Below are 144179 nucleotides of genomic sequence, written 5' to 3'. Positions count from 1 at the left end.
AAATTGTTTTGTTTTAATGTTTAACAAATGATTTTAATTGTATTCTATGTATCTCAAAAGGTTTTTTTTTTCATTAATTGCAGATCATCTAAAGTAATTTAAACTCATAGTATTAATGTCAACATATGTGACCCTGGAGCACAAAACCATGTCATAATAGCACCGGTATATTTGTAGCAACAGCCAAAAATCCATTGTATGCTTCAGAATTATCGATTTTTCTTTAATGCCAAAAATCATTAGGTTATTAAGCAAAGATCATGTTCCATAAACGTATTTTGTGAATTTCCCACTGTAAATATATTAAAACTTTATTTTGGATTCGTAATATGCATTGCTAAGACTTCATTTGGACAGTTTTTTCAATATTTAGATTTTTTTTGCACCCTCTTTTTTCAAATAGATTTTCAAATAGTTGTATCTCGGCCAAATATTGTCCTGTCCTAACAAACCATACATCAATGGAAAGCTTATTTACTCAGCTTTCATCTGAATTTGGAAAAATGCCAAATCCCTTATGACTGGTTTTATGGTTTCAGGGTCACATATGTATTTATTTGATGAGTATAATCTGATGCAACCACACAGTCTTTATAATTTTGCAAAATAAACCCCTTCATGGTTTGTTTGTGCGACAGTAACCGTGTGCTTTATCTTTTACATATTAAACCACACACAGAAGCTACATGTACTTTTTGCATCTCTCCAAGCTTGATAATGTAATGTGATGAAGTTTCTCATTTCATCCGATGCCCGTGACTAATCGTCATATGCTGACTAGTACGAAAACAATTCGACCGCAAAGCATCTGGGGTGCCAAACATATTTCAGTGGGGGCCATCACAGAGATATATAACCTACATGTCTATCGAAGTCAGCTGACCTGTGTCATGTGATCCAAAACAGCGAACGCATGCGGAACTGAAATCAGACTGATCTCATCAGTTTCCTCTTGTAATAAGAGTTAACGCTTTTTTACTTTAAATGTAGCCTACTGAGTGACTGACTCATCGACTGACAGCTGATGATCTGTAGTTAATCAGATTTGTCTTTTAAACACTACTCGGCGTGTTAGGACGCATTTTCGCTTTGTTTTTAATGAGGGCTCTTGAATGAACAGTAATTACACTCGTGTAGGATTATAAATATAATGTCAAGATGAAGCAGGCTGTCTTACTGTTTCTCATAACACTGTCTGCCTGTGCGCACGCGGCGTTAGCTGGTATGTATGATGTTTTAAATATACAAAAATAAAAAAATGCAACAAAGACAAGAACAGGGAACAGTTAATATCATTATATTTATAGATGCAGAAGTGACAATCAAAGCTCCAGAAACAGTGAATCTACAGGAGCAATCTTCAGAAAATATCACCATAACACTGAGGTACGATTTCAAGCCATGATTTGATTATTCACACTACTACTCACTATGTAAACATTAAATATATGCTTTGGGAATCATTTAAATGTAACTTGGCTTTTATGTGTTTACATTCACAGTTCACCATTAAACACACCTGTCACGGTTTATTTCAATATCACATATACATCAAAAAATGTCTCTTCAATAATTCTACTGCCTGATGAGGTATGTGCACTTATTTCAACCTATCAGATTTTAATACACCCATATTCAAAATTTGATGTTGAATACAAAGATTCTGTTTTATTACAGTTTAGTCTGATATGAATGAGTATGTTTTGATGCTTGCTTTCATGTCAAAATCTGGACTGGATCTTATAATCTTATTTATAATGTTTGGATTTATAATATTAGTCATCATATATCATAACATTTCATATATATATATATATGAAATGTTATGATATATATATATATAGAAATTTCAATTCCTGTGTCATTCATTTCCAATCTATAGCCTGCATCAGGATTATTTTTTGACCAGAGTTACACGTGAATAATGATATTAACTTCAGACAAATAAACACTGTAAAAATGATAAAACACTGTCAAATTAAGCAATGCTAAATAACTATATTTGTCCTCTCTCCTCTCGCACAGGTTGTCGTGCCGGCAGGAAACTCATCTGTATCTTTTGAAGTGCAAGCAAAAGGGGTTGGTCAGGTGACTGCTTACCTTTCCAGCAATGACACTCACATAAAAAAGTGTGTTGTAAGCTAAATTTTCTTAATCTGTCACCAATTAAACAGTATTGGATAAAAAGTGATGTTCTCTTATAGCTTCCTACAGGTATTTTTTGTAGTCCGTTATAGCAGCACTTGTGCATGCATTATAACCAGACTTGGAGACATTTGCATCAGCCACTTGCAAAACCTGTTCTATTTATTTAGTTCCTTAATTTAGGGGATTTCATACTGGCGCTTGTGGGCAGCTGAGTGATAGATGAACTGTATTATACTTGTTAAAAGCACTATGCCAATACACTTAAAGGGATAGGTCTGCTCACACTCGAGGTGTTCCAAACCCGTATGGGTTTCTTTCTTTTGCTGAACGCAAAAGATGACATTTTGAAGAATGTGAGTAACCAAAGAGTTTCCGGTCCCCATTGACATCCATAGTATTTTTTTCATATTATGGACGTCAATGGGGACCAGCAAATGTCCCTTTAAAGTGAACCAAAAAAGACTCACTAAGTAAATAATGTGTGTTAACAAATGAAAATAACATCTAGACGGGATTCTGTTTTTCCAGCCTACAAACACGAATCAGATTCCTGATTGTCAGAAGCAACGTCCTTTTCATCATCAACCAAATCATTGGCTGGATTTACTTCGTGGCCTGGTCTGTGTCGTTCTACCCGCAGGCGTATGAGAACTGGAAACGACGAAGGTATGAGATGATCTTTGAGACTCGAGGATTTAGACCGAATAAAAAAAGCTAATGAATAACGTGCATGTTTTGTTTCGTGCAGTGTGGTAGGCCTCAGTTTTGATTTCCTCGCTCTCAACCTGACTGGATTCTTCGCTTACAGTGTGTTCAACATTGGCCTGTTCTGGGTGCCGTATATACAGGTGTGTGCACTTGACAGCTTTCAGGGTGTAGTTATGTAGTCCAATCTTCTGAAACATTCTTTTTACTGACAGTGGTCTCTGGGACATTACTGGGATAATAGTATTTCTGTACAAAAATCACACATTTAAAGGACTAATTTAGTGCCAGCTGAACTAAAGTCTTAAAAGCTTTTGTCCAGATGTTTAATAGAGTTTGTTTTTAATGGAGATGATAAATGGTGCATCTATAGGAGGAGTTCTTGAAGAAAGATCCAAAAGGGGTCATTCCTGTCGATGCTAATGACGTCTTCTTCAGTCTTCATGCATTACTTCTCACTCTCATCTATGTCTGCCAGTGTGCCATCTATGAGGTAAATGTTGAAGCATTACAGTGTAAATAGTCTTAATAATGATAATGTTATTATACACACACACATACATATTAAAATTTTATGTATGGGGTCTGTAAGATTTTTTTTTTGAAAGAAATTAATTCTTTTATTCAGTATTTAGCATTAAATAAAAAAACGAGTTTTGAAAAAAAAAAATCTATCTATATATATATATATATATATATATATATATATATATATATATATATATATATATATATATATATATATATATATATATTTTTTTTACTTTTATTCATCAATGAATCTTGAAAAAATGTCACATTCTCCACAAGTTATTATTAAAAACATTAATAATAAGAAGAAATGTTTCTTAAGCAGCAAATCAGCATATAAGAATGATTTCTGAGGAATATTTCACTAAATTACTGGTTTTCAATAAATAAATGCAGCCTTGGTGAGCATTAGAAATATGTTGTTTCAAAAACTTAAAAACATCATACTGACCCCAAACTTTTGAGTAGTAGTACATAGTAATAAATAACAATTGCATTGTTTCCTAAATTGCTTTTTTTAATCATTTATTTAAATAGAGAGGAGGGCAAAAGGTTTCCAAAGTGGCCATTGGGTTATTAGTGATTGGCTGGACCTTTGCGTTTGTCTCCCTGTTTGTTGCTGTGGCACAGAAGATCTCCTGGCTGGACTATCTCTACTATTTCTCTTACATTAAACTGGGTGTCACACTTGTAAAGTACATCCCTCAGGTACAACTCTCCCATCTCACACCATGAAATGCATATTTTATCATTTACTCACCTGATATCATTCCAAATCTGACTTGAAAAAATGCAGACCAAATGACTTCCTTGTTCCAATGAAATCCGAAAGGAAACGTTTATCAGATGTGCTTTCCCTAAAAAGGAGAGTGCATGAGAACTGGGGCAAACTCTGACAACATTATTTTATTATATTCAAAATGTTCGTCCCGTATTCTAGCCTCATTTCGAGAATCGAATCTGGCTTGATGTGTCTTTAGCCCCCATGTCTGAATATTCACATGTGTGAAAGAAATCTGAGAGCCATGGGAGGTTTGTATTCTGTGGAATAAAGATAGTCATGATGGCTTGGAATAATATGAGGGTGAGTAATTAATGACAGAATTGTTCATTTTTGAGTGAAATACCCCTTTAAAAATAATGGCTTCGATGCAGTTTACTGGAATACTAAGCATAGATTTCACACTTCCTCTTTTCAACAGCATTTTACACTTGGTTGTATTTGTGGTTTAAGAAAGTTTCAAATGAATCGGAATAAAAGCAATCCTCCTAATGTCCTACGAAACTGCACCCGAGTGTCCCAAAGCTTAGATTTGTGATTGAAATTTGGATTCACATAATTTGTGTAGCATGTATTGGGGAAATGGTTACATTTGAGTTTAAATTTAATGCATAGGAAAAATTCTATTATATTGGATGTTGTTTGTAACATGCACTGGTGGCCAAAAGTTTATAATAATTAAGATTTTTAACGTTTGTGAAGAATGTATTTAAAACTCAACTAATCCCCATTAATCAAACCTCAATTTACATGAATATATTTTAGAATGTAATTTATTCCTGTGATGCAAAGCTGAATTTTCAGCATCATTACTCCAGTCTTCAGTGTCACATGATACATCAGAAATCATTCTAAAATGCTGAAAATTCTTTGCCATCACAGGAATAAATTACTATGGAAAATATATTCAAACAGAAAACAGTTATTTAGAATTTGTAATAATATTTCACAATATTACTGTTTTTACCGTGTTTTCGAAATGGACATTTCTTCCAAATAAATAGCTTTTTTCAATTTTTAAACAATTGTTATTATTCCAAACTTATGGCCACCTGAGTGTATGTTTTATGTAAGTTTCATTTAGAGTAATAACAACTCGATCATCATTTGTTTACATGTTCTTGACCTCAAGTCCAGTTCCATTACCCAAAAATGTGTTATGTAACATTGCATTATATTGTAGGCTTATATGAACTACCGCAGGCAGAGCACAGAGGGATGGAGCATCGGGAATGTGCTGCTGGACTTCACAGGGGGCAGTTTCAGTTTACTTCAAATGCTCCTTCAGGCCTATAACAACGGTGAGGCCACACAAACACTTTTCTATACGGCAATGCTTTAAAGACGTTAGAATGCACGTAAACATTTGTTTTGATTTTTGTGTTTCAGATAAATGGAAGTTTATATTCGGAGACCCCACGAAGTTTGGACTGGGTGTGTTGTCCATATTCTTCGATGTTGTGTTCATCACACAGCATTATTGTCTGTATAGGAACAGAGAGCCAGTGTATCATGGTTTAGATGATCAGGATGACCAACACGCCAGTGTTAAAACATGACCACTGCAATATAAAGATTTCATATGGACTTTTCATATCTTTTCATATCACTATCTAAGGGAATTAAAACTGCGTCTTACTTAAAAACATGTGTTTTGGATGCAAATAAACAGTAGCTTCATATGAATTAGTGTTTTTATAATCATTTTTAGGAGTTCTGTAAATTGTTGCTATCTCAGGTGAGTTACTTAGGCTGGTACTGTAATGAAATTAATATAAGCAGGTTTGTGTGTGTGTTTTTTTGTTAATATTTCACATGTTTCACACTGCATTCTGGTGGCCGTGAGATAAACTACACTGCATTCTGACCCGGTGGTATTAATTATTTCACTGTATTGGTGGAAAACTAACGCATTTATTCTTCTCACGTTTTTTAAAATGAAAATAAAATTATAATTATATAGTTCTATAATTCTAATAAAATATCGCAACGCTTTTAAACGTTTTCGAGAACGCAACACAGCCGTCTACGCTCTGACGTCACTGTAGGGCGCAGAGGATTATGGGTAAACACTAACGGAAGAAAGATGGCGGAGGTGACAGTTGAGGGTAAGAGATGTTTGTGCGTGAAATACCAGTTAAGCTCTTTCCATTTGTTTTAATTAAGTACAGCGAATCGTGTTATGATTTGTGAGACTGTCTGGAGCTGACAGAACGCGTGTTTGCTTATTTCAGTTGGTTTAATTATGAAATTTTTGAACGCGCCGGCCTCAGAGACAGAGCTAATGTTTACATACACTTGTGTCTATTTATACTCTCTCACAGAAGTCTGTTTATCATTTACAGACATATTTGTTATTCCTGTTGTCTTCATAAGCGTGTAGGAAGGAATTTCTGTCTATATTGGTGGGTTTCTGGTTATTTGTGATAAGATTGGATGTGTCACTTTAACATTTAAACTGCTTTCGTTTGAGTTAAGAGGTATTCTAATGTGTTCAGCTCTAATTTGTGCAGAATTGAGAACTGTGCACAATCCTTCCAGAATTATTCACAAATAATGCTTTTTGTTCACTCAGACACTAAGGTGTTTGAGCTCAGATCAATGAGACTTACGGTCAATCAGTTCCGAAATAAAACACAAAACCTGTGCTAACTGAAAGAAAAAAGATTGTATCCAAGATTTGGTAATAATAAAGCGAAATAAAAGGTTTACAAGCAGTTTTTAAAAAGCTGGTCATTTTTGTCTGGGAACACCAAATTAGGTAAAGCTTTAGCCTAACGTTATGTGTATTATGTGTATATTATTCTGTTAAAAAATAAAATAGGTATTCTCTCTCTCTCTCTCTCTCTCTCTCTCTCTCTCTCTGTATATATATATATATAATTTTTTTGTTTTGTTTGTTTTTTGTATAATTTAAAAAAAATACCTAACTTTAGTCATTTTTGACTGTGGACATCAAATTAGGTAAAGCTTTAAATGTATAGTCTATATGTGTATTATGTGTCTATTCTAATTAAAATAACATTACATATTTTTTTTTATAATAATAATTATATATATATATATAATTGCATTTATTGTATATCCAAATATAACCAACAAATATAACAAAAAATTAAAATATCCAAACGTAACCTAGTAAAAATAACATAACTTTTTTTTATAATATATATATATATATATATATAATTAAATGCATTTATTGTATATCCAAATATAACAAAAAATTTAAATATCCAAACGTAACCTTTTTGGATATTTGGTTAAAAATAACACCTAATGTTTAGGTTGTTTGTAAACATGCACACACAATGCATACACAATTGCCTATTTTCTGTTGCACTCAAAATGACCATAAATGTATACTATGCAACTTATGAGAATTATAAGAAACAACAATTTTAAGACGTCATCATTAACTGAAAATCTTTCCCTCCAGTGAGCTGTAGACTGCTACGACAGGAGCATTGAATCAGTGAGTTAAACTTGAAAACTGATTGATTCAAGTCATACAGGCTTATAAACATGAGGTTTATTGAGTACATCAAAATATTCAGTTCCAGAACTATTGCAGAACGGCTCCTTTAATGCAATGTTCTGCATTTGTAAACAGGTCGTTTTGGCTACTTCTTATCATGTCTTGTTTTATTAAACACAATTCTTGTGCTTTTGCCACTATATTTTATTTAGTGTTTTCTCTCTGATGGCTGGAAACAGAAGATCTTGACTTCATCCTGTAGAGGATCAGACAGCAGCATGGCAGATGAGAACGGTGAGTTGTGTTGGCAAGCGGATGAGGAAATGATTTCTTCTGCACTTCTTAAGTGATATTATTGGAAAGTCATCAGTAGATATTAAATGGTCTGCGTTAGACATCAGAGATATTAACTAGCACATGTGTGGTGTGTAAGATTATAGACAGCTGCACATCTCTGTAAGCCCAGGCTTCCTCATGGTAACATAAAAATAGACACAAGGAAATGAAGACAGAAATGTTTCCATATTTCCATGTTAAGTACAATGAGTGAGTAACACGTTGCTGAAAAACATGTTGTATATAATCTACTTTACACAATCTTTATTCTTTTTTATCAGGTAAAAAGCCTTTTAGTATAATTGGAAAAACATGGGGGATGTTTTTACAATTATACTAAAAGGTTTTTACCTGATAAAAAGAATTCAGCTTATGGTTCACTTGTCTTTTCGCTGTGAAATATTCACAGATTTTTATAAAGTAAACATAAGAATAACTACTGTTCTAAGTAACATTTCAAGAGGAACACTTATTTGACAGAATCAGCTTAGGTTTACTTTATTATACATACATATTCTAGAAAAATCATTTTTAAGTTATGAGTATCATATATGACCAACCAGCCTTTTGATGAATATTTATTTGTTCATGTCTCATTTTTTATTGTATTCCATTGCATTATATGTTTTGAAACTACAGAGTTTTGATCATGAAACTAAGCATGTCATCTTTCTTAGCCATATAAATATCAGCATCTGTACCAACTTGCATATTTTTGCTCAGTTTGGGCCTTTGAATAAATTTGAGTTTTTTTTTTTAATTCATATCCTACTGTATCATACTGCTGTATCATATAAGCCAGAAAAGACTTGTATCTAATATGGTACTCAACAAAAAACACATTGCACATTTTTTAAAGATTTTGTCTAAGACTCAATAAATGGTTCTATTTTAAAAAAATTGATTTCTTTCTATTATTTCATATTTCAGGTTTTACAGGGTTAAACTAGCATCTAAGAAAAAGAAGCGCCCGTTCAGAAAGTGCAAAAAGTAGCTTCAAACATGAATATATTGTGTATTTTATTTCCATATAATCGGACATATAACAGCCTATCACTAGGCTACAGTTCACAGCAGTCTGTTTAAATAAAACTGTTATTAATTCCACAATTTCCACAACTCACGTCGAATTGACAGCCCTAATAAATATACAAATCACACTTTGGGTTTTAATTATTATAAACTACTGTAATTATTCTTCTCTTTTTGAGTGAATTCTAATATATTTTTCATTATACTTTAAATAGATGTATATAATCTCATGCATTTCTCACACTTTATCTGCTGTCTTGGATTTGTCTTCTCTCTGTCAAGGATATATGAGATGCTGTTGTAACATGTCCATGTCCACTCAATGACACCAAATCTTGTTTTTCAACTTGCAGAGAAACCTGCTGTTGCTCCTCCAGTGTTTGTGTTTCAGAAAGATAAAGCACAAAAGGTAAGACCAGCACTTCACTTCTCACTGCATGACTCGGGTCACATCTGTTCAATACTGGCCCTAAAACACTGATTCTATCCTCAAAGGTCAGCAGAGGGATCCAGCACAGAGGATGGAGAGGGTGAGCTTCAGTCTTTTTTGCAGTCAACCGAAAAATTACTGAAAATATGAATTTCACAAATAAATGTTTGGGACATATTAGAATATAAAGGAACACTTGTGTCCTAAAGAAAAAGAGACCTGCGTATTTATTTTTTATCTCTTTGTTTATTTTTATAATAATTGCATAGTTAAGCACATTAAAATTTGTTGATGATTTAATAAATTAAAAGTAATTACTTGCTAAAATTAAATGAAAAAAATAAATAATAGTGAATCTAATTCTATAAAGCCATATACAGTTACTATAATTTACGAAGAAAAGTTCTTATGTCACGAAATCTTATAAACATGCTTCATTTTCTTTTTGAAAAATGCAATTAATTATTTTCCTTTTGAAGTTGGGGTGAAAAACATCTTTGAAATGTGCTTGATTAGTTTCGTATGTATATTCTCTCTCTCTCTCTCTCTCTCTCTCTCTCTCTCTATATATATATATATATATATATATATACTGTATATATATGAGGACATGATTTCTGAATGAAAAATTTATGTATGCATGTGTCTTTAAAATGTAAATGTATTTTATTTTTGAATTTCCCATTTTCTGGGCGTTTCCTTCTGTTTCTGTTCAGACTCTGATACGGCTGATGGCAATTACAGCCCTGCAGCCAAAAGAGGAAGAACATCACCACTTACGCAGTTTCCACCAACTCATTCCGGTAATTCACCTGGAAAATAATTACAGGGTTTATAGTACAATTGGAACTTCTTCTATTTAGCCCGGTTTCTTGACACACTTTCTTTTCCCTTTTTACAGTTTCTAAGAATAATGTTTTCATGCCATCCAGTTTCTGCCAGTCACCAACCGAAAACTCAGACTCAGAACCTGGTGAGACTCAATGTGCTTCAAACTTGTACCAAATCACACATTATGTAAGTCGGTAAAAAATTATATTTACAGCCTGTTTGACATTTGTGACCCTGGACCACAAAAGCAGTCTTAAGTCGCTGGGGTATATTTGTAGCAATAGCCAAAAATACATTGTATGGGTCAAAATTATAGATTTTTATTTTACGTCAAAAATCATTAGGATATTAAGTAAAGATCATGTTCTATGAAGATATTTTGTAAATTTCCGATTGTAAATATATCAAAACTTAATTTTTGATTAGTAATATGCATTGCTAAGAACTTCATTTGGACAACTTTAAAGGTGATTTACTCAGTATTTAGATTTTTTTGGCACCCTCAGATTCCAGATTTTATTTCAGTTGTATCTCTGCCAAATATTGTCCAATTCTAACAAACCATATATCAATAGAAAGCTTATTTATTCAGCTTTCATATGATGCATAAATCTCAATTTCGAAAAATTTACCCTTATGACTGGTTTTGTGGTCCAGGGTCACATTTATGAGTGAAACAAGATTTAGGAAGAAAAAAAATCAAGATTGGAGTTTATCCATTGGGGATTGGATTGGATTGAGAAAAGTACTCTGTATTTGACAGAATTAAAAATGAAAGTTGTTTCAGAAATGGGGCAAGTTATTACAAACCTTTGCACAAGACTTATATTGTGCATTAAAAAAGTAAGTAATGACTGTTTTGGTTTCATATTGACTATTAGTTTTTTCTCCTTTGTTTTTTCATTTTCTCAGAAGAGAAAACTGTGGGGTTTCGCCTGAAACCCCCGACTCTGATCCATGGCCAGGCGCCGAGCACTGGTGAGTCAGTGTTCAAACATCTGCTGTTCTGAACCGTCTGTTTATTAATGTCCAGTTGTGGTGCTTTCATACGATTGTTTATTTACATGATTCCATAGACTTTCACCATTTGAACTTTCTCTGCCAGAGATCCTCAGAAGGCCTGAGAGATGTCTTGTGATTGATTCGTTTCAGGTGTCCCGAGCCCGAAACCCAAAGAAGCCCAGCGCAGCATCCTGCGACCTCCAGTGCTGCAGCCCCCTCCGGCTCGATCCCCTCCACAGAACAGTGAGTACTAGGGTTCATTAGGGTGATGGTTCGGTATGTAAATCAGTTTTGAAGTCACGGTTTGGTATGTTTTCGGTACAGCAAGAGGAGAAAAAACGAAACATAAAATTGCTTCTCTTTTTCTTTTTTTATTAAACTGTTGTTTACTGAACAAATTGTGGTTCTGTCTCTGAATAAAAATAACTTGTATAACAGCTGCAGTCTGTAAGTTTTGCCTCTTTGTTATTACTATAATTACTATAATATTAAAGGTTACAAATAACACCAGAGCCAAAACGATTGTATTTAATTAATATTTGTTTTAAGATACAATAATCAGCCCTAAAAAAAAAAATGTAAACATGTAAATTGGCAGTTTTTACATTAACTAATTATAAAATTATGTTTCTACTCCAATTCGTTGTTGAAAAAGAATCATTTACACAGTGTCTCTCATAACTTGTTTTCATGACAGATTTATTTACACATACATTAGATAATCAAGATGTCACTACCAGGTTAACATAACTATAGTGACTATATAGGCTAATATAGTGCATACATTTATGTTTATTTCTGTAGTGAACTAATCATCTGTGGGCACTGAATGGCTTGCCCGAGGCAATGCTGTGTGACATATTGTTTACAAGCTGTTTTATCAATGTCTTTCCGTGGTTAAAACACTGATTGAGCTATTGCATGAGACGTGATATGTTCATTCGTGTTTATTTTGTGCTAGTAGTATAAAACCATAAAACGAAAACTCCGCTGCTGTTTAGCGACGGCATTTATTGTTTGAATTTACTGATAGATTGGACAGAATTTAAAACATGAGACTTTTCTTTCTTATCAAAAATAAGAAAACACAAAGCTTACGGTAATTATTGGACAGTAGATGAGCTGTATGTCCAGTGAAGTTTTATTCATGCATCTACTGAAACAGCATAGAATAAGAAGAATTGATATTGATTCATTAAAACGAAGGCATATAAAACTAGTTTCAAATAAAGTTCCTCATGTGCATTGTTAAAAACATTGCTATATTTGTTCCATACACATGCGCATCGAACTGGAAAACCTGTACTGAAAATATTGAGGATGAATACATGTATCGTTACACCAATATTGAGTACATGATGAATATCAACTCAAACAGTTCAGCTGAAGGAGAACTAGAACTAAAAGCTGTAGTCTGTTGTTTCACCAGACACGAGCGACAGCAGTTCAAACGGAGCGAAGAACCTCTCAGATGGAGGAGCAGAATGTGAACGTAACTCAGAGACGTCTGCTGCTGGCACACAGGATAATGACGTGTCATCGGTAAGAAGTGACTGACAACAACCCACTGTTATCTCCTTGAATTTATTGTCACAAAAATCTCTTAAAGGGATAGTTCACCTAAACATGAGAATTGGCATGTTTCACTAACCCTCAAGTTGTTCCAAACCTGTATGAGTTCTTGTCTTTTTTTCTCTTTTCTCTTTTCTTCTTCTAAATATACAAGAAGATATTTAGAACAATGCGGGCAACCAAACAGCTGCCCCCCATTGAATAGTATAAAAAAAAATACTATGGAAGTCCCTATGGTTACCCACTTTCTTGAAAATATTTATTTTGTGTTCAGCAGAAGAAATAAACTTATACAGGTTTGGAACAATTGAGGGTGAATAAATGATGACAGAATTTTCATTTTTGGGTGCACTTTGGCAGGAAATCAATTAAGTATTATTTTGCTTAAAAAGTGTATTTGTGCTATACCTTTTCATCAAATGCCAGTTTGCCTGGTATTTTGTTACATAACATAGAGATTCATTTTCATCTTGAAGTGTGGCTTAAGTGTCGACATAGTTTTCGGGGCCACTGTAATGTTTGCACTCAGTGTTTTTTTATATTTGACAAATGTAAGCATGTTTGGACGAAGCATGGGCTATGGTCCAAAGGCCAGCCAAGTCTAGTTTTATTTCACATGGTTGTTGCTTCCAGAAAATACTTTGTCATCTTGTTCTGAATGTCTTCATTTTGTTTGGCTGACCCCTTATTTCTAGTTGAAGCTCTGACAGATAACTATAGCAAAGTGAACAGGATATGAGCAGCCTGGTCACACTTTTAAACTTAAATGACCTTTTGTTATTTCTTTTAGTAAAGAGCAACAGCACTTTTGGGCACAAAACAGAAGACAAAACTGAAGGTGCCCCAGTTGAGACCAGTTTTGTGTTTGGACAGAATATGAGGGACAGAGCAAAGGTTTGATTCATCTGCATCCGATGTTCTCTGTGTGATTGTCTCATTCCTATTAGGGCTGGGTTATACATTTCCTAGTCTTTACTGTGAGCATGGAATCATTCAGACAATGACAATAGCATCTCTTATTAAAACTTCAGTAGGAAACAATTTCATGAATTAGTTCAAACAGTTCAAAACACTCTTCTTCTGTGTTTTGTTTGCATCATCAAAAGTACCCACATAATATTTATTAGATTGAAATAAATAAATAAATGAAAAAACATTGTCATTTTTTTTTTTGTTTTAGAAGATAATTGTCTTATTCAACAGCAATGCATTAAATAAGTCAAAAGTCACTGTAAAGATATTTAATCATACAAAGAATTCTGAAAAATGTCTCGTCACTATTTCCACAAGAATATTATGCATCACAGCAAATAAGCATATTAGAATGATTTCTGAAGGATGTTGTGACACTGAAGACTGGAGTAATTATGCTAAAAATTCAGCTTAGATCACAGGAATAAGTTGCATTTTAAAATATATTCAGTAATTTTAAATTGTAATAATATTTCACAACACTACTGTTTTCACTGTGTTTTTGGTCAAATAATTGCAGCCTTGGTGAGAAGAAGACTTACTCTATTATGACGGTTCATGTAGATGACAAATAATTAAATAATCAATGAATCACTTTTCATCATGTTATTTAAACAAAAAGCAGTTGGGAAGAAGATGCCTCAATGATTTTTAATTGGTATTACTTTTTACATTATAAAAGTTTGATCTGTTTAAGTTACAGTAAGTGACAGCAACGTTTGGTTGATGTGATTGGTTAACGCTGAAAACCACTAAATCACAAAAATAAACCATTTCAATGCAAATATGTAGGAGATATTATTTTATGATTATTTGATTACATTTTGGATTATTTAATCCTTTTTACTGTATTTTAAATATAGAATATTTTAAAAAGATCTATATATCATTTACCTGTATATCACCCAGCCCTAATAATTCTTGGTGAAGTTCTGATTTTATTTAGTAAAAACTGTCTTGTTGATTGAAAGTATAATTGCATTTTATGCAGGTGGCCAACAGCTGTGTCTCATCCAAAAGTGGCGATTCAGAGGAAACAAATTACTTTTTGCAGCATGTCACTTCCAGGTACTGCAGCTGAAATGTTCATGTTAAGTTTTAAAGAAATTTTTACTGATCTCCTCAGGCAGAAACTTGTAACTTTTCTTGGCATCAATATTGTTTCTCGTAGTGCACAAAAACCTGACAGCAGCAATGCCAGCAGCGTGAAGTTTGTCTTTGGGCAGAACATGTTGGATCGTGTCTTGGTAAAACTGTAAATTCTGTTCGAAACCTTGATGTGTTTGTCATGATTTGGCATGGTCAGATTATCATAGATCACAATTCCTGACATGTTTATGTATTGCATGCTTATAGGCACTGCCAAAATTCAGCACTGAACCTCCAGGGGGCAGCAAAGAGCCTCAGTCAGAGATGGGCCTGTTCAGCCAGATTTCCTCCTCACACGATCAAACCGTGGAGAAGAGTATGTGTTTTTGGAATTTTTGTGACTTTTGTTTTTTTAATCTTACACAGAGTCTTAAAAGCAAACCAGAAGTGGCAGGATGTTAATAAAATAGCACAGTATGCTTTACTTAACCACTAAAAACATATATACATACATATGTTTTATAGCAAATTTATGCGTATGTGTGTGTATATATTATTCAAAGTGACTTGCAATTTGTCATAAGAGCCCACAATTGTCTTCATAAATAAATAAAACAATCACATCAAGTATCTAATGTCAAGAAGATTTTTAATCGAAGTTCCATTCAAAACATTCTAAAAACAGTAATATTGTGAAACATTGTTACAATGTTTTTCTGCTTGAAAATGTTTTAAACTAATTTAATTCTATGATGCAAAGCTGAATTTTCAGCATCATTACTCCAGTTTTCAGTGTCACATGATCCTTCAGAAATCATTCTAATATGCTGCTCAAGAAACATTTCATGATATAAAAATTGCTTGTGCAATTGTCGTGCTGCTTCATATTTTTGTGGAAATCTTGATACGCTTTTCTTTGATGAATAGATAGTTCAAAAGAACTAGATTTATTCGAAATAAAGACATTTTGTAACATTTAAATGTGATTACTGTAATTAAAAAAAAAATTAATTGAATGAATCCTTGTTGAATAAAGTCATTAATATCCCTTTACTTCAGAAGGGTAATGTAAGTTACATTTTCTTCCTTTATTTTCACAGTATTATCTTAATCCGCTGCACTAAGCCATTGAAGCTCATGCTGTGGTTTTTTAATGTGCTGTAGGTGACAACATGAAAGAGTCTCTGGAAGAGTCGGCGGCGCGACACGAAGCACACAAACCGCACAAGTGTTTATTAGAGCAGGTGGAGGTCAGGACAGGAGAGGAGTCTGAGAGCAATGTGCTGCAGGTGAGAGCAGCTCACACATCTGATCCATACAGGCCAGCTTCAGAAACACATGAGAAGATGATGCTCTTTCCTGTGTGTGTTCAGATGCAGTGTAAGTTGTTTGTGTTTGAGATGACGTCTCAGTCATGGGTGGAGAGAGGATGTGGAGTGCTTCGGCTCAATGACATGGCGTCCGCTGAGGACGGCACCTTACAGTCCAGACTGGGTAATACACTGCTGAGTTATCAAAGGCCTTGGTCATTTAACCTTCGCACTTCAATATTTTACTGTGAATTTGCCATAGATAGTGGCCAGTCATTGATATTAAAAGGAAAAGTACACCCCAAAAGTGAAAGTTTTGTCATCATTTAATCATAATGTAATTCCAAGATAAATTTTTTTTTCTGTGAAACGAACAAAAAAAGGTCACAGGCAGAATGTCAAAGAAAAAAAAATCTGAAGTCATATAAAATACACTACCTTTAATGTTTCTGAAAGAAGTCTTATGCCCACCAGGGCTGCATTTATTTGAAAAAACACAATTAAACCAGTAATATTGTAGAATATTACAATTTAAAATATAACTGTTTTCTATTTGAATATACTTTAAAATGTAATGATGAAAAGAAAGTTCAAAAGAATAGCATTTATTTGAAATAGGAATCATTTGTAACATTATGATTGTCTATACTGTGACTTTTGATCATTGCTGAATAAAATATTTATTTCTTAAAAACTGTTCTGACCAACTTTAGAACAGTAGTGTCAAAATCACTCTCCGTTTTTGTTTATATGGAAAACAGAAGCTTAAAATTTCTGCTTAAACATTTCTTTGAATTTCATGAAAAAAAGAGGAGTCACATGAGTTTGAATTGAACTGATAGAGAGTAAATGTTGACTACATTTTGGTATTGGATGAACTGTTATTTCAAGACTAATTAAAGTGAGACAGTGAGATGCACATAAGCTAAAATTTACTGGATGCTTGTTTTATGCAATAGTTATACAAAACATTCATTAAAAACAGCACATTTTCATTATAGACGAGGCCACTTGCAGATTTTCTAACTGACACAAGGGGGTGCTAATACTTCTGTTTTATCTGCCTTGAGTGCTCAAGTTAGTGGCTGATGCTAGCAATCACAAAATGGACAAATACTGGTCAGTTCATTGATTGTTCCTATATATCAGCTTGTATTAAACTTTTATTTAGCTAACAGTGGCACAACACACCTTTTTCAGTCAGTTGTTTAGAAAAGAAAAATCTGTAGTGTTCTTGTTTACTGATAGCTGATCACAGTGTTTGTCTTTGGCTTGTAGTCATGCGGACTCAGGGAAGTCTTCGAGTGATCCTCAACACTAAGCTTTGGCCTCAGATGCAAGTGGATAAAGCCAGTGAGAAGAGTCTCAGAATAACAGCCATGGACACAGAGGAGCAGGGCGTCAAAGTCTTCCTCATATCTGTAAGAATGCACCCAGTGATTATATCATCATATCATCAGCTGATTTGAGTCAGTCAGTGTTGTGTTGCTGGTCTCATCTCATCTCATCTCTCAGTCCAGCTCTAAGGACGCTGCGCAGCTCTTTGCAGCCCTGCACCATCGTATCCTGGCGCTGCGGAGCATCAGCGGACAGGAGTGTGACGGCCAGCCAGCCATCCGCTTCAGCGACGACGACGAGTCCCGCACGCCCCCCACAGCAGCCACGCTTGCTCCAGGTAATATCTCATAAGTTTATGGTTGTGGTATCAAGTTTATGGTTGTTATCTGCACTTGTAAGATGCAAATCAAAAATAGTTTTGTTGGCATGATATTATCAGGAACTGTTTTATAGCAACCACTCATAACTGATTTGGTTCATGATTCACAAATCCAGCTTTTTTGTCTTACAAAAATAAATTTGATTTAAATAAAATTTAAAATGTGTGTATATATATATATATATATATATATATATATATATATATATATATATATATATATATATATATATATATATATATATATATATATAAAGAAAGAGAGATAGATATTTATTTATTTATTCTTTTGAAAATTCAGGTTTTTTGTTCACAATTGTTAATTTATTTAACGATACATTAAAAATACAATTGCATGACTTCAATACATCTTTTCAATAATATGCTATTTTAATTTAATTTAATTTAATTAGATTTTTGAATATTTTTGGGTGGTGTAAATTCAAAAACATACAGGGAATATTGATATCATAATAAAGAAAATAAGTCTCATTAAAATAATTAAATGTCTAATAATTTGACAATCTTTCATTTTTGTCTCTCTATTTTTATTAGTAATACTTATTGATAATGATTAATATTTTATTTTATTTTTTTCTCTACCAAATCAGTCATAGAAATTTTTAAAAGTCCTTAAATGGAAATTTGCAAATATTGAAGAAGTTTTGAAAACCACATGAACCCATTGTGAATAAATATATATATATATATATATATATATATATATATATATATATATATATATATATATATATATATATATATATATATATATATATATATATATATGTGTGTGTGTGTGTGTGTGTGTGTGCGTTCATATTTTTGTATTTATTTTTTGTCTTTGTTATTGTCTGTGCTTTGCTCATTTAAACCTTTTTTTTTTTTCTTCAGGTAATCCAGAGGCAGGTGTGTGTCCATCCACTGGTGACACATAGTGCTGAGCCTGCTGCTGATATTTATCCCACAATGCCTCTCTGCAGCCCTCTGATCCCCGTAAATACTATGCAGGTGTTTTTTCTCCAAACTCCTTCGGGTGTACTGTAGTCATGTGTTCAGCTGGTTTTATTGATTGCATTTTAACAGCAAAACAGCTCATCTTCAGGACTGGACACATAACACTCTCAATGTCATCATATTGATGAAAATGAAAGGCTCTTAGTTTTTTAGTAAATCGATTTTCCGTTCTTAATGTGAGAGTTAATTACTCCATTCCCTTCTAAGTGGAAACAGAGTGCGCACAGAGTTAACAGAAACCTAACACAGATGTTTGTTGTCCCATCTCATCTTCCATCACAGTTCTGCTCAGTTTCAGCTGTGTTGTTAAAATCATCCGTCACTTTCTCACTTTAGATCTTTAGAATTTACTCGTATAGTGCTGTAGAACAGTACAATATTAAAAGAGAGCTGATCGTCCATGTGAACGCTCTTATATCAATTTTTATAAACATTTCAGAATCAGAAACTTTTACACTGCAGCTTTAAGTGGACCTCATTTATTATATTATTCATATTATATTCAAATTTGTTTAGTCTCTTTACTTAAAGGAAAAGTTCACCTATAAATGAAAATTCTGTTGTGACTCTTTTGTAGTTTTAAAGCTGAAAAAAAAAAAATCGAGATATTTTTGAGGATTCTGGGTTTGGATGCGTAAACAATGACAATGAGTTTTTTATTTTTGGGGTGAAATGTTTCAGCTTTTTCATATCATTGTAGTGAGGTTGACCATTGTACAAACACTTACTGTAAATTATACTCCAGTTTCATTGCAATAGTACCTTTTCACACAGTATATTTTTATGAATATGTCCTGTAAATCGAATTAGTACTGTACATAGTTTAGGATCAAAAGTTTTATAGCAAAATGTCTTATTAAGGACATTAATTACTATCATTAAATGGGTTCTGTATTGTCTGTTACTACCGTAATACTATATACAGTGTTTTTAATTTAAATATTTGGTTTATTGAGGAGTTTTTGTCGGTAGTTTAGTGAAAGATTCCGTGCCCTGTTTCTCTTATTTAACAGATATTTTGTTAAAAAAAAAAGAGAGAAAAAAAGTTGGACAGCATATTTTACATTTTGTGATTGTGCAGCTGCAGAACTGGCCTTGTTAGGGTGAATCTCACAGAATCTGTCAGGTTTGCATTTCACACTAAAATAAGATCATTAAAGGAATGGTTCAACCTAGAATGTCAACCCGAAATGTAGATGAGATTGTTTCTTCATGGGAACAGATTTGAAGAAATGTAGCATTGCATCACTTGCTCACTAATGGATGCTCTGCAGTGAATGGGTGCCGTCAGAATGAGAGTCCAAACAGCTGATAAAAACATCACAATAATCCACAAGTAATCCATACGACTCCAGTCCATCACTTAACGTTTTGTAAAGTGAAAAACAGCATGTTTGTAAGAAGCAAATCCTTCATTAAGACATTTTTAACATTTTGTCCATTGCTTTCTCCGGTTAAAAAGTTGTCTCATCTGAATCAGGAGAGGAGTATGCACAGATTAAGCACTGTTTAATAAAGGCAAAAACAATCCAAAACAGCTCTAATCAAATCTGTCAGTGTATTTTGGTGTGAAGACACGGGATGGAGTTTTTTTTTACTGGAGGAAGCTTTATTATGGATTATGAAATCAGATTTAGTCCAGAAGGGACAGTTTAAAGTTAAAATGCCTTAATGATGGATTTGTTTCTTACAAACATGCAGCTTTTGGCTTCACAAGACATTAACTGATGGACTGGAGTGATGTGGATTATTGTGATGTTTTTATCAGCTGTTTGGACTCTCATTCTGACAGCACCCATTCACTGCAGAGCATCCACTGCTAAGCAAGTGATGTAATGAAAAATTTCTCCAAGTTAAGAAGGGTGAGTAATTTTTTAATGTGTGTGTGTGTGTGTGTGTGTGTGTGTGTGAGAGAACTATTCCTTTAAGATGGTTTGCATTGTGATCTTATTTGATCTTTCATCCAACCTTAATTTTCAGCCTACTTTAGTATAAAAAAAAATGCATCCTAATTATGGAAATGTAAAAAATAAATAAACTGAATTAAGTAAATCATGGCAGGATTTGCTGTACTGCTTAGTATTTGTTAATTTGATTGAAAAAAAAAAGCCATTGTGGCCAGACATGATGTTTTTAATCCATTTTATGTTATAATTGTCTAATTGTCAGTTCATCAAAATATTATTAAAATAATGCCACAATACAAAACATATCAGCAGACTTAAATTAGGCTTAATTTGTATTATGTTATATATACAATTAAATTTTATTACAATTATTTTAATAATTATTTTGATCAATAGTTAATTAATTTGATTTATTAATCAATAGTTCATTTGATTTTAGAGTGAAATGTGAAATTTTTTTTGTGAGATTTGCTGTTTTATACAGTTTAAAGAGATTTTAAGAAGCAAAACCTGATTTATCTTAACTTATAGAAGACCGTTTGTCAGCTAGTGTGGGTCATTACAAATGATTGTAATTATTTATATTGTAACATAATTACAAATTATTGTAATATAATTGAATACTATATTTAATATAATTGAATATAATATGCAGTTACATTACAATAATTTTAATAAATGATGTTTTTCTTTTGATTTTATGATGAAATGTAACCTACAGTAGATACTTTTTTTTTTGTTTTTTTGTGAGATTTGCCCTTTTATACAGTTTCTTGAAGAAACAAAACCTGCTTGATCTTAAGTTCTAAAGGCAGTTTGTCAGCTAGTGTAGGCCAGATATCACTCATGAGACACATTACTGCCAGACAACAAGCAGAAACCTGTGACTCTCACACAATGTAGTTAAAGAAGGGCTTTTCCCACTCTGCTGCTGAATATCCTCAGTACACTGCCAGTGATAGGTACTCGAGTGTAGCATATTCACAAAATGTGAAAATAGAAAACAATGTGTGGTACATTGACCGTTCCTGTCCACACATGCTGTAATGTGTGTGATGTGTCTGTCCTGCCATGCACATAAACATACAGTTCAAGAGCAGCATGTGTAGTGACTGACCATGTGACAAAGACTAAAGAAAGTGAGGAAATGATCATTCTTCAGTCTGTTTTTCACTGAAATGTCTTCAGACGAGAACAGGTTACATTTAGTAATTTTACACTAGTTTTTATTTGAATTCAAATATTGTTAAAAATAAAACGAATGCTATGTAGATATGTTGGTTAATATACTAAATTAGCCTTTATTACAAATTGAGTGAGCTAAAAAATATTTTTTTGTCCTGTTTTGCAGAGGTTTTAGTGTTTATACCAACTATAGCACTTAATAGTTGTTTTATGTTCATATTTGTGTTGTACCTGCTTTCCTTTTAACATTACATTCTGTTGTTTCGCTTCAGAATGAAGGTGTTTCCATAGAATTAGATGTCTCCCATTAATATGAAAGCACTAGCAGAGCTAAGGGTTTACAAAACAGATGTTTGCTGAGTGCGAGGTGATTGCTGTAAATGTCTGTAAATGTTTACATTCAGTGTGTTGCAGCAGATGTACTTTAGGACACACTCCTTTTTTTCTTTTTTTGGGTTGATTTGTGTAGACCTCAGTTAGACTGTGAACTCGCCGGTGCTATTTCTGGTCCAGACTAGCTCAACTTCACTGGTCTTGTGGTTTAAATATACAATTTAGCTCTGGTGGAAGCGTTTAGAGATCATTTAGAAGGGCTAGGCTGCTTCTGGACCGTTGATTTCACTGGAATAATTACGTCTTTTTGTTAACCTTGATGTTGAAACATGTAATGGTGGTCAAATGTGGATATATATCTGGTCTGTTCTGTTTTCCATTGACCATGTGACAAGTTATAAAACCCTGCAATATGCTAATAATTTTGTCATTTCATTTTTTTCCTGTAATGTTTTTCATTTTCATTCATTATTCATCCAGCATCTTTTCTTTCCCCCACTGGAAGACTATTCCACCTGTACATGTCTGCTGATTCTGCATTATGAAATATGATGCTGCTTCTAAGTCACATCATTCTGCCACTTGGAAACCTGTACCACTTTGATTGTTGTCTCTTCTTCCATTGTATGCACTCTGTATGCTGTCTGTGATTGTTCCTTAATTGTCAATATTTTGTTCTAAACTGTTTTTGCTGTTCAGGTAGCAGTTTATTGAAAAGTAGACATCAGTAAACAGTCACACAGTAGGGTCATGAAAACTGAGATACAAAAATTGGCTCTGTGGGGTAATTTAATAATTTTCCCTTTTGACTCATAATTTCAATGGAAGGCCTAGTCTAGCCAACAACATGCTATTTTCTTCATAAGGTTAACCTCAAGTGTGAAAAAAATAATAAAAATAAATACTATACATATATATATATATATTTTTTTTTCATTAAAATAAGATATACATAACATTGGTGGTCAGTTAAAATGTCCATCACAGAAGAAGATAGCATGCATGATGGTAATATGGTGATGTGATGAACCATTTTTAGAGGTTGTTCTTTTTAGTGATATAGTTGATTAATTTTGTGGACAAAATATTATATTGAAATATACTACAATAAAATATTTTCTGAAAGAAAATTAAGTTTAAACATTTTATTTAAGTATATATTTTGCTGAAGTATTTTTGTATTTGTTTTTATTTTATATTCATAGGACAGGACATCGTAACACAGCATATAGGAGGACAATGTGATTATGTCGAGTGTGGGTGCTAGGTTGTTTTGTGCATGTGTTTATCTCCATCTTGTATGTATCTTATATATGTAAGTATATAAATCAGAGCGTTTAACGGAGAAATGGAATATACACACGCAAATATACTTACATAAACTTATACAGGGAAAAGAAGCGTGCATGAACAAGTAGTTTTTATTTTATTAATAAATTTAGTATGAATAATGTTGAATGTAACATTTGAATTATTATTATCATTATCTTAAATTATAGACCCACTCAAATAAATAAATAAAGTAGGTTAAGTTATGGAGCTGTAATCAAGGTGTTTTCAACTGAAACAGGCTGCACAAACTAGCCTATAAACTCTCTCTCTCTTTCTCTCTCTCTCTCACTCTCTCTCTCTCACACTCACTCTATAAGCCATAAAATATGATTTTTCCGAAGAAAATTGTTAAAAATTAATAAATAATTGTCAACAGTGGACATGAAATGGTGGTGATTTGACCAAGAACAACATGTTGATCCAGGAACAACATTCCAATCAACCAATCAGAATTGAGAGATAACTTTTCAGGAAAGGTTAGTTTTAGGCTTACAATCAGAATAAGGTGCTTCTACAACCCTGTTAATCAGCTATCATTTCCCTCTGATTATAGGAATAAATTAGGGGTAAGGTTAGGTTTAGGGGTAGGGATTGGGTTAAGTCTGTATTTTTGGACAGTAATGTTGATCCAGGAACATATCTTACTTGGCAAAATCACGGCGACCACATGAAATGTACCTTATGAAATGACACAAATACATGGAGATTTAAGCTACAGTATATGGAAGATGTCGGGTCGGTTTTTGCGGGTAATGTCAACTTTAGGCCATTCGTCTTTGCGTGGCTACGTCACGTCCGTAAACAAAGAGAATTAGGTCCGTGCTCCCAGTTTATAACATTTACGGTATTTACGTTCTTCATCATTTCACCACAGTTATAGCTAGCTATAAACAATCTTACAGCTACTGAACTAGTTACCGGATGTGCCGTATCAGTTTAGTGGAAGTCGGATGACAAAATGCGGAAAAGCGAAGTATTAAAAATGGACGGGGCGGAATAAGGTGAAATACAGCGCATGTTCAGTGAGGTGGAGGTGTGTTTGTCCTGACAGGTTTGTTATCAGTGAATTGTTTAAAAGTTTACAAGCAAAGGGGAGGGTGACAGAGCCAGATTGGGCTTTCAGAGATGGCGACAACTCCGAGACTTAAAAATATTTATGGAAATTGAAAGGCAGTGGTTTTTTTCATTAGGGCTAAATCTCTTTATTGTTATTTTATTTTATTTATTTTTAGGTTTTGGTGTTATTATTGGCTCCAAACTCCAAAAGTCGCTTATCTGTAACAGCGGGTGCAGAGATACCCCTCAAACCAGCATTTTAATTCTCACCGAAGAGCTGAACCGAAGCCCAACTCACGTAAAAACCAAAATTAGTTTTAGGTGTCAAGTCAACCGCTACAGCACCTACAGAGAAAAAAAAGTAAATCGCATAATATTTATTTGAGTTTGAATTATTTCGGAATTTTACCTGAATATTTTCTTAAAGCTTACAGCTAAAATGCAGTATTAATATTGGTAAATATTAAGTCATTTTCACTAAGGAATGGCACCAGTAGAGTTTGTTGGAAACGAACGATTAAGTTCGCGTAGTGATCTGAGGCGCAAGAAAGCGCTGCTAATAACAGAAAATATCAGACCACTTAATGATGCAATTAACTAATTAAAACCGAGTATTCTAAAGAGCCATGTAATTAAATCTGTCATGGGATATTTGATTACTAATGAGCGAATATTAGTATGAGTAGGCCACATTGTGTTCTGTACATGCAAGTTCAAATCCACTGTTTTCTTCCATTCTCTCACGTTTCAATGGTTTAAAGGTCAAAGCCATTTTGAGCAAGTTATTTTAGCTAATGGATGTTTGGAACCCTTTTTGTAAGCTAATTATAGCTTCATTCATACTATAACTACATGGTTAAGAAACACAAGCATCTATTTGACAGTTGGCTTTGTTGGCTAACACAAATAGCCAACAGAATAACAACACATATTGACTGCATTCTGTTATTCTGACAAACTACAGGTAAAGTGAAGGGATTTTAAACGTTTAAGAACCCTGCCATTTTCTGCATGATGTGTTGAGATTTCATATTTTTACTTTACTGCTCATATAGTTCATATGGTGGATCTAAATAATTGGACAATTCTGGACACACACACACACACATGCAAAAGAATGGGTCAAAATGTAACACAGACTGGTTATCAAACCATATGATATTTGCAAACAAATGATGCAATGCAGCAATCCCAAAGTGGTTTTCAATGGATGTATGAAGACAGTTCCCTGTAAGTTCAAACAGGTGTTCTATCAGAGATTATCGAAGAAAATACTGTTTCAGTCTTTACTTGGTAGGGACATGTTAAAGCATCCCAGCTAAATTCTGTATTTAAACAATTTCACTACACGTTACTGGACTTTACACATCCACTGAAAACACCTTGACCCCAATTGATATTTTTGTAATTAGTGCAACAAAGTCTTTTTAAAAACAGGATAAAGAACAAATACCATTTCTTTCTGAAAATAACAAAGTAGTGACTGAAAGCATGTGCAATACTAGCAAGAGTTATCCTGAACTTCTTGGTTTGATGTGTGAAATCATCTTTGTGCTTCTCCACTGGGGCGTTACTGTAATTTTCCACAGCTCTTGAACTCGTCACTCATTCAGGAGGGCTTCAGTTGAGTTTATTTTAACAGTGAGGGTGTGATGTGTCAGCTTTGGTGTGCTGTGAGGTCTGCTATCGACCTAGAACATCCTTGCATGCGTGAGGCCATGAATGCATGCATTTCAGATGAAGTGTGACGAACACTTTCCCAGAAACCTTTCAGAAGAAATAAAAGCATCTCCTGTTAACAGCTTTAGGACAATAAACAATGTGGTTTATTGTTCTAAGTGCAGAAAAGCACATTCTTCATAAATATACAAAATATCACACAATTCCATGTCTATTTCATGTGCTGAGTTTAAAGTTAACACATTTTTACATTCATGTTGTTTCATATTACTGTGTTACTGACATTAACAGGGTTTCTGCGGGTCTGAAAACAGTCTTAACTTGCCCTTCCACAAATGAAGGCCTTAAAAAGATCTAAAATCTGAGAAGAAAGTCTTAAATTGCTAAATGTTTTCAAATACAAATATACTTAAATACATTTACTTGAGATGCAAAATTAAGATATGAAGTGTTCATTTAAATCTCAAAATGAAGTGATTTTATGTTCAAAACCATTACAAATATCTGTCAGTGGGAATGAAATCTTGTTTTTGCTTTGAATTAAGTATTTTTTCTGAGCCCATCGGCAGTTTTTATTTTTATTTTTTGTAAACGTACTTCATTTTGATCAATTTCACAGAAAACGAGACTTATGTCATATTGCTTAATTGTCACATAAATGTATCTTGATTTTGGAATCTTTAGACATTTTCATGGAAAAGTTAGTCAACTCATACTGTTTTTGTAAAATTAATTCATGGAAATTGGTTAGAAGTTGTCATTGCTAATACAAATCATCGTGTTTTCTTCACTTGGTCTTAAAAAGGTCCTAGTAGTCTTAAATGTCCTTATAAAACCTTCAGAAACTCAATGCGACCCTTTAAAATATTTCTTCTTTCTGGGCCACAGAAACAAGACTTCACACATGTGAATTTCAATTTTAAGCACCTTATTTTTTGTTCTTCTAGACACAATAAGCTGGTTGAAGCCTCAGTGCCACATTTTGCTTCTGTCCAAATGTTTATGGCTACAGATCGTTGAAACGTACGTTTGTATACATGGACATAATCATACTCGCTGAGTGTAATGAGTATGTGTGCAGCATCTCTCAGCACTGATTGTGGGTTTCCTCACTGTTCCCTTTCAAAACAAATGTGGTCAACCACAGAAAATGTTCCCTGAATGAATCACTGACAGCGATGATGATAATTACCCTCACCATTAGCATGCATGTGGTGGAACTGGTGGTATCTGTTCAGTTTTCACATCGTTTTATTTATTCGTTTTGGATTCTTATTATGTGGACTGTTCTCTATTGAATCATATAAATGGAGTATTTTTCGCTGTAATTTAAATAAATCCCTAATCTCACTATTTTTCTCAGCTCTTTGTTTTTTAAGACGTGGCTCTTGTTTGGTTAAAATTCCAAAAGCAGTTTGGAATCGTTTCATCCTTGATTCACATGCTAAACTGAGTCATTTCTAATCAACTAAATATTAGCAGACATGCACAAAGCTGTGACGGAATATTAGACAATGCCACGTGAAGTGTTTTTTTTTTTTTTTTTTTAAATGTGAAATGTGCGCTTCAAATGTGAAATTTGTAACAACATGCATGGCTCTTATTTGAAAAATCACTCTTATTGATCACACAAGCAGAAAAAAAAAAGATTTGTACAAGCTTAATCCAAACTAACTTCAGAAATGATTTGAAAGTGCGATTTTTGTTAATGAGTGTCTTAATGTTTAAGACAGATTTGATTTGTTTTTGAGCATGTGATGCAAGATGTTGCTACAACAAAAAACAGTGCATGTGCTTCTTAATCCCCCGGTGCTGTTCTGTTATTTTTTTTAATGTATTTTTATTTCAGTAGAATTGTATGGAAAAAAAATCATTCAAAAAAATCTTGATTCGAAAAGGTTAAATGATCCTGGTAAAAAAAGAGAAAAAGTCACACTAGTACTGTTCGCAGTAAAAAAAGACCACATTGGAAATAAATAGGCAGCAAATTTCATCAAGTGGAAATGTTTAGTATTGCACCCAAACAAAATTTGACATGATTTGAGATATCAACCTCAAATTTGGAACACAGCTTGTTTAGATTTATGGCTTTATTTTTAATGCTGATTTAGAATAAGACATGTTTTGGAAAATATGTATTTCGTATAAAATTTAAAAATATAATTTTTGTGCATTTTTCATAATAATAAACTTATATAACTTCTTATTAGTTTTTCACTTTTTACACTTCCTTCAGCAATAATCTGGCTTCTTTAAAAAGACACCAACTTGAGTGCTCCAAAGTAATCAAAATGTAATATATATATATAAATTGAACTACAATAAAGTTAATTTATTTCATAAAAAAAAAAAACAGTTTGAAGTTAGCCAGCCGACTGTCCTCTTCAAAAGTCCAGAGGATGATGTGTTTCCACAGATCACTGCTCTTTTTTTCATTCCTGCTTTAAATGTCCTACCTGCAGCAATATTTTCCACAGTTTTCCATATTTTGTTGTGTGTAACAAATGTGTTGGATACAACCCTTGTGAAAAGCATAATAATTCATAAGTTGTGAAAATGCTTGCAAAAGTGGCTGCAATCTAAAAGAAAAAAATTGCAATCCCCTGTTCTCACACAGAAGTTTTATGCTTCCCTAAGAAACTGGGCATTCATTTGCAAAAGCACTCAAATACAGTCTAACCTCCAGTTTATATTATTTCCATCACCAGTTTTTTGAGAGAAAATGAGGATTTTTGTGAAAGTTTTGGAAGCAAAAGCATTGAAATGTAATATTTAATAGGACTTAAAGAGACATGGTCATGGTCCCATTAAAAAAAATAAAAAAAGGAAAACTTATATTTTGATGCTTTTGCTTTTCTCTTGCAAAAGTTTTGTAATTGAAATAAAATGAGGTGGGAGGAAATGCAAAGTTACTCCGGTTAATGCAATACTTTTGAGAGAAAACGCAAAGTTTTACAAGAAAATGCCATTTCCTTGGAGAACACAATTGCGAGAGAGCACAAATGTTTTGCGAGAAAATGCAAAGTTACTCAGGATAATGTAATATTTTTGCGAGAGAATGCAAATGGTTTGCGAGAGAAATAACATTTCCCCTCTGATCTCATATTTTTTCCATCACTATGTTCTCTTATAGGAGCTTCATACTTCAGGGCTACCCAATAGAAAAGAAATAACACACAAAAAACAAAATTTTTCCAAGTAGTGTTACATCATTTACATGCTGAAGTTCTCTTGAGACAAAATCAGACAATCTGAGCTCATAAGAGTGTGTCCTCATGCACAGCACAAATCAGTGATCACTTGAACATGAGAAGAAAACCGAGCACCAAGCCGTGATTTCAGGTAATCGAGACCAGCTCCTTCACCGGAAATAATGACTCCCGACGTGTTTAGTCTGTCTGGCTTCACCCGAGTGACCCACTCAGATGGCCAGTGAGATTCAGACATTGTATAATGATAGAATAGAGTCCAGGCAAACAGAAAGGCCTGGCAGTGATAGATGATGTTTGTGTTGAGGAGATAACATAACACTCTCGCTGGTCAAAGTGGTTTACCATCCAAATTACAGTGATTGATTCCTCAAAGCAGAGCAGTATTTGCTTAGTGTGATCACCCTGCAGGCTCGCCAGGATAGTTTGTGTGCATGATCCTCATTTCAAAGTCAAACAAGCCAACCTATGATTGTGCATTTCTCTGTCAGTTGACAGCAGAGGGCGCTCAGCACATGGCCAGAACATCACTAGATGTAGGCCGTGTTTGAAATGTTTGGAAATAAAGCCTGGATTGTTTAATTTATATTATAGATTACAGGCTCCATTGCTTGACTCTTTTAGCACACAGCAAAAACCGCATAAGGGAAGGAAGAAGTCTAATCTTACAGTTAGATAAGCGATATAAAAATAGAAAAGTAATAAATAAGTCTTGAAAGGCTCTTAAGGCTTTAAAGTTAAATCACGACTGCCTGTTGAAGAATCTGTCAAGAAATGGTATTATTGTGCCTGAGCAAACTCTGGAAAAACTGTTTTTAATAGGCTAATTTTATTAGAAAAGGTTTTCTGCAGATCTGTCAATATATCATGTTTTCCCACATCAGACCCAAAGTAACAGGACCATAAACACTCATAAACATTAGGAATCCATCTTGAAGAAACTGTAGAAGCATGATATTTGAATTTAAATAAAAGCAAATTGTAGGTAATTAAATGCAACTTATTTAAAAATTGGTTTGCATTACATGAAAAAACATATTAAATCTAAATACATAAAAAAATAAAATCATAAATCAAATTAAATCCCTGATCAATATGTTAAAAATAAAACATAACAACATAATAACAATAAAATATTATATATATATATATATATATACATATATATATATATGTGGTGTGGTGTGTGTGTGTGTGTGTGTGTGTGTGTGTGTATATGTGTGTGTGTATATATTGTTTCATATATATGTATATATATATATATATATATATATATATATATATAATTTGTGCTGTCAAACGATTAATCGCATGCAAAATAAAAGTTTTTGTTTACATAATATATGCGTGTGTGTGTATATTTATTATGCATGTATTAATACACACACATACAGCATACATTTAGAAAATATTTACATGTATATTTATATTCATATAATTTATATAATATATAAATATATTTAATATATAAACGTTACATATCTTTATTAAATATATACAAGCGTGTGTGTGTTTGTGTGTGTGTGTGTGTGTGTGTGTGTATATATATATATATATATATATATATATATATATATATATATATATTATACACACACACACACATATTATGCGATTAATCGCGATTTATCGTTTGACAGCACTAATATATATATATATATATATATATATATATATATATATATATATATATATATATATATATATATATATATATATATGTGTTATTAATATCTACATCAATAAACAACATTACAGAGTGACACGGTGGAGTACAGAAATACATTAAAAATAGGTCAATCAATAATGCATATTGTTTTAAGAGCTTTTTTATTGGAAGAGATTTTAACAGTAAACATAAATCTGAGGCAAGTAATTTACAGTTATGTTTAAATTTAAGATATCTTGCCTTGTGAATGTGGTCTTTATATACAAAGAAATTGTAAGACATCATATAGCTCCCTATTGCCAGAAACGTGAGAGTGGAAAAGAAACAGTTTTATATCCAAAATGCTAACCACTCATAGATTGTTTGGGGATATTCTAAATCATATTGCATTACAATTTGTAAGATTTCACCAGGAACAAAAGATTAGAAGCGACAATATCTAGATGCATTTACCCCACATTTTTCTGAAAAACTTCATAAGAATAAAATGTCTCACTGTTGCTTGCAAAGTGCGAGATAAAGACAGTGCCTTTACTAAACTAGTCAGGGAAAAATCTCGTGTTACAACCTGATAATGTATATTGATTATTCCAAATAAAATGAGGAGAAAATTAGTTTAAAGATCAGCTTCCATGACTCAAGAGTTTTATAAAAGTTTGAGAGCTTCAGGAAGCCTTGTGCACTTAAAATCACAAGAAAGTGATGCAAATGTCCACATTTTTAAGGGATAGTTCACCCAAAAATGTAAATTCTGTCATCATTTACTCACTTTCTACTGCTGAACAAAAAAGAAGATATCTTGAAGAATGTTGGAAATGTTGGTCTCCACTGAGTACTGTATGTTAAAAATACTGTAGAAGTCAGTGGGCACCTCAACAGAAGAAAGAAACTTTGGGACAACTTTTTGAGTGAGTAAATTATGACAAAAATGATATCCTCGGGAGAACTAATCATTTAAAAATCAAACTTGGGATCCAAAACCATACTGAACACCTGCTAAAAATATTATTTTAGCCAATTCATTTGAAAAGACAGAATTATGTTAATTATGCAAGTCATGAAGACACAAATGGCAAATGGCACGGTTTCCTAAGAATGAACCCACAACTTGCAATGTACTATAAATGCGTATCATTTGTAAAATTGTAAATACATACCCTTTTAAGTAAAGCACCAGTTTCTCTCAAAGTCAGGACTGGGTCAAGTTTGCTGTATTTTTACACTGACATTTATTCCCGGACACACAGAGCTGCTGACAGTAATACATGCGTGTCAAGGCCGTTCACCGTGGGTCGACACTCAGGGGGGATTATGGGTAATATGTTGTCCTCAAGAGATGCATGTTTCTCAGCTTACAGTATCTATCATCCAGCGGTGAGGACAAGAGCCTGGAAATGAATTTGCTTCCCATTTTTCCTGATATGGTACCTCATATGAAATATGCAAGATTCAGTGACCTTCATCTGAGGAAAAAAATCCAAACAAACAATCGAAATCATTTTTTTTTACTCAACATGCTTTAAAGTTGCATTTGGCTGTAATGCTTGGGTTACTGTTGACAGCTTTGGCATAAATGACATTAACTGGTGTTCTTATTTGCACACTTGTGCAGTTAATAACATTGATTAGACAAGCGAAACTTTTAACTCCCACATCAAGCACTTAAACTCTCATTCATCTGTGAAAATATAACCGTACAAAATTTCTCTGGTCTTCTTAATACAAACTAATAAAATAATATAAATGGACAAAACAGGAAAATGAATGTAGAGCACCTGCATCTTTTGTATTTAACAGTTTAATCGTTTCTATCAGATGCTAAACGTTCATCAATGGTTTTTAATTAAATAGTAATGTAATCTGAATTTAATTTGTGCTTATGCAACTCAAAAAGTGAAACAGTGACAGTATAATAAATCACACAGGGTTGGGTTGGTTTTAAAGCTGATACAGTTTATTAAACATGTTATATATCGAATATAATACATATGAGATATTTTTGGCACCCCAAAAAATAATAAATATGTTCTTGTTAAGTCAGTGACTCTACATCTAAATAAATTAACAAACCATAACTTACTGTTCAATAAATATGCATAATTTGTTATATAGATGCATTGCATCAATGTTTATTGCAGTTGGTCAACAGGGTCCAACAATGCTCAAACTGAAAGGCTGTGTGTGTGTGTGTGTGTGTGTGTGTGTGGGTTAACAGGACATCCCACTGCAGCAGGTGGAAGAGACTGAGGCCATATGGACGGACAGATGAACTCTTCAGAGACTGCAGTTACTCCAAAAAAAGTAAAAGAACAAATACGATTAACCACAGAGTGACAGATTAAGATATGAATGGATTATACAGCACTATTTCTATTAGACAGGAGTGTTGATGTTTTTTTTTTAACTCAGCTTGACATCATTTGGAATTATTTTGTTCACCTAAAAAAGTGAAACTGTGCAGTAAATACATTAGCGAAACTATTTTTATCAGACCAGATACTTATATTTTTGTTTGTAACAATGTAACAGAGTCAGTCGATTTAAATGGTACTGTTTTTAGTTGTATCAGTATAAAGATGAGAAAAATGAGAATTCTGTCATCATAGAAGAAGATATCTGAGAAATATCTCAAGAAATGTATTTTCCAAAATCACCAAAATTCTTCAAAATATCTTCTTTTATGTTCCACAGAAGAAAGAAAGTCATGCAGTTTTGGAACAACATTCAGGGTGAGTAAATAATGACAGAGTTTTCATTTTTGGGTGAATTATCCATTGCATAAAAGCAATATCATGCTAAAAATCCTGCATGATGCTGCTTAAACATTTTTTGCATATGGTTTTTGATTATGAATGTGAAATTAGATTCTATTTCATAATTGTTCTAGTTCAGCATGCTAATAGATTTTTACAACCATATACATGCACATTACTATATTAGTGTATTGCATAAATCTTCAATTTGGTTTTATATATATTTTTGTCCTTATGTGAAAAAATATATACAAAATAAAATCAAAAGAGTTGTTACAGTAGCACAAAGTCTGCACACCTTTGGTTTGTTGATTTTAAGGCCGGGCTCAAGTCTTCTCCTGTAATTACATCAGTGCTCTTATGAACTGATCAGACTTACATGTGGCTTAAAGGGACACTCATCTGCTTCCTGAGCACAAGACATCGATTTCAACTCTCATTGTGATTTATCGTACTTTATTTGTTTTCCAAATTCTCTTTTCAGTTACTATTGCATGCAATTACTGCACGCATTTGCAGTCTGTTGACATCATGTGTACGTGTCTTACTGCAGCTGTAATCCATTAAGTATAGTATTATATAATATTATTATAAAGAGTTCTTTTTATGTCAATGCAAACAAGATTGACTACAGAAAGTCGAAACGAGGAGTTAGTTTCAGTAGTATCTGTGCTTGTTCAATGCCTAATTACCAGAGATTATTTTGGTGGAGTTTAGAGCTAAAATCAGGACATGGTTTTATTTCGAGACTAATTCGATGCTTGTGCAGGTTGGTTCTTCCCTCTTTAGTTCTCTGTATTTTTGTCCAAGGCTTGACAGGAGCTAAAGTGGATTAGACTCTTCTGTTATAGGATTTACACAAATAAAGTGGATTTGGTCAGGTTAACTAAGGGAAGACTGACACCGGCTGCTGCCGAGAGGTTGCCTTCAATTTCATACATTTGCAAGCATCTATAGAAGATCTAGGTGGGATCCAAATTTTTCCTCTGAGGAACAGTGCAAATTGACTTTATGATGGCAGTCCAGGCCAATAGTAGCAGAATTTTGGCAAAGCACAATTTGGATATTATCAATGCACAAAAATCGAACAAATTTCTCTCTATATAGAACCTGACTGGAAGATTGGGAGAACCTTGTGGAGACACTGCAACCCTATCTATTTTACAAGGTGGCGATTTCATATGAATTCACACAATGTGAAGTACAAAAATGTATGTTTCGTTGCAAAAAAAATAAATAAATAAGCATGAAGATCTACCCCTAAATGTAACCGTCACTTGGGCGTAAGTATATTGTATGAGTGTTAGCCATCAATTTGCCAAAAAGTATAGTAGTTTTGCAATGAGATTGTTTTGGACATTGTAGTATTGTTTCATAAATGCATCAAATTTTATAAATTGGAACCCATTTATATTTTTTGTTACCCAGATTTTTTTGCCAAAAAATCAGAACCTGTCTGTGTAATTTGGGCAGTCGGATGTGATAGATTTCATAAGATGTGAAATTGTTGTGTTCGGAACAACTTTAAATTTTGGTAGCGTGTGACCACCGGTTTTTCCTCTGTTATGGCATTTGTGTGATACCTAGCATTTAAAATCCATCCTTTAGCAGATTTTTGTTTGATTATTATACATTTAATAAATGTCAATATTTTGATCAAATATTGGGTTTTCTTTAACAGAGCCATGTTGACTGTAGCAAAGCTGAGGTAGATGTTTAGTATAACTAAAGCGTCTGTTTGCATTTGATTTGTGGGAATGTTTTGCCTTTGAAATATCAGAGTTGAAACCTTTCAGAGCTGCTGGGATCATTTACAGGTCAGTTACACAATGAGGAAGTTTTGTTCAGCATTGGGTGTGCCTTTGTGTACTTGCTTTGTTTACTGAAGCCCTGAATGAATTTTCTAGAGGTTATCGACATTGAAACTGAGCATCCACCCAACATTTCAAGCTATTTGAAATAGACCCACGAAGGCAATAGAAACAAGATATACAGCAGCATCTCATAAGCAACGACTAAACATGAGAATAATTTTTTGCTTAATATATTTTTGGTTTCTCTTCATCAGGACTGGCAGAAGTATCTGAGGAGAATCTGTCAGCCGAGTATGTTTCGTGAAGGCAATGCAAGACATAAGCTCTCGCCTCAGTGCTTTAAGCCCAGAAGATTTTCTGCTCCAAATCGAGGGGTCTATTTTTCAGAGATTAAAACATGTTATGTTTCCTAAAAGTTTTAAGTACTCCGATGAGTTTTGATCCTCAACGTCAGACGCATCCACATGCTTTGGCCGAAAACTCTTGGATTGTGTGGTATTTGTTGAAGTTATCGAGGAAGGAGATGTCCTCCTCATACGCGGTGGGCCGACAGCAGGGGCTGTGGCGCGCTTTGTCCTTCTGGTCCCTTGTTAGCAGCTGCGAGCGCTTCATGAACGCCAGCGTCAAGTCATAGTTTTTGCGGCTAGTGGTACACTTTCCGCTGCAGTAATGGAAGACTATAGTCTCGTCACTGACGTATCCCAACCCCAGCTGACTGACCGTCACCTCCACCTCCTGCAGCGAGCAGGGTTTGGATCGCTTTTTTGCCCGTTTAGTCCTTTTGCTCTGCTGGGCATCTCTGCGGGCTTTCCTTTCCACCAGTGTCCCAATGACCTGCTTCAGCTCGCCCTCTGTGAAGCTCTGGAACATCTTCATGACTGAGGAGAAAAGGAGGGTTTAGCATGGCAAAAACATTATTTTAATTGTGCATGCCCACTTTTTCAGTGGCGCTTATTAAGTATATTTTCCATTAGTTTTTTTTTTTTAAAGTCTCTGTTAAAGAGTTTTAAGCCATGAAACAAACCAGTCACCTACGAGGAGAACCTCAACATTGATTTGAAGCAGAAATCTGTATATGAAAAAGTATATGCAAAAACTGACAAAACTGGTAGGGTTTTGTCAGCCCAACTGCTAATCAAAATTAGTTCCCAAACATGTTTTTTCCCCCATGGTTTTCCCCTCTGTGGGGGTCTTCGGGGGGGAAATCGCTTTAACCCAGAGACTTCAAAAACAACCCTTAGCAATAGCATAAAAGTAGCCCGATTCTGTAGTAAAACGGTGGACTTGGCAACTGGACTTGGGCCAGATTTACTAAACAGGGCAAATAAGCGTTAGAGCCAGCACAATATACCAAGAGCAGCACAAGTTACTGCTTTAAGAAATGCTCTTTTGGGCATTAAATAATGCTGCAAATACCAGTCAATTGACGAGTGCAAATTTTAGTAAATTGCTTTGTGTGATTCATTTAAATACTATCCTCCCATAAATGTACAGATTGAAAGGGAAACACCTAAAAAATGAATATTCAATAAGGCGAGTCGCAAAAATAACTGTGTCCACGCCTCTTCAGTGCTATTTTCCCACTGCGTGTCTTTAGTAAATCCTGTCAGTAATTTTTTAGTGACAAATGAGGGTTTGCACTGCCGCAAGCTGATCTGGCCCTTAGTAAGGGAAGGAATTGCAGTCTCAAAGCATTGCAAATGACATAATCGAATTAAAAAAAGGAGAAATATAAAACTATTCATTTAAAGCTGTTGATTATATCTACAGAAACTATATATTAATATATAAATTCTCTTTCTGTCTCTAAAGAGCTCTTTTGGTGCTCTTTGCTTGCTGATTGGTCGAACCTGACTGTTGCGCTCTATTATAATTTACTTTGCAAGCTGCACATTTTTGCTCTTCAACCCTTTGAATGTCTTTGAAGGATATTACTGACATGAAACCTTTTCTTTAACACTTTTTTTTTTAAAATCAGGATTTGACAGTTAAAGTCGCTACTGATGTTGTTGACAAATGTCTCTGAATAAATTTTTGAATTTGGTTCTGTTCCTAACACAATGCAATCATATGGATATTGAACATTCGTATAAATGGGTTATGTTTATGATACTTTTATGATGTGCTTGCAGTGTATTTTAAGGTGCAGTGTAATATAAATGAAATTAATATTAAGTAAGTAATGGTTCAACAGTTATTTCTTTAAAACAAGTTTGCAGACAGAACAAATGTGAAATATTATAAATTTAAATTAAGTAAATGAGCCAACTGTGTTTAATAAATGCAACTGAAACTGAAATTGATTATTACATATTCATTTAATAGAGATTCATGAACATTTGTATGCCCGTAAAGTTGTTCATACAGTACATCATTTTTATTTTTTGATGCTGTCAGCATGTCAATATTTTAGTGTTTTAGTGTGAAATACATATGAAAACTGTTTGAAAACATTTTTTTTTTCAGTTCTAGTTGGTTAGCACAGTGGCGTAAATGTACAAACTATTGGTTATCATAAGTTAAATTCACATGGAATTCTGCTTATGTGAAGTTAGACTTGAGCCTGACGTCTGGGAGGCCTGCATGCTAAATGCAATCTGATGTAAACAATGATAGGCTACGCTATAATGAACCGCTGTCACAACATGAGAACATAAGGGCACGTCGTGATCTTACATTCTGATACGAGAGCGTTTCCTCCGTCTGCTGATCTGACCCGGCGTTGCCGTCCCCCTGCAACGACGGTAGACGACGAATTGCTTGGTGTAAAAGAAGATGATGTAGGTGAAAGTGATGAGGATGAAGCTCTGCGGTGGGGAGGAGGGGGTGGGGCTCGGGAAGAGGGGGTGGATTTAAGGACGAGCAGAGGAAGTGCAGCACCACAGAGAATCAGGCCGATGGCAGCAAACTTCCATAACTTCATCTTAGAATGAGGAAAAGCATTGGGCCCCTGCAAAACAACCAAACATCCATCACTCAAAACCAAAAACAAACACTGCTTTAATGTTTGCTATTCTATTGAGATTTTGGCATCACACATTTGGACAAGTGAAGCCAGAAACATTACATATAATTTTCATTTTGTCAGAATATACGCTTCAACTGATTGGGTGTCAGTGGAGAAAAATGCTTTTGAAACTACATCAACTAGCAGTCATTAGAGCAGGCATCTCCAACCCTGCTCCTGGAGAGCTACCATCCAGCAGACTTCAGTTCCAACCCTGCTCCAACACACCTGTCTGTAATTATCAAGTAGCCCTGAACACTTTGATAAGCTGGTTCAGGTGTGTTTGATTGGGGTTGGAGCTGAAATCTGCAGGACAGTAGCTCTCCAGGAGCAGGGATTGGAGACCCCTGCATTAGAGTATTAGTAGACGATCTGCTTAATATCTGCTAACACTTTATTTTGATGCTCCCTCAAAAGACATTCTACTGATTGTACCAACTTTGCAAGTATATGTTAACTTTCTCTACTAATGCTAACCCTATATCTGCTGATACTCGAATGAGAGTTAGTTGACATGTAATTGCAAAGTTACTTATTGTTAGTAAATTGTCTCAAATAGGCTATCAAAATAAAGTGTAACCCTGGTTATTGTCCCCATAATGGTCAATCGATTGTAAATTGACCATGATAAAATCAGGCCTATAATTTAGGCCATATAAACGGAATGCTCGACATACACAAGCCATTTGAGAGAATGAGCTGGCTAATTTATATAAGCATTAGTATATTGCCTTTTTATTTGATTTGGGATCCAAGGCAGCTTTGGCACTTATTGCTACGAGGTTGTTATTGCTGCAAAAAGCACATTTTGAAAGTCCACTGAAAACATATCTTCATCTTTGGCATAGATACGGTATATTGAATGTATGCATTATGTTTGAGCAAACTAATCAACGTGAAAATCGACACATGCCATGGTGTTTCTTATTTGTGGTCTCTAACAAAATTCATAAATTAGATTACCTGGTTAACCTACCCATTTAAAGAAGTCGCTGCTTGCCACTTAAAAAAACAGACGTCATGCGCTAATGCCCGTTATAGCGCCCCCTGTGGCAATGCTAAAAATATGTATTTCAATGATGGAAGAAAAGCTTGTCGCTAGAAAGCTTCTTATTTCTCGTACTTGGGTAGATTGTGTTTTTATAAATTACATGCATTATTGTTTATAATTAAGTAATTATTATTCTTTTTTTCACCCTTTTAAGCAACATTCGTTCAAAAATTAGTGTGAGAATTAGCCAAAATTTTGTTGTCAATTTGGTTTGGTGAGCACAGTCAAGTGCAGAAATGACAAAGTTTAAACCTGAAGCAGATTTTGAACTTAAGAATTTGAAAAAAATTGTATGGAGTTTAGCTAAGTCCACACAGATTCTACTCACTATAATTATTTTACCACCATGTGTGAGTTTGTTTGATTTTGCACTTATCAGATTGACTTGAGACCATGGGAGACCTATGGCTAGATTTACTAACAGCTTCAACTAGCACAAACCCTCTTTTGGCGGGTCAGGATTTACTAAAGATATGCAATGAAACATGAAACCGTGTAACTGGGAAGTTAGCAAAGCAATAATTCATGTACTTGGGTGGATTTTGTTCCTCAAATTCTATTTATAAAATAAATTCCATATAATGTTAATTCCACTCTGTGATTCGGCTTGATCAAGAGTACTTGTAATTAGATCAAATTAGATTTTAAAATATTTGTAATCAGAATACAGTAACTTTTTTATTGATTACAAGATTACAGTAGCAATATATTAGTAATAGTTTATTGATTCTCCCTAATTGCTCTTTTTCATCTTTTAAATGTTACTTTCTTATACAGCTTACCACTTATTTACACTCAGAAAAAAATTCACACAATAACCAGTCATTAGTCACGAGGCTACGCTGCACTCGACCGCTGGATTTACACAAACCATTTCAGATTTAAGAAGTGTTTCAACATTGCATCAAGTACTGATGAACACTTTTCACTTTGTTATTTAACCATGTATTATTTTGTCTTTGGAAGGTTTTTGTCTTTCAAACACATTAAAAGTATGATTATTTATTATTTACTACGTATTTGCATATAATGCCGTGAATCCCAAACTTTTTTTATCATCCTTGTCATCCATAACCCTGAGATTTTAAAATAAATATTATAATAGTTAAATATCACATTTGCATGTTCACGGCTCTCTGACATTGGTCACATGATGCCCAGGTAAATCAATAAAATATTAAATTTTTTAGAATTTTATTTTGATTGGTTTTATTTTAAAATGATTTATTTTAATTGTAAATTTTTATGACTTAATTTTTTTTAATTTTTTTTATTAAGCTCACAAACTTCCTGTAGTTCCTTCAGTTTGGGAAACCGTGATGTAATGTCATGTTGTTATTTTTTCTTACTCTTTGTATTTTAATATCAATATGGTACAAGATTATCCAATGTGATAAATGAGATGTCAAAAAGTAGTCTCATTATATTTCCTAAAATGTGTAAAGTAATGGATTTAGTTGCTAACTACAATTTTTGTCATGTAATTTGGAATCCTTATTGCTTACATATTTTTCAAACAAGCACATCAAACATTGAATTTTTATTTTTTGTAAAAAATTTTATTGCTTTGACATTTTTTAGATGCACTGATGATTGATGCTTATGTTTGACACAACTGTTATTCTCAAAAACGTTCCAAGGACAGCAGTCCAACAATTACAGAACTGCAGCACTAACAAACGCCAGACCAAATGAAAACATCTTCGATTGTGTATTCAGAATCTTTCAGCTACATACGAGTGGCCTCGTGCAAAGCCGAGTTGTTGTTCCAAATATTTCATTCACAGATGTTTGCACAAGTGGTTTGGCCATCCGCAGCTTCTCTGCTCCTCTGCTGATCTCATTCCGGTCGCAGGTCTCGGAGCGCTCAGGTGTGGACTGTCCAGCCGTGCCATGTGACCCAAATCGTCTGTAGAACCCAGAACATACAAAAACTGCCACATGCCCCCAAAGCGTTCTTGTTTAATGTTTTATTTTTCAATCTATCAGATGGGGATAAACTTGGAAGTTCCAAGCAAAACAGGCTGTGTTTTCACTTGGGCTGCAGTGTTACACTGATCACAAGCTTCTCCTTTGGCAGCTTCATAGTACACACATGAGAAGTATATTAGTAGGTTTTCTTCAGTGATTTCCCTACATCCACATGAAGATTTATTTCCCCCTTTTTGCTCTTTTAAACACAGGTTTAATCTGCCAGGTTTGTTTATTTCTGAGTGAGAAGTTTTTAGGATCATAGCCTTATTGTTACAGGACTAGAATCAGTACAGTGGCAGTACCGAGGTATATTACTCTGTATCAAAGTAATGATACAGAGTACATTCATATATTCAGTTGTATTAAATGATTACCTTGTTAGGTAATCCCACTGAAGAATAAAAGATAACACTTTACAATAGGCTTCTGTACTTAATACATTAGTAATCATGAACACCCGTGTGAAAAAGGTTTTTTCAAGAGTACTTATGGAAATAATATATTTTAAAAGAATATAATTAAGTGTGAACTGATTGTAATGTTTTCAGATGCCTAATTACATGTTATTTTCAATAAAGATGTATTATAGTTGGAGTGATTTGTATTACATGCAGTCAGCTGAACTTTGGTGCTTTTTGACGCACTCAAGTACATCTTTATTTACTTTATCTATAAAATATGGTTAAAATGTAAAGTGACAAGCATTTTTAGAAAAAAGTCTAATATACTTGAATGTAATTTCTATTAAAACTGTCACACACACGCACACACACACACACACACAGTTGCAGCTGTCATGGTTATTGTCTAAAAGACATGATACTATTTTAAGTATTTTTTTTTTTCACTTTACCTAAATATTAGCCAGCTTCCATTAACACACAAAGAAATTCAGTTCACAATATGATTTGTTTTTACACGAGTTCTTATTAAATTGAGATGTTGAAATATCTCTTTCTTTCTGTTATAAATGTGTCAAACCATAAATACACAGATGCCTTTTTTGTTTGTCACATAACCAGACACACAACAGTAACTTTGCATGCTTGTAGGTGTTTGTGCCAGTGGATGTGCCTTTGCTTGTCTTGCCTGTAAATTTTCACAGGAATTATAGTTGAATTGATTCCATTCTCACATGATTCTGTAAGAAAAGCTGCTGGGGGAACAAACAATTCAGCAGCTGAAATCAGGAAATGCCTAGGCCGGTCTTTCAGAGACTAAGAACTAAACCAGACCACAATGACTCAAACGCTTCAGCAGACGTAATTAGAGTGCACTGGACAATAATACACTCTGCTTCTGGTCCAGTGACAGCAAAACATGCCAGATCATAAATAAAGAGTCTGTTAGAATTACAATCAACGGTTGTAGGTAAATGTTCTTGTTTCATAATTCTAAAAAGAGACTGAATAATGTAAAGGGATAGTTCACCCCAAAATTAAAAAAAAAAATGTCATCATTTACTTATCCTCAAGTTGTTCCAAACCTGTGGTTTCTTTCTGCTGTTGAACAGAAAATAAGAAATTATGAAGAACGCAAGTAGCCAAACAATTTCTGGTGCCCATTGTACCCACTTCCATAGTATTTTTTTCCCCCCATAATATGATAGTCTGTGGGGACCCGCAACTTTTTGGTTAAACACATTCTTCATAATATCTTCTTTTATGTTCAACAGCAGAAAGAAACTCATACAGGTTTGGAACAACTTGAGGATAAGTAAATTATGACATTTTTAATCTTTTGGGTGAACTGTCTCTTTAAAATACCAAAATTTGTTCTAGATTCTAGTTTCATGGATCAAGGTACAAAGCACTTTGAGTATATGAATGAATTTGTTTTGAGTTGTGGAAAGAGACGGGTCAGTCGGGAATACAGTTGGCGGCCTCTCTTTAAATCTCATTGGCCTGCGGATGCTTATGTCAGAATACATTGCAGCAAAAGTCAGCAAACGAAATAGCATAATAACATATACCTAACTATTTCTGCCATAAAAGACAGTAGTCTATAGTGATTATAATTAACATAATTTAAGAACAACAGAAGTTAATAGGAGGTCTTCATAAAAAAATATAGGCTACTAGTTAGTCTGTGCATGTGTAAATGTGAAATTCAAATGTGAGTAATGATGATTCATAATCTCTTTCTGGAATACAGTTTCAATCCCATCACTGTTGTCAGTAAGATTTTTAATGTTTTTGAAAGAAGTCTCTGATGCTACACCAAAGCTGTATGTATTTGATAGAGTAAAAACAGTAATATTGTGAAATATTATTATTATTATTTACAATTTATACTGTTTTCTATTTGAATATATTTTAAATGTTATTTATTGCTGTGATCAAAGCTGAATTTTCAGTCACATTATCCTTCAGAAATCATTCTAATATGCTGATTTGCAGTTCAAGAAACATGTATTATTATTATTATTATTATTATTATTATTATTATTATTATTATCATTATTATCAATACTTATCAATATTATTATCAAGCATCCAAATACATTTTTTAATTCAAAATTATGATCACACAAATATAATTTGTAATGAAACTTTTTTTATTATGAAATCAGAATGCAAATATATATGTTGGTTATACGAGCACTAAATGGAAATGGAAAAAGTCTACAGTGGTTCATTAGATTGCTTCCACTCACTGACTCAAAGACAGACTACTCTTTCAGTCTCATGTAAACAAACCATAACTAATAACCCTAAAATGAAATTTAGAAAAACTGCCTCTTTGTTTTATTCTCAGGCATCAGACATAGTCTCCAGCCAGGATACACCCCACACAATTAAGCACACTGTCTCCTTATTAGGAAACAGACGATTGTTCTGAGTGCCCTTTTGGAAGCATGGTGTTCTAAATGTGTGTTCTTTGCAAGGGAAGTGGACTGTGTTTATAGAACATTCAAAAGCAAATTGTCTAGTCAAGTGGGCACTCAGAAATGACAAGATGGCTACAATAGCATCCCAAGAGCCACCTTTCCTAAGAACGAGTTTCTCAGGCTTCAGAGAAAATAGAAATCCCCCATGACATGTTTTGATATTCAGACTCTGTCTGACTGATTGTTGAAGTTCTGCTGATGTCATTTCTGCTCTATAGTCATTATATACTTGGATATTGTATACTGTAATATCCACAAGCTCCTATGTCTTTGATAAAATACAAGGTTTTGTCATTTCAGATCTGCATGGTGGCAATGGAAAGTTTAATGAAATATTTGTGTGTGTCGCTTCCAGTTTTCTTTTTTATTTATTTAGTAATTTTTGTACTTCAACTGAAGGTTATCAATTTCACTTAGTTGCAAAGACATCTAATATTTATATCTTATTTTATTTCAGTTACTGAAAACCTTTTTAATAGATTTATATTTAACAACGCTTATTAATGTTTAACTCATTTTAAGATAGATTACCATTTTAATGAATATTAAAATCACCATTTTAGGGGTTTAATTTCAACTATTCATGGATGTCAATAACAAACCATTAAAAAAATTAAGATTTGAATCCCATTTTGGGCATAGAATATATGAGAAACTTCAAACAGATTGAAACAGAAAACCAGGATGTCCAGATGAAATACTCTTGTACTGAATAGTTGCACCACATTGCTTTTGTTTAAGCTCAGGAAATTTTTTAAGCAAGTTTTATCAAAACAAAACAAGTCGAATCAGCCCGTGGAGGTATTAATGCTAATACCACCCAGTTGAGCTGCAGAGATGTGCACTACATATACTTCACCCATAAGCAGAGGGTGTGACCCTCAGCATTACTATATCAGAGATGCTTTTATTATTGAAAAGAACAGTATACCTTTTTTGATTTATAATTTTACTACAAATCAGAGCACTTCAAGTTTAAACAAAAAGAGTTAGGATAACCTCTTTAAAAATCATGACGTTGCAGTATATTAAAATTGTAAATATTATAGATGTTATTTTGAACAATTATTTTTTTCCCTGGTTCCTTGCACAATTCTACATTCTGACCTCAATTTCTTTTTTCCATATGTATGGATCTTCTGATATAGTAAACTTGCTCGGTAGCGCACCTGATATAGCATTACACATCCAATGTGGAGCACTTTGCTATGAGTTTGTGAAACCTTAGACACAATAAAAAACCTCAAGGGCTTGTAGAAGCTAAAATGACATGGTTGCTTCAGTGTTTTTTTAATCTCGTGTTTGCTTTTGTTAACACTACCGGTTAAGTTTAGCGTAGGTGGTACGTTACTTTTGAACACAACAGAGCACTAACTTTTTAGCCTCACTCAGCAGACTGTTCATTTTTTTGGACAGCTGCGATATGTACAACAACCATCGTAGTAAAACACTGCCAGATTCAAGTTAATCTGTTTCAGATAAAACTGAACATGCTTTTAGCACCACTTAAAGTCGATGTCGTGTCCTAATGGTTATAGAGTTTGACTCCTAACCCTAAGGTTGTGGGTTCGGACTCTGTCTGATGGATTGTTGAAGTCCTGCTGATGTCATTTCTGCTTTATAGTCATTATATACTCGGATATTGTATACTGTAATATCCACAAGCTCTTATGTCTTTAATAAAATACAAGGTTACATGCTCAACATGCTTTTAGCACAACTTAAAGTCGAAGTCGTGTCCTAATGGTTAGACAGTTTGACTCGTAACCCTAAGGTTGTGGGTTCGAGTCTCGGGCCGGCAATACCACTACTGAGGTGCCCTTGAGCAAGGCACCGAAACCCCCAAATGCTCCCCGGGCGCCGCAGCATAAATGGCTGTGTTCACGGTGTGTGTGTGTGTTCACTGCTGTGTGTGTGCACTTTGGATGGGTTAAATGCAGAGCACGAATTCTGAGTATGGGTCACCATACTTGGCTGTATGTCACGTCACTTTCACTTACTGGACATTTCACTTTGAAAGTGTAGTAAAACGTGCGAGAAGCAAAGTAATATCATATTGCAGAAATAAAACTAGGTTGTAGGTTTCAGTAGGAAATGGTCGGCATATATTGAATGGTTTGTACCTTTGTTTTTAAATAACCAATAGGTTCTAGTTGCATCACAGCCATGAACTATGATATGCTACCTGCTAGTTGGCTGCAGGTTTTATTATGGGTTGGGACTGTCTCATTAGAAAACATCTGATTGGACAGAAATCTAAGCAGTGCAGCATGAGTCATCAATATACATATTTTATTCGGAAATGAAAGACCATAATTTATGCTTTAAATCTTTTAAAGGTTTCGCTTGCAAATAACGTAAAAGCAAATATACATGGCCTTAAAGCTACAAACAATTGTTATTTCACTGGAACAAAATACTTGATTGTAATTAAACGTCTTATGCTGAGACAACTATGTCTGTTTACAGGTTGATTACTACAAAAAAATGTGCTGCTGAAAGTCATTGTGCTCAACCAGCTCAACTCTGGCAACAAGTGATGAAAATTTGGGGCGGGACTATCTGTTTGTTTGACCAATGGCACGTGGGAGGAGTGTTTGGGAAACTTTCATTGCTTTTGCAATTGCTTTTGGTGACGTTAGTGACCCAGAAATTACACACCTCACTTTTTAAATACTATGATTAGTCCATGTATAAATGAAGCATTTAGATGAATATGTTCTAGTGTGTTGTTTGCTAAATGTTATTCAGATTGATGAAGCTCTACCTCCATCCTAGATAGTGCAAGGTGAGATCCAACTCAAATGACTGTACAATGGGTGGACGTTTCTCTTTATCTGCAGAGTCAGAGGAAGTTGAGGTGCTTAAAGCAGGACAAAATCAATCACTCTGCTGCTCTCGGCTTGTCTTCTTCTGATGTGCAGAACTGTGTTAGCTTTCCTCACATCTCTGGCATTATATTCAATGGCCTCGTTCACCACACACTAAACAACAGTATAAAACTCATGGAAAATGAACAGATGCCTCTTAAATTAAACGTAACCACCCTGATGTTTATCAGCTATATTATGAATGGCTCAAATTCAGCACATTGTTTATTTTTGCAGTCAGGGATGGGAGTGTAACATAAGAGCTTGGTGCTGATCGTGTTTATGAATTGCAAATGCGTGAAGCATTCATGAGACATGCATGAATGAGATGTTTCATTCTGCAGTATTTAACACAATGAATTTCAGAAGCTCTCAAGAGTCTTTTAAACATTTTGAAGATGTGGAGACACTAAAAACTCTCAATGGACCTTAACGCACACAGAAAAATCTGCAGTGCCTTTAGGTGATTGCTGTCATTTGTCAACATCAATCAACTGATTAAAAGCAGCCTGCCCTGGAAGTGGGAACTATAAATTATTTGGGTTGAATATAAAAGAATATTAAGGATTAGGATAAGGATTAATGTCAGGCTGCCCTTCTGATTTACTGTAGGTCTAATGCTGGCTTTCATTGATCATTGTCAGGCATTAGTGAACGGTAATGCCCATATGATCAGTTAAAGTCTTCTTGATGTACAAATGGCTATTTTCCACAAAACAAAATTAATTAGAGTGAAGATTTTAGGTCGGATAGTCTGGTTTTGAAGACGCTCATTTAACCTCCTTTTATCGCTATTATATATAGAATTTAAACAATCATACAAATAAATAAATACATGTTAATGTTATTTTCAATCTGATTTTAACTGACGTACATTTTAAACACAATATTGTTAGACTATTTTGCAAGCATTGATTCTCTGGTCAACATGGTTCTTCGTTTCTGAATGATTAAGCGTTTTTGAAGGAATCGAGTAAGGCAATGATTCAATAGGCCATTCACAAAGATAGCTGCTAAACTGAATGCTAGAATTAGTACTAATCTTTCTGATTTAGCATATCATTTTCGTGGAATGTTTTTTTTATTCAGAACAGGACTGGAGCGTGCATTGCGGATCATTTGATTTAGATCAGAACTTCGGAGCAGGTTTGTGAAACAGATGATTCAGATCAGAACTTCGGAGCATGGAGCGTGAATAATTTTATTCAGATTGGTACTTCGGAGCATCTTGAATCATTTGATTTAGATTGGAACTTCTGAGTGAACTTCTGAATCATTTCGCGAATTGAATAATTCGTGCTCCGAGTCCTGATCTGTAATGATAATTTTTAGAATCAATATTCAGATTGGGACTACGGAGTGTGGATTGCAAATCATTAGATCGGAACTTCAGAGCGGGTTCGTGAGTCTTTTGATTCAGATTGGAACTGTGGAGCGGGTTCATGAATCACTCAACTCAGATCGGGACTTCGGAGCGTCCGAAAACATGTCCTATGCTCTGAAAAACATTTTTCAAAACAAAACAAAAAGAAAATAGAAAGAAAGTATACACAATCACAAATCCCTTAAGAAAATTAACCTTGATTTACTATTTGAAACTGTAAAGCTGCTTTGACACAATCTGTATTGTTATAAGCACTATATAAATAAAGGTGACTTTAACTATATAAATAAAGGTGTAGTAACCATGTTTTTTGTATAACTAGAGCTTCACTTTAAATACCATGGTTAAATTATGGCTAAACCATGGTTAATTTGTGGTTGGCAAGGTTTTACTATAGTAACCATGTTTTTTGGGTTTTTTTTTTTTGAGTAAAACTATAGTTTCCAAAGTCAGACGTCACTTGTTATGATTTTCAAGGGTGTAGAATTTGGAAGAGACACTATTACATGTCCCCACCAATATCCAGCCACTACTAAACTGACCCTAGCTATAATTTTGATCAAACAATTAAATGTCTGTTGTCTGCCGTTATGTCCCCACCAATGCCATTTTTTTTAAATGTCAGAACTAGATGCTATTCTATAGTACTATTCTTATTATTTTAGCATATTATTTTTTTATTTTTTAGTATAGCCTCTCTTTTTAATATCATATCTTACTATTTTGATCAAATTTGTTGAATTAAAGATGGATGTCTTTGATAATTTTTGGATTTGATTTAAACCAGTATTTACATTTCTGTCACTAGATTATTTTTCAGTTTTTTTTCTGGTGCTAAATCCTTCACAGAAATGTCATACTTTTTGTTGCTAAATAAATAGCCACCCTTGTTTGAAAGCGCTTGTAATTTTGTAGTTGTTCTGTGTTCTGAAGGGACGTCTATTCAGGTGAAGCTGTGTTTCCTTTGGCAGACCATCATAAACATATCTGGGCAGATTTGTTTTATCCAGATAATGAGGACGGTAGTGTTGAAGCTGTGTTGAAGCCCTAAATGACTCAGTTGGGCTTTTCCATGAACGATTAATGTAATGGGTCCTGAAGTGAAAACACAGGAGTGCACACACAATTACATGGTTCACTATCTGTGCAAACTAAGGTTCACACAGCCGTGCAATACTATTGTCAGTCCTGTTTGGGGTGCCAAATACGGATCTGTTCAGATGCAGTTCGGTTCATTTCAAGACTGACAATTGAATTTTATAACTGAAAATACATTTTCTGGAGTCAGAACAGTTTTTTGAGAACACGTTTGGCACATATGTCATAAGTTCACAAATGTTATGTCATCTTCAAGTTATGAAAAATGGGAGAATATAAGATTTTGTGTGGATGAAGCTTGAATGATGAACTGAAAAGAATGAGCATAACCACATGTCTGAGAGGATGATGCAGTGGGACTTGTCTGAAATAATGTAGTAGAAACAATATCATTTCCTATTATTGTCTGTCAGTATGGTTACAAGTATTACTTAATTTGAGAATCATACCCATTAGAAAATTCTTGTACTATGTGAACAGTGTCTAAGATATTGAAAAGAGAAGACCATCAGATCTTAACAAAACTGCAGTAACACACAACATAGTGAGTTATTCAAAAAACAGATCCTTTCATAAGTAGATGCATAACAAAAGGTGATTTGGACCAGGTGTAAAGAGGAACTGAGAGATGGGTTAGAGGAGCTGCTTTGGCTTTTGCCATTCAGTTAATAGTACTCAAAGTACAGAATTGGGCTTTTAGAAAGAACAGAACATGTTAGTGCTTTTGTGAAAGGACTGATGGCTGATGTAAATGCAAGGACAGCTGATGATGATTCGGGGATGTTTAGTATAGGAATGAAGCAGATGACAGACCTCAATCTGTCACTTTCTCTTTCATTTGGCATCTTCTGATATCAAAAGAAACTCAAATAAGCCTGTCTGTAAATGGCTCTTGCCAACACCAAGTGCATGTTCATAAAAATAAGATGAAATGAATAGAGATCAAAATGTTTTTAAACGCACAAATGTATGCCATGTGAATTTGTGCTTTTTTTTGGTAACACTTTTTTTTTTTTTTTTTTTTTTTACAGTGTCCATGTTACATGTACTCACTGCAGTAACAGTAAAAAATGCAAGAAAAGTACATGCAACTAAAGCCTTTTCCTAACCTTATAGTAAGTATGTTACTAAATATAAAATTCCGCTAACAAGGCACCATAACGTAATTATTAAGCATGTTTTTTTTAATGTTACAGCCTTGCTGCACACACCTCATTGCATATATTAGCAAGAATTTTGCCCATTACTGTGTTTGAGAAAATCTCAGCTCTTAAGCTGTAGTTAAGCTGTGAGAGCAGGATGTGTTCTTACCGTCTGCCCGGCTTATCCAGACTCCACAGCACGTCTGTTCAGCTGACCTCTGGGTAAAAATGGCATTGATCAATATTCCAACTCTTTCTCTTTAGAAGAGTAAAAGAGTGCTGTAGTTTCTGTTTATGAAAAATCAGAGGCTCGTCCAGGATACGCACTGCATTCCTCAGTTACAGGATCCTCCAGAAATCCAGGGATGCCAAAGGTGTAAAAATGTCCAAATATCCTCATACTGCATTAAACTTTGGAGACTTTTTGCCAAAACAGGAAAAGAGGAAGAAAATGTCCTCACAATCTGCACTGTTGAAGTAACCAGCCTCAAAAAAGGAGTGCAAGGAGTGCATAAAAAATAAATATAGAAAAATGTCCTCTCAGTGTGTACTTTGATGAGCAACCAGCCTTAAATAATGAGCACTGCGAATAGAACCCCATTAGCTGTTCTCCCAGCCAGCATTACACTTTCACACAAAAACTAGTAATTAAAGGATATGGCAACCATCTATCACTCAAAACACCTGCAAACTATCATTCATGAAAATACATATATATATGTTTAAAGAATTTGGAAGCACTTATTCACATAAGCAGCTGTTCATGTGCAGTCTTTTAAATGTTTACTGTGCAGGTTCTTGTCTTACATCCTTTATAAACACAACTCCGAAAGAAGTAATCACTTGGAAATAAGCTTCAAACATATGTTTATCCAACAGATTCCTCTGTAATGATTCATAAAAGTGAAGAAAAGCTGACTGCAAGTCCCTACAGAAGCCAAAATCCCATCATGCTCTCTCTGAGAGGAGCGCACGCATGTTGCCACGAACCGTCCTTCTGCGCGAACACCTCCTGATCCGAATCCTGACACTCTTCAGAGTTGAATCTCCAAATGAGCCATGTGGGCCCCACGCCTCATTACGGATGGAGATTATGGTCCCAGAGTCAGGGACCTGTCTGACGTATCCCGTCAATACCGGAGGATTACTGCTACTTGGTGTGCCACGCAATGAAGCAGCCCTGACAACTGAACTGAATTAAACAGTGTTGATTTCCACTCCACCAGAGGAGAGTGTCTGACGGCGAGAGCAGCACTGTGACTGTTAGAGATGAGTTTTCTGTGCTGCTAGAGAGCTGGAGAAAGGGCTGGCTGACTGGAGGAGTGGGAGGGTGTGCAGTGGGGGTATTGTGAGGGCGGATGGCATTATACCACACACACCAGCTCCACCCCCTGTCCGTTGTGGACATTTACCTTCAGCCTGGATATCGCTCTATGCTAGAGATGTAAACAAAACTGTAAACTCCTGCCAAAGTCATGCTAATTTGTTTATTTCTCAATTGTTGTGCCAAGCTGCCTTGATATTCCTTAAACATTGTGGTTTGGGGTTGTTCTAAATCCCTAAAGGCTGGAATAAACACGACTTCTAAAATCTGAATGGATCACACACTACCAGACTTTAAAGCCATTCCACAACAAACTCATGCAGAAATATATGCTTTTTTACTAGGAGACGTGTCACAAATGAAACAATGTATTTTAAAATCATTCTCAAAATATCATAATGTTTTTTTTTTGCTATCACTGCAATTTTTTTGTTAATATCTTGAATTAAATTTTATTATTATATTTTCTGCTTGCATGTTAATTATAGTTAAAGTTTTTGCAATATTGCTGTGTGTTCTTGTCATTTTTATTAGTTTTTAAATGTCTATATAGTTTTTGTTTTCATTTTAGTTTATTTAGTGCATCAATATATAATCCTTGATGGATTCATAGTCTGAAGCTAAAAAATGGGAGTCTATGACCATCATACACACCTCACTTCAGTTAATTCAGCAAAAAAAAAAAAAAGTCAAACTTGGCGTTGTAATTTAAAAAATTGCATTTTTACAGTTTTTTTTTTTTTTTTTTTTTTTTTAAGACGTAAAAGTTTGAGATTCTCCATTTGACTTGATGGCATCATCACAATATTTGCATAACAAACTGCAACTGGTCTTCTTTGGTATTGAACTGTCATTTTTTTCAATGTTAACTATTATTATATTAAGCATGGAAATTTGATAGAAAACTAAACAAATACATGTTATTAGATCTTTGTAATATGTATTATATTTTATGTTTGCATTATAATATTGCATATGCAAGTGTCACAGCTCCAATATATTATTAGGTATTAAATTTGAGTTAGTTATGGTCACGTGAAGGAGACTTGTTCCATAACTTGTTTTAGTCCTGTCATGTGGACAACATGTTTTAATGAGCAATGCAGGATTTTACGCAATGTGTGTATTTTTGCTATTAATCTAATTGTAATCTTTGGAGAGCTGCCCAAAATTATTCACTATTTCACATTACATATTGCATACTCATAAAACATCTTTAAAAAAACACCTTCAGCAGATCTTTTCAGTGCATCTAATTTAAATATAGTACATTTATTAACTTAGCAAATGCTTTTATCCAAAGCAACTTACAAATGAGGAAATTCCTCTTAAAAAAAAAGTAAAGCCTATATCTCCCCTAACTGTTTAAAAGTTATCAGGAAATGTTTAAATTCTGTTGAAGCCATATCACTGATCTGGAACATGTGAGAATGTCCTTTTGTGTTGTGTTTCTCGTGAATTTCCCATGAATGTACAAGACTTCCTATAACTGCCACTATAATTAAATAACTAGAAGAACAATAAGTGCAGTAAATTATAAAACTATGTGTGCTATGGTGAAAAAAATAAAATAAATGCAAATTCTGTAGAAACCATTTTAATGCAGAGATTATTAAATTCATTAACAATTCCAAAGAAACAGTAACACATTGAATCAAATGTGAAATTCTGAAGCAGAAAAATAATCATTTTCAATAATCAAATGATTTTTACAGTGCACAAACCACTGCGTTTATGATTAAAATAATACATTAATCTAACAAATACCAGTGTGCAAAATCAAGCAGCATAACGGCCTGTTTTAGTACAGGTAAATTAACGGGAAGCGACAAAGTCTGCACATTCAAGTTATTCAAGTTATGTTCTTTTCCAAGTTATCTTAGTTCTTATTCATTGCGATCAAATGATCACTTGCTGCTTATTGTTCCATTTGCCCATACAGAACAGGGAAAAAGGGCTTTTGTCTACTCAGCTCCTTCTGCATGGAACTTTTTGCAAAAAGACTTGAAATTATCTGAACTTATTTCCTTAAATGCTTTTAAGTCCAGATTGAGAGAACCTGAAATGACCTGTTTAAATTGTAAATGTTTTTAAATATTTGTATTGTATAACTTTCATAAATGTAATTGACTGTGTTTTTGCTGCCTCTTGGCCAGGACTCCCTTGAAAAAGAGGTTTTTAACCTCAATGGGACTTTACTGGTTAAATAAAAAAAAATCTTACCGTTAAAAATAAAGTGAATACAAAAATAGCCCATGATAAAAGTCTAGGATTCAAGGATTTTTTTTTTAGGACTATGAACATTTTTAATATTATTATATTTATTTTATTTTTACTGTTTAATATTTACTATGTAAGATTTTCTAAATCACCAACAAGCAGATAAGCAAATGTTTTTTTAATTAAATTAGAAAAACCAATCCTAATTGCATTAATGACTGGAATCTGCACACTTTTTCACACATTCTGTGAAAGAAACCTGAGGAATATTGAAAATGTGTATTTAAATGTGATCAAATGTGTTGCATACCATGAGAAAAGTAGTTTTATTGGTAGATGAAAGGTAGTGCAAATATCAAAAATTATATATAAATTATGCAATAATTGCTAAATCAAGATGCATTTAGTTTGGAAGAAAAATTGCTTAAGATTGTAAGTCTTATTATTTTCTGAAAAATCTATCAAAATACAGTGAATTTATGCTTAAAACAAGAAATATATATATCGTATATATATCTATTGAATTAAAAATATTTTTTCTTCCCCCGCTGTTAGGTGTTTGAACTTGTTTTAAGAATAAACTCACTTCATTTTGATACCATTTTCAGAAAACAAGACTTAATATTGCATCTCAAGAAAATGTATCCTGAGTTAAGAATGTTTAGATGTTTGTATCGGAAAACAAGACAAAAATAAGGATCAAGAAAATTATTTTTTTGCAGCGTATGAAATAACTGAATAAACAAACACACATAAGCCTGAAGGACGTTTACAGCTAAATAAGGGGCGTTGCAATTCTGTGGATATTCACTAAGCTTTCTGAAGCCACACATTTTCTGCAGGATGACAAGAAAACCTTATAATGTCAGGGTGAACTTTGACACAGGGACAGTCAAATCCCTAAAATGCTTAAGTGCTACACCGTAAGACACTATAGACAAGGTATATATAGCCGGATTAAATCACCACTCTCTCCCAGACGAGTCTTGATTCAACATGTTTAGGTCATTATTTATCGGATACAATCTATACAGAAAGCCATGGTTGTTTAGAACAGTTCCCATAGAAACTAGTTTAGCCCGATGACTGATCTCTGGGGTGTGCCGTTACAGCATTTTGGTCGACACAGGCCATTGTGAGACGTGTCCATTCATAAATTCTTTTAAAGCCATGGGATGATTGTGGTACTGGGAGTGCTGTGTGTGCAGGAACATCACTGACCTGTTCATGGATATCAGAGCTGAAGCCATAACATGAATCACACACATTAGGATCCACATGTTTCCCTCTTCAGCTAATTTTATTTTGTAACTACAAACAGTTTCCGACTGAAACGAATAGTTTAGCCTGAAATGAAAATACTGTAGTTATTTACTCACTCTCACGTCAATTGGATTTTCTTTGAACTGGGTGTCAATCTCCATAAACGTACTCCATTTGACAATATTCCGGATAGCATTGTGTCGAGGAGCAGACGGAAATTTACACGTGTCGAAACGTGTTGCACCAGCTTTGACATCAGTGATGGTCACGAATCATTGACGTCAAACCTGAATATGGGATTTTCAGCAAATAACTATTTAAATTTAACTCCTCGCCTCATGGAGAACTTGGAATGTGGCATAAGAGCGATATGGATTATAACAGGGGTACACTAAATCTCGCTTCACATCTGAAAACAGCTTCTGTGTGGTCTACTCAAGACGTCAACGTTCAGCAGGTTAGCATATTAACGGCTAGCTAACTGGATCCAAAAAACCAACTTCCTCCCATGATGGCTATTTAAAGGGACAGTTCACTTAAAAATGAAAATTCAGTCATCATTGACTCACTCTTATGTTGTTCCAAACCTTTATGGGTTTCTTTCTCCTGCTGAAGATATTTTGAAGAATGTTGGAATGTTGGTAATCCGGAAGTCAATAGGAACAAGCACATTCTTCAAAACAACTTCTTTTGTGTTCAGCTGGAGACAGACACTCATACAGTTTGGGAACAACTTGAGGGTGAGTAGCTAAATGATGACAGCATGTTCCTTTTTGGTTAAACAAAAGAAACATAAGACAGTATAATACTAATAAATGGAATCTCTTTTAAATACACATCATCAATACATGCAAAATATTTCCATCTCATATATTTAAAGTAATTTAATATTCCTTGTTCCAGCTATTCCCTAGTGAAAAATAAAAATACTAAAATGTATTTGAAATGCATGCTAAGTATACTACAAATACTTTTACATTTGTACTTTGTATTTGTACTGCAATTATACTTTTGGCATGCTAAACTGGAACAACTAATTTTGTACTTAATGCACTTTAATTGTGTGTAGTTAATGCTGAAAACATAAACCAAATGAAATAGATGCAATTGTCAATAATAAAGTATGAGTGGAAAAACTGACCTGTTTCTTACCAGTCATTTACATGACTGTAAAATATGCATCGCATTCTGTTTATTATTTTATGTTACAACCTTTTAAATGGAATTTTATATGCAATTCAAATACTTAAATTCAGGCATAAATATTTTTGCTGAGTGTACCATTGGAAACATACCCTAAAATGCTTGTATTTATTTAGTTTGAGATGCCACACTGTTTAAACATACTTTTTCCTGATAGATAGTTTAAAATTTTACAAACTTGACAAGGCACTTGCAGAATGATCCTACAGTCTTCATTGCATCTACGACACTAAATAGCTCAAATTGTGTTTGGGTTTCTAGGAAACAAACTTTTGTTCCATTTTTTTTTGGAAAGCAAAAGCTGTAAAAGAGCCGCTGTATCTGGAGGCCTGAGCAGAACTGAAAAATGTAGCATTCCTACACTCTTTATCACCGCCGTCAGTTTATCATCCGTTATTAAGATGAAGAGACGGACCTCCCTCTCTCTAATGGGAGGTCAGATTGAGCGCTGGCCAGAGGACAGGGAGCAGGTGAGGCTATGAAGAGGGCTGCAGTGGTGTAAACACCACAGTAAAGCATGAGAGCGCCTCACAGCTGTGTAGGACTCTTAACATCTGCGGTCAGAGAAATGGAACACTGAGTCGCAGCCATGAGTGTGAATGGCCTGCTAATGATATAAGCGTTACCATTAGACTTTGAAGATGTCTGGGAGATGTGTGTACAGGAGACAGAAAGCCACTGGGCCTGTAATGCAGCCTTCAATTCAGCGTTAGCTGGAAACTCAACAACAAAAGATGCAGAATCATTCCAGTAGCGTGCCAAGAAAATGTCCATTTACTTATATTTAATGGGAAAGTTCACCCCAAAATTGTGTCATTATTTACTCACTCTTATGTTGTTCCATATGTTGGTCCTGTATGAGTTTCTTTCTTCTACTGAGCAGAAAAGAAGATCTTTTGGGCTTCAGTTGTTGGGCTTCCATGGTATTTTTCTTCTTCTATGGAATATGGAAGTCAATGCTATCAGCGACTGTTTGGTTACCAATGATCTTCAAAATATCTTCTTTTGTGTTCAACAGGAGAAAGAAACTCACACAACTTGAGAGTGAGTAAATGTTTTTTTTTTTTTTTTTTTTTTGCATGAACTATCTCTTAAAGATGTCTCTTTCCTTAAATTTGGTGAGAAAATTCTATATAACAAGAGAAAGAGAGCATGTCATACAATTTCCAGTTAATTAGGCCTCATTTTCATTTACTTTACAACAGTAATTTTTCTGCTTATAGTGACTTTTGTTAGTGGGAGGCTATTTTACTGCCTATTTAAATGTCTCCATAAATGTTCATTTGAGCTCAGTGGTCCCATTGTTCATAGTTTAGTTAAAACAAACTTCATTATAAAATACTTAATTAAATATTATCTCCGGTGCATTTCTGAACGTCATATCACGACGACAAAAAAGCATGTGATGTAAGAATAAAAAAATCAAAGAGAAAGAAAAATTCAAGCTAAAAAGAATAACTAAAATACAAAGTATCTCACATTACGAGATGTATGAAGTCACACTTTGATATATAAAGTTAAAACAAGCAAATCACATTGTATGATATAAAGTTGCAAGTATCAGAAACAACACAAAGTCACAATTACAAAAATCATTGTTGCAATTTAAAAAAAAAATAAAACATGATATATCAAATTATAATTACGAGACAAAGTTGAGATAGTGAGATATGAACTTATATTTGTTCTTTTTTTTACTCTGAGGCAGAAATGGAGGTTAAACTTTATTTTAATAGTCCACTTTATGCATTCTACTAACTAGAAATAAATAAGGAACTGTAACCTAGCTTGAAATGGAGCAGACAAGGACGATAGATGGATGGATGGATGGATGGATGGATGGATAGATAGATGGATAGATAGATGGGTTATGGATAGATAGATAGATAGATAGATAGATAGATAGATAGATAGATAGATAGATAGATAGATGGGTTATGGATATATAGATAGATAGATAGATAGATAGATAGATGGGTTATGGATATATAGATAGATAGATAGATAGATGGATGGATGGATGGATGGATGGACGGACGGACGGACGGACGGACGGACAGACAGACAGACAGATAGATAGATAGATAGATAGATGGATGGGTTATAGATAGATAGATAGATAGATGGGTTATGGATATATAGATAGATAGATAGATAGATGGACGGACGGACGGACGGACGGACAGACAGACAGACAGACAGATAGATAGATAGATAGATAGATAGATAGATAGATAGATAGATAGATAGATAGATAGTATAGATAGATAGATAGATAGATAGATGGATGGGTTATGAATGGATGGATGGATGGATGGATGGATGAACAGACAGACAGATAGACAGATTCACTGCAAAACATGTACTGTTATAAATGCTCTAAATTACAATATTTTTAATTGTATTTTGGGAGAAATATTATCAGTAGTTTATCTAATACAACAAAAATATTGTTTTACTCAAACTCAAGCCTATAAATAGTAAATCCAGAGAAACGGATCATTTTGTAGTTGTTTCATAGTGTTTTCCAGAGCTGTGAACAATGATTTTTCATAGTTGTAAATAAAACACAAAGATCATTGGACTGCGTGTTACAAGTAAATACTGTTTCAGTCTTTTTACTTCAAAATTTCATGTTTAATTCGTTGTTGCTTGCCATTTCTTTATAATTTTTTTGGTAAAATTAACAAGCAATTCATGAAAACTGTTTCAAAGTAAATCTTAAGCCATTTTTACTTTCCAGTCTATATTTTTGCCGTGTTGTACACAAACCTATCCAAAAGAAATAAATATACCACTTATCATACAAAACCATGAGAACTTTCTCAGAATATGCTGATTATATCTAAAGATGTTCTCTAGCTATTCATCGTCAACAGACTTGAGGCGTCTTCAGAGATAAAGTCAGATTTATAGCGATATTGTGTTGCACAAAGGTTCAAACAGTCTGTGATAGTCCTATTGTGAATAGCATGAAACAGATGTTTTTGGTATCATGGAATGGCTTTGTCACATGAGAATATGATGACAGATTTATAATTATCTTAACACAAGCCATTTCTATTAAGGTACCTCTTCAGAACGAATGAATCTTTAAACCCATTTTTGGACACCAATGTAGCGATGATAAAGAATCCTTCAAATCGAACATCTGTTCTGCTTTAGGAACATTTTGTATCATATTTCTGCTCCCGTTAATTGACAAATATTTCGAGATTTATACTTTGTTTCTCAGTTCACTGTAATGTTTACATACACAGAAAAGATCCTCTTGGCATTTTCAAATAAGTACAAGTTCACGCTGCCAAGCAGCCAAAAGAGAATCCAATTATATTCGACTGGGCTAGAAAACCACCCTACAAACTGAATATCTGAATATCACTTTGCTCCCATAAATGAATTTGCAGAAAGGTTAGCATACAGACAGCGATATGAGTTGTTGACTTTCAGGACTCAATATCTAGAAGAATCCTTTACAAAGCCATAATATCACCCGTGGGGACTTATGCCTCATCGTTTTCTGCAGACATTGCATCCCAGATGTTTGTATGCGTGGATATGTGTGTTCAGAAGGGTGGGGATTGTGAGTGGTCAAATTTGAGAAGTTTGGTTTCAGTGTATTGGATTCCCTCCACTCAGCACTCCGTAAATTATTCAGCTGTGGGGCTGGCTTGGTTTAGATTTTTATTAGCTAAAGACCAACATCATATATTTCTCACTCTGAGTTTATCTCACACTAAACAAACTCATCTTTTACACTGAGATGTGGATGATTTTGGCTCTTTGGACGAGCAGTGCAATTAAAAGAATGATAAATCAATGGTAGCACAACACTAAAACCCAAAACTAATTAAAACAAGAGAACGCAGGCTGATAAATCCACAAACGCTGCAAGTATGCTAATGTTTACTACAGTTCAAACACTCGCAGCACGAATGGCTGAAATTCCATCAAGCAGAATCACTGGGTTTCTAACTGAGCTTGTATTTAAATGATCATTATTTTAGGCTGTGCTTTCTTATCTTAGCTTACTCGTCTGTTAAGCCAATTAAATCCTGAGAGTAAACATAAGCAAATATGGGTCAATGGCAAAGCATTGTTCACAATTAAGAAAATAAAGAAATTAATATTAACACATTATTTTTCAGTCTTATTTTCTGCAAAATGTACCAAGTTAGTTTATGCTTAAGACAAAATATCAAGACAAAATATCTGCCAAATAGGCAATATAAAGTATTTTTTCTCTTTTAATTAAGTAATTTTTTTTAAATACTTAATGTCTTAAGTCAGTTTGCATCTCAAGTAAATGTGTCTTGATTTAAGAACGCAACAGATGAAAAACAAAACTGAGGAAGAAAAACAAATGTACTAAAACAAGTTTCAAAATATATATTTATATACATTTACATAAACATTTTTAAAACATATTTTTGCAAATATGTTTTTTCTTTTTTTTTGTATATTTTGAAATGTATTTAAAATATAGTTGATATTTTATATTCAGTCCAATGTATACAGTTCCAACATGCAATAAGGTAATTAACATTTATAATGATAAATTATACAGAATCCAAAAGAAAAAGAAAAAAAATGAAAGAATTCTGAAAATATTTACTTTTGTACTTTACTTTTTATTTTTTTCATATTATAAATCAACCTCCAATGAATTATAGAAACAAATACATGTAGCTATTGTTCATAGACAGCATCTGCAACTACAAAATACATTTTTACATTTTCTAAAATAAGTTTCAAAATACATATTTATGTAAACATATTTTCTGTTTTCTACCAATATTTTTGGACATTTTTGTATATTTTTGAAGAAAATTGAACAAGCACACACACACCCAAAGTACTTACAGTGTAAGTACAAATGTTTAAGTGGAAAGTTATTCCAAATTAAAATAATGAGTTCATGGTTTCATTAAATATACACACTTGACGTCATTTTTATTGGGCATCTAGTTCATAATGTCCATTAGGGTATCTAGATAGAGGACGTCAATAACGCTGTCCATCACACACCCACTCTAAACCATCACCAGCAGACATAAATCTTCATTGTTTATCAACACACATTTCATTACAGTCACATCTTGGACTTTAACACCCGGCTGAATAAAAATCCTGCAGTCACTGCCATTCTAACTAAGCATGTGCTGTCTAACAGGCCCTTGAGTGCCTTATCAAAATGCCAGCCCTAATGGAGAGAGGCTTTTAACAGGCTCAGATATCAGAAACATTTCTGAAAGATTGTCTCCATTAAAGCTGAGGTCAGAGTTGAAGAGATTGTCTGCTGCATGGTTTATGAAGAATACAGCTCCACGAGTGCCACTCTCTTTATCACAGTAGTCTGTTGCAGTCAGGAACTGCAGAATCGGACCCTTGACATGGAAGAATGATGCTCCTGACGCAAAAGAGCGCTGGGTCGATGGGCTTCCGTTGAGACTGAACCCGTATGAACAGTCAAATGCTGAGCGAGCTGCTTGCTCAAATCTGCTTATGCAGGGACTGCTGTATGAACACAACAGATATGGATAGAGTCTTTAGTAGTTGTTTTTTCTTTCTTTGGCCAAACCAAGTAGCATTTTGATATGAGATTCAGCACTTCGGACAAAGATGAACTGGTATTTGAACTTATGCTTTCGTTTGGAAGGAAATCGAGCCAGCGAGCGAATCAATACAAGCAGAGTGGCAGAAGTTAGTTCACATCAGCTTCTTTTTCCTGCAAACTCATTAGAAAGGAAGAGAGCAGAAGAAACTGCAGGGCCGATGCTTCATATTATAGTCTGCACCATAAGGAGCAATCTATATTGCATAAATAATGATTTTTTTTAAAGGTCTCCCAAAGCCTATCCCCAAATTTTGGTTAGACCAAAACTTAAGATATAACTTAAATGCTAAATGCTTAACACGTTTTAACACACTTTTTAACACAATTTTCTGCTTTCTCAAGATAATAATGGAAATAACAAGATTAACTGTGATTGTAATTTTATTGTATTAACATTATTTTAGTACTATATTACACTATCACTGGAGCAAGATATAGTTGGAACCTTATTGCAAGTATTCAAGAAAAATGGCCAAAAAACATATTTTCAAAAATATGTTTATGTATAGTGTTCCTGTGGCTCAGTGGTAAAGCATTGCCTAAGCAGCACAAAAGGTTGTGGGTTCGATTCCCAGGGGAACATATGTTAGCCAAAAAAATGTTAGCCTGAATGCACTGTAAGTCGCTTTGGATAAAAGTGTCTGATAAATGTAAGTATATTTTCTACCAATATGTTTTTGTATGTGGGTCAAAGACAAAAAAAGGCTTTAAGCATAAAACAATAAGTGTTATACTGCTTTAAATTATTGTTGTTTTTCCCAGAAAAAAATTCTAAATATTGAATTGCAATTTTGTTTTTGTTTTTCCAAGCAAAAAATAAATATACATTTTTCCAATTTGCAGAAGACACCCACTAAAATGTCATTCAGTGTAACAATCTTTTCAGGCATATTTACTACAAAAATCAATTTATGCCATATTAAAAGACTAATTAATTTCTCCCCAAATACTAATTAGTTGTAATTTAAAATGTTTTAAATTTGCCACTATCCTAGGTTTTGCCCATTGGCTAGTAAGAATTTTTTACTCATTTAAAACACAATAAAATGTAATATGCTTCCTTATTCTTTTATATATTCTAACATGAACATGTCAGAATAAGCATGTTGTTTGTTTGAATGACAGTGTAACATTATTTAGACCAAATTTTTACATTTTATTCTCCAAAAACTTGAAAGTAGACACTTTACTTGCATTTAAAGTACATTCTATGGACATAAAATCACTTTTGTAAATTTCCTTTTATGTGGACATCTTAACGTCTTTGACTCATGTTTGTGTGTGTGTGTATATATACTTTAAAAATATATATTTTTTAAAAGGATTTACAAATATATTTTGCCCTTTATTTCAATATTTCTATCCATGAAAATTTGTTCACATTGTAAATCATTCTGAATCATTATAAATCTGGTTTATAAATAGGTTATTCCATCCACATTTATATGTGAAAACAGTGAAGCTCTGTTTACAACATATGTTAAGCATTTATTTAAAATATACAGTGTTTTGGTCAGAAAATGCTTTTTAGCATGTTCATAGCACAATTTTCATCTTTCACATTAAAAACTGTTTCAACACTAAAGTGTAGTGCCATTTAACCCCCAGTGAATTATAGAAACAATTAAATCAATTATAAAATAATACAAATTAAAGTACATAAAAATAAATAAATTAGAAAGATTTGAATTTAGAATTATTTTTTGAAGATTTGAGTTAAATTTTGATTGGTTTTGGAACAATATAAATGTCAACTGTCTTATTAATTTTATGCTTTTTTTCTCATATTGGGAACAAAGTTACTTTTACATTTTAGGAAAAGACAGCCTGGTCTCATAAGAAAACTGTTTTAAAATTTGTTTATTTTGTAAATTGCTGAAATATGTATGATTTATGTTGTATGAAATCGAATGGTTTTCAGAAAAAACTAAGTATGAAGGTCCATCCCTAAAATAACTCTCAGCAGGCCATAAGCAGATTGATGAGCTTGTACAGGTTCATAAAATCTCACCACCGACTTGCCAGAAAGTGAAATAGTTACCAGCTGCCATGAGTGTGTTGAACAGGAGTAGTCCATGGAAGGATCATTATATTTGGGGGTTCTTGACATCAATAAGTTTGAAAACCCCTGCTGGAAGATGTCGTAACTACACCATCTGGCTTCGAAAAGCATCCTGGGAGAAAGTATTCTAACATGAAACATTATACACTTCACTTTTAAAATCCCGATTGGTCTTCGACTCTTAACAAATCCACTTCAGTGGTTTGAACTCTGTACAAGGCGCTGCCATTGTTACTGGAACTGTAATTTGCTCAATAAAAAATTGGCACTCAGTAATTTCCAGCTCATTAGTACAGTCACATGATGTCACCGTGAGCCAAATTTTACATAACGACCATAATTAGTCCCATGAGCGGAAGCTGGTTTGACAGGCCTCACAACATTTCTTTTGTCTTTTTTCTTTATTTTCAGCTCTGATGAATTTAATTCATGCTTTCAATTATCTCATTTAAGGTTATGAAATTAGTAATGGCCACCTAAATTAAAAGTTTGTGCTATGCATTTCCAAGAGTTCATTATATATATATATATATATATATATATATATATATATTATATATATTATATATATATATATATATATATATATATATATATATATATATATATATATATATTATGTGTGTGTGTGTGTGTGTGTGTGTATATGTATATACACACACACACACACACACACACACACAGGGTGAATATATGAGGTACATTAAAAATAATGTCAGTTTTATTGAAATTATATATATATATATATATATATATATATATATATATATATATATATATATATATATATATATATATATATGAAGGTTACGTCTCATTTCCATTTAGTTTTAGATGTATTTATATAACTACAGATAAAACTGAAATTGCAATTAATATATAATTAATTATTATAATTATAATGAATAATAATTATTAATATAATTTAAAATAAAATAAATTTAGATTTTAAAATTTTTAATAATTTGGTTTCTCAAATGAGACTACAATAAAATTTTAAATAAATAACGCTCTCTCTTTCTCTGTATATATACAGGTTTGCTGATCTTTACAGAAAAAGTTGTTTTGCAATTTCAGTGTCGTGATCAAATTATTAGCAGATTGAAGGTCCAGTTGAGGACACGTCTGCTAATTACACCGTTTGGCTTTTAGCCTCATGGATATAATTGACACTTTTTTGTGTCTCTGTGGTTGTCAACAGGAAAAAGGCCAAAGCAAACAAATCAGTCTCCAAGATTCTTGTGTTTTCCCTGCTTGTTCCAACTGTTGAAACCAAATAAACTGCAAACAGCTGTGTCTCACATCTCATTAATTATTTAAAAGCCTCCCAGTAACCGCTGTGCTAATCACCTGTAAGAACGGTCCAGTGAACTCAACGGGTCTCTAATAAAAATTCAACACCTTGGAAAAGTCTTAACTGTGGTGATAATAGAGCTGTGCACACATATGAGGAGATCCTTAGGTTTGATTTCCAGCTATGAGTTTGCCACACATCTCTATACTTCATGGTAGACAAGACCACCCCAGAAACCAGTGATTACAAATACTCCCTGAATAGAACAAATGGAAACTGCTAACACAATTCTATTTGAGGCCCAGGCCCCTAATATGAACTGCTCAAAGAAAGTTAACATGGGGGCCCTGTATTAAGTCTTATAACAATATATTAATTTTTTTAATGGTTTCAGATTCCAAAATATGAATGTATTTATTCATATGAAATGGTGAATGAATCATGTAATTATGTGAGTTGTGTAAATTATATTAGAGATATAAAAAGGAACAATGGTTTAACAGCTCCTCCTTGTGGCCACAACAAGAACTCACCACAACGTACATGTTCTAAATGTGCACAAGTTTGCACTACTCCAGGCTACATTATGAATATATTTTGATACTAAAAACAGAGTCAACATGCAAACTTGTGAGTCATAAACAAGTGAGGTCCAAGGGCATTTTTCAGGACTTTTAAGAAACAACAAAAGTCCATTACATGTAGGCCAATGATTAAAATATTTAATAACATTCTAGAAAATAAATTAAATAGCCTACAGCATGGCATTTCGTTGACCTCCAGTTCGCATGCTCACCAAAAAGATTAAAGTAACTTAAAAATGATTTCAGCTATCATTTTTAAGTAACCAACTAGCTATGTCTGCATGCGAGTGATGGACAGAGGAAGAGAGCTTAACTATGAAGAAATTTGATGTATTATACAGTGGAGACGGATATGTGTTCGTTCTGGGCATATTTGATGGGGATTTTTTATATTAAGAAATCAATTTTATATATATGCCTTTAAAGTTTTGACTATAAAAGCTGTCGAGTATGCAGTGTGTATAGAGATTGCTAAGACATGTGACCAACTGGGCTGCAACGTCATCAGAACGCAAAGAATTATGGGTATGTTTGGCCAGTTTACATAGGTTGGCATAACAGGCTAGTGTTCTGGCATGAAAATAATGAAAAATTAGCGTGAAAAACAGAATATAATCGTACAAAATGCAGCGGACTAAAGAAAACATTGTCGTACCATACCGCCTAAAACTAAATCCTAATGCAAAGACGAGATATGACGAGAAAAAAAGGGAATCAAAAGACTGGATCCTTACGAGCAGAGCGACTGGTCAAGGGACGTCAAACTGTTGCCCAACTTCCAGCACCCATATATTTACAACTGCATGATACTAAGTGTTAGTGCATACACACACGAAGTTTTCTATGGACTTTTTAATAATGTAAATGTATTCATCTAAATGTGTTTACATGTTAAATATGTAAAGAAACTGAAATTAAGTTGGATTGTTACTACTATTTAAGTTATATAATTGTGTTTGCAACCAAAGAACACTGATTTTGCACAATTCTTCCTTAATACAGATAAAGGAGGCAGAATTTCATTCGGTCTTTGTGTATTTTATTTATACAGACATGGCTAAAAAATCATTACATGTGAGAAGAGACATTACAAAATCTTTTGGAAAACAATAAACATTTACATATTAGATGTGAGCATGGTATATAATTCTCCAAAAAGGCTTGAACCGGTCTGTGTTCGTAGCTTTGACCTCAGTATGGCCGAGGTACAGAGAAGGGGTCCAGTCAGGATCACACTCCAACATTTCATAGGCAGGTTTGCCTGCAAACAGAGTCACCAAATAAATTGCTATGTAGCCTAGATGTACATTTAAATCTGATTAACGTTACGCTTTAGTACGTTGGTAACTTAAGCTAATGGTCTGCTTAAGTCAAACAAAACACGCTGGTTTTTGCCCACAACATAACATTTACAGAGAGTAATTGTAACTTACCTTTGTGAAAAATGCTTTGAACACACCACCATGTGTGGTGGAGTGTTATCGAAGGTAATCTTGGGCTCCTTACTGCTGCTATCCATGCCATTCGTCAACTATTTGTCACCTCTGAAACATGGCTTGTACTATTATTTTTCCACGCTGGAAAACGATAAAAGGATATTCCGTTCTTAAGCTTTACGCCACTTCTATTCCAGTTTATATCGTTCTTCCCTCCATGCATAGAAGTCTGGCGCGTTATGTTTGTGCCGCGGTTTCCCAAAATGCTTTGCGTTTACCACTGGGAATACGTCATGATGACGACACATTAGCAATCTCTATACTCGCTCCGAAGTCCCGATCTGATCTAAAAGATTATTTTAAAAAAATTATAAAATCGTGGAAAACATTTATTTATTTATTATTTTTGGTGACTTGTTTCAAAAAGTTAAACTTTCATATATTCTAGATTCATTACATGTAGAGTAAAACATTTCAAAAGTTTTTTTATTTTTTTATTTTGATGATTAGAGTTTACAGCTCATTAAAGTCAAAAATCCAGTATCTCATAATATTAGAATATTTCCTAAAATCAATCAATCAAAAAAAAAAAAAAAAAAAAAAAAAAAAAAAAAAAAAAAACAACAAAAAGGATTTACAAAACAGAAAAGTTCAAGTTCTTTAAAGTATGTTCATTTATGCACTCAATACTTGGTCGGGGGTCCTATAACACAAACTCAGCATCAGTGAGGAGTGGCATGAAGCGATCAGCCTGTGGCTCTGCTGAGACACTACTGAGTCTTCAGCTCGTCTGGATTGTTGGATCCACTGTTTATCATCTTTCTCTTGAAAATATCTCACAGATTCCACATGAGGTTCAGGTCAGGCATGTTGGCTGGCCAGTCAAGCACAGTAATATCATGGTCAGCAAACCACTTGGAAGTGGTTTTGGCACTGTGGGCAGGTGCTCAAGTCCTGCTGGAAAAGGAAATCAGCATCTCCATAAAGCTCGTCAGCAGATGGAAGCATAAAGTGCTCCAAAATCTCCTGGTAGACGGCTGCATTGACTTTTGACCTGATGAAACACAATGGACCGACACCAGCAGATGTCACGGCACCCTAAATCATCACTGACTTCAGAAACTTCACACTGGACTTCAAGCAGCTTGGGTTCTGTGCTTCTCCACTGTTTCTCCAGACCTTGATTTCCAAATGAAATGCAAAATGTACTTTTATCTGAAAAGAGGACTTTGGAGCACTGAGCAACAGTCCAGTTCTTTTTCTCCTCTGCCCAGGTAAGATGCTTCTGACATTGTTTCTGTTTCAGAAGTGGTTTCCTGAAGATGTCGGAGTGAGGTGACTCTTGATGCACTGACTCCAGCTTCAGTCCACTCCTTGTGAAGCTCTCCCAAGTGTTTGAATCGGCTTTGCTTGACAGTATTCTGAAGCTTGTGCAACTTTTCCGTCGCAATTTCTTCCAGTCAACTTTGCATTTAATATGCTTTGATACAGCACTCTGTGAACAGCCACCCGTTCAGTAATGACCTTCTGTGACTTACCCTCTTTGTTGAGGATGTCAATGATTGTCTTCCCCATTATTATGGTTTCAAAGAACAAGAGATACCCAGAATTTATACTGTAGGGATGGTCATTTAATGAAACTCAAATGTAAGTATTTGAATATTTTGAGATCTCCCTCGGTAGAAATCGCAGTCGGGGGGCACATAGACCGGACCGAAAGGGCATTTTAGCGTTAGCGATTAAAGGGGCAGGAGCTTGAGATATTATTGTTATCTGATTGCATTAGTCTATAAAAGAGTGATTGTCAATGTAAAAAGAGCAAATGGGAGAAGCAGAAAACTTCAGAAAACTCAAACACAAAGAGTATACCCAGAGACTTTTTAATCATAATACATTTATTTGAGCAATATACAATATAAACACATCAAGCACTAGGGGACATGTCAGGTCACAGTTTTGGGGGTCCTGTTAGTCTCCAGCCTTCCTTTTTTCCAATCTTGGTGAACATAGCCAAAGTTCCCAGACCAAAACACGCTGTGGTACCGGTGATAGCACTGTGTGCTAAACGTAAAAAAAAAAACAACACCAGCAAACTTCTTTAAACTCTTCTTTAACAACAACAACAACAAAAAAAGACACCATTGACCATGATTAATTATGAAAAACATGTGAATATTGTACTTACTTCGTGCTCCGAGGAAAATACCCGAAGCACATCCACCGATGAAATAGTTGGTTGGGTCGTCAGGTGCTTCTCTGGCCTGTGCGCTCAGACAAGTGGCCATTCCAAAGATGGCACCCATGGCGGCTGAAAGGGATGCAAACAGGAAGTAAATTACTGAAGCAAGTGTGTGTTGCCATCTGATATAACTGATTTAAACTAAAATCATTCCATTAATGTATCTACTGTTCCAACATGTAACAAAGCCAACACAAGCAACTGTAAAGAAAGACAGTATTTTTAACTTTTATTCAACTTTTTATGAAGTCCCGACAGAGCAAAAATGATGGAAAATGAAGGTGAATCACAAAGACAAAGGCTGCATCCAAAATGGCACGCCTCCCTGCTAGATAGCAAGCGAAAACAACGTTCAGTGAAAATACTAGCGTGTCCAAATTCACAGAATTCATAAAACAGAATTCTAAGGTCACGAGAGAGGATTTGTGGATGACAGTGATGACAAAGACAACAAGGCGAATGTAGTATGTCTGAATTACATTCATTGTACACACATTATGGAATGAAAATTTTAATGGTTATGAAGAAATTATTCAAAAGAAGTATCTATTCAGAGAGCATGCAATTTCAGATGCAGCCGAAGTCTTTCACGTTTCACCAACATAAATTACCTTGATCTCTCTCTCTCTCACACACAAACACACCTCACAATGTATGGGAAACTCAGTGGTACACTTATGCATTATATTTTTTTTCATCCTAAAATTTTCACAACATTCAAGTACACTTTCCAAACAAACATAAATAATAAAATTAAACAAAAAAATACAAACACACATAAACAAAAATAAAATGAAAAATGGTAATGTCTTGGAAACTATATATATATATATATATATATATATATATAGAGAGAGAGAGAGAGAGAGAGAGAGAGAGAGATATTTGTCTTACCCATGGTGACAGTGCCTGATGTTGCTCTGGCCAAAGCCTCAACAGCTGTTTCCGGTGGAAATGCTACAATGTGGTAGGCAGAACCTACCAGCCCTGCAGAACAACAACAGTAGCACATGAAGCTGTGTTTAATAAAGCAGGCCATGCTCGGTGGAATCTGCATCATTATGAGAGTCACACGAACAACGCAAGTAAGTTAGGTATGAAACAAATCGACGATTGGAGTGTGATAGCAGCTCTGAATGTCATTTTGCAAATCACAAAACAATACACGCTGAAGCCACTTTACAGTTAGACAAACCAACTAACCGACGGAATTAAGTCGAAAATTTGAATATAACACGATTATAAGAATAGCGCGCTAATGTGTTATTCACTATTTCACTAGCTGCGAGGGTAACTTACATGCTAACAGCTTAGCCTTTAGAGCCCATAAACAATGCGCATGTTAAACACCACGCTCAAATAATCCGCTAGAAACCCTAGAATCCAGACATACAGCAGACTAACCGATGGCAGTGGCTATTTTTGTGGTGATCCATGTTTTGGCAACGCAGTCCTTGCCCTCTTCCAGATCCCAGTAGCCCATTTCTGCATCAAGGACACGACTGGGATAGCGCGAGAGTTCTTCTTCTTGAGTTTATTGACAGTTGGTGCACAACGAGCGGTCCGTTAGCGCCACCAACTGCTATGGAGTGTGAACCACATTTCCTTCTTCCTTTAAAAAAAAAAGCTATATTCTCTCACTCAGTTTAGTTTGTGTAAGATAATGCAGTGATAGGCCATAAAGTTTATCTTTTGAGCTAAAGCTTCTTCTTGACCTCATTCTTTTAATGATGTTGTGGATCTAGTCGCGTTCAAGTGATTTTCAACTGCAACACCATCCTCCTATCCGAATATACACGATCCAAGGTTATTAAAGGGAGCTATAATTAAACCATAAAAAGTTACTTGAAATTATATATATATAACTATTTTTTTTTCATTTTACATCAGCTAGTTAACAAGGCAAAATGTCTAATTTTTACTTAGTTTGACTAGATGTAGACCTCCTGAAATATCTAAAAATAAAACTGAAATAAAATGAATAAAAAAAAATAAAAAACTAAAACCTAAACCAAAAAATAAAATGAAAACCAAAAATATAAAAAAAAAATAAAACTTTAATTGAAATCAACATGAATGCAGAAAATATAAAAATAAAATCTAGCTCCAACATTAACAAAAACTTTAATATTATCTCAGTGATACTAAAATAACTGTGATCTCTTGATTTGATGTTATGCATAACTAGGCATCCTACAGGTATCAGCTAAGCACAAACAAGTTGAAATTGCTGGTTTTATTTTGCGATTCAGCTGTAACAACTTATATGAAAAAGAGAGAAAAAAGAAAAAGAAAAGGGAGTCTTCTGAAAGGTACGCTACAAAAAAAGATAAAAGAACCTAAAATATACACCAGACCCTACATAAATATAGCCTAGTTTTTTTTTTAAATCCAAAATCCTTGATTTGATGCAAAATGAACGGCATTCTACTGTCAACACATTAAATCTTAAAAGTGCAAGTAAATAAATAGCATATATACATACATACACTTCCCTGTGTGCACCCGAATTTCCCTGAATTAGGTGACTGTATGTAATTTATGTAAACTAGTCTTTAAATAACTAAACTTTATCATTTAGATATTATTTTTAATTACTGGTACAATCTAGGCTAAATGAAACGGGTGTATTATAAAACGTATATGATAAAAACTGAGTTATCAGCACATTAATATTATTATAAGTAATAATAAAAAGGGCCCAAAAATCAAAAGATTTGTTTGGAGCCTCGCAAGGGAAAGTGCATTTTGTAATCACTGCTGTTTCTCTGTTTCGGCGACTCTTCTGGATCATTTCCGGGTCAGCAGCTACAGGTTGCTAAGAAGTTGGTGCAGATGACACGTCAGCTGACTGGAAAACAACACAAACTGCAACACCTGCTTGAATAAGATAAAGTCACAAACCTCCGCGGTGCATGTAAACGCGCACTGACGACTGTCGCTGCATTACAAACGCGAAGAAGAGTCGCGCGCCACTGCTGCAGCATCACGCATGCTGAGCTTGAGAGAGAGTTCAGCATCATTCAGTCCGGACCCGCGGAAGATGATCAGCCCAGCGGTGCGGCGTTGTCGTGGGTGAGAGAGAGCTTACCGGACCGGTGCTGTCGTCTTCCGCATCCCGAGCATGTCGTCCCCGTCGCCGGTGCAGATCAGAGAGGCGAACGCGCACCTGGCGGCGCTGCACAGACGGGTCACAGACCTCGAGCAGAGGCTGGAGGACGCGGAGAAAACCGTGCGCGAGCAGGCGGAGAGCCTCATCCGCAAAGATGAGCAACTGAGAGCCACCACGCAAGAGATCACGGAGGCCAAGGACAAGTAGGGGAAAGAATATATTTACATCCTTAAAGGGATAGTTCATCCAAAAACGCAAATTCTGTCATTAATTGCTGACCCTCATGTCGTTCCAAACCTGTAAGACTTTTGTTCATCTTGGGAACACAAATTAAGATATTTTTGATGAAATCCGAGAGCTCACTGACCCTTCTTAGACAGCAACACAACTACCACGTTCAAGGCCCAGAAACGTACTAAGGACATCGGTAAAATAGTCCATGTGACATCAGGGGTTCAACCGTAATTTTACGAAGCGACGAGAATACTTTTTGTGTGCAAAGAAAACAAAAATAACGACTTTATTCAATAACTCTTTTCCTGCAACATGCCGCCATAGTGTACACAGTATTACGACACATGCGCTTGCTTCCGCATCATGAAAACAATCCATGCAACGCCATTCCAAAAAGTTTTATAAATTTGATACATAACACTTCTGTCAATATACCAGATGGACTTGTGAACTCCCATTCCTTTTCTTCAATGGTAATGACTTGAGGGCAATGCTTCCCAACAAACTTATTCGCTCTTGTTTCAGTTCCATATTATATCCAACGCTTCTGTATCATAACAGTGTTTTGCAAGTTTATGATAAATCATCTGTAAAAAAATTGATAACAAAGTATATTAGCTTTCCAGTGGCTCCTAAAGCTAAGGAAACTCATTTTAAAATATTCAGTGGTATATATCCATCAAGTGAATTTTTTAAGACAACGGTTTAATTTTGAAGAAAATACTTGTATTTTCTGTCAAGTTGATATATTTTTTTTTTCTTGTGTGTTTTCAAATATTTTTGGGGAAATATGTCTTATTGGTTGGAGACAAAGGTTCATTCACTGCCCACTTTTGCCAGGAAACATTACGTTTGGAATGATATTGGATGATAAAAAAAAAAAAAAAAAAGATTTTTTTTATTATTGTAATGTTGATTCTGGGAAAAATTTTCATTCATAAATGCAAATGTATGAAGATGAAACCTTATTTTTCTGTATTCAAAAGATACTTTATTTGTAATTACTTTCCATCATTGGAATGTATGTAAATGAAAAAGTCCCAGAAATTTGCAGGAATAATAAGAGACTTTGGTCTCTTAGAAGATGAATGAAGAGACCCCTTCTTAATTTTTGATTTTATTAATGTATTTTCTTTTATTATTATTTATTTAACTGATATGTGCCTTGCTTGATACTCATTTAACTACTTTTGTTAATGCCATTGTAGGTGTATATTTTGTTTGTTTTGTTCTTGCTGTTCAATAAAAAAAAAAACAATGCATGCGCATGGCGCTGCTGCATACTTAACATGCTCATGCATGCGTTGTTTACTTGATGCGGAAGCAAGCGTATGTGTCGTGATACTCTCCACAATGGCGGCACATTGCAGGAAACTGGATGAGGAGGATAAGAGTTGTTGAATAAAGTTGTTATTTTTTACTACCTGGGAATATTACAGTTGTGTTGCTGTCTATGAAGGGTCAGAGTGCTCTCGGATTTCATAAAAAATATCTTTATTTGTGTTCCAAAGATGAACGAAGAGTGGGTAATTAATGACAGAATTGTGATTTTTATGTAAACTAACCCTTTAACACAACCGTATCGTGCTGTAGATGCATAATATTGCATTATTTGACGTCAAAACCATGTATACGCTAAATCAGAAAGCTCAATTAAGCTACTGTAAGTGACTTTTGCATTCAAAATATCCCTGAAATAAAACATAACAGATATTATTGGATACGATGGTCTAAGAAAACACACCTGGCAGCTCTTGACTTTTTAAAAAACAAAATAGACAGCAGCTCGCGCCTGTTAACCAATCAGCAAAAGAACTGGTAACGTTGTGAGGGGCGGGGCTACTTGTTTGTGTGATAAATGCTGGACAGAAGGTAGACGGGTTATTGTTTCCAAACAAGTTTCCTCAATCACTCTACTGTTCAATGTGTCCAAACAACTGAAAAAAGCATCACAATAATCCACAAGTTATCCACACAACTCCAGTCCACCAATTAACATCTTGTGAACTGAAAAGCTGTGTGTTTGTAAGAAACAAATCCATAATTAACACGTTTTAAACTTTAAACTTTCGCTTCAGGCTAAAATATAAGGCAGTGATAACGCTTCCTCTAGTGGAAAAAGTCAGTCCCAGTTGTCCTCTCACATCAAAACCAACCAATATAATTGTTCAGAACTATTTTTGATTGTAAAAGTAGCTTGCATATTTCTCTCCTGATTCAGATGAGATAATTTTTAACTGGAGGATACGTTATTATGGATTGTGGTCTCAACAGCAGCAGTTGTCTTGATGGATTTGTTGATGTATTTATCAGCTGTTTGGACTCTCACAAAAAGATCGGTGGTTAGAATTACTTTAGCGTGCTCACTATAGTCATGCCTCAAACATGTATTTTAAAAAGGCATTGTTTTTATGAATTTTAGGTTTACTTGACAGACATATCAAACAACCACTATAGTCCTAAAATAGCAACTGTTTTCCAGAAGACATCAGCTTCAAATTCATATTTGATGTCACTGTATAGAAAGATAATTTTGCGGAACAAAACATGAAAATGTCTTCAAGTAATTAGCAGAGACTTTAAAGGGACAGGTCAACCAAAAATGAAATTTCTGACACATTTACTCCCCCTTAAGTTATTCCAAATCTGCATGATTTTTTTTTTCCATACTATGAACGTCAATGGGGACCAAGAACTGTTTGGTTACCCACATTCTTTAAAATATCTTCTTTTGTGTTCAACAGCTCAAAGAAACTGATACAGTTTTGGAACAACTTGAGGGTGAGTAATTAAAGACACAATTTTTTTATTTTTAAGTGAACTGTCCCTTTAAACAAATCGATGACTGCTACTCTTAAAAAAAAAAAAAAAAAAAAAAAAAAAAATTGCCAATTTCCTGAGGGTGAATTAGCTGTCCAGATTGGCTTACAAACTGAACAGCACTATTCCAATTGGTGCAACTAATGGTGCATTAACTGCAGCTTTAATTAAAAGGTCATTTTATCTTTATTTTTCATGTAGAGAGATTTTCTTCCTCCATGAGAAGCTCTGTCAATCAGAGGAATCCATCCATAAACTCAACCAAACGATTAAGGAAAAAGATTCTCTAATCGGACAGTTACAACACCGATGTCAGCTTCTGGACAACATTTGCAAAAGCCGTCCATTTTTGGACAGCATGCTGGCTCAGATGGCCGAGGCAGAGAGGATGGGGCCTGTCAGTGACTTGGGGAAGCCCACGACCAACAGCTCTCTCATGGACGGAGAATCCAACTGCAGTCCCAGCCGCCTCTCCAACCACAAAGACTTCTCCCTCAGCGAGGACGACTCTGACGATCAGGAATTAGATGGGGTTGTGTTTGGGACCACAGTATGAGAGTCTCAATTCAACTGCTCCTCATCTCAGGTTTAGCAGCCTGTGTGTGTTTTATGGTTACAATTGATGCAGTGTCTTGTAAAACATCTGTTATATCATAAAACAGGTTACTGGAGTGTGAATGGGATGCTACTGTAAAGAGCGAAAGCCTGGTCAGTTCTGGCTAAATCTGTGCACAAATTGGTGCAAGTATGCCACATATCTTTTAGATTTGTCCCTCAGATTACTGGATATTTAGGTTCAGTTTGAAATAACGAGTTAATTTATCTTTAATCTTCCCTTTTTAACTTTTAAATTTGCATATGCTTTGATATACCTTATGGATTTATTGCGTTACATGAATATTTAAGAACATTTTTAAAATTTGCATTGAAATGACCTGTTACATGCAGTCTACCTGCAGTTTAATTTGTTACCATGATGCAGTCCTGTTTTTAAAAGATGTTTTAGAGATGTAATATACTGTGACATTGCATGCTTACTGTTTTGTCGGAGCCTCTCAGTGAGCAATTTGATGCAATATGATGGATTCTTGTTGGGAAAGCCGCAGGAGTTGGATTTAGATGATTTAGACCCATTGTTATCTATTGTATGCCATGCATTGGTCACAAATAGACAGGTTTAAATCATAAATTAGACTGTTGGACTCCCATATTAAAATGCAACACAATACTTTGCATATCTATGCTGGAAAGTTCAAAGGAATAGCTCACCCAAAAATTTCAATTTTGTCATTTGCTCAACTTCATGTCATGTCCTGACAGGTTCTAAACATGTATTACTTTCTTCTGCAGAACACAGCATTTAATTTGAACATTTAGAGTCCAGTGGATGAAGAAAAAAAAAAAACGAGGGAAAGTCATTGGACTATAATGTGAATTTAAATTGTTACATTTTTCTCTACCCTAAAAAATGCAGGTTGCTTGTTTAATCTAATTATTTATTCTGAAAAATTATAATAAATTATTTTTCAGTGCTAAATATCTAAAGTGTGTACTTTTTCCTCGGAAGCGCAAATATACAGCAAATCATGCAAACCCTAGCATTAAATATTTTCTTTTAATATTTTCTTCTCTAAAAATTTAATATTTTATTTTCTAATATTTTAATAATATTTTTGTTTATTTTAAAATAGCTTAAATATGTCTATTAAGCTTTGGGTTGGGTGAACTATTCCTTTAACTGTGCAATTTTTTTTTTATTTTTTTTTTTTTTGATTCCTTACATGTACGAGTTCTTTTGGACCCATTTTTATAAAATAAATAAAATAACTTTACAGTAAGGCTTGTTAATGCATTAGGTATCATAAATTAAAAACATTTTTTTTTTTACAGCATTTATGTTTATAAATATTCTGTTGTTTGTTAATTGATACAGTTTGAAATGTTAAATGTATATTAGTATACAATAGAACGTTCCTGAAAAACTGTGGAAATGTTTTCCTCCACTGAGGATTAAAAATTTGTGCTGGAAACTCAGAAGTATCAGAAGTGAATCATGGGAGTAATACACAAAACAGTTTTTGAGATACCCTACCACCACTGTGCAGTTGAGCTTCAGCGCTGGAGCGCCAGGCGGCTGTTAATGACAGTGTGACAGCAAACGTAATTTAAGATGCATGTATATAATTAAATGATCTATGCAGTGAAATTGTTCTCTGAGAGGCTCCCTTAATAAAACAGTTCTTAAAATAGAGCTTCACCAGATAAACCGAGCAAAGCCAAGCAAGCTAAAGCTGTTGCTTATGCATTTACAGGCTCATGGTTGAGAAATCGTAAGGAGTGTAAAAACACTTGTTTTTGTTGAATATCTCATATACCTGTTTCATGGGTTGAATGAATCATGTTACATATTTACATGTAAACATAAAACAGCTGTCCTATTTGCTGTTATTTCAGTTCTAATGTAATGCCAATACGAATAGATATGGTATAGGCCTTGTTCCAAATTTATTTTGTCATTCGTTTAATTCAGCCTAGCAAAATCAAGTCTATGCAAGCCAAGTCATATTTTGTCATATTGCCAGATGGAGGGGAGCCATAATGTAGTGCGTGAGTGTACTGATGATGGGGCATTATCCATGTACAGCGTGTCATGTGTCCTGTTGAGATGTGATGGTTACACAATATTTTTGTGTTCATTTTAAGAGTTACATGTAGTTTTGAACTGCAGCATGTTACATATTGGGGCATGCCATATTTGTCTTGCTAGTGCCCCGTACAGAAGTGACCATATTTCCCTACAGATAAAGTAAAGCAGTGCCTAGAAGACTGATGGTTACTTGTTCAATGGAATTATTTATTCTGAAAAATTCTAATAAACTATTTTGTTATTCTTCAGTGCTAAATGTGTACGAGTGTGTACTTTTTCCTGATGCTTTGTGCAAATTAGAGTAAAATCCCTGCATTTGTAGCTCATTAATGCAAACTGATGGATAAGGATTATTTGTAGCCCAACTTGATTTGAATTGCTTTCAATGTTTTTGAAAGGTACTTCCCTAAACCAGAGATGCCTCCTATTACCTAAAATGCAGTAGGCTTGCTACAAAAAAGGTGGAGATGCAGGACATAATTCAAATCCTAATATTAAATAATATTGCATTCACTAAAATTGAAGTACAAATTCATCTTTATTTCAATATTTAATTAGACACTTTTTTTAAACATTATTTCCATTTTCACTAATAGGACAAATAATCATGTTGCATTAAAAGTGCTTCCGTTGCACTGCACTCATACAGGCTCAGTGGGGAAAAAACTTTATGATGCATCTTTTATGGAGTCAGTGTGGCAGCAGCACCTTCCCTCTACCAATGCAGTTATGAAACCCTTTGGTCCCATCAGGGCCGACAGGCTGGCGAACAACCAGGACACTTAAAGACCTCATTATCTGATTGGGTAACACAGAGTCGCCCATCTCGGGCTGAATGACCTGGGCAGCATGTTTACGTCTCTGGACCCAAGGGCTGCTTGTGAAGCACAAGTCGTCTGGGGAGAGCTCACCCGAGCCCTTGTACCTGCTGGAGGAGGATGAACAAGCTACAGTGGGAGAGCTGCTAAAAGGATGTGTGGCCAGAGGAGAGGTCACATGACTGCCAGGAAAAAGCTTACGAGGCAGGAGAGGGCTTCCTACAGGACTGCCAAGGGGATTCCTGTAAGGGTCAGAGCGGAAAGTTGATATCCGTGGGATGGCGAGGGGGCTGCCGTAGAGGGCCTGAGGACGGGAGACTCTGCGGTTGGGCCGGGGCGAAGCAGGGGCAAAATCGGACTCCGAAGAGCTGCAAACAGCCGAATCCTCCAGAGAATAAAGGAAGCGCCTGGACTTTCTATTTGGCCTTTTTAAACTCTCATTGTCGATACCTTCTTCAGACTCTTCCTCCGCTAGACCTTGGCTCCATCCTGGTTTACGAGTTCCACGGCTTCCCAGCAGGACCACGCAAACACCCCTTCCTCCATGCTGCTGCTCTTCTGCCTTCAGGGCTTCGTAGGCCTTGCGTGCGCCATCCAGATACTCATACTCCACCACAGCACACACTTTGTGCCCCAGTTCCAGGTGTCTCTTAGTATAGCGCTTCAACTCCGTAGGGATCTCTTTTCCAGGCCGCAGAATGCGGAGAGATGAGATGGTGCCGTAGGGGGAAAACACCCGCATTGCGGCTTCCATGATGCCTAGCTGCTCCACACCCGGTGACCTGTTTTCCTCATCTTTGACCGGGCCTATACCATCTAGGAAGTTCCAGGCCAGAAGTAGCTTGCTTGTGGGGATGCACAGGAGCCAGTCAGGTACCGGAGTCCTTCGTCGCACCTTGGTTCCCATCTCATTCACTTCCAGCTGCGGAGACGTTCTTGCAGCCGCCAGTGTGGTGCGCCAGTCACGTGTGAGATCTTTAATCTATGAAAACACGAATCAAAGCACACATACAAAAAATATTTTAATGTTAACTATAAGAAATGGTTTATTGGTAAATGTTTAGTTCCCTTACTATATACCATCAAAAACTGTCATTATATGGTAAAATACTGTTAAGTTTGCAGTTTTTAGAAGTGAAAAAGAACAAATCTTATTAAATTTACACACATATTGCATAAAGGAAAATTGTATATCAAATAATTCTCTTTCATAACATAGTGGAGAATCATCTTTATACAAAGTTTGGTATAAAAAAAATCCTGAAACAAAAGTATTGGTGAAAAAAAAAATCCATTTGTTTTTGCACATAGATGGTCATTCATGTCTTTTTATTTGTAATTATTTAAATATTTATTCATTTTTGAGTCCCGATGTCCTCTACCAAGGACATAGCATTAAATTTTAATAAAATATTTTTTTTTTTCAAAATTGTTTTTTTTTTTTCCTTATGCTCTAAACAATGTAAAGACATGAAAAAAAGAATCAATTCACAAAACTTTTTTCTGGGTCTCAGGAGGTTATTGTTTAATTCAACCTGTAAAGCCTAAAATGTAATATACAGACAACCACAGTTTTTTTTTTTTTTTTTTTTTAACAGTTTTACAGTTTGTTTTGTGATGAGACTTCTAATCAGAATGAGATGTTTTTGGTTATTTGATCTCACCTTCTTGAAAGATGTCAGCAGCTTCAAACTAACATAACCCATCTTGTTTCTTTGGACATGTTTTAGCAGAAAAGCATCATCTTCCAGATTCTCATCAGAAAGGTAGTTCTCCAGCTGGGCAGCAATTTTTTGTGTCAAATCATCATTTGGAGGAATCCAGTGACCACTCTCACAGAATTCCTCCTCAAAAACATCAGTCAACTCAGTTGAACTCCTGAAAAACATTTTTGTTTTTTATAATATATAAAAATACATATCTGGAATTAGCCTACCTGCCCGTTTAAAAAGCTTCCCAGAGTGGATTTTTACATTAAAATTCAGAAACTCTTAAAGTTATTTTGATATTTCATATATTTTCAGAAATATTATAAACTTATCCATTAACCTACCCATCCAAACTGTCATTTAGCCCATCATCAGTGTATGAGAAGGGCCCCTTTGACTGCTGAGTGTCTTCACAATGGAAGATGTCAGTAAAACCGGGTGAGGACATGCTATTGACAAATAATTTTGATCTTACAGACACTGACAATACTAAACGTCGAAAATATGTGCTAATTAGTTGTTAAACTGTGTTGTGAAGAGCCTACCTGACGTATCTCCTATATGTTTCGCCGTAAACCACGACACATCACCTGAAGACAGGTGATCCTTTTCAGAATACTGATTTATACGTCCTTACGTCACCATTAAAAACGAGGTATACTGGGCGACGTCATGCTTGCTCTGAAACATTTTTTTTTATTTTATTTTTTATAAAATGTATACATTTTATAAATAAAAAACTATAGTCTCGACCATTTTAAAAAAAGATAATTTGATATTAAATAGTAGGCTGCGTATGCAAATGTGCACTGAACGCAAAGTGCCGTTTGGAACCATAAATAAATGTCGAGAAAAGATTTTTGTCATAACCACCAAAAATTGAGACCCCCGCCATATTATCCAACTAATTTGCATGCATTTGAGAATGAGATATCTCATGATATAGGCTAGTTAACACGTTTGGGAATATTTCGAAAAAAAGGAAAAATTAAATCAAAACCAATAAGCCTACAAACAGATTGTGGCTGCTGTGTGTCACATATGACAAGCAATACAAGCCCTCCTCAAAAATAAGTGCATGACGCCCCTGCACGTAGCCTCTTTTCCCAAGACGTTAATAAAAGTTTAATGGGAGTGTTAATTACTTTGTGATCCATGGACTTTAGGAGACCCTGTAGACTTTATGCAAACCTACCTTTGACTCGACTTGTGTGTGTACTGTGAGGGATGAGGTGTCAAAATTAAGTGCAAAGTGTATTCCAAATGAATAGGTACCACAGGGGATCCGTGAGACAGTAGTGCTGGACTTCAGCCGACCCCCCTACTAGGCTTCCTGTATATTAGGACTGTTACCATTCCTCGTGTTAAGGACAAGTTTTTCTTCACGTATGTGCCATTCTTCAGAGAGCACGAAGGTGTTCTGAAGTCCTGCTAATTATCTAACACTATTCGCAGCCAGTAAACACACTCAGGATAATGTGTGCTCAAGCATATTATAATTACAGTAACTGTTGCATTTGTAGATGTAAGCGACTCGGTGTGACCGGAATTAGAGCTATTGCTGATTAATACTAATAGCCTAACACCGCACAGAACCATTTTCGCGATTTTTACAACCACAAGTTAGCAAGAAATCAATGCACTTTAAATAAAACAAGATGCAAACAATTAATGCACAACTGTTTAAGACTGGTTAAGCAATGCCACCAAAATGTAACTACGCAATAATATATAAAGTCATTGACAGTACTGCATTTGTACTTTTAAATCACCGTAGGGAACAGAAACGTTCCCCTTATATAAGACGTTACAAGTTTATAATCCATTTACCCTGCAACTGGATGGATAAACCATTTTACAATTAAATTATCATGACATATCATCACCAACAGGTGGCAGTCGTTGATAGAAGATGCTTCTGCATATGCAGGCTACTTGCTTGAAACTCATAGTAGCACACTTTATCACTTTTAAGATTTTAATTAGCATTTATTTACTATTAATTACCATTTACAACATATTTCAGCTTGTGACAAAATTACAGTTAACTCGATGTCGTTTCGTTTTATTGCGCTACATAATGACAGCAGGTGGCGCATTAGAACTGTGAACTGATTCAATTCAGTTTGAGATTATTGATTTGAGTTATTGATTATTTGACTGATTTTAAAAGTCGTTTTAGATTCATCTCAAACGCATAAATGCACTTGAAATGCAAGCCATGTCTGAATGCACGGACATGGAAACAAAATGTTATGTTTTTACGTTACCATATTAGGTCATGACAGAATTGACTCTGAAGGCATTTCTATTGAGGAAAGTAAATCGCTGAAACAATTAAGTTCCCTTAAGACGCTGACCCGTTTTTATGCACAGGGGTTTCGTAACTCAAGCACAACAAGGTCCCATGACAACATCAACAGCTCTGATCCTGTGACTGTACCGTCTATAATTAGCCGGCGGAACTGGAACAGCCTGGGTGATGAAAGTTCCAGGTAACCAGGAGACAGAAACTCTACTGCCTTCTAGAGCCTCCGCAGCAGACGCGAAGCAAAACAGTGACTTCTGCACAGATACATGCCATCAAATTTAATGCAACATTTTCGTCAATAACTGTGCACGCTATTGCATCGGGATGAGAACTGGGAGTCACCACGAATGCAAAGGAGTTTCGACCAAGCGGCGTGTGCAATTTCAGGATGTGCCCAAATAGGCTATTATTCAGAAGCATGATACAATCACTATTTTCCCCCATATATGTGCTATACTTGCGATTCAAACCCGAATATGAATGAAAACTGCGTAAAAATCTGCCTTTATTAAGTTTTGTACATGATGCAAGGGTTTCAGACAAAACTGCAACATGCACATCGAAAGCACCAGGGAAACTCCATCATTTCCATAAGGAAATTCCATCGAACCCGGTACAAACAAATTGAAAGCTACTGGGTGCATGTTGTACTTGCTGTTTGGGCAAATATTCCCCGAATCAGCCCACGTGGGGTCTAAGCAGGAGTTTCCCCCATAACCAATGGCAGAGCGAGAGCGAGAAACTTGTGGAACATTTCTAGCCAATCAGAAAGGCGAGCGTTACGCATAGCCACGCCCACTCGAAGGCGATATAAAAACTGAGGGTTTCGCTGAAAGTCGCCAGAAACAGCTTCTCAGACACATCGAAAAGAGAAAAGGAATACTACAACTCAGAGCGTTATTTGGATTATACTTTGGTCAGCACACTTTGACTGGATTTTAATATTTGCGAACTCTTCCGGAAACTTGTGGATTACTATAATTTGAAGCAAAATGACCCTGGAAGAAGTCGTTGGATGCAATATCACTGATACAAAGTAAGTTTTTCATTGCATACACATTTAGTGCTAATCTCAATGGGTATCTTACTATACAGACAACCATCCGACTGTCGCTTACCATAGTGCGCATGTTTTTACAGAATGGACACCGTGAGCCAAGCATTGGAAGAGCTGCTGGTAGCAGCACAGAGACAGGACTGTCTTACAGTCGGCGTTTATGAGTCTGCAAAACTAATGAATGTGTAAGTATATACTTATGTCTGACTTTTACACATGCTGTTGTATTTCGTTATCCCAAAAACCAGGAGACTAATTGCCATTCATTTGATCTACAGAGACCCAGATTGCGTCGTATTGTGCGTTCTGGCCACCGACGAGGAGGACCAGGATGATATTGCGCTGCAGATTCACTTCACGCTTCTTCAGGCGTTCTGCTGCGACAATGACATCAACATCCTTCGGGTGTCTGGGCTGAGACGCCTCGCACAGGTGCTCGACGAGCCGGCCACCGTGGACAACAACGAGCCAAGGGACTTCCACTGCATCATAGTCACTGTAAGTAGACGTATAATTAGCTCATTGCGTGATCATATGCAACATGCATTCAGAGTTGAATCTTAATATCATGTGACATTGACTTACGGTGCATTTCATGCGTTTTCACAGAACCCTCAATGCCAGCCACTCAAATGCCAGGCACTGAAGGACGTGGGCAACTACTGCGAAGAGAGCCGCTGCAAGAACCAATGGATTCCTTATCTGTCCCTGCAAGAACGCTGAACGAACCGCGATGCTTTGAATGCAATGAAAGGATGAGCGAGTCATTCTCTGCGAATGAAAGCAAAAGGGCTCTGCAGCAGCCGCCGTTGACTTCTGCGTCATGCGAAGGGGCTGTGAGAATGAAGTGGAGCTCTTGGAACTGTGCGCACGGGACCGGTACATTCCACCCTGCCCATCCAGCTTATCGTGTCCTCCGTGTGAAAAAAAACAAGGGTGGTAGCGGAGGAACAAGTTGTGGAAACATGAACTGTGAAAGGCTGCCTGTCGGCGCAAGCGGTGCCGGAGAACTTGCACGCGGGCGGCGGGGGCGTGCGATGGGATGGAAAGCGTCGAGTGTGCGTCACTATCGCTGCCTGGGGGCGAACATTTTCAAATGCCGAGTGAATGATCTGTGTATGTGCCGGACTTTAGTGACTATGAACTGCAGTGGCATTGATGCCAAGCTACAAATGGACTGCAATCGCTTCTGTTAGACTGCACTGAGAAGGACAGTGTTTGTGGAACAAAATGAATTCTGTTTAGTTATTGAGAAATGCATACTATGAATTGATGTAAGTTATTTCCAGTAATTTAAATAGAGTAATATATGCATTGCTGCTCTTGTCAAATGCAATATTGTTTCAATAAATTATTGATTGAGAATTGTACACCTCTGTCTTTTGGTTTTGCTTTGGGGGTCGGGGTGGTAGACAATTCAATAACGGGTGACAAAGCAATACAACTGCAAATGCAGACTGACTTCCCCTTGGTCAAAGTTTAAAATAACAAAACATTTCCTGTAAATCCACATCCTTGTAAATCCTTGCCAGATTTAGTCAGGAGTGTATGAGTGAGAGGGAATTACCCCACTGAGGTGTGAATGCATTCAGTGGAAATGTTAAGGAAGAACAAGCCATAAGTGACGTGCAAACACATCAGCAGTTTGCCAAAGGATAGACTTCATATCCTCTTTGTCCTGGAATCAGCGTCATATCCTTACTGATACACACAGTTAATTACGAAACCGTACTGACAGGAATGCAGACTTTACAAGTAATTCATGTCCAGTTCCGTCTACTTTGGCAAGCTCTCCTCCTCCATAAAGAGACTGTACAGGGCTTGCATAACCTCCAGAAAAGGATCTGACAACATGATCCATATAAAATAGCTTTTCAGTAAGTGATTTAAGGTTATATCTTATCACAGGTCTCTTGCGGTTTGTAGAACAATTTCTAATTGTTATGTAGCAGACAACTTGTGACAGTACACATGTTGCACTGGGCAGACTGGGATTGCACAGGGTAAAATGGAGGTGCTAGTTCATGCTTCATCCTTTCACGGCTTGGTCTGGGTTACTAGGACAAAGCTTTAACCATTAAGGCACCACTATCCTTAAGTAACACTCTGGCACACTTCTTTGTCAGCTTTGTTTTTCCAGCTCCATCCAGTTGCTGTTCAGGTCAGGGTTGTGAACTCTTGAGAGGTGAAGAGCTACAGAGTTGCACACAGTTGCTTGTAAAACAAACAGAGCGTCTTATGAGATCCTTCCAACAAAACACCACCATCCTAGAATTTAGAGAACTATAATACGATTCACAATCACATACATGTTGTTATGATATTCTCTGAGCATTTGCTCATGTAGTGCTAATCTGAAGCAGCAAGATGCTAGTATTATACAGTCACTGCCAAAGTGAGGTGATAATATTGATTAAAGATAGATTTGTATTAAGGGATAATAATAGAAAAGAGGAATCAGAGTTTCCGAAATTAGTCTTTTTGAGATAAAAAACATCAAGCATTTTTTTCAGGCATTCCCTGAGCTGATTGTGCGTCTGACGTATAGCCAGTTTCTGATTACGCATTGGAACCCCGGAAACGTCATTGACCATTTAAGGGCAAATCTAAAAAGGGCCGAGTATGTCTCTTCTACTCAACACCAGCGCGAAATATAGTCATTTAAACGGAATTCTCGGTATTTAAAGTATCACATTATACATGTTTGTTTGGATAAGGCATCTCCTAACCGCTCACCGGTTGAGTCGTGCCCAGCGCTCCTGCGCCAGTATGTGAGGAATGCGGAAACAGTGGCTGTGTTTCCATACATGTGCAGCGTGAATGCTGTTTCCCACAAGGTGCGAGAATGAATCATGCTGTTTTTTTGTTTTGTTTTTTTGTCTTATCGTGATCACGGGGAAGAGTCTAGAATGAGATGATAAAACAGTTATTTAAATGCTGATGGCATGCTATAAGTAACACTCCTAAACTTGGACTATTATGGACTTTTAGTTTACTGTCATTTCTCAGGATAGGATATTATAATTTTTTCAAAATCAGCTTTTGTATAGATACATCAGGACCGGTTCTAGATTCAAATCCTGAGGTTGCTTCTGAAATTAGTGAGGATGCTCTAGTAGCATTAAAGGGATAGTTCACTCCAAAATGAAAAATCTCTCATTAATTACTCACTCTCTTGTCGTTCCAAACCTGTAACCCAAAAATCAAAATTCACTCATTAATTACTCACCCTCATGTTGTTCCAAACCCGTAAGACCTTCGTTCAGCTTTGGAACACAAATTAAGATATTTTTGATGAAATCCGAGAGCTTTCTGACCCTTCATAGACAGCAAGGGCTAAGAACATAGATAAAAAAGTCCATGTGACATCAGTGGTTCAACTGTAATTTTATGAAGCTACTAGAATACTTTTTGCAAAATAACTAAAATAATTCTTCTCCTCCACCCTGGGGCCATTTTGGAGAGTACCACGATGCATGCGCGTGCTTTCCTCTGAACGTTTAAAAACAAGGCGCAGTGCATGCATGTTGTACGCCAGCAGCACCGCGCGCATGTGCTGTTTACGTGCAGATCAAAGCATGTGCATGTGCCGTGATACTCTAAAGTTATTTTAGTTTTTTGCACACAAAAAGTATTCTCGTATTCTCGTAGCTTATTAAAATTACGGTTGAACCACTGATGTCACATGGACTGTTTTGTCTATGGTCTTGGTACCTTTCTGGACTTTGATCGTGGTAGGGCCCTTGCTGTCTATGAAGGGTCAGAAAGCTCTTGGATTTCATCAAAAAATATCACAATTTGTGTTCCAAAGATGAACGAAGGTCTTATGGGTTTGGAATGACATGAGGGTGAGTAATTCATGACAGAATTTTCATTTTTGGGTTACAGGTTTGGAACGACAAGAGAGTGAGTAATTAATGAGAGATTTTTCATTTTGGAGTGAACTTATATTTGTCAAAATAGATATGCCAAACAATTAGAAATCAATTATATGCGAATGTCATTCCCGAAACTTGTGCAGCATGTACGTGGTCAACATGGAAAACAAAAATGTTATACAAATTATGAATGGATTATATAGGTATAGCCTAGAAAGTGCGGAAATATCACTCCATTTATAATCACTAAAAGCTGTCACTCATCACAATCTCAAAATGTAATAATAAATTAAGATCTCTACATTGCACAATGAAACTTTTATTTATATCGTGTCTACATTTTGTAATTATATCAGGATTCAAGGGCATGCAATACAGCACTGGACAGTTTTGGGGTTCTAACATAAATGCCTCTGATTGGCAGTTGCGTTCAAGAAATCATCAGTTGTGTCTGTGTTTGGCTACATCGTTCAACGCTGCAAAAACATGATGTAAAAAGCAACCTTTGGTGCTGAGGTTGAGGCAAACACGAACGCAGCAATTAAAGGAGTTAAGCAATTATAATATAACAATTCATGACAGCAAAAATTGGGAAAAATATTTTAATTAACATGTCAGTGTCCAATAAAGTAATACAAAACCAGATCGCCAGTGCAAATTCCAGAATTGACATGAATACACATTGTGAAAATAAATATATAAGCAATTAAGAGAAACACTGATATGCACATTACACAGAAATACATTTGGGTTACTATAAAATACAAATTCTTTTAAAAAGCATGACCAAGAGAGAAGTATACAGGAATAGATACACCTACACAAGCTGACTCTAAAAAGCAGTTCAGTATTTTTAAAAGCACTCATAGGCAGAAACTCTGGGCCCCTGCTGAAATTTTCCCTTCCCATAAAGCCTTGATCTGTGTGCGCTGTAATGACTATATGCCACCCAGTCTGTTTCTGTTTGACTCTGGTCTCTGAGGTCGTCAGGTACATTCAGGCTGGCTGTATAGCGCTTCTTTCCACCTCCACCCAAACCAGCAGCCAAGACGTGATTCTGGCCAAGTTTATGACCCATCCTGCAGAGCAGACCAAATTAAATAGACAGTAAAAGTACAGCTTGTGAATGCTCTCATTTTCATTGCACTGTATAAGCCTTTAATCAGCATTTTATCTCACCACTATAAACACATTGCTCATGCTTAATTAAAGCGACCAATTACTAGGTTACAGCAGATGCTGACAGTCTGTTTAGAGAAAGGGGGTCTATGGCTCGGCAGCTTACAAAGAACAGGATATTGCTGAAAGCGCTCCAGAAATTATCGTATCATTGTTACTGTATTAATGTCATTGACAAATAATTGTATCCAATATGAGGAAAAATAGTTTATATAAAACGTATGTATGAAAAAAGTATGTTGATTTAGTGACATTTTGATTTATGTCAGGTGGTGTAACCATTGAGTAAAGAGAAATTACTACATCTGAAGTTATTGCAAAAACACAATAAATGACAAAAAATTAATTATTTAAAAACAATGATTAAATGTAAAAAACCAACAACAACAAAAAAGTAAAATATCATAAATTTTGAGCTGTGCATTTGGTCAGTTTATGACCACTTGAATATCACAGACACACAAGCAATATATCTAAATTAAAAGCAATATATATCTATATCTATACTTAATGTATCTTGTTTTCCTCTTCATTTAATTTTTTTTTGATTCAGGAAGATTATATATTTTCCACCTTCCACCAAAACTGACAAAATTATTATTATTAATAATAATAATAATAATAATAATAATAATAATAGATGTTTATAGAAGAGGTTTTATTACCAAAAAACACAAATACAATTATAAAAACAAACAGGTATAAACAAATTTAATTTGTATTAATAAACAATTTCTTTGCTTTTGTTGTTTTCTTTATTCATCTTATGATTACTTTAAATCCTTTTATGTAAATCACTTTGAATTACTATTGTGTATGCAATGTGCTCTATAAATTAAATGAATATTGTTACATGTAGCATTTTGTAGCGACAGTAATCTGCATGTTCTCATGAAAGCCATCCCCAGGTGATGGAGGTAACGTGACTGCTGGAGTAACAGCAGGGTGAGCGGTGAACTGAAGGTCTGGTGTGTCTCTTCACTTGCAGTCGTGGTGGAAACAGGGAGTGGGTGAGCTTTAAGAATATGTGCTATTGTACGGCACGCTCGCAACGTATGCTGACCAGACAATAGCTAGCTGTGTGTTCCTCTCCAGACGGCTGGAAAATGTGCACGCGTGCTCAGCCCTAGAGGCGTCACACCGCAGCACAATGGCAGCAAAAAGACTAAAAGATTAAATCTGCCTGAACGTGACTGGTGACTGGAGTCGAAAGTGCTGCCGAATGCTGACGTCAAGCCAGAAAGCTTGTGAGAGAAAAAGGGGGGCGGTTACAGAAACAGAGAGCCTTTTCTTTCACTTGGCAAAAGCCCTGGCTGATTTAAAGTTGCTGACAGTATTTAGTTCAGAAGGCAAGGCTATTAATAGAATGTATTTTTAGCACAACACGGCTATATATATATATATATCTCAGGGAGTGGTGGCCTTGTAGATAAAATAATGGGCTTCTTGATTCTGTAATGGATGTAAAAAAAAACAAGACGGATTCTCTTGCCCCTCCTGTGGTTCTGCTGAATTGGCCTGAAACATTTTTGCTGTGAAAGTGCAACAGAGCCACTCTTTTGTAAGTTGTGTGCAGTGCTAGACGGTTGGGACTGAGTTGCCGTGCATCTTAGCCATAATTATAGACTTGTTTTAAGCCCCCCACCACCCAGTTTAGCCCGAAACTGTAACCAACAAGTCCATCCACACCCCCACACTTACCATATGAACGCAGTGATTCCCATTGAAACCAGTCTTTAATTAAATAAAACCACTCCTATTATACTGACCTCTATGCATTAGGGTCAGTGACAAATACGGGTGTCCAATGTAAGGAAAAGTAACTATATTTTAAAAATCTAGCTTAAAATACATCTGGCAAATCTTAGAAACAAAATCTTAGTATTCAGTTTCATTTCATATAATCAAAAAAACAACAACAACAACAACAACAAAAAACTTTTGTTACCATTTAAACCAACAAACATTTCTTGAAAACAACTGTCTAGTGAAGAGTAATAGCATATTCTCTTGATTTCCTTTCCATATTTTAGAGCTGCTTTACAGCACAATTTGGATTTGTCTTGTATTTCATGAAGTTAGCATCACTGGTTCTGTTTCTTCCATGTTTAAAGTGGCTTTGAAACGATCTGTTGAATAAAGTGCTATATAAATAAAGGTGACTCGACTTGCATACACATCGTTGTAAAAAAAAAATATTGAAGTACATTTTACAAGAAAATACTAGTTCATTCTTTTTACTTCAAACTTAAGTGCTTAATTCAATGTTACTTGCCATTTCTATGATTAATTGCGCAGCAAACAATTTCGGAGTAATTTTTTTTTCTATACCAGTTTTTCTGTGCGTGAGCATGTTCATCTAAAGCATATGCATTTATGCATTTAAAATATTTCAAATACCTAAATGCATGATATTTCAAATATTAATCATATTGCATATGAGAGAGAGAGAAATGCATATGCAATATGATTAATATGATTATTGTATATGTAAAACACACACACACAGCACTATTAGGCACAGTAGATATGCACAGGTGATTCACATCTAGAAATTTCTACTTCTAAATAACATATTATAAACCAGAGATGTGGCAGTTCTAATTTTGTTTTATTTCTATTGACTTTCATGTCAGTGCTTCTGGCTGAATCTGGCCTGCTGTAATCTTTGTTCTTTTGCACTGAGACAGATGAGAGTGTGTTATTGTAAGCTTGCACGTCTGATGTCTTCACTTTGAGAGAGCTGCTGCTGCTGCTAATTTGGTCTTCGTTTGAGAAGCATCGGCAGACGTCTGACTACGAGCGCTGCCCATTCTTCACATGAGTCATGACCTCCTCCAGAGCTCAACAGACTCAGCCTTCACTGCCGCCTGAAGTGTCAGACCATCTGCAGTGAAGACACCAGTGATGCATCAGGAGAACATGTGGTGCGTAAGATAGTTAAAAATAGCTTTTTCTAGATCACTTTCACAAAAGGAAATTACATCCAGCTGAGATATTTATAAGATAAGAAATGAAATCAGATCTAATACAGAATTGCATGCACTGACTCAGACAAGGCATCATAAGTGTAAAATCTGGCACAGTCATGCATCTGACAGAGCTATTTATTCAAAGAACACCTATATATTACAGTCGGCTACGTTTTTAGCAAGTGTGAATCAGAGAGCGATATCATGGTAACAATTATATAAAGCCTGGATCATGGGTGGTCTCATTTAGTGTTATGGGCTAGTTCTACCCGAGAAAAAATTATTGTGTTCTGTTTAAAGTCCTTTACAGTGGGGAGATCAAGGGCAAAATCTCTGTCCTGGTGGAGATTTTATTCAAAGACTTAACAAGCACAACATGGCAGCGTTTTCTACTGGTAATTTAATTGCCTCTTATGGCTTCACACTTAACTCTGTCTTAAATATTCAATATAAGGTTGCAATATAATTTGAGCTTTTAAGTATTTCCAACTGATAGGCTTTATTAATGCTGAAAAAAAATCACAATACACTCTTCATGCTTCCTAATTATCCCGCATGCTGTTTATCAAGCAGTGCATGCCTGCATTTCATTTAGCAAGGGGTTGCAGCATTGCTATAGTTTTAAGCTTTCCAAGTGATGAGAGTCGTCCATGCTGAAGAAGACAATAATTAATAAATGCACTACACTCTTCAGGCATCCCAATGAGCTTACATGGTGTAGTACAGGGATCCTCAAATCTGGCCCACAAGATCCACTTTCAGAGTTTAGCTCGAACCCTAATCAAACACACCTGAGCATGCTAATTAATGTCTTCAGGATCACTAGAAAATCAAAGGTAGGTGAGTTTGATCAGGGTTGAAGCTAAACTCTGAAGCACATTGGCCCTCCAGGGTAAGATTTGAGGAACCCTGGTGTAGTAGGTTAAGCTTTTATATATTTCCAAGTGATGAACATCATCCTTGATGACAAATAACACAGGCACCATTCTCTTTGTGTCTTGCAGTTAATTTGCATGCTATTTCAATGCATTGCATATACTCACTTCATTCAGTAAAGGGTTGCAGCATAATTGGAGCTTTTGAGTGTTTGTAAGTGATGGACTTTGTCCATGTTTTCCTTTGTCCAAATTTGCAAGTTGTTTTTTTCTATACAGCACATGCATGCATTTCCTTTAATAAGACATGGTTTGAGCTTTATGTATTTCTAAATCATAAGCTTTGTTCTGGCAAAGACAACAATGCATGCACTATGCTCTTTATACCGAGCAATAAACTGCATGCTGTTTTTAATGCATTCATGCATTTCCTCTGGTAAAGGTTTTGCTATATTGCAGAATTGCTGTAGTTGGAGTTTTTAAGTGTTTGAAAGTGATGGACTTTGACCATGTTGTCAAAAACAACTAACACTTACACAATATGCTCCTCAGACATCCCAGTATGCTTGCACGCTGTATTTCATTGCATGTGTGCATTAAGTTAGTAAGGTGTTGCAGAACTGCTATAGTTTGAGCTGTATGCAGTTTTTTCATGCATTGCATGCCTTCAATTCGTGCATGACGTTTTTCTTTTTTAAGTTTTTCCAAGCACAGCATGCCTTTCACATATACGCCACAAACAATGTGCACTTCAAGTGTCCTCCATGCTCTGCTGAGGTCTTTCCAAGTTAACTCAAATTTACCAACAGTGGAATTTCACCCCAGGCTTCACTGACACAAGAGAAGCCATTGTTTGGCCCCATGTGCATGTGTCTTTGTTTGAGGTGGCAGTTAATTGAAAGGTACGTGCAAAAGCGGCAGGAAGCCTTTAATGACACAAGGCCTTCATGTGGACGTTTCAGAGTGAGGTTTACACTCACGCCAACAGGTCTGACTGACCCACAGAGTTGAAAGGAATCTTTAAGTGCAGCCCATTTGAACTTCACCCATCCCGAGCCCCAGCCGCATCGGATAGGTGGTTGGAGGGGTTGGGTGGGCTGTGGGACGGGGTGAGAGAGAGGGAGAGACAGTGGGAGTTGCAGGGTGTGGTGACTAAAGCCAAATTGCAGAAATGGGTCTTTGTGAAGGGAGGATACAGAGACAGATTCTGTTAGCGGTTCTTATTAATGTTGCAGAGGTATTCCCACTGGATTTGAGACTAACCGTTAATCACCTAATCTTGACTACAAGATAGATCGAACTTCATTTAAGGACTGAAGATGAATTTTATGCAATGTCTGGTGTGCTTGTGCATATGGCAAATATAACTTATGGTGCATAAAACTAATATTTATGTTTAAATCTTACATTTTGATTTCATATTTCTTTTCCCAAAGACAAAACCATTTATACAAAGCAAAAAGATTTTACTTAGAAAATACATTTTATAAATGTATTTTTAAGAAATTTAATCAACATCTTTTCTTAAGGCATCTTATAAATTACACGATATATGAATTTTTTCACAACTTAATTTCATCATAAACAAAAGTTTAATTAGTTATAATATAACAGTAGAATTTGTACTTTAGATAAAACTAAAATAATTTTGTAAATCAATGTTTAAATTACTTTACTTAATCCAAAGAGACAATTTAGAATGTCAGAATGAGTACTGTTTCATGTTTATTGTGATTTTTTTTTTTTTTAATTTTTTTTATCATTTTCTGTTATGTACTAACTCACAATAATTTCTGCAGCTAGTCAGTATCTACAGGTCCTTCTCAAAAAATTAGCATATTGTGAAAAAGTTCATTATTTTCCATAATGTAATGATAAAAATTAAACTTTCATATATTTTAGATTCATTGCACACCAACTGAAATATTTCAGGTCTTTTATTGTTTTAATACTGATGATTTTGGCATACAGCTCATGAAAACCTCAAAAAATTAGCATATTTCATCCGACCAATAAAAGAAAAGTGTTTTTAATACAAAAAAAAAAAGTCAACCTTCAAATAATTATGTTCAGTTATGCACTCAAGTTATGCTGCTGGGGGCAGCTGTGGCCTAATGGTTAGAGATTTGGACTTGTAACCAGAAGGTCGCAGGTTCGAGTCTCGGTGCTGGCAGGAGTTGTAGGTGGGAGGGAGTGAATGAACAGCGCTCTCTTCCACCCTGAAGTGGTTGAAGTGCCCTTGAGCAAGGCACTGAACCCCCAGTTGCTCCCCGGGCGCTGGATATATAGCTGTGTGTGTTCACGGTGTGTTCACTTCTCACTGCTGTGTGTGTGCACTTGGATGGGTTAAATGCAGAGCACCAATTTTCGAGTATGGGTCACCATACTTGACAAATGTCACGACTTTCACTTTCAATACTTGGTCGGGAATCCTTTTGCAGAAATGACTGCTTCAATGCGGCGTGGCATGGAGGCAATCAGCCTGTTGCACTGCTGAGGTGTTATGGAGGCCCAGGATGCTTCGATAGCGGCCTTAAGCTCATCCAGAGTGTTGGGTCTTGCGTCTCTCAACTTTCTCTTCACAATATCCCACAGATTCTCTATGGGGTTCAGGTCAGGAGAGTTGGCAGGCCAATTGAGCACAGTAATACCATGGTCAGTAAACCATTTACCAGTGGTTTTGGCACTGTGAGCAGGTGCCAGGTCGTGCTGAAAAAACGAAATCTTCATCTCCATAAAGCTTTTCAGCAGATGGAAGCATGAAGTGCTCCAAAATCTCCTGATAGCTAGCTGCATTGTCCCTGCCCTTGATAAAACACAGTGGACCAACACCAGCAGCTGACATGGCACCCCAGACCATCACTGACTGTGGGTACTTGACACTGGACTTCAGGCATTTTGGCATTTCCTTCTCCCCAGTCTTCCTCCAGACACTGGCACCTTGATTTCCGAATGACATGCAAAATTTGCTTTCATCCGAAAAAAGTACTTTGGACCACTGAGCAACAGTCCAGTGCTGCTTCTCTGTAGCCCATTTCCTGCACACGCCTGTGCACGGTGGCTCTGGATGTTTCTACTCCAGACTCAGTCCACTGCTTCCGCAGGTCCCCCAAGGTCTGGAATCGGTCCTTCTCCACAATCTTCCTCAGGGTCCGGTCACCTCTTCTCGTTGTGCAGCGTTTTTTGCCACACTTTTTTCCTTCCCACAGACTTCCCACTGAGGTGCCTTGATACAGCACTCTGGGAACAGCCTATTCGTTCAGAAATTTCTTTCTGTGTCTTACCCTCTCGCTTGAGGGTGTCAATGATGGCCTTCTGGACAGCAGTCAGGTCGGCAGTAATGAACCAGGCTGGGAGTTTTTAAAAGCCTCAGGAATCTTTTGCAGGTGTTTAGAGTTAATTAGTTGATTCAGATGATTAGGTTAATAGCTCGTTTAGAGAACCTTTTCATGATATGCTAATTTTTTGAGAAGGACCTGTAGACATCAACCCTCTGCTTTCAAATGAAAATACTATTTAAACTTTTACTAATACCATGGAAAAGTGAAAATACTGTTTAAACTTTTTCCCCCAATGGGCATTTGCTCTTAGACTGAACTGAACAAAATCATCATTTAGACAATTATAAAATGCACTTTTTTTCAGATTGGTGCAATGCCTTGCCCCATAGACTTCCATGGAAAGTGCATTGCTATAAACACAAAACAAACCAACTTTCTCTCACCACAACTCAGACGCAAAGTCTTGTAAGTTCGTGTCATTCTGCCTAACAAAACCCCAATAGTTAGATTCATGTGCTCTGTGTATTTTCCAAACTTGTAGAATCTATATAGTTAAATGCACAGTAGAGAGACGTAAAATGCAGGATAGGCTTATAAAATGTCAAGATGACAAAACTGCTCCAAAGATTGTATATTTTGCTCTTGAATTGGTAGCTATGTGTCCAGAGTTTCTGAGTTATAATTATGATCAAAGAGACTTATCCCCCGACCTCAAACTCAGGGCTGACTCAATGCAACTTACCGACACTAAAAATAGAAACGACCCCATTGCCATGCACACACACCCTCTTGTTAGCCCTATTTTCTGACCAACAAAGAGAAGACGGGAGGGGTGGTGTGCATGTGCATGGTTTTGTATGGGGGTATGGAAGAGTAGCACTGGAAAGTTGACTCATTCAATTGTCCCACAATTGCTCTTGCTGCCCGAAACTCTGGCATCCAGAAACCAGAATCCCTGCTCCATTTTTCAGGATATGTTTAGCACTTTCAATGGCTCCCAATGGAGAGCTGCTCAGTAAGGTGAGGAAGAATGTGCAAAACAGAAAGGCCAGAACATTCCAGACAGGTTTGCGTACAGTGGCTACGACTGGGAAACATGTTAATCTGCTTATTTATGGACGCTCAGAAAGATCCCTGGCTGACTCACTCATCCCACAGGCTGGGAAAAGTGTCTGGACAGAAAGTGCTTCCACCCGATCATCATAGGAGTAACGACCACCTCACTACTGGAACTAAATAAACTTCATACAGAAGCTTGAAATGGAAACGGGTGCTTCAGTAGAATAACCACAACAACACAACCCTCCTCTCAGGTTAGAAATGTGGTGAGAAGCTTGATATTTAAATAATTTTGTTCATCTACAGACTTTGGCTAAACCCAAACCGCCCTAATACGCCTATCTGGCCTGCACACAATCAAACCCTTCTCGGAAGGGCGCCGATCTAAATGTGGGGATGCATCGACCAGACAGCTTCTCCCTTCTCCCTCATTTTCAATATAAAAATATGTGTCTATGCCTAAACGCTGATCCCACATAAATGTCACAGCCTTCTAAATTAGTACCAAGCTGCATACTGAAACAATCATATCTGATATTATGTTAAATGGGATATTTATGGCCATAACAAGACAGTGTGTAGTGACAAATCTGAAAGCAAGAAACCGCAATGAAAGCTTTTTCTTTATATTCATTCACACACACATATATAGAGTCTGGTTCCATATTTTTAAGATTATACTATTTAAATCAATGTGATAAATGAGTTTGGTTAAAAGTAATCTAAAAGTAATCTACGAGTAGTTACCTAAAATGTGTAATGTAATTACAATTTCTGTCATGTAATTTGGAATCAAAAAACAGACTACAATTTGTAAGTAATCTATTTGTGGTGAAAAAATACATTACTTTTGATGCTGAACAGAGAATTCCACCAATCAGAGAGTTGCAGCGAGCAAAGAGCACCAAACATGATCTTTAGCTACGCCCACTAACCGAGTTGGCCTCTTTACACTTTGTAAATACTTAAGTAATTTGTATACATGTGTATTACGCAATAAACTGAAAATATATTGTTTTATGGATACAAGCAAGAATTTTAGATATTTCTCTGTCAGTCTTTTAAAACACTCTCACTTATTCATTTTATCTTATTTCCAAACACCATCAAACCCATTAAGCACTGACTTATACCTTTTTCTTTTTTACTGATTTTCATATACTTGCTTTGAATCAAATTTTGCAATGTTGTCATTCTCCTCATAGCTGGTTGGTTTGGTTCATGGCTAATTAATGAAGACTTGTTGATGTCTCTAATTTGAACTCAGCTATGGGTTCAAGACAAGTCAAAGTGAGAAAGATTAATCTGGGAACTTTGAGAAAACCTGACACATGATGTGTCTTTCAAATCAAAAGTGCCTAAAATGAGTTTGTAGTATGAGAGTTTTACAAGTATCCGAGTTTCTCTTGATTTACACAGAAAACAGAACTGAGACTGAGAGATGTCCTAAACATCTGCAGTGTCTACGCTGATAGTGACTAGTCGGAAATGCGAAAGGGTCATAAAGTCTAAACACATTTTTGAGATATTATCAGATATAAATGTGGGCAATAATTTAGCCAATTTTGCCTTCTGGGTTTGTAATTAACTTTTTTTTTTCTGGCCACATTTTTTTTAACCATCTTTTAAATATATGATAAATAAATGTTTTTAAACAGCAAAGCTCAATTAAATATATTTTTGAAATGGAAAACATATTTAGTTTCAAATTCATTTACCAAAATATATTTCAAAATGTATTTCAGGGGCAATAAAATACATTTCCAATCTTACGGTAGCCTACATTTAGGCTTTATTCATTATGTATTTTTCATTCAAATGTGTTATTTGTTCACACGTGTAAAAGACAACAAATAATGTGACATCTGAATCTCTTTTTCTTGGATTTAAATATATGGAATCCAAAATATATTTTAAAAAGCCTTTAAAAATGCATTAACATAAAAAAAAAAAAATCCCTATATACTCAGTGGACATGTTATGCATCAACTACTCAAATATCTCAACCCCCACCTCACCAAAAAAAAACTTTTAATAAATCTAAAAACATAAAAAAATAACTTTTGATTAGAGCTAGCCAACCCTGAAAAATGCCCAGAAATTCACAGAAATTGTTATCCCCTTGAAATATAATTTGCACACTGTCCGTAGTGATGATTGTGTTTAGGGAAGTGAGGAGGTGAAGAGGTCAAGCCATAGTGTGACTGTTTAGTTAGAAACAGGACAGCCAGGTGTGATTGAATCTGGTACCTCCCATTTTTAAAGAAGACATGCAGCTGTTGCCATTTAACAGCATCACTCTGCCAACACACCTGCTGCTGACCACACACACACACACGCACACACACGCACACACGCACATACGCACACCCACGCACATACGCACACCCACACACATGTGCACACACACACACACTCACACTGATGTCACTGTGTGGTCAGCAGAAACTCAGAGATCAGCCATGACACGATCCTTCCTGCAGACAGCAGACATCAGCATTCTCACAGCCTACAGCACATTTACCACTGCAACAGCATGCGTCACTTCAGGAAAAATGTTTGCCTTGACATTTTACATAGTAACTGTCACTGACTAGCATGAAAAGAAAGTGTTGCTTCAATCAGTAAATCTGTTACTCAGTTTCTATTCCTGACAGAGTTCTACATAAATTACAGATCTGTGTGCTTATATGTGCATTTTTTAGTTCTCTTGAATATACACGACCGATATGCATGCACAGGGTGATGCTGTCATTTTAAACTGTCTAATATGAACCTGAATATGATGTTGAATATGATGCAAAGGCAGCTACCTTCTAAGACAGCATGCTAACTGCTAAATTTGACATTAGCATGTTGTTTGCTAATGACGTTACATTCAGATAATTAAAAAAAAAAAAAAACATACTGGTGAAAAATATCGACATGTTGCTTGGGTAATGACGTGAAAATCTAATAAGCATAATATTGGAAAAGTATTAGCATTTTGAAAAAAAACTAATGACCTAATACTCATTAGCAAATTGCTGGCTTTCCACTCTAATAAACGTAATACATGCTAGTGAATAACATAGCATGTTGCTACGCTAATCTTATGATACTTTGATAAGCATAGAAACACACCGTAGTGAAGAACATTAGCATGCTAATCTAATGAAGTAGCTAATGACATTATACTCTGATAAGCATAAAACACATAATGAAAAACATGAGTCATGTTGCTAAGCTAATGGCTTTCCACTCTAAAAACGTAACACATGCTAGTGAATAACATAGCATGTTGCTATACGCTAATGTTATGATATTTTGATAAACACACTGTAATGAAGAACATTAGAATGCTAAGCTAATGCAGTGATATACTACGCCTACAAAACAACAATTAAATAGTATTCAAACAGAAATTAAACATCAAGAGATTTGAAACATTAAACATGAGCTCTAACTCTGTGGAGCACCATAATATGACACTAAAAGTAAGAACGTCAGATCAGTTTATGGTTTACACCACTACATTTCACAACGGATCAGCTATTCATTAAGTCATTTTTACATTTAGTCATTTAGTCATTTAGCAGACGCTTTTATCCAAAGCGACTTACAAATGAGGACAATGGAAGCAATCAAAATCAACAAAAGAGCAATGATATATAAGTGCATGAATATATATTCTAGGAAAATCATCGCTTAGATAATCAAATAATTCTGGTGGGGCAGATATTCATCAAAAACACAAATGTTCTGTTCTAGATCATTAAGCGTCAAACACATTAGGGAAGTAGTGAAGTACACTGCGAACTCTAGGTGCGTCCCAATTCACATACTTATGCACTGTTTTTTAGTATAAATGGTGTGATTAGTGAGTTCACTCTGAAAAAAAAAAAAAAAAAAAAAAAAGTTACACTTTAAAAATCTGGATGATGCACTAAACCAGAAAAAAACAAAGGGTGGCTTGTTGGACAATTCATGCTCTTCATGGTTACAGCTATGATGTTGAATGACAAAATAACCTTATATAATCCATACCCTACAGCACATAATGCTTATTGTATAGTATATAATTTAGGATTAACAACTAATTAACAACTCCTGGCTGTTAGATAAATGACACAAATGTAAAAACTGAAGGTAAGTCGTGGTCTGCTGACCCAGATGGGTGTGTACAGGGTGTGCAGGATGTTTCAGGGATGATGATAAAGAGTGAAACGTATTCAGATGTCCTAACGACAACTGATTAACTGAAAGTCAACGTAGCTTTTAAACCTCTGACTCAACTAACCAGTCAACTGTTCCTGGGGGAAACGGACTTGTATAAACCCCAAAAGTTGCATTCGCAAGAAAAACCATTTGCAAAATATTTGCATGCGTTTGCATGGTTTGAGACAGTCACAAGGAAGTCCCGCCCTGTGTGTATTTTTTCTGCCTGTCTGTCTCCTCCCAGTCTCCCAGACTTTAGCTCAGCCCTGTGACTCCCTGAGCGTCTCTGTCTCTGTCTCTGTCTCTGTCTCTTCCTTGTGGGCACACCCCAGTCTGCTGAGAGAGTGAGCGAGGGAAAAGTAAAAGAAGTTGCGGGGTAAAGAGAAAGTTTATCAGTCACCAGTGACTCACAGAGGGAAAACCCTGGCTTGTGTGCCAAGATGGCTGAGGGGCGTTACTTTCCACATGGTATAAACAAGACCCTGTTTAGTGCTAATGCTAATGTCTGGTCTTTCTTCCTCATGTCTCACTGCTACAGTCAGACTGTTAATGACTTTCAGACATGACTTCCTGTGCTACAGACATCAGATCAGCAACTGTGCTGCCTTGTATTGATTTCTTAAAAGTCCATCTCGGTTACAAACACCCACTATCACGACTTTATAACTATTTACGCTGTATTTTGCAATCCAGTAATAAAGCTCTAAATCATATGGGTCTGTTGCATCCTTCACAACTGGCTTGCAACTTCTTAAGCCAGCATAAAAGTTTTAACTGGTCATGTTGGTTTATTTTATAGTTTTAGAGGGGTTTTAGAGTTATTCTGAGCACTTTTCAACTAGCTGCATAGATAAAGCAGCTAAACACCATCTAAGCAAGCCAGGAAGACCAGTTTAAACCACCTAAAACCAAGACCAGCAAGACCATTTTAGGTTTGTTTAAGCATGTTTTTATAGGAAAAGATGTATAAATTAAGCTTCCATCTTTGGAAATGTTTGCACCACTATCTTGCTTACTTCCTTTAGCGAGTGAAATGGTCCCTGTGAAAGTAAACCGTGCAATTAATTTGTTGTGAATTCAAATAGCTAAAGTCAGGAATTTGCACAATAATTTTGGACTGGCTGCAGCAGAGAAGAGAAAATACATTGCATATAACAAGATATTCATCACCTCCCACAAACAGCACCAGCAGCTTGTACAAGGGCGTTCTGACTAATGATTCATCAGCTTTTATTGGAGCTATTTACATCAAAGAAGCATGCATGCTTTTGGCTGCAATGCTGTCAGATTTAGAAATATGCATGCATCACACACTAAGAATAGAAGCGATACTCACTTATGCCTTGCCATATGGCATTGCAAACCATTGCAAACAAGAAAAAGAGAGAGGATTCAAAACCTTACTGATTGTAATGAGTGTTGGAATACTAACTTTAATCATTTACACAGCCACAAAGTGAAGCAAAGTCTCATTTCTTCAGAGCTTTATGATTTCATGAGTTATGAAACAATCCATCCTCACATGACACTCATTGAGCAGGATTTCATCTAATATCTGGGACTTAAGGGATTTTAACCCCCCCCCCCAAGTTGAATTAATTTATCTTTGTGGATCTTTATGCATGTTCATTCGCTCTTCCAGGATCCCAGTTTGTGAAGATCTTCAGCAAGACTGGATACATAGGAAATATTTCTAATTTGCAATCTCTTTCTTCATCTATCTATCCATCCATCCAAGTCATGGTAGTCTAAGATTATGACTGGTAAGCAGGAGGTTGGTAGAGCAAATGTTGTGCTTTGAAGCAAGGCAAGGCAAGTTGCTTTGGATATAAGCCTCCACAGTCTTCTAGAATGATTGATCCACAATTTGCCTCTTCTTTTGAGATTTTAGGAGATTTTTTGATGTTCTGATACTGCGGTAAATGATAAATAAGTGAGTGAAGAGTTATCCGATCACGTTTAATTCTTTGCACTCTTTGGTAAAAAACAGATCCCTCAGAGAATTCTGTTCAAAAAGTTCCTCTTCCTGTTAACGCACTCCAACTTTCAAATTTAAGACTTTATTCTTTGCCGCTTTGGTGACAAATGTCTTTCCACACATAAGTTGTAGATCTGATACTTATGAACAGCTGAAGACAATTTGCAGGTCTTCTTAAACTAGCAATTCATAAATCAGTCATTGAATTAGATTGAGAAAATTGCTCTGACTAATGCCGTACACAGGGGCCTCGTAGCTTCTTATCAAACTCAATCTGACTGTCTGCTGGTAACACCCAGCCTTGATGTGCAGCCAGGACCCTCAAAGACTAATCACTACTGAAAAACACTTACCAGCATGGGCTGGTTTGCTGGCAAATACTGAAAAAGAAAAAAAAATTGTATTCTCAGTTCGGTCCTTAAATACAGATCACAGGAACCTTTTGACATGAAAGAAGTGTCAGTTTGAAGTTGTCACTGAGTCATGATTGTGAGTATTCAGAACACAGCTGGTGTATGTGAGTAATTTAGTGTGCAGTACGACTATGCGCTTGAAGAGAGTATGTTCAAAGAAGCATGAAAGGGAGACCCCGGTAAGTTTCCCTCTGGCTTCCTGTAAGAGCCAGGTGTGAGTCAAGTAAGAGTCACACGTCTGATCTGGGTTTGGACACATTTGCTTATTAGATCACAAAGGCAGGATAACTGTTTACAAGATATGAAAGAGTTTAGCTGTTGCACATGTCTATTAAGTAAGCATTGCATTAAAAAGATCAAATGAAAAGTATAATAAAATCAAAAAGAAATGCAAATAACAGAACAAGTTACAGGTCAGATTCAGTCCAGCATGTCAACACTGCTGTCACTCCTGAAACTTTGCAGTGTGTACATAGCAGCATGAATGATAAATCCTTATTTCAAATTCCGAATATGTTTGTACAGAAAGCGAGCAAAGAGCGCTCCCTTTCTAATCAATGAAGCTATCAGTTCAGCCGCAGTGCGAGCTCACTAAGAGAAAACTATTGTTATAATAATAAAAAAACTGTTTATACCGCACAGTGAATCTTTTATGTCACAAACATGCACAGCCGCACATCAATGGGTATCGAATTGACTTGGTACTATAGAAAATGTAAGTATCTACTTAATACCAGTACCGATGCTTTTTTGACAACACTAAAACTATTCCAAACGTGACCGAGATGAATAACATTCTAAAATAATAACTCATAATAACTAATAGTTTTGCCATCATGACTAATGTCTAATTTATTTGTGCTAAAGGTCGAATTGAGATGCTGAAATCTGCTACACATGATGTGCTTGGCAATTCTTAGTAGATGTCTATTTGTGACAGTTTACACGAGGTATTCAGGTGTGGTAAGAGGGAGTGATTGGGTGAGGTACATTCACTTATACATATCTAGAAACCTGCGTGGATAGAGACACACCAAAGCCCAAACAATCCAGAGAATTCTTGTGCTGTCGCTGCAATGCATAAAATAATCGAGAAGTATGTGGATATTCAGTGCTTAGAAAATAACTTTCCTGTTCTGCAATGGTGAAGGCAAATCCTATCTTTTGAAAAAACCTGTCCATAATCACGCAGCAGACTCTGACATTTCAAAAACAGCTGCAGGTCAGAAAGAGTGAAAGATGAGAGGTCGCACTAGAGTACGAAGACAGAGCTGTTGTTTCCTGTCATGTGAAGCAACTGCAGCAGAAGTGCAAAGACTTTCTTAGGAAAAAGACTTAAGAAACAGAAACAGGAGACTTCACCGAAACCTGTTTCTGTACAAAGAAAGGCACATTCCTGTCTCTGATATCAGGATCCTGGTACTGATGTGAGTCAGCGATCTGTCCCGGTACACCTGTGAGTGGGTTTTCTAGGTGGATCCTGAACACATATTGGGCAAACCTTGACACACAAAGGGAAGAATTGTAAGCTTCACACGCTCGTTCATTTATAACTGATCTCTACTGTCATCAGCCAAGAATGCTGAGCATACGATCTATGTTTGGTCCAAAACCTTTAATATGGCTGATGAACCAATGGCAGCACAATGTGTTTAAACAAACAATCCCACCACAGGTGTCTTATGAATAATAGTCCACCTGTAAACACCTTTCGCACACTTCAAGAGATCCTCTGACTCATGGAGTACTTACAGGCTACGCTTCAGTTCAATGTAAACATTCTCACATCACAAACTCCAGATCAAAGGGTCTGCACACTGCACATTTCTCAGAACTGGCCAGGCGAGACAGACAGCCTCCAAATGTGGTCTCCATCACGGAATCACATTAGATTTCGGCCTTGTTTTGGATCCTTTTTTTTATTGCATCTTAAGTGGTAGAGCAATACTAATATCATATGTTTGATTCCCAGAAAATCCATGTGTTTAGTGACCGATATGGCAAAAAATAAATATTTTCAAATATATTTTTACATCCAAACAAGCAAAACATATTTGTTAAAATAAGTAAAATAAATTACATAAATATATTTTCTATATTTTGGCCATATTTTTGAAAATATGTTTTTATTAAATTTGCCCTCCATATATTTCAATCCAAGAACATACATTCAGATATGTCACATTTGAATCAAACTTGATTTGTTATCTATAACGCATTGAACAAATAAAATGTTTGAATAGAAATCAGCAAGGAACATACTTTCCTTTTTGTTATTGTAAATCATTATACTTCTAGTTTTGATATCTAGTAAGCTCTAGTTTGCATTTTACCTAAATGTAGGAATTTTTTGCTGTATGGACCACCCAGGACGAATGTTAATATCAGGTTAATATCATATCTATGAGACTAGGTTCTCGGCCCGGACTTTACAGTTACTTAATCAGAGATCAGATGTTTATAAGCTAGGCCAGTGCAGAATTTTCCAACCCAGAACTAGTTCTTTGGTGCAAAGATGAGATAAGCTGCTGGCTCCAGCAGAACAGAGGACGGACATCTGAGAGCAAGTTACCATGCACTATATCTGCAGCAACAACGTGTGTTTTGTGTGTGTGTGTGTGTGTGTGTGAATATCATCAGGAAATCAGGAAGGACAGACGCACAGGAACTAGGCTGGGGGATTTGATTCTCTCTCCTCTGATCTGTTCTCCTCCCACTCGCACTCTCCTCCATGTCCTGTGCTTTAATGAGCAGGAACAGGAAGATGGTGGTGACACTGGGGCCTGTGAGGGTCACAGAGCAGAGCTGCTCACCTCACCCTGACCCCAAACACTTTCCCTACGATGCAGAAATCCTGAGACTTCTGTTGTCCCAGTAGCAACATTTTAGTGATCGGTATCAATACCAGTAAAATTAAAAGGTTCTCGTTACTAATATTGGTATCTTAGCAATAAATATTGCAACTATTTGATTATTGTAATAGTTTATATATATAGTTAAATGCTATTAAAAGTATTATTACAAGTAAATAACACAATAAAATATTAACATGTGTTGTGCATAACGAATTGCTTATTTACATTGTGTTTATACTTTGTTGGTTATAGTTAAATGATTGTAAAAATTCTAATGATAACTAAATCCTGGGTCAGCTTTTTATCAAAGGACAATCAAATTAACCTATTTGAACTGCATAAGGATACATAAAAGCCTGTAAATATGACACAGATTTAAAGCCCAGAGGTGTGTAGGTCAAAGCATATCCACCCAGCTCCCCAGGACGAGCAAAACACGATAATGATCAAAGGCATGATGAGGAGACAGAGAACGATATCAATTACAGCACAATATTATATTGCATTATATAGCCAATGCAACACAACAACGTATGGGTAACGGTAGACTCAAAACTGTTCTCCAGTGAAGCAAATACTGTAGGGTGTGGGAGCTGGAATCTGCACATACTTTCCTCACGAGTATCACATGCTGATCTTTGCACACTCGTGGCATGTGAGTTCAGCATGATTTGTACAGAGAGGTTTTCATTATGTGAACAACGAGCACTAAATGTACAGATCATCCACTTTCCCACTGCACATGCCATTAATTTCAGAGGACACACACAGGACTCTCCCTCTGTTTCACACACTCTTTTCCAGATGCTGCAAGAGGAACAGAAAGGAAGGGTTTCCCAGAGCTGTCAGCAGATCTTCTTTCTCAGCTGATATAAATCACTCTCCCAACTATGTCCCTTACCACAAGATGCATAAACAGGCACGTGAGAAAATAAGATGTAATGCAGGATAAGCTCACTTATCAGTACCGACAGTAATAGAGGGAAATCAAAGTACTTTTTGCAGGGGATAAATTATACAAGGCCAAAGATAGAAACTGATAAGCAGAGCTGGGTAGATTACTTACACATTGTGGTCTGTTACTGATTAAAGAACACTGTAGTTAGTAATGTAATCTAGGTTAATCATTTTAGGTAATGTATTCCAATTACTTTTTAGATTACTTTTAGATTACTATTTTTTAAATCACACTTGTTTTAAACTTACCATTGAAGTACCATATGTTTAGAAAAAGAAGAAACATAATAAAATGCATTAAACATTGCATTACACCATGGTTTCCCAAACTGGGCTTAATGAAAGAACAGCAGTGGGCTGCAAAAAAAAAAAAAAAAAAAAAAAAATTAAATCATAAAAATGTAAAATAAAAATAATTTAAACTAGTGCTGTCAAATGATTAATCATGATTAATCACATCCAAAATAAAAGTTTTTGTTTACATAATATATGTGTGTACTGTGTATATGCATTATGTATATATAAATACACACTCATGCGTGTATATATTTCAGAAAAATATGTAACGTTTATATATTAAATATATTATATAAATTATATGAATGTAAATATGTACATGTGAATGTTTTCAAAATATATGCTGTATGTGTGTGTATTTATATATACATAATTATACACAATACACACACACATATATTATGCAAACAAAAACTTTTATTTTGGATGCGATTAATCGACAGCACTAATTTAAATACTTTTTAAGAGAAAAAAAGAATAATTAGGGAAAATCAATAAATTCAGAATAATTTACTACCATTGTGTGAATATGTTGTCATGTAATCCATAAATAGTAACTGTAATCTGATTATAAGTATTTTAAAAGGTAATATACTCTAATTATAAGATTATTTGATAACGTAATCTAGATTACATTTTATCAGTTACTACCTAGCACTGCAGATAAAATGAACTAAATTTTTATATTTGGAGAAAATTAAAGTTGTGCTTCCATGTGCAGAACTTTGTAGGGGTTTGTGGATGTCTGACAGGGTTATGCAGATGCTAAAGTGTTTAGGTTGTTTTGGCAAATTTATATGGAGCATTTTAGGTGTTTTGTATGACACTGGTCTATGGCATTGTTGCTATGTGGTTGCTGGGATGTATTAAAATAACCTGCCCTAACAGTGCTTTTGTCCATTAATGTACTCTGACTGTGTGGCTGAGCAGATAAGATCCTTAAATGCCTTACATGCCAATCATTCACTTAAAGGCCCAAGCGTCAGGCCTTCTGCTAAAAATAAAAGGGAGGGATTCCCTAAAACCGTGAGAACTGTATGCAAAATGATGCTCTGTTCCACCCACTGTGGTAGAGAGTGATGTCTAAAGTAGTGTATTAATGCAGGTAGCAGCTCAAGGGCAGAAACGTAACGTCACTGGTGTTACCTCAAGCAAACAGGGCGTTACTTCTGGAGAAACTGAGTGACGGGATTCCCTGTGATGAAAATTATTTTCACGCATCAGTGATCCTTCATGACTCAGTGTGGAATTTGAAAACGGTTGAAGCAGAGGTTTGATACAAATGTAAACAGTGTGCATGGTATTCAATAAAAGAATTGAAAGAATGAGACTACTATTTTATGTTCCTTTTTTGAGCATAAAAATATGTTGAGTGAAGCTGAGAGCAATACTTGTTTAATGTTAGATGAAGGTGAAATGATATAAGAGAAATATTTACAAATATGCAAGGGATGGGGTATGTATACAACTTTGTACATGACTAGCAATTATGTGGAAAAAAAATCTACAGAAAGGTGGAGGTACAGCGTGGGCCTGTTTACAGCCAATGTGATCTAAAGGAAAGGTTTCAGTTCAGCTTGTTTCACTTGGCATTGTTTTTTTCTTAGCATCCAGACAAAACCCAGATCTTAAAGTTTAGAAAAACCCCACTGGCAACCTTGGGTTTTAAGGAGGGTTTGTTTGTGTCCGCTCCTCCCTTTCAGGCCTCCCACTTTCCCGATCCAAAGTCTCAGAAACATATTTCTCTTTTTCTTCTGCATTCTTTATGCTTCCGTTCTCATTTAATCTTTTCATTTCATTTCTCATACGCCCTCGTTTCCCACTCTTTTCCCACACAACCCTACTGACGGTGAACCCACAGTGTTGGCTGAGAGATGACCAAAAGTTTCTGGGATGTTTAAACCATATTTCAAGGAGAAATTCCCACGGACAAGTACTGACACATCAGCACTGAACTTACTAAAGGGCATATCTTATAAACAGTTACACCCTCTTAACCAACAACCCACACATGCAAAAAGCTGAGCAGGCCTGTTGCTGTGATGATTTTGCAGTAATGAGTGCTAACTGTGCCTCAGGAAACTGGCCAGATCTGATGTTTGGCTTGATAGTTAATCTCAAAAGTGCTTTCAGGAGCATAAAACGTCCTGTCTTCATTAAACAAGAGAACCACTATCAGTTGTGTATGTTTCTCCAGATTGGCCATCCATCTGTTTTTAAAATACCATGTCCCCCTGTCAGCACATGTTAATGTTATCTTCAAGTTAAATTCAAAACGGCATACTAGTATACTAGTCATGCTATTTTTAGCATATACTGCAGAAATAGCAAGAGTAGTATACTATGCAGTTCCAAAATTAGTAACTCATTAGGATCTACTAGTGAGGATCATTTCACAGTTCTATATTCAGTATATTTTATGTTTAACACATTAATTTCCTAAAATGAACTGCAGTGTAAATGCATTCATGTCATCTTTGAGCTGCATCAAAGTCTTTGTAAATACATCTAAAAGCCACCTGAAGTGCACTTTTTGCAGTGCAAAGATGGATTTGGTTGACATTGATTTCATTTGATTGTAGCAACCGTGTCTCAATTGCAAATTGCAAAATCCTAATTGCATTTATAAAATGATGCATTAAATGATTAGATGATGCATACATTTAATTAGGCTGAAAAATGTGCCTTTATAAAGATAAAAAAATTCCCTAGAAATATATTTAAGGGGGGAAATATCATCCTTAAATGGAAATGTTGCGGATTTATTATTTTTCAGTTTTCATCCTGGCTTCACAAATCCTGCGAAGTGTTCTCCTTTTTACTGTTACAGAAATGGCCACCCTAGTAATAGGACATGGAATAGAATATCTTTAACTAACAGCAAAGTAATATTAATGTTTTAGATTATATAACAGAGATGACTGTTCTGAAAACGTTCTATCTGGACTTCTGAATTCGAAATTGGTGATTTGATTAAATAGTTAAAAGTTTTTTGAGTGTTTTACGGTTTATTATTGCTTTCACACATTACTCTTTCTGACATAATCACGTGGTAACAGTGACATGGTCTCACATTGCTATAGTCCTCCAACATTCAATGACATTCACAGATGTGCCCAGAGGATTTTAGATTAGTCAAATCAGCACGTGTCCATCATGAGGAGTTGTAAACACACCCTTATCTTTCTCCAAACAGGTTCCCAGTCTCTCTCTAAACAAAGTGTGCTGAGTTAAAGAGCAAAGTACTAGCTGACCCTGATTTCCTGGAAGACAAGTATCACAGCAGGGACATAAAAGAATGTTCCCCTGGAGCAGCACAAGGTCTTTGAGTTCATTTACAAAGTCCGAACTTGGAAACATGATCTAGTCCTAGATGGAGATTAATGTAATGCGGCAGGAGTATTTTGTTGAGCTCCAAAGTTACTGAAAGTGCATGAGTGATAATGACCCATCATTGGCTTCTTAGTAGCAATTGCAAATGTTATGAAGGAATATTCCTCCAAAATGCATCATTTAATGAGTTAAATCTTAAAAGTTTTAATTATAAAGATTTAAAACTTAGATAGTTTAAAAGATAGTTGAAGATTTTTTTAAAACATATCATGCATAATTTAATCATAATTATTCTAAAATTTGGGGAGTACCAAATGCCATAATGAAGTACAAACCCGATTCCAAAAAAGTTGGGACACTGTACAAATTGTGAGTTAAAAAGGGATGGAATAATTTACAAATCTCATAAACTTATATTTTATTCACAATAAAATATAGATAACATATTAAATGTTGAAAGTGAGACATTTTGAAATGTCATGCCAAATATTGGCTCATTTTGGATTTCATGAGAGCTACACATTCCAAAAAAGTTGGGACAGGTAGCAATAAGAGGCCGGAAAAGTTAAATGTACAGGTTGGTATGGGATTTAGAAAGTAATTAGTAAAGCAATATTTTTTAGAGAGAGTAATTAGTACAGTAATCTAATTACACTGTTGAAGATGTAATTAGTAGCTAATAAATAATTATATTTAGAGTACCTTATTTAACATTCCATGCATTTGATATTGATTTCTATCTTGCTCACACACAATTACAGTATCACTGTTTTCTGCTAAAAGGTCAGTTTGCATAAAAGGTTTTTCTCTTCTGTTTCACGTCAACTTCACATCACAAAGTCTCACTGAAAACAAATGATTTCCAGTTGTCACTGCACATCATTGTATGTGTGAACGGTCAGGACAAACAGTCACCTATTCAGCTAAAAAAGACAGTAAAAAAATCCCAGTCCACTAATCTATTGTGTGCCCTTCATGTCCATTTTAATATCATTGTTAAGTGGAAGCTGTAAGATATTTTTCACATGGGAATCATTTGTCTCTGCTCTCGTCCTACAGTGAAGCTGCAGGACAGGAAGTGAACATGGCTCAAATGACAAAGGCACATTGTCCCAGTACCGACCCACAGCAGAGAGCAAGACCTGAGAACAAACTGGCCGGCCAGGACTCAGCATTGACCAGCATGACAATGAGCCACACAGAGCCCACAGAGGCGAGAGAAAGAACAGAGAGCGGAGGCACAGCCAAGGCTAGCACACAACCTCTCTGCACTTCATTATGATCTCCTCATCCTGCAGGAAAGAGGCACTGGCTGTTCTCAGAGCTGCAAACGAGGGAGGAAGGACAGATAATGCTCCCTCACCAGCTGATCTAGCAGACTGACGGCAATAAATATCTGAGCAAGAAGGAGCTTTGAGGTGTGAACTTTCCACAAGACCTCGTCAATGACCTTGAGGTTTGATTTGAACAAGAATTAAAACATTAAGCTAGCATTACCCCAGAAAATTATTTCATAAGTTTGTTAAAAACAAAAAAACATGTTTACAGTAATGCATTTACAATGGCAGTCTATGAGGAAGGGTAGGAATAAGCAACTCATACAATACACTCTGAAAAATTAAGGATATTAACTGGCATTGATGGTTCCATGAGGAACCTTTAAAAATAAAGATTACTAAGGTAAGTATTTTTTTTTTTTTTTTGCAATAATTCCACAAAAGAACCATTTTGGGATCCTCAAAGAACCTTTCAGTGAAAAGTTCTTAAAAGAACCATTTTTTTCTTAGTGTGAAAAACATTTTAATAATCTAAATAACATTTTGTCCGAGTCAAACCCTAGTGAAAAATAAATGTACTAAAATGTATTTGAAGCACATTTATTTCAGTAAGTATACTACAATTACATTTACATATTTATGTACTTAATAATACCCTGCAGTTGTACTTTTAGTATACTAAACTGGTATAATTAAACTCTGCTATATTGGAACAACTAATTTTGTGTTTAATGCACTTTAATTGTCTGGAAGTCATGCTGAAGTCCAACTAAAGACATACTGAAGTATATTTGATTGTGCTGAAGTGTAACTATTGCAAGTATAAATTTTAAATATTTTGCATTTAAAGGCCAATATTATAAAAAGATCATGCAATCCTCATCAACAGTGATATTAAAACACATTTTAGGCTTAATATTAAGAAATGTGCATTGTGCACAAGTAGCATTCCAAATAAGTTTAATTATAATTTTTATATAAGTCTTGAATGATATGTCAGTGAATATGTTAATAGATTTGAACTATACTTTGTATGAAATAAATGTATTTTAAATATATTACATTATTTTTTTTTTACCTTATAAATTAATGAATGTATTAATATTAAAGGTTCTTCATGGAACCATCTATGCCAATAAAGAACCTTTATTTTTAAGAGTGTATGTTTCACATAAGGTTCATTATTGTGAAAAGGTTCTTTAGATTTTTTAAATGTTCTTTACAAATAATTAATTTGTACAATTATATTATATTATATTTTAGATAATATATATTTACAAATATATTATTTGTATACAAATAATTTATTTGCATCATTCTGCTCAGAAAAATCTGATGACATTAGAAATAAATTACAAATAAGAATTTAGGGGTGAAACATGCTAAAATGTCATAAAAAAAGTCCTATCCTTGCTTTTTTTCTTTTTCTTTTTTCTAAAAGCAAGGCAGGAACATGTAACTTGTGCAGATCTGTGGGCGTTATAATTCATTGCTAGTTGACATGCAATGTACAAAGTTAAATTAGATTTCAAAGTGCGGCTATTCTTAAACTGAGATAGAAAGGTTGGTGCCTTATATAACGTGTGCTGGAATCATGCCATGACTTTACAGGGAGAATGAATTTTAACCTCTGGACTAATTGGAAGAACGTGGCTCTGACTTCAAACTGGCACATGACATGCTAAAAGCAGAAGTGACCCCTCATGCTTTTTCCCTTCCCACCCAGTCATGCACACTGCATTATCAAATGTCTATTATAAAATAGTTAGCATGTGGGAAATGATGTCCTTGCACGACTCTTTGGGCGCATCACGATGTGAGGGGGGAGTCTTATCCCAGATCAGCAGTGCAGCGGAGACGCGCAATGCTTAACCCAGAATATCCTTCACATGACGGGCGCATTGCGACGCCGCGTATCAGTAGCGCGCAAATGAACATGTCTAGGGATTAGTCTAATTCCATTGAGCTCAAATTAATACGGGCGTCGTAAGATTAGTCTTCGTGTTTGGGCGTCGATTAAAAGCAACGCTCTGTGCCCCAGTCGCATTCGTGTCGGCTAAACAGCTGTGAAGGCGCTGCTCCACGCCGCAGACAGATGGAAGATCCCGCTGCGTTCCCATGATCCACCCTCCGCTGCTGTCACGCTCAACCCTCATTCTCACGCATCCTGCAGCACGATCACTAACATCATGCTAACAGACGAGGCTTATTTCCTCTTCACTGCACTACGCTTCAATGCATTAGCCTAAAATCATGCAAACACGTCCAAGCCTGCGTCCCAATGTGCATACTATCCATCCTTAACTATGCGATATAAGTAATTTTCAAAGCTATTTAGGGCAGATAGGGTGGACAGTATATGCACATTGGGACGCAGGGCAAATCATATTTCACAATAAAAATAAATAATTAAAAAAAATTAGTTCATGCTAACAGCAATTGCAACAAAACTCTATCTATGTGATAGAAAGTATATATTTATTGAGTAACATTTAAATATTATTATTTACTAAATAAAGTAAATTTTGTGCAGAGCACGGATACAAATGCATAAACATAGGATCATGTTCATATGTCTGTGTGCTTCCTACATAAATCCATCAGGGTTAGAAGGGAAACAGAAGCTCTCCATAGTTTCTATTTTGAGGACGATGACACAGTCCTGATCTCAGTCCTGTCTCTGTTATAGTGAGGTCAGAATACAGGTATGACAGACTGAACTTCGAGCAGTCATGACAGGCGTCCCAGCATTCATGTCTGGAATGCACTGACAGAGCAGCAGAGGAATGCAGGATCGTTGGAACGAGTGATCTCACCCGGCCGCACATTCTGATCAGGGTCCAGTGCCTGGCAGCTGGCTTCAGCTTTCTGTGGACAGATCAATCTGTACTCACTTAAATACCATACTGCCCTCTACATTATGCAAAATCAACACAGGTCATTGTGACTGCTGTTAATAATTTTTCTGGGCACATGCTATGCATTTAATCAAATGTCGCAGTGACCTGTTAGTAAAGCTTTCCATTCAAGGCCTTTTGCTATAAAAAAAAGATTGTGCACATTTGAATAGTAAAGATGAGTGTAAATAAAAGGGCAAAATCCATTGCATTCATAATAATTTTTACTCTTTGTGTTTACTTTGCAGAACTTGCAAAGCACCAATGCATTGATTCTTGTCTAGTTAAAGGAAGAGTTGACCCAAAAATGAAAATTTGCAGAAAATTTACTTACCCTCAGGCCATCAGAGATGTAGATAAGTTTGCTTCTTCATCAGAACAGATTTGGAGAAATGTAGCATTCCATTACTTGCTAACCAATGAATGCTCTGCAGTGAATGGGTGCCGTCAGAATGAGAGTCCAAACAGCTGATAAAAACATCACAAAATTTAACAACTAGTCCACGGCACTCCAGTCCATCAATTAATGTCTCGAGAAGTGAAAAGCTTTAATGGCCTTAGTGTCCATTTTTCCTTTTGGGTGAACTATTTCTTTAAAGTCCTAGTCGCATAAATGCATTGTGTTGCTTCTGTATGTGCAACAGTAAATAAGAGGCATGTCAGTGTTGTTCTATATTTGCTTAGTTCCACAACACTCCAAATGTACAACAGATACATGTAACAGGTCAGTGTGAACCGTTTTTCTTCTTGTGCTTGAACGTTTGCAAATAAAATGCATCTGCAGACCACCATACAGCACAAAAAATAATACATCTGTTTTTAAATATGGGTGCATGGGAGCAATTAGTAGAAAACATGATCGAAGCATGAATGTGGAAATGTCAGTCAGAATAGCAGAACACTCTGTATTTCTGGCGCCTGTGCAGAAAAACATCCAATTCATCTGGATAAATCACTGACAGGCTGGTTAGACTTCATCAGATGTTTTTCTGCAAAACCACCAAAAGAACAAGTCGCTCTTGCAAACTGCTCTCTTTCTCTCTGTCCTTTAGCTTATTGCCTGCATGCTCCTCCACCCCTTCATCTAGTAACTAAAGTTCATAGTATCCTGGAACGTTCTGTCTTCTTCCTGTCTCCCTCTGTTCGCTTTTAAAGCTTGAGGTTACAATCAGCCAGTCTCAGCCAGTAGCACGGCAGGTATCAGCCAAAACAACATGGTAGGGAGGGCAAACCACCCTTATCTGTGCATAGGCCACAGCTATTGTGCAATATCCTTCAATAGAGGAGTACTGCATTGCTCTGTTTTAAGACTTTTTCCCCCATTAATATAGAAACGTAAAGGTTCCCTTTGTGAAAAAGAAGTATGCTTAATTGTTTTGAGTGTGCACTTGCAATGCACAAATCTTAAGTATATTTTCAAAATTAGACCCTTAAAGGGATAGTTCACCCCAAAATTAAATGAATTTTGTCATAATTTATGCACCTAAAGTTGTTCCAAACCTGCATGAATTTCTTACTACCAAACAACACAATGGATGACCAAACAAATAAATATGGATACTATGGAAGTCATGACTGCCAGCAACTTTTGGTTACAATCTTCACAATATCTTCTTTTTTACGTTCAAGCAAGCAAGAGAGCAAGTAAGCAAACAAGCAAACAAATAAATAAACAGAGGAAGAGGTCAACAGTGGTGGATGATTGGAGGATCCTCTCCATGGTGAAGAAAAACTCTTTCACAACATCCAGCCAAGAGAAGAACACTCTCCAGGAGGTAGACGTGTCACTGTCAAAGTCTACAATCAAGAGAAGACTTCACCAGAGCAAATCCAGAGGGTTCACCACAAGGTGAAAAACAAGGCCAGATTAGACTTTGCCAAAAAACATCTAAAAAAGCCAGACCACTTCGGGGAAAGTGTTTGGACGGCTGAAATTAAGATCAACCTGTACCAGAATGACAGGAAGAAAAAAGTATGGAGAAGTCTTGGAACAGCTAATGATCCAAAGCACACAGCATCATCTGTGAAACATGGTGGAACAGTGGGATGCATGAGCATGGCTTCCAGTGGCACTGGGTTACAGGTGTTCAGTGATGATGTGACAGAGGACAGAAGCAGCTGGATAAAGTGTACAGGGATATACTCTCTGCCCAGATTCAGTCAAATGCAGCAAAGTTGTTTGGGTGGCTCTTCATAGTACAAATGGACAATGACCCAAAACATGCAGCAAAAGCAACCCAGGAGTTAAAGGTAAAAAAGTGGAATATTCAGCAATGGCCAAGTCAATCTCCTGATCTCAAACTGAGCATGCATTTGACTTGCTGAAGTAAAAACTAAAGGCAGAAAGACCCACAAACAAACAACAACCGAAGTCAGCTGCAGTAAAGGCCTGGCAAAGCATCTCAAAGGAGGAAACCCAGTCTCTGGTGATGTTCCAGTCAAGGCAGTCATTGCCTGCAAAGGATTCTCAACAAAATGTTAAAACTGAACATTTAATTTATGATTATATTTATTTGTCCAATTACATTTGAGCCCCTGAAAATTGGGGGACTGTGTATAAAAATGGTTGTAGTTAAAGTTACAATAATTAAAACTAGTTGTCCAGTCCTTTTCCATTCACACAGCATGTGTGTTCCAAGAATGTGATTGTAAGTCCTGAAAATGTACGGGTGTGAGTTTGGTTACAGCATGCAGTTGTCACGTCCATAAATAACCGTATTGTGTGTGAACGTAACCATATTAAGGACTCAAATACAGGACTGACAACTGTATTCTGCTGCTGTGTGAACATGGCCTTATTGTGTAAATAATGGTTTTCCATTGCTTTCATATTTTTAAAAACAAGTGCATGTAATTACACCTAATTAACTTCTGTAGGTACATCTGTAATTACACCCTAGCCCTACTCTTTTAAACCACCCTTAAACCTAGCAATACCATGAAACCTGTCTTAACCTTACCTGTATTCCACCTCCATAGCAGCAAACATGTTTTGCATTACAACATGAACAAGTACATGTACCTAACAATTAATGATTTGTACACAACAGTTAAAAATACCTTCTATTAAATGGGACCTCAGAGTTTATTTCTCATGTTTCAGAAACATTATCTCCCCATTCAGATAGATAAGAGTTGTACCTGAATGTCTGTTGCATTCAGAAATTAACTGCCTGAGGCGTAACCAAAATGAATTGCCTTGACTGGAAGACACTTTACTGTAATGAAGCCATTTGTAGGGTGACTTCCCACAAAATATTATTGCCACAGCATTTTCAAAACATCTCCCTGTTTCTTTGAAGAACCTAACCAGCCTGACGTAGTAACAGTGGCTCAACCAATGGCCTGCATTTGAGGGGGGGCTATTTGTTTGTCCCACCAATGGCAGATGGGGGAGCGCTAGGTAAACAATTCTGTGGATGCAAGTGACAAAGAAATGGCACACTTCACCTTTAAGCAATACTAGGAAATTGAGACAAAGTGTTCTGGGAGGAGCTTAATTAACATGTGTACACAACAGGTTCAGACCTTTTCCAAGAGAGCATGTCTGTAGGGAGAACCAACACTGGTGCCTATGTCGGTCACCGTGCCATGTTTTGTTGTCAGTTTCAGCCAAAAATTAAAAGTCTGAGATCATTAATTAAAAGTACCCCCCCCCCCCCAAGTTGTTCCAGACATGTTTGATGTTGCTGTCTGAGAAGATATTTAGAAAAATGTTGGTACCCATATAGCTGCTGGTCCCCATTGAGTACCAAAGTATGGAAAACAAACCATGTAGGCCCATTCTTCAAAATATCTTCTATTGTGTTCAGCAGAAGAAAGAACTTCATACAAATTTGGAACAGCTTGAGATACCAGAGTTTTCATTTTCAGGTGAACTATCCTATTAATGTCATTCGGTTTAGTCACCGTAAATCTAAATGTAAAAAATGTATAAACAGGATTATTGCATGGATTTGTTTTGTGCTTGCAGTCATGCAGAACTCAGTCTATTGATAGCTAAGGTGGACAGCAGTCGTGGGTAGTGTGTGTGTGCAGAGTCCACGACAGCACTGAGGAAAATATCAGTAACATATCGCTGCAAACAACACCAGCAAAAAATAAGCTGGAAAAGGTGAGAAAACAAGAGAGAGACGGGGAAAAAAAGGAGGGGCTGGAAACTGTTATTTTTCTTTTTCCCATTTTTTTCCTCTCCCAGAAAAGTTCAGCATATGAGCCTTTGTTTTTGAAGCCTGTGAGTGGAAAAAACAGGACAGTGTGTTTCTGCCTGTGGCAATCAAGTATGTATCAGATGCACACATCAAAGCACTCTTTGTGCTTCTCTGTACTGCGGGTTAAGAACCAATCATACTGCTCTGCAGAGAATACTTACTCCAGACATTCCATTCCTGTTTCTTAGAGTGTTCTATTGGTTATGAAGAACATGCTGGGGCCTATCTGATAACTATGTTTGGCATCAACAAGATTTCTTGATATTTTCATATTTTGGGGTGTGGTGGGTGTCTTCCTGTAGGTGTGTACTTGGAAATCGAGGCATTCATTGAACTACAATGAATAAATCAAAGCATGTGTTTAAATAAAGGGAATGATAGAACTCGGTGTGCAAAATACAGTTTGATGTGTGCACAGAATGTAATGGTGCATTCTTTTCATGGTTTCCAACTCGATGTCCCCAACCTACAAGCATAAAGATTTTGCTCTCTGATGCTTCAAAGGTGATGCATAATACCTTCTTTGCAGCTGATGGTGCTATTCAATGCTAAGCAATGCTATTTTTAGTGTTGGACTTACATATGTGCTTATTTTCTTGCAGCTCGATCAGGAGAGCAAGTTGCTAGCAATGCCAAGATCATGGGTTTGATTCAATGCATGAACATGATTATGTTGCTGTATGCAATGTCATTTTGGATTAAATCTGCAAATGTATCATGTATAATCCTGCATTTCCAAGTTAAGAGTCTTGACTTCAAGTGCACTTTTCAAAGTTGGAAGTTCTGAAATGAAAGACAGCATAAGCATCTCTTTGAATGGCATCCATTGCAGTTCCAACATCCATCTAGAAAGGCTCAGAGACAACACAAGCTAAAAACAGTGCAGGATGACAGACATTAAGGCTAGATTTATTCGTTCTGACACTCAGGGTCTTTAACGGTCATTTCTGTCAGTTGCAACATCCATGTTATTGAGGACAGTTGAGGTGAACTCTCTGGGAACTCTTACAAAACAAGTCTAAAAACTACACTAGCTCTGTTCCAAAACCTACTGAGCTGTCTATTACACAGACTGCTGCCTTCTTATTAAACTAATTGGAATGGAATCCAATGTAACTGATTTGGATAGAAGTATTGGCTAAAACAGGACATTTAATTAAACATTTTTATAAATACCCTTTGTGTTGAATGGTATTGAATGTACTGTAAGTACAATAAACATCCCAATCAGTTAACACCACATTAATTCTGTCAGCTGTCATCACATATATGCTTTGTATTTATGTATTTGGCATTGTATTCAAAGAATCCATTTTAGCCATTTTATTAGGAATCACACCCGATTTCCTTGGTGTATTGGTGCTACTGTTTAGTGTGTCTGTCCACTTTTTTTTCAGTGGCCTTGGTTCCTGAATTATTTTTCCCATTCATTTTTACCAAAGGGATTTTTAGAAAGTCTTAAAGTACTAAAGAGTCATGAACCAAACAAACTTTGGTTTGAAGCAAAAAAAAAAAAAAACATTTGAAAATCAGACAAAAAGACTAAAGATTGCATACTTAAATGTTACTTTAATGAGGGAAAGAACTACAGTCCTGATATCTGCGATCCATAGGTATGCTACAGATCACAGCAATGCGCTCTGCGAATGTCTTCTCCAATGCTGCATTTGAATTTGACCTATACAGTACATAATTATCTCCCTTTTTTTTTTACAGAACTACTTTCTAGTAATGCATCTTCATTAAATGCATGCATGCAAGCAAAAGCCATTAAATGTAAAAATTTTGCCAGAATTCAAGAAATACCAATAAATGAACATGCAATAAATTATTAAATAAAAAAAAAGCATCCTTTATTGGAGAAAATGCTAAGTCATGCATCATCAAACCACTTACGTACAATCATCAAGGGACACCCGGAGAGAACAGACACATCTAGCAACATCCAAACAAACACACCCTTTTCTAGAATATACCACAGCTCTTCTCTTGTCATTATGTTATTCTTCTGCTTGATATTTATAGTCATTTCCTAATGGCAAGACGTACTGTACCGTACTGGACAGACTACTGGCTGCCGCCCAAACAGCCTGCTAGAGATGGAATTTGTCCCCTTCTTCCCTCATTTTCTCATATGTACATACAGTACTGTCATGTTCACACACATTACTAATTATATCTGTGAGAACTACCTGAATGCAGTGGGTTATTCTTAGATGGTCATGTTTGTTTTTTGGCGCAGTCTAAACTATGGAACTGTTTTAGCAATCTGATGAATCTTGCAGCTTTTGAAAGCCATTGTCACAGCCAACGCTGCTATATCAATTCCAGCTAAGATCTGCAACTTCATCTCTCTAATCTTAGATACTCCAGTATGGGTTGTTTCAGTGTGATTGCATACACTGTACAGTTCCAAAGTAATTTAAAAGTTAATTTTTGAAATGCTTTTATTCAGCAAGGGTTGTTTAAATTGATCAAAGTGAAAAATGGCATGTTATTACAATTCAATTCAAGTTTAGTTGTATAGTGCTATTCACGATGCAAATCGTTGCAAAGCAGCTTTACAGAAAATAAAAATTTCTACATTATATTTAGTGATAGCTTATCAGTGGTGACTAGCTCAAGTTGATGTCCATATGGCAGAAATGTATGGTAAAAATCAAGCAGTTAGTTAATGTCATGTAATCAAACAGATGGTGAACACTATTACAAAAAAATGCTAAAATAAAATATTAAACGGCATAACTTTTTTCATCATTAATATAGTAAGAAATGAGTTACTAAATTAGCATATTAAAATGATTTCTGAAGCATCATGTTACACTGAAGACTCTAGTAATGATGCTGAAAATTGAGCTTTGTATCACAGAAATAAATTACATTTTAAAATACATTGTATTTCCTGTATTTTTGATCAAATAAATACAGTCTTGGTGAGCAGAAGAGACCTTTTCAAAAAAACTAAAAATCTTACAAATCACAAACACAAGTCTGTATCTCTTAAAAACAGAAACTTATTCATGTCATCTCTCCAGACCACAGTCATGTACATCAGCTTCACTGGAACAGCTTATCAAAGAAAGTTCATGTGATAAATTTCTTTCCAAGGAATTACTGCAGCCCTCGGTGGAGCTGTCAATCAACGGGACAGGACAAGACGGATCTCTTGTGTGTGTCACCATGGAAATATAATCGTGAAAACAGAATGAAATGAAAGCAGGAAAATTTCACTGGGAATCTGGATAAGGCTGGATTTTGGAAGTCATTACTCATCTCATGTAATTCAATATTTGTCCAGCCAGCCCTGTTTGTTATCAGAGAGGCTGATGTGCTATGGGAGAGGTTCCTGGTAACCATGTTGTTAGGGGATGGTTGACTGACGGAGAGGTCTATAATGATCAGAGCAGATTGAAAACAAGATGAAAAACATAATGAGTGTGATTTTAATGCTGTACTGTACGTTATTTTATTTTCCCACAAGATCTCATGTACTGTTTGTATAAAGTTGAAAAGGACGGTGAGATCTCTCTACTGAAGCAGCTCTCCAGTTGAGGAACACACTGTGTGTGTGTGTGTTTTATCTCAAGAGGTCACTAAGCTCCAGTGTGATACTCACTGTGAGATTTATGTACAAATGTACAAACTAGTAAGAGCATGAGACAGGCTCATTTCATCACTCACTGAGAACCGTGGCTCCACAGAGCTATACAAGCAGCTTTCATTATGTTTGCATGAGTCTGAGCAACAGTTGTGTCACTGTCCAAGCCCATGCTTTATTTCAGTTTTAGGTGTGCTAATGTCTTCTGCTATTTAAACTTTTAAAACTTTCTCAGCAAGAAACACATGCATGAACACACATACAGTACATACTGAGTGCTGCCCTTTTGACAGCGTGGTTCCTCCAGAGAGAGTGCCTTGATGTTACACAACACAATTTTGTGTTTGTTGCAATCTAATCAACTCTAAAAATTAACTCTTGGTTATATATATATATATAGTTAATTTTCCTTCAATCGTTCTTCATTATATATAATAAAAAATTTCAAGTGTTTAGTAAACTGATCCCATAGGAACCACTGTGACCCAAACAGTAAGCTGCATGTTCACAGCGCTCTGTAAAATGACACACCTGGCGACAGCAGCACAGTAACACCTAATGCCAGAGACCACAAGGTAGGTGAAATCTCTCACCTGTCTTACTCAGCATAACCCTGTAACCCAGAGTGACCCACAAACAACAACAAATACAAGCAGCATGGAGACTGTCCCCTCAGAAACACATCAGAACATTTACACATTAAATGAACACAGTAACTGCAGACACCGTTAAAATGTTGATATTGCATTTAATGAGGTTTGTATGTTAGGGCAAAGGGTACTTAACTAGTCATGAAGAACAGATGGGACCTGCAGATGGGTGTTGGGAATTTGATTATGGGTGTGAAAGATACTTAAAATAGGGTGTATAATTATGCAAGTTAATTTCCCAAGATCTGACTGTGCAGAACTATTTTAATATATCTCTATTACAATTATACCCTCAACACCATGTTTGTGTGACATATGCACACACACCCAAATCTTATTTGGTCATTATGTATATTTTATTTAATAGACATATTTCTGTTTCATGTTCCATGTTTTGGTGGTATAGGGCATTAATTTTAACATACTGTACCTGCAAAACTGTCCCTCCCATTCTGCTCAGTTTGTACTGGGCGTACCTACCAATTAAAAACACACACTGTGAAAAATCCACTCATATTCTTCCCAAGTAAGTAGTGCAGAAGAGGACAGCTGAAAAAGGACAGCATGCTGCCTGTAGAGAAAGAGATCAAAATCCTCAAATCATCTCTGAGCAAAAACTGGAGTGCATGAGAGGATGGTCACAGGCCTGTATCCTGCAGGGTTACACCTGAGTTTGGGGTAAATTTGGTTCAAGGGCTAAATGAACAGAGAGAATAGATTCTGAAAAGACCAAAGCTTCTAAAGCCGAAGACTTCAGCTTTTCTCGAGAAGCCTAGAACTGCAAGGCATGTCAGTACATGTGTGAAATTGGTCAAGGCAGATGACCAATTTGAGTGTAAGAGAGGTTGTGTGAGTGTGTCTGTGCTAAATGCATGTAACTGGGCCAATGCTTGACTGGCCTCATTTAGAGACACTAGACAACATAATCAGACTGCAGTAGACCTCTGTACCAAACAGAGTGTCATGGACCTAAATGAAATATATGGCTCTTTTGGAAATGCATTAACCAAAAATAAAAAAATGGTTCTTTGGTCAAAAAAGGTTCCCGACCCCTGACCTAAATGAACCATTACAGAAAACTATTACTAACCTCCTATTAGCCACATATACAATAAAATAAAATAATTATTGGCCCAGATCCATTGAGACTTCATTTTCCTCACTATACTCAACAATTTATTTACACTTTTATTCACAGCAACTTACAGTACATGGTGATAAATAAAATGTTGTTAGCACCATATTCTTGTGCATTTTTAGTAAATGCTGTTAGCACAATTTTCTTGTAGCATGTTTATAGAGCAATACTACCAGCACCAAGTTTGTGGGTTCAAATTTGTTGTATTTTAAGATCAGCGGTGCAAGCAATTCTACCAACATGAAGGTTGTGGGTTAAAATTCCAGTGAATGCATAAAAAGTGTATCTTGTATGAACTTCAAATTGCAAAAAAATAAAAATAAATAAATAAATAAATAATAATAATAATATTCAAAGCCATTGTCTTGTAGCATATTTATAGACCAAGCAATACTACCAACACCAAGGTTGTGGGTTCAAATCTCAGTCTTGTATGCAATGCAAATTACTCTGGAATAGAAACTTTTGCAAAATGCATAAATGTAACATCTGGAACAGAGAATTCACTCAAAAGATAAATAGGTTGATAAATAGATAAGTAGAGGTGAAAACATTAATTCATACTTTTATCCAAAGTGACTTACAGTACATGCAAAGAAATAAAAGCATTGTTAGTGCCACATTCTGCCTGCTGAATTACAAGAATACCAGTACATTATAAAACAAAAGCAATGACAATGTAAACATAACAGTTTTCATATCAGCTAAATGTGAATAGCGCAGCCAGTTGGTGACCTTTCTTATGGGAGTTTTCACAGCATAGACTTAGAGTTACCGGTAAGAGAGATTAAATCTCTTGGCCTAAATAACCAGCCAGACAGCTGCAGAAAACAGCTAAATAATAGAAGCACTCAGGATCAGTTAAACAAACCTTACCTTTACCTAAATTTCTACAAGCAATGTGCCAAAACTGCTCTCGGATCAGCATGTAACAATTCTTGATTAATTGCCTGCCCTCATGAACGAGTACAGCATGTCTGCGAGTGGAGTTTTATGTTTGAACATGCCTTTCCCACAGAAACCTTTTCCAGGTAAAAGACTCTGCACTGTGCAAAGGTTCACAGTATTCCTAGACTGATTCCTAGAAACTCTACCTATCAGGAGACAGCGATCATTCACACATATAAACACACATGCATCCATAAAGTACTCACTCACACAGCTGCAGGACAAGTGTATATCTAAACTTGATCTATATCCTAAACAAACTCCAGAACATGGATGTTTAGAGAAGAGCCAGCGTTGCGTAAGGAAGCACATGCTTTCATTAGTCTGCAATACTCTCAGTAAAATGAGCTCACCCCTAAACCCTGTTTTGGATTAAAGCCAATGTTCATACTTGATCAGGACTGGCATCAAAACTGTACATGTTGTGCAAACTGGACAGATTAGTTTGTACTGCTATCATTGTTGTCCTTAAATGAACCGCTTGATCTTTGATCGCACTTCCTCTCCCACATTTTTTTCAACTTTAAGAACAGGATATCTTCTCATTACAGTGCTGTTAACAAAAAGAAGGACATGTGCTGGTATCGGTCCAGACTGGCACGCAGGGAGTGGCTGGGTGGGACAGGAAGACATGCATGCAATCTGTCCGCTGCACGTGGCTGGTGCAGAGTCACTGGATTCTGAAAAGGTCAGAGGTCACTCAGGGCACATGCACAATGCAACTGAATTTTTTTTTTTGGCACATTTTACTGTGTGCACACATGGCAAACAAGTGTGTGTAAAGAGGGCGGAGGGCGGTGATAAAGACTTTAGGATACATTTTAAGGGTAAACTGGGTGAGGACAGTCTGAGGCCCAATTCACGGTGCAGTGTCAGCCACACCTGTTTGTCAGTGGGGTTTAGCAGGCTTGCATCACCAAATCCCTGTTTCCAGAGAGTCTCATTACCCAGAAGCAGAAGCACTTAGGATAAGGAAAAAGGTGGAATTCAACTGTAGGAGCTACAGATAAGATAAGACTCCTATTCTCAGTAAAGTTGTACACAGGCATAAAGCTAAAGAATAAACTTCATGGGTGTTGTATGTGTGTGTTTTTGAAAAAAAAAAGAAAAAAAAAAGACTTTTATTCCAGTATTGCATTAAAAAGCAGCTGAATGTGATTACTCACAGTATTTGGATTTATTATTATTATTATTATTATTTATTTATTTATTTATTTTTTAGAATATGCCAATGGAAATATGGGACCAGTGACCACAAAATGTTCAAAAGAAATCTTATAATTGAGCATTTTAAAGCATCACTGAAGTAGTTCCAATATGCTGCACATCTTTAGGGTAGAAAGAAAAAAAGAAAGAAAGAAAGAAAGAAAGACTTTTCTTGTATTTTAGTGTCCAGCTTTTGTCTGGCTGTGCAGTATGCCAAAGATGGCTAGATGATGATGCTGTTTTTTTCCAGTAGATCTTTGTGAATATCTTGTGAATCAGCCTGTGATCATATGATCGCTCAGTATGACTGAAATTACGATAAGAATACAAGGTGTATGAGAAATAATTCATCGCAAATCTCGTTCTTCTAGATCTTAGGAAGTCTGAATCAAATTCTGCATAAATCGCTCTACATCTGACTAAGTGGGACTACTGATTTTAATGTCCTGCTGTCATACGTGACTTTCAGATTTAAAACCCATCTTAGAAAATGAATCACTAAAGCAGATGATTTACCGTCAGTCTTGGTCTGTACTAGAACATGCTGGTTCTGCTTGATTTTAGTGTATTTTGTACCTCAAAGTTCATTCATGAAAGGACGTTCCTGAGGCTGGATATATTCAAAGGTATTCGACCAACATCAGGTGCTCAGTAAATTATTCACGCAGTGAGCGTGCATGTGATTTGTGACTGTCACACACACTCGAGAGCTCTGGGCAGAGTGACACGGCACACATGGTGTTGCTGTGACTTGGATTTGCAATGTCACTGTGACCAGTACTCGTCTCTCTTGTGACACTGGCTTACTTTCCAATACAGGAAGCAGTGGATGTGTGCATGTCTATGGTTCCACATGTCTATCATGGGTAGAAAAAGGAAATCCCACTCTCCTCTAGCACTAACATGTTTCAAAGAAAGAGGATATTTCATCACCAGTGTAATACATTGAGGCATGACTTTTTAGAGCTGCAGTGTTTGATTTCCACACCACTAGTGGCACCAAATGGAACTGCATAAATAATCAACTCACGCAAAACCTATTAAATAAATAAATAAAAAAACATAAATATATATATATATATATATATATATATATATATATATATATATATAGCTACAGTATATCTATCTATCTATCTATCTATCTATCTATATAAACATTTGATGGATTCATAAAGAAAATCATGTCAATTCTAAAATAAAGAATGCAATTAATATTTACAGCCCTAGTCCAAAGTTGCCAATTAACAGTGATGTGAAGCATCGATTAATGAAGGGAATGCAGATACAGTCAGATGCTGCAGTAGGAACGATTCCTAGAAGCACAGCAACATTGTGTGATTTAATCAGTGTCAGTGTAAACGGGGCTTTAGCAAGCACCAACTTAGTTATTGCATTTGAGATCACTTTCCTGTAAATTACATCAGCATAAATGTGATGAGCAGATCAGTTCAAACATAAAGTTCAAACATCTGGAGAAAGACAGTGTGAATGTCAGGTGCTTTGTTTTTCATGAGCTCATCTCATCTTGACACAGCATCACATGACAGCAGCTTCTGCCAGTTCCTCAGAACTGATGTCACACTGTCTTTTCTGTATATCAAAAGTATTTTGTGTTTGGTGCTGGAAAGCCCCTCCATTTGGAATGATTTGTAATCTTTTCACAAAGAGCTGTGCAACAAATGACCATAAATGGAAAACAAGCGCATGACAATGAAGTGTAATCGCAGCAGTCCAGTAAAGCAGACAATGAAGTCACTTCAGAGGTCCACACACCCTCACTCTCTGACTTAGTTGGCTCAGGCCACCTACTTTTCCAGAGTTGAAATCGGCACACAAAATCTAGTCTGACCTCATAGAGGAAAAAGAGGGAATTGGCGCTCCTGCGTGCCGCGCGCACACACACACACACACACACACATACACACACACACACACACACAGTCTCAATCTCTGCTCCGTCTCTCTTTCCCGGAAGACACAGTGTTATTGGAAATGGAGAGAGCAAAGCAAAAGCAGGAAAGGGAGGAGTAAAAACAGATGAGGGGTTCCTTTTAAATCATGTGATTGGTGAGTCAGTGCATGAGCTCAGTGCAACACAAGATCTCCTGATTGGTGGACAGTGATGTGCTGATCCGATCAGGACAGGGATGTGCTGAGCCTATAGGAATAATAACTAGCTGCATACCAGCAAATATGATTATGCTTAATTTAATAAGAGTTTTATGCCATTTCATTGGAAAACTTTCTGAAGGAAATATGAGTGTGTTATTATAGTAGCAAATATCTGCACAAATGTGCAGGCTAAAATCGTGGGATTTATTTTAATTTTTTTATCCCTATCCTCTTTTATCCGGAATATTATATGCTTTCAGATGATTTACGCTTAACTTGATGCTCACTATGTATGTTATTTATATGTTATACATATGTATGTATTTATATTTATAAAATATATTTTTATGATATGATTTTTAATTTTATTTTGTGGGAAAACTAGATATTCACATTTTCTGAAGAAATTGCAGTGCTACAGTAGGTGTTGCTCTGTGATTGCTAGGAAATTCTGGATTGTTTTAGGGCATTGCTAAGTTGTGACTGTTTTAATTTTTCTTGTTTGCGATAGTATTTTTATAAAAATTATTTTTACATAAAATCCAAACCAAATTTATCAAACCAAATCACTACAAAATAATAAATTCAGTCTTGAAGAGCACTGAAAAAAGTTTGAAATCTTTGTGAAATAAAAAGACTACAGCGCAAATTTCAAACTATTTATTCAAAAGTTTCAGAATACTCATTACCGCAACAAAAGGTTTTTGGTTATTTTTAAGATTATGGTAACAGCTATTGCTCAGCAGTTACAATAATCAGTTTTTCTCTAAACAGTTTAAAAATGTCATTACCGCAAGTTCAGCAACAGGTCATTACCACTACATTTTTGGCTATGATGGAATTGACAATGTGCAATAGTGTGAATTTCTCAAAAAGGTAAAAACTATGGGTTAAAGAGCAAAACATATTCCTGGTATATGTAACTTAGATGTTTGTACTTAAAAGTGTACATTTATCCATATGCACATACGTTTGCATGTGTATGATCTGCGTAGGCATTTAGAGATAGGAATTTGATTCCCAGTTTCTCCTTGACAACGTTGGGCCCGGTGCACATCATGTTCAATGCAATGTTTATACAACAAATCCTCAGCACGTTACCCCTTCAACAGACGTCACAAACCAAACACAAACACAGCAAGCGGCCTGCGCAAGCACTCTACTGTGGGAGAACAGTAGAAAACAAAGGTGGTGCAGCACCGTCATTAATATTTCATCTCACTTACACAGTGATAGTGAGATCACCGTATAACAGCTCTCTGAAGTGCTGTGTCATTAGAGGCGCAGCCTGGATGATATTTCAGCTCTGCACAACTACACCATCTCTCCTTCAAAATAAACAATAGGGATTCAACTGGATGCACAAGGCAAACGCTTAATTTGTAGAGTGCGAGCGAGAGGAAATACTAAAAAAGGGTTTGGCACTTTTACTTGAAGTTGTATGCCAACCAAATCTGATTGAGTGTATCACACATCGCAGCCATTGGAAATTAGGTCATCATGGTGATGGAAGCTGAAGGTTAGTCTTGCAGGAACATCTATGTCCTAAAATGCATGCATCAGATCAGATTCCCATTAGAAACCCATCAGGTTATTAATAAGTACACATGCTGTCCTTCTCGAGACTTTAAGAGTCAACAAAGGACATTGCTGCCGCATTAGAGCCGACTCTGAAGGGAAATGAAATGAGATATTTATGCATGAAATCAAGCTATGTTGTGAAGCATGGCTCCTGTGGAGATTATTAGTAACTGAAAAGCAGTGTTGAGGAGATTTATATTTCCAGCAGGCTAAAAAGGGTGGGTCGCATCAGGATACATGCATTCAGGTGGATGGGCCACTACACAAACTCTCAAGGTAAACTAGGTCTCAGTTAAAAGAATATTAACTCTCATCAGGTTAACTCAAAGTTCAGTGCTTAAGTGAGATAAAATATGCTTCTGACTTACCCTCAAACCTGTTTAGGTTCATCTGGATCCTAAATCATCTTCTTGTGGATGAGACATCAGATGTTAATTCCAGACCTGAAGGGTAGGAATCAGGTTAAGGTGACAATGATGACGGTCCAATGGAAGCTGTTAAATCAGAGCAGTACGTTAAACATTCAGCAGGGCTGGTTAATCACAAACACACTCAGATCTTTAGAAGCTAGCAGCTCACTAAACATTTTTTCCTATTAGCCAAATTTCCATAAGTATTTGAAAAATGAAGGGAGTTGGTGCCCACGAATGTGTTTGTCAGATGGTTAATTAACCAACACCTCAACTCCCTGCTGAGTTGGCCCTACCAACTCTTCACAGCCACAGTGAAGAATGAGTAATTTGGATTTTTCTTCTCGACTTAATAGGCTGCCTCTCATGGCCTTAGAAATTAATTCCAGGTCAAAATTTAGCAGAGAAGCCTTGGACCAACACAAATATTCTGTTCCAAAGTTTTTGATGACCTTGCAAACAGTAAGCAAACTCTATGGGGCTATTTACACCTGGTCACTTCATGCATTTTCTCTGATCGGATATCTATAATTTGTTAAAACATTTCCATTTACACTTGGCCACATAAATTTCACTTCAATTCCTGCACTATATTCAAAATTCATGAAGTTCACGTTAATAAAAGCAACATATAAGCCCCGTATATTATTCATTATCAGCAAATTTCAAGATCAAAGACCACAACAGCAGAGAGCACAGCATCATCACTGGAAAGATAAGTTAGTCTCACTACTTTTAATGAGGATAATTGTGTGTTTAGCATCTGCGACTTACTTTCAGTTTCATTTGTGCCTATAAAATGCTCTCACCCATTTATTATTTTAATATTTTGCCAGCAGTAAAATTTGCATATGCAGTTACAACAACCAGATGTATTGACACTTGTTCAGTTTAGTCTGGAACGCGGCCCAGACCACCTTTTGAAGTGGTTTGAGCAATTGGATTTAAATGCATCTCGATAGCGTTTCGGAGGGTATTTACACCTGGTCTTTTCACAATTGGATTGCTATCTGATCAGAGAAAATGCATGAAGTGACCAGGTGTAAACAGGCCCTATAGGACAGTGATTTCCACATTTTGCTTATCTTCATAATCAAACACACTTGATTCAGATCATCGGCTCATTAGTAGAGACTCTAAGATCTGAAAGGGGAGTTTCAGAGGGATGCAAAATGTGCAGTGTTGATGCAGCTCCAGAAATGTGGTTGGAAACCACTGCTAGTGTATGTGACATCATCTACTACAGGAATAACAGTAGATGTAACATCCTGCAAAGTTTTATTAAATGCACCTGATCAAGGCATTCAAGATTGCTTAAAAATTACAGGCAGGTGTGTTGGAGCTGAACTCTGCAGAAAAGTAGTCCTCCAGTCCCCGATCTGTGATTGAGATGGGTGTCCAAACTTGTTCCTGGAGTTCCACTCTCCAACCCTAAATAAACACACCTTAATGAGCTACATCATTCAAGGTCTTCTCTAGATTTAAGCCCTGTCCCAAATGGCACAGATGGAATAAGTGTGCGATTTGGGACAGGGCCTCACTAAAAACTTTCAGGCAAGTGTGTTGGAGCTAAACTCTGCAGGACATTAGCCCTCCAGGAGGAAATTTGGACTCTCCTTGTTATTGAGGTTTGCATCATCAGCCTTCATCATTGACACAACCATTGTTCAAAAGGTGGTGATCAGATCTTACAGAAGCACAGCCATCAGGCCCATGCTTGTTTCCTTAGAGCGCCCTCTCACAGTTTGAGTCATGTGAGCTCTTATATAATTTCAGCTCTCACGGTCTTCACAAACAGAGTGACTGACAGCAGGTTCATGCAGCAACAGGAAAGGAAAGACCCTAAAAAACCCTAAGATTGTATATTTGTGTTGGGCTCTGGGCTTTGAGTTTTAATTCATTGTTCTCCCACAGACTGCAGCAGATGTTTTTGCTTCTGCAGTGTTTTTTGAGGGGCACATAGTGGGTGTGAAACAAGAGAGAGAGTGTGAGATTTCCCACCACTTGCAAATGCAACATAGCCTCACTCAAAACAGGAAACATTCAGAATGATTCAGAATTAAGCAGCTTGGACAGCACCGACCTTAAACCAGAAATGAGTATTTTCATCTCTTTTGGATTTTGGACTGAGTGTAGAGCTTTGGTTTTTCAAAGGGAATCTTTCACAAAGAAAAACAGTTTCTGATGTTCAGTTTGACCTGCTGTTGATATTAGAAGTGCAATAATGTGCTGAATACCTTTTCTCCATTCCACTGATAGGGTCAGATGCTTCATATATTTGTAAGTGATACTTACCTTAAATCTCAGACTTTAGACAATGTGTGCAAATCAGCAAGTTTAAAACATCTCTGAGGAATGAAACTTATATAAAAAAGACTCTAAGCCTTCTTAATCCTTAAGCCTTAATATTCAACTTCTTTTGTTTATGCTACAAACATGATACATTAAAACATGTAATGTTATCAAAGGAAGGTCACATTTACATTTTCTCTGGAAAATTCAATAGAAATCCAATCATTGCATGATCCAATCATGTAACCACACCTTTAAGATTGTCGGAACTGTCAGACTATAAAAACCCGACAGACTTGACATTGAAGGAAGGAACCATATTAAAGAACCAGAATAATGCTGCCTTCACATGCTATCGGTGTTATCGTAAATATGAGTTTCCTAATCGGAAATAAGACGTTAACGCCTCTCAAGTCGTATTGACTACTTGGAAACCAGACTTTCCGAGTTGGTTGGTTCATAAACTTTAAACATGGTGGAGGGGACAACCATTCCTGCTGTCAGTGCTATTTATTCTTACAACAGCTACATCACTTTGTCTTGTTGCTAAAGTAGGGTATTTATAGGCTATATATGAATGATCATTTGAAGCATATTGTATGTTTTATAAATGGTGAAATAAGCAAGTATTTGACCAAAATTACAGAATTGTCAGTAAACTGACTATCTAGCGAGGTGAATGTTTATATGATTGCCAACCAATGGGATGATATATTTTATTCTTTCCAACAACAAAGCACTTGAATGCAACAAGCTCGTAATCACGATTTCACAAGTGGGAAATAGGAAATTTCCAATAGCACGTGAAGGCAGCATATCATAGAGTCTTCATGGGTTATTTTTATTTTATTTATTTACTTTTTTTTGCCTTTATTGGGATAGGACAGATCAGAACTGGCAGTAAGAGAAGTGGGAGATAGATAGGGGAAAGGTCCTCAAGTTGGGATTCAAACTCGGGACACCTGTAGCGCAACAGTGCTGTATGTCAGCGTGCTGCCCACAAGGCTATCGGCGCCAACTAGATGGGCTATTTTGACAGATCAGTTGCTTAACAACCAGAACACCCTAGCATTGTGGTCTCAACTTTTGCACTGGTAAGCAGCACTTACATTTTCCATAAACAACATTCCATAAAAGACTTAAATCACAAGACTGAAACATTTACAGAAACTGCACCTGAATTGTACATTGTGTGCTGGGAAGAGAGACAAATACCAAGCATATCTAAGCATAAATATCCATTATAAATAATGACAACAGTTTTGTTTAAAGTAGGGTAACAGAACATGCCTGCTGAGTTAAACAGATGCGGAACTTTCTGTCTGTTACAGGAGGAATGAGATTAATTCTTTTTCCTCTCTCTCACACACGCAAGTCTTCAGCTCCTCACAGGAGTTCACAAACAGGAACCAGTTCCTCCGGGACTGCAGCAAGAGAAACGGGTCAAGCAGGCCAGGCAGAGAAAGAAAACAGCTCAGGTTGATGAAGAACTCTCGCCCGCAGGCAAAAACTGCATGTCCCCGCCTCGAAAGAGAATACTGGGATTCAGGGAAAGCTTTGTTCCCTATGGAGGAAAAAAATTAGTGTGTGAAAATGTACTTCCATAAAAGTGTGGGAACAGAGGCTGGAAGAACATGCTGGTGCTTGCAATTCCCAGTCTGATTTTTAACGGACTGGGTTATCATGATATGTTATGCTGCATTTACCAAAAATGTGGATGAATCCAGTTGCTGGTTCTGCTAAAAACCTATTTATAGTTCTTTTCTAATGAATGCAATTTATCTTGAAATTATACATTTGGTCATGGATTATTTGGTCATGAGGACTAAGCTCATGCAGACAGATCTGCCATGCAGCAGTTATTGAAGCTGCACTCTGGGAACACTCTGAGTCTGTCATATTGCGAAGTGTTGACCCGGGCATAGAGCCCAGGTTTGCTGCCAGACTCCAGACGCTCAGAACAGGTGGAATGGGAGGAGGTGAGAGACAGCAAATCTCTAAGAACTAGAGATGTCAATAGAGCATAACTATGAAAACTCTCTAAAAAAATCTTTTCACTTATCTTTTTTGTTTCGTTGTCTATAATCTCAAGGTTGTATAGCAACGTAGTATAAGTTGTGTTCAGCAATGTTTAGTACAAGTCGTGGGTGAAATGACAGACTTGTCTGACTAATTATGGAAGCCTGTTTAGCAGGAGCATCTGCAAACTTAACAGCCCAGCTGTATGGTGTTTAAAAGAACAACAGTCTTTGCGATTATGACTAGGTACACAAAGCATGGCAAGACTTTAGGATAGAGCTGAAAACCGAAAGTGAATGATTATAACTGTAAAAAACAACACAGAACTACTGCAGCAAATCGCAATATTCACATTGAAGACAACAAAAACCCAACTTCACAAAGCCAAAATTCATGAAAGAGCTACAATTGCTGTAACTTTAATCAGAGACGCCAATGCAAAATTGCAAAAAAAAAAAAAAAAATGGAGTCATGATCATAATACCTGGACAGTTGGAGCAACAAGATGAACTACAGCATCTACCGTGGCCATATTAATCTAATCCTAACCTATTATTAATCCACTGTTTGCAGTTTTAAAGAGAGGAGAAGCAGATTCTCTCCTCCAACATCTCTGAAGCAACTGGCAGATAATTTTATAGTCATTATTCCCCTGAAAATGATGCAAAAGTTGGATGAATATACTCTAAGGCTGGAAACTGCATTAAGGGCAAATGGTGGTAAAACACCTGCCTATATCCCAGGTTTTCACAGTATTTTGTTCAAACCCTATATAATACAAAATCATAATCTTACAAGGTTGAACTTCAACTTAAAAAGACTTATAAAGCTCTCAATGCAGGCATCACAGTGCTTTGACCTCCACATGAAAAGCCTTGCAGGTATCTTCATAGAAGAGCATTTTACTATTTGCATCTATAATTTAATGATTATTTTCTCAATGTCTTGATGTGCCTTGGAAGTTGTCATACTCAGGGTACTCAATGCATCTAGAAACACAGGATCAGTCTCTCTTGTTTTTATTTTCATGTTGGCATGGATAATATGTCATGTGAACCATTGGGTAATAGTTGGCTGCTCTTTGAAAGGTCATTAAATGGAGTAAAAGATGACATTGCGTGAACTTTGAACATTGCGTTTGACTGCTTGATTTGTGCGCAATGCAGCAGCAGGAGTTCAATGCACTGGGGGCTATTAATATGAGTCATGTTAAAGCATGCATTTACTGTTTACTGCATCTCTGAGGCTGCAGACTGCAACTGTAAGTCAAACAACCTCATTCACCATAAAAGCCTCTTCCTCTTATATCTCATTTTCATATTCATCCAGGTAATCCCTTGTATCTCATTTGAATCAGAAAACAAACATCAGCTGTGCAAATTAAATATCTGAAAATGCAGTTTGTGAATGTGTGTTTGCATACATGTGGGCTTTCAAAGGTCTCTCATACTGGAACCACAAGAGCCATCCTACAGCTCCACTCAGTAAGTGGGCGATGCTGACGGGCAGTGTAGGTGAGGAGTGTTTACAACCAGGTTACTCACAAAAACATCAATGGAGCTTTGACTGTGATGTGACAGCCTGGCTTATAATGAAAGTTCAGAGTCCTCTGACACATTCACAAGCATAAATTTTAAGATCAGTACATTTGTGGTTTTCTAAAATAACTCTCACCCTAAAGAGAATGCTGCTGGTGGAAAACACCACACATGGATTACAGAAAACAGATTTTCGACCAATCTTCATATTTGACATGAAATACTCATCCCATCTTCTCTTATTTGCTCATTTCTTTTGTTTAGATAAGATTAGATTCAACTTTATTGTCATTGCACATGTAAGGTACAAGGCAACAAAATGCAGTTAGCATCTAACCAGAAGGGCAATAAGCATTAAAAACAGGATATACAGTGTCTACAATATGTTACAAATGCACAATAAATATACAGATAAGGCAGTACTATGGACATAATTTACAGATTTTTTTAAAATACTATCAGCATGAAGGTCATGTGACTTCATCAATACTGATGACAATATTAAAAATACACTATAAAAGACATATCTGTATTAAACGCATTGAATTTTAATTGCTATCAATGCATATGTAATTTTATTGTTAATTTCTCACAACTAATTACTCCATGTGCAACGCATAAATTGAAATATTATTTTACAATATCAACTAGATCTATAAATATGAATATTAGTTCAAAATGAAACTATTCGATTTGCATTGGTCAGACAAGAAATTCCCCATGTGCATCAAGATTCTGTATGCAAATACGGATCTCACATTTTAATGCAAATATAAAAATCAGTCCTTTGGGATGAACCCTGGTGACTTCTCGTGTGAAAAAACAAAAACAAAAACTTTCCCTTTATACTACTCCAGTGTGTTTCCTCAATATGCAAGAGAAGATTTTCTTTGTTTTTGTGTTACATCTATATTTGAATTCTCCTAACAATAGCACTTTTCAAATGTGTTAAGTAATATGCAAGGGCAGGACGGCCTGTACAAAAGAACAAGCTGTCGCTTGTAAAGGCAGTACATAAGAGGACTGCCAAATGCTCTGAGAACAAAAACAGTGTGGAAAGGAGATGGGGAGGGGGTGAGAAGGAAGGAGATGCATAATTTCAGCAGTGACGCAGCATACATGCTACTCTCAAAAGTGACCATATTAGGGCATGGGCGGGGACTCGACAGAAACCAGGAAGTAGGGGGTCCTCTAGTGGAAATACCACATGACTTCCAGTACAGTCTTGAAATATCTTTCTTCCACTCCCCCCTCCCTTCTGCTCTGTTTTTCTGTCTAACAAAATGTGCCCTCTTCTGTGTCATTAGGGCATTTATTGATCAGTTAAAATGTGAAGCAACAGACAGGCCTACTCTTCTAATCGCTATGCTAACAAACGCCGTAATCTGATTACTGGCATTTACAGCAACAACATTGTGCAAGCAAGTGCAATTGCACACAGGTTCATAATACACATTCTGGTAAATGAAACTGATGCAAACAACAGAACACACAGCTGCTTCTTTTAAACTTATACACCTACTTACAATAAAAATATGTTAATCTTGTATAAAACATGTTTTTTTCTGTGATCACTGTGGTTATTTTACAGCATCAAGGAATGGTTTAGTGTAGGTCAGCTCACTATATGCAAAATTTGTGTGCAGTATGCATATGTGTGTGTATATGTGATATGTGAAATTTTGTCTTTAAAAAGCTGCAAGTATGCAGCCTGTCAACAAATACTGGTAATTCTGCACTAAAAGTAGACAAATGTAGTGCCAGATTCAGGCCCTGAGGAATAGAGAGCTTGCAACTAAATATCAATATTGAAAGTGAGTTGCCCTTTTTGACCAAATGCATACAAGCATACATAACAGTTCTGGTAGAAAATAATACATGTACTGTGAATTTGGGCAAGCAGACATAAATTCATTCTATACTACAATGCTGAGAATCTACCTAATATTGGGCCCAAAATACTCTTCGCAAGCACACTTTCATGGTTATGGTATACCAAAATGAAAAACATTTTGCATGACAATCAAGTTTGTTGCATTCAGAACAACTTTAAACTCTGGTACAGTGTGATTCTCAGTTGTTTAGAATATGATGCTCAGTTTTTTCCCCTCTGTAACTATTCACAAAGTCAATAAGTCTTTGGTGCCTAGTATTAAATTTGTTCAGTTGTGTAGCGTATTCCGGCCATTAGAGTCAACATGTTTAAAGCAAGTTGAATGATAACAACACTATGTCTTTATAATTATGTCATTAGAATGACAAAATATACAACATTAAAAACTGGATTGAATTCAGCGAGAGCCACTGGACCATCATAACCGACTGAAAGCATCAGTCTAAAGGAAAACCCCTCTGACACTGTCGCCATGCATGAGGTAAGTTACACGTCACGAGGACAGCACAAACGTGATCATAAAGATCCTAGTACCCTCGCACCCACAACACAGACATACACAAACCTCTGGAATCGCTCTCCTCACCTCAAACAAATACCAACCCAGAGGTCAGAGCCAGCGCGACAGAGCGGCGTTTACCCACTCTCAGCGTCATGGTAACCGCGCGAGAACGTTCCGCTACAGAGCGCGCTTGACTGTTTGCTTTTTCGCGGTCTCAGTTTCCCGCCCACTCGCGAGGCAATCCCCCTCAGCAACGATCAAGCGTCAATGGCACAGCTAAGCCCACACTACAACTGAACGCAGCGAGATTCTCCGACACGCAACACAGTGGGCTGAACAGTGAACTTGACACAGACAGACCGGTCACCTCATGCTTTACAATAGAGCTGACCATCGCTGCATCTGATTCACGCAATGCTCAATGTTCCCTAGACACTGAGTAGTGGATAGCCTATGTGTGACCCTGGACCACAAAACAAGTCATAAGTAGCACAGGTAGCCTATATTATTTGTATAACAATACATTAAATGTTCTCAAAATGTTATGCCAAAAATCATTAGGATATGTAAAGATCATGTTTCATTAAGATATTTTGTAAATTTCCTACTTTAAATAGCCAAACTTAATTTTTGATTAGTGATATGCATTGAACTTCATTTGGACAAATTTAAAGGTAATTTTCTCAATATTTTGATTATTTTTTTTTTTTTTATTGCACCCTCAGATTCCAGATTTTCCAACAGTTGTATCTCGGCCAAATATTGTCCTATCCTAACAAGCCATTGGCTATCAATGGAAAGTTATTTATTCTGCTTTAGATGATGTATAAATCTCAGTGTCAAATTATGACTGGTTTTGTGGTCCAGGGTCACATATATTCACTTCAAACATTCGTCATATCAGAATAAACTATAAACTTTTGCAGACTAGGGGTGTCAAATATGATATAATGTATTGAAATATATAGACATTTAATATAAATTAGCTACCACATGTTCACATATAAAAAGGTATGCAGCTGTGATGTCAAAACCCGGAAGAATTCCCTCAGGAATGTTTTTTTTTTTTTATGTATATGGGGTCTGTGGTAAATATAAATGGACGATACTTGGATACTTGGATACTTATTTTGCTCTACAATGTAAATTTCACACACCCATTGTGAAAACATGAATTTTTGAAAGCAGTTTATTTTTACAAGTGTATGTTTGTAATAAGGATGTTTGGGTGGGAGTGTTTGTAGTTTATGTTGTAGCCTACAACAGAACGTCAAGTATAGTCAATTTATGTTTACCATAGACCTTGTTTTACTAATGAATTAAAAACCCATTATAAAAACCTTGAGGAGAATGTTATTCATGAGGGAACCCATGGTGAAATAGTCTTCTGGGTTTTGCCATGATGGCTGCAGTACTCTATATCCATCCCTTTTGAAAATAAAACTAAATGAAAAAAATAAAGCCAATTTATCACTCTTGTTATTTGAGAGATGGTTATTGTAACTGCATTAAACAGTTGCATTTAATGGAATTTATACCAACTGTGATATACATCGTGCAACAAAACATCCAAGTGTTGTCAAGTTATCTTTACCACAGACCTTTTTTTATTAATGAACTGAAAAAGCCCATAGGAAATTTTCAAAAGGACCCATGAATTAGTCTTCTGGGTTTTGAAATGATGGCTGCAGCACATCCATGTACATTAAAATAAAAATGAATGAATACAGACAATTTATGACACTTGCTATTTGACCCATGGTTAGAGTAACTGCATTGAACAATTGCATTTCATATGATTTCAGGTAAAACATTGTTTAAAACTATGCAAACACACAGAGTTCCCTTAAAATCACATAGGAAAAAAATATGCTTGTCAGATAATGGGTGAATGACGACAGTTGCTAAGGTAAGAATGAAGGTAAAGTTTTCAAACTGGGGCTAAAAATCCATTAAAGCGTATGAGCAATTGATTAAAGTGTGAATGCATGCATGTGATTACATATGCATCTGAGCATACGTGATGTGCACCTATAGAATATACATATTTGTCTATGGAGAATGCATATTTATGTGTATGTGTCTGTGCAGCTGACTTCATCAATACTGATGACAATATTAAAAATACACTATAAAAGACATATCTGTATTAAACGCATTGAATTTTAATTGCTATCAATGCATATGTAATTTTATTGTTAATTTCTCACAACTAATTACTCCATGTGCAACGCATAAATTGAAATATTATTTTACAATATCAACTAGATCTATAAATATGAATATTAGTTCAAAATGAAACTATTCGATTTGCATTGGTCAGACAAGAAATTCCCCATGTGCATCAAGATTCTGTATGCAAATACGGATCTCACATTTTAATGCAAATATAAAAATCAGTCCTTTGGGATGAACCCTGGTGACTTCTCGTGTGAAAAAACAAAAACAAAAACTTTCCCTTTATACTACTCCAGTGTGTTTCCTCAATATGCAAGAGAAGATTTTCTTTGTTTTGTGTTACATCTATATTTGAATTCTCCTAACAATAGCACTTTTCAAATGTGTTAAGTAATATGCAAGGGCAGGACGGCCTGTACAAAAGAACAAGCTGTCGCTTGTAAAGGCAGTACATAAGAGGACTGCCAAATGCTCTGAGAACAAAAACAGTGTGGAAAGGAGATGGGGGAGGGGGTTGAGAAGGAAGGAGATGCATAATTTCAGCAGTGACGCAGCATACATGCTACTCTCAAAAGTGACCATATTAGGGCATGGGCGGGGACTCGACAGAAACCAGGAAGTAGGGGGTCCTCCTAGTGGAAATACCACATGACTTCCAGTACAGTCTTGAAATATCTTTCTTCCACTCCCCCCTCCCTTCTGCTCTGTTTTTCTGTCTAACAAAATGTGCCCTCTTCTGTGTCATTAGGGCATTTATTGATCAGTTAAAATGTGAAGCAACAGACAGGCCTACTCTTCTAATCGCTATGCTAACAAAAACGCCGTAATCTGATTACTGGCATTTACAGCAACAACATTGTGCAAGCAAGTGCAATTGCACACAGGTTCATAATACACATTCTGGTAAATGAAACTGATGCAAACAACAGAACACACAGCTGCTTCTTTTAAACTTATACACCTACTTACAATAAAAATATGTTAATCTTGTATAAAAAATGTTTTTTTCTGTGATCACTGTGGTTATTTAACAGCATCAAGGAATGGTTTAGTGTAGGTCAGCTCACTATATGCAAAATTTGTGTGCAGTATGCATATGTGTGTGTATATGGGATATGTGAAATTTTGTCTTTAAAAAGCTGCAAGTATGCAGCCTGTCAACAAATACTGGTAATTCTGCACTAAAAGTAGACAAA

General features: G+C 35.9%; 7 protein-coding genes and 1 long non-coding RNA gene across 10 annotated transcripts; 4 read left to right on the top strand and 4 right to left on the bottom strand.

Moving 5' to 3' along the window:
* The first annotated feature begins 890 nt into the window (after positions 1-890).
* Positions 891-5851, top strand: LOC109054775 (cystinosin-like). Of its 2 annotated transcripts, XM_019072004.2 has the most exons (10): positions 891-1222; positions 1308-1386; positions 1503-1590; positions 2026-2129; positions 2677-2814; positions 2897-2996; positions 3227-3346; positions 3922-4092; positions 5349-5466; positions 5555-5851. In XM_019072004.2, the coding sequence occupies exons 1-10, from the start codon at positions 1159-1161 to the stop codon at positions 5722-5724; spliced, it is 1152 nt and encodes a 383-aa protein (XP_018927549.1). In that variant the 5' UTR covers positions 891-1158; the 3' UTR covers positions 5725-5851. The 2 variants fall into 2 exon arrangements, with proteins under 2 accessions (XP_018927549.1, XP_042590519.1); XM_042734585.1 differs by lacking the exon at positions 891-1222 and having other exon boundaries at positions 1332-1386; positions 2026-2088.
* Positions 5852-5991: 140 nt separating this feature from the next.
* LOC109054774 (ran-binding protein 3-like) lies at positions 5992-19350 on the top strand. 2 transcript variants are annotated; one of them, XM_042734584.1, is made up of 19 exons: positions 5992-6273; positions 7605-7640; positions 7856-7937; positions 9365-9420; positions 9505-9541; positions 10158-10244; positions 10343-10414; positions 11185-11250; positions 11425-11517; positions 12704-12816; positions 13636-13740; positions 14810-14886; positions 14990-15065; positions 15175-15283; positions 16072-16196; positions 16281-16401; positions 17496-17638; positions 17733-17892; positions 18829-19350. In XM_042734584.1, the coding sequence occupies exons 3-19, from the start codon at positions 7922-7924 to the stop codon at positions 18870-18872; spliced, it is 1500 nt and encodes a 499-aa protein (XP_042590518.1). In that variant the 5' UTR covers positions 5992-6273; positions 7605-7640; positions 7856-7921; the 3' UTR covers positions 18873-19350. The 2 variants fall into 2 exon arrangements, with proteins under 2 accessions (XP_042590518.1, XP_042590517.1); XM_042734583.1 differs by lacking the exon at positions 7605-7640.
* A 13774-nt stretch (positions 19351-33124) lies between these two features.
* LOC109054776 (neurturin-like) lies at positions 33125-52766 on the bottom strand. Its single transcript, XM_042734582.1, has 3 exons — positions 51475-52766; positions 38566-38839; positions 33125-36767 (listed from the first exon to the last, which is right to left on the bottom strand). The coding sequence occupies exons 2-3, from the start codon at positions 38810-38812 to the stop codon at positions 36340-36342; spliced, it is 675 nt and encodes a 224-aa protein (XP_042590516.1). The 5' UTR covers positions 38813-38839; positions 51475-52766; the 3' UTR covers positions 33125-36339.
* A 17419-nt stretch (positions 52767-70185) lies between these two features.
* LOC109056538 (NADH dehydrogenase [ubiquinone] 1 alpha subcomplex subunit 11-like) lies at positions 70186-72270 on the bottom strand. The gene is made up of 4 exons (XM_042734581.1): positions 71952-72270; positions 71442-71534; positions 70494-70616; positions 70186-70369 (listed from the first exon to the last, which is right to left on the bottom strand). The coding sequence occupies exons 1-4, from the start codon at positions 72028-72030 to the stop codon at positions 70257-70259; spliced, it is 408 nt and encodes a 135-aa protein (XP_042590515.1). The 5' UTR covers positions 72031-72270; the 3' UTR covers positions 70186-70256.
* A 1039-nt stretch (positions 72271-73309) lies between these two features.
* On the top strand, positions 73310-79616 carry LOC109056532 (vimentin-type intermediate filament-associated coiled-coil protein-like). The gene is made up of 2 exons (XM_019073723.2): positions 73310-73862; positions 76915-79616. The coding sequence occupies exons 1-2, from the start codon at positions 73672-73674 to the stop codon at positions 77267-77269; spliced, it is 546 nt and encodes a 181-aa protein (XP_018929268.2). The 5' UTR covers positions 73310-73671; the 3' UTR covers positions 77270-79616.
* A 263-nt stretch (positions 79617-79879) lies between these two features.
* On the bottom strand, positions 79880-82538 carry LOC109056537 (la-related protein 6-like). The gene is made up of 4 exons (XM_042734579.1): positions 82433-82538; positions 82232-82336; positions 81843-82056; positions 79880-81160 (listed from the first exon to the last, which is right to left on the bottom strand). The coding sequence occupies exons 2-4, from the start codon at positions 82333-82335 to the stop codon at positions 80051-80053; spliced, it is 1428 nt and encodes a 475-aa protein (XP_042590513.1). The 5' UTR covers position 82336; positions 82433-82538; the 3' UTR covers positions 79880-80050.
* A 2484-nt stretch (positions 82539-85022) lies between these two features.
* Positions 85023-86625, top strand: LOC109083117 (growth arrest and DNA damage-inducible protein GADD45 beta-like). Its single transcript, XM_019097941.2, has 4 exons — positions 85023-85234; positions 85339-85440; positions 85534-85753; positions 85865-86625. Exons 1-4 carry the CDS (start codon positions 85191-85193, stop codon positions 85976-85978), a joined length of 480 nt encoding a protein of 159 aa, XP_018953486.1. The 5' UTR covers positions 85023-85190; the 3' UTR covers positions 85979-86625.
* Positions 86626-89727: 3102 nt separating this feature from the next.
* On the bottom strand, positions 89728-141180 carry LOC122138944. Its single transcript, XR_006155928.1, has 3 exons — positions 140890-141180; positions 132519-132644; positions 89728-90212 (listed from the first exon to the last, which is right to left on the bottom strand). It is a non-coding gene; the product is annotated as an uncharacterized LOC122138944 (long non-coding RNA).
* Between the last annotated feature and the right edge of the window lie 2999 nt (positions 141181-144179).

This window comes from Cyprinus carpio, chromosome B11 (genome assembly GCF_018340385.1).
Source record: "Cyprinus carpio isolate SPL01 chromosome B11, ASM1834038v1, whole genome shotgun sequence".
NCBI classification, from domain to species: domain Eukaryota; kingdom Metazoa; phylum Chordata; class Actinopteri; order Cypriniformes; family Cyprinidae; genus Cyprinus; species Cyprinus carpio.
Note: the sequence above shows the minus strand (reverse complement) of the source record. Positions and strands in the feature narration are given on the sequence as shown.

What these genes read in the sequence shown, in the direction of transcription:
- LOC109054775 (XM_019072004.2), top strand. Translation starts at nt 1,159, where the DNA reads ATGAAGCAGGCTGTCTTACTGTTTCTCATAACACTGTCTGCCTGTGCG. An exon ending in GAGAACTGGAAACGACGAAG is followed by an intron (nt 2,815 to 2,896) that starts GTATGAGATGAT and finishes TGTTTCGTGCAG; the next exon opens with TGTGGTAGGCCTCAGTTTTG. An exon ending in GCCAGTGTGCCATCTATGAG is followed by an intron (nt 3,347 to 3,921) that starts GTAAATGTTGAA and finishes TTATTTAAATAG; the next exon opens with AGAGGAGGGCAAAAGGTTTC.
- LOC109054774 (XM_042734583.1), top strand. An exon ending in AAACTCAGACTCAGAACCTG is followed by an intron (nt 10,415 to 11,184) that starts GTGAGACTCAAT and finishes TCATTTTCTCAG; the next exon opens with AAGAGAAAACTGTGGGGTTT. An exon ending in ATATGAGGGACAGAGCAAAG is followed by an intron (nt 13,741 to 14,809) that starts GTTTGATTCATC and finishes CATTTTATGCAG; the next exon opens with GTGGCCAACAGCTGTGTCTC.
- LOC109054776 (XM_042734582.1), bottom strand. Translation starts at nt 38,812, where the DNA reads ATGAAGTTATGGAAGTTTGCTGCCATCGGCCTGATTCTCTGTGGTGCT. An exon ending in AAACGCTCTCGTATCAGAAT is followed by an intron (nt 36,768 to 38,565) that starts GTAAGATCACGA and finishes TTTTCTCCTCAG; the next exon opens with TCATGAAGATGTTCCAGAGC.
- LOC109056538 (XM_042734581.1), bottom strand. Translation starts at nt 72,030, where the DNA reads ATGGGCTACTGGGATCTGGAAGAGGGCAAGGACTGCGTTGCCAAAACA. An exon ending in AAAAATAGCCACTGCCATCG is followed by an intron (nt 71,535 to 71,951) that starts GTTAGTCTGCTG and finishes GTTGTTCTGCAG; the next exon opens with GGCTGGTAGGTTCTGCCTAC. An exon ending in ATCAGGCACTGTCACCATGG is followed by an intron (nt 70,617 to 71,441) that starts GTAAGACAAATA and finishes CATCCCTTTCAG; the next exon opens with CCGCCATGGGTGCCATCTTT.
- LOC109056532 (XM_019073723.2), top strand. Translation starts at nt 73,672, where the DNA reads ATGTCGTCCCCGTCGCCGGTGCAGATCAGAGAGGCGAACGCGCACCTG. An exon ending in ATCACGGAGGCCAAGGACAA is followed by an intron (nt 73,863 to 76,914) that starts GTAGGGGAAAGA and finishes TTTTTCATGTAG; the next exon opens with AGAGATTTTCTTCCTCCATG.
- LOC109056537 (XM_042734579.1), bottom strand. Translation starts at nt 82,335, where the DNA reads ATGTCCTCACCCGGTTTTACTGACATCTTCCATTGTGAAGACACTCAG. An exon ending in CTAAATGACAGTTTGGATGG is followed by an intron (nt 82,057 to 82,231) that starts GTAGGTTAATGG and finishes AATGTTTTTCAG; the next exon opens with GAGTTCAACTGAGTTGACTG. An exon ending in TGCTGACATCTTTCAAGAAG is followed by an intron (nt 81,161 to 81,842) that starts GTGAGATCAAAT and finishes GTGTTTTCATAG; the next exon opens with ATTAAAGATCTCACACGTGA.
- LOC109083117 (XM_019097941.2), top strand. Translation starts at nt 85,191, where the DNA reads ATGACCCTGGAAGAAGTCGTTGGATGCAATATCACTGATACAAA. An exon ending in TGCAATATCACTGATACAAA is followed by an intron (nt 85,235 to 85,338) that starts GTAAGTTTTTCA and finishes ATGTTTTTACAG; the next exon opens with AATGGACACCGTGAGCCAAG. An exon ending in TCTGCAAAACTAATGAATGT is followed by an intron (nt 85,441 to 85,533) that starts GTAAGTATATAC and finishes TTTGATCTACAG; the next exon opens with AGACCCAGATTGCGTCGTAT.